At 32.4% G+C, this 144,179-nt stretch overlaps 1 protein-coding gene and 1 pseudogene across 2 annotated transcripts; both read left to right on the top strand.

Moving 5' to 3' along the window:
• Window positions 1–62,011: 62,011 nt before the first annotated feature.
• Tmem43 (Transmembrane protein 43) lies at window positions 62,012–119,163 on the top strand. 2 transcript variants are annotated; one of them, XM_075362627.1, is made up of 8 exons: window positions 62,012–62,152; window positions 79,927–80,047; window positions 86,099–86,211; window positions 92,755–92,984; window positions 103,693–103,815; window positions 106,379–106,619; window positions 109,216–109,396; window positions 118,068–119,163. In XM_075362627.1, exons 3-8 carry the CDS (start codon window positions 86,131–86,133, stop codon window positions 118,238–118,240), a joined length of 1,029 nt encoding a protein of 342 aa, XP_075218742.1. In that variant the 5' UTR covers window positions 62,012–62,152; window positions 79,927–80,047; window positions 86,099–86,130; the 3' UTR covers window positions 118,241–119,163. The 2 variants fall into 2 exon arrangements, with proteins under 2 accessions (XP_075218742.1, XP_075218743.1); XM_075362628.1 differs by lacking the exon at window positions 103,693–103,815.
• An 11,402-nt stretch (window positions 119,164–130,565) lies between these two features.
• Window positions 130,566–131,312, top strand: LOC142322592 (transcription initiation factor IIB pseudogene; annotated as a pseudogene).
• Window positions 131,313–144,179: the final 12,867 nt, after the last annotated feature.

The following is a 144,179-nucleotide window of genomic DNA, read 5'->3' as shown; positions in this document are numbered from 1 at the left end:
CCGACAAAACGCGTTTGATTACAGAGGACGGAAAATATTCGATTTACGGACGCTGATGGTTGAAACAGCACTGAAAGTAGTTGCAAGTACATGAGTAGAGCAGATAGCTGCCAATAAACATGTTACATCTAGTTAAGTCTTGTCACAACCTGTCGGCCAAGCTGTCACTCCGTGCATTCATTGAGCAATGGAGACCCAACTCTCCCATCGTCACATCATCTTCAAACCCCTCCCCTCCCAATTCTCTTCAGACCACTCAACTGATTAGCTATAAGAATGCACAGTATAAGTCAAAAAAGTGAATGTATTATATTAATTTATTATTAAAAAAACGTTTTATGTCTATTTTATAGTATCACATTTTCGCAATTTTTCAAATGTTTACAAATTTTGAAATTTGAGATTTACGAAAACTCCTGACGTGAGGGGGAAAAATGAAGGTTATTTTCGGACTCAGCGATAAAAAATACATATTAATCAATCATCAAAAGTTAAAAAAACATTCAACAACCCAAATTTTACTGGCCTGTGTTACCGCTTTTGCGGAAGTTAAAATGGAATTATAGAAATAAAAAGGATCATCAGGAATGTAGAATTTAAGAGATAACCGATATAGAAAATATTTTCGGCGGTAATTTAATAAATATAATTAAAGCGCCAAATTATAAACAATATTCCTATAAAAACAAAAGTGATTTTACGTTTTTAAATAAGCAAAGTCGACTTGATATAGAAGTTCAAGTCATTTTATTTTGCATTTGAGTTGTTTTTTTGTTACTAATTTTCATTATCGATTCTATTATCGCTATTTCTAATTATCATAATTGTTATTTCACTTTGCGAGTGTAATTACCTTTACTAATTACTGATACTACGGCGGTTCTGAAAAGCTGTTATCGCTATTAAGAGGTCTTGTTTTTAGTTTTCCTTCTACGTTATTACTAATTTTTTTTTGTTTATATTAATTTTCATTTATTGTTTTTTGTTTTTGTACTTGCTGTAAACTCCTCCGACGGATCAAAAATCATGAGGTAAGGCTGTCGCTAAACGTTAACTTTTTATTTTTGTAAAATACTTTGTCGAATAAAGGACAATATAATATACGTAATGTATATTCACACATTACGTAATTATTCTCATCGTCATGTAAAAAGACGTCTTAAATATACGGTGCTAATTTAATACAAACGGTAGGCTATCGTAGCAGGAAAACGCGAATATTGAAACGGTAATAAGTTAAATGCGTAAGCGCGTTCGATCTTAAGAAAAAGATAGGTTATAAACAAAATATATAGTCAATTACTACCGTTATTTACATTATCCGCCATCATCGTACATTATCTGAGTAATACGCTAAAGAAAGAAGCGTTAATACATTTTAATTTTCACGATTTTAAGAAAATGGCACCGAGCCGAACTACAACGTAAATAATTTATCTGCAGTCGGTCTATTCAAGGTTTAATATTTCTCAACGTCAATTTAATGTCGGTTTAATTGAGTGTAATACCGAGAAAACTGGAAAAATCTTAAATCTCGCATAATGATACTATTTTTAAGTGAAAGTCCCAAATACTGTTCTCAATACTTTGCATTAAAAGCTTCTTTAAGTTAATCGCGAGGTCTTTACAAAAACAATTTTTAAATTTTCCTTAGCTATAAAAAACTCCAAAAAAACCGTGAGAGGTCGGATAGGTTAGTACTAATAAAAAAACGTTGTTAATTGAAAACAATCTTTCTTTTTAAAAAAAAAAAAAATGTTTTATAAAAACAATTAATTTGAAACTTAAATTTGTTAGAAACGTCGGCGTCGTTTGAATTCGTTAAAATTTTTATTTTTCCATTACACCGCAAAGTATTAAATTTCTTCTCAAATTCTGAACACACCTATCAGCAATTGTAAGAAATGTATTTCAAGATCAATAAACGTATGAAGTCTCATATTCCTTTTTTATCCTTTATTTGGTAATCACATCTAAATATACTTAAACTTAAACAACTTAAAAAATTAATTAACTAAAAAAAAAAATCAATATCATAGACTGATTTTTTATACGACTGAATTAAGGTAATTTAACTCTGTAAATATTTATTTCCTAAAGATAATGAATTAAAAAAAGGATTTTCCCAAATATTTCGAAATAATTTCTTGTTTCCTTTCACGTACGGAAAACTAAATTTTCCGTACATTTTTAAGAGACTTAAAGAAATTTTCAAAATTCTATAAAAAAAATAACTATTTCGGTGTAAAGAGGCGATAGTCTGTCATTTTAAAAATGTTTAACGGGAAGTAGGGGCGACAGAGAAAATGATTCTATTATACGATATTTTATGTTTTTATTTCTATTGACTTATAAAAGAATATAATTTATTTTAAAATTTGGATAATTAAAAGAAACATTTATTACCCTAAAAAATATTACTTGTACGCAGTTTTATCCTCAGAAAAAAAACAAGGAAAGGTCACGCTATGGAGAAGTAAAAAATTACTGATTATATATATTCATTTCCGTATTCAAAAAATCGTCTACATAATATCAATATAAACGAACACTTAAAAAATAAATGTTTTTGCACGACAAATATTTTTACCTAACGTTAAAAATCTTGTCTAAAGGCATAAATGTTGATTCAGAATCTTCTAAAACAGCTTTTAGATTAATAAGAAAGCATAAAAACATGACTAAAAAGAGTGGAAATATTAAATTTCCACTGTTTTTAGGGGAAGGGAAAGTTAAAATACTTCTCGTAAAGAGAAACTATCCGTATAAATTCCAGACGACTGCTGGTTCCTTCCCGTCAATAATTCAATTTTTTTACTCGCATTAATGACAAATTTTAAACGCCTATTTAAATAATTTTAAACTTCAGTCTTCCCAAAACATTAAAATACGCTATACACAATAACGTCTATAAATAAATTTAAAAAGATTTAATATTTAAAAGGGTCTTTAAGCGACCCTCAAAATCTCTGTAGTCCTATTTAAGTCAATTCATGCAAAAGGAACTCAATTTTATTTCAGTCCAGAATATATGAATGCGATTAACATGTACTCGTATGTTATATTAATATGACTACAAAATATGAATACTTCAGTAAAAGTACTGTTTACTGTTTTTACTTTGTGTATGTCATTATACAAAAAGAGGGTTTAATTTTAAAGAAATTTCAGCAATTTTCTTGTACAGGCTCTATATATATGTCTCCCTCTCTCTCTGCGTGTATGTATGTGTGTGTGTGTGTGTGTGTGTGTGTGTGTGTGCACGACAACTCAAGTTTTCATTATAATATGCAAAAAATTTATTTTATCAAGGAATTCTTGAATTTTATTAAAAAAAAGACAAAAGATTATCTACAATTGTACTGCTATGTCCAAGTCATCATGAAGAACAGTGAAAGCAACTTAAAGAAAAGGCACAGGATGTACTTAATTCTGATCACTGCACTGCACTTACACGAACTTTTTGTTCTTAACTTAAAGATTCTAACCATGTCGTATTCAGAAATATTCGCAGTAGCCATCCGGATTTAGTAGATAAAATAGTTTTTTCACTGTGTACTTGCTCAGGGTACACTTATCAGAATATTTATAGAAGAAAAACTAAAGCATACGAATCTTTCAACAATTTTTTTTTTTAGGAAACAAGTTTTAGTATTTTTAACAGCGGCTGTATTCCTCTTTCTTCGAAAAATAGTTATTATAATTCACTTGCTCAAGATACATTTTAGGAAAAGATTTTGACAGAAACTAAATAAAATTTGAAACAGATTTAGAAAAAAAGAATTTCCTTTTACATTTTAAGCTGGAGTTTGTTCATAGTTTGGAAAAACTTTGTCTTATGATCTACCCGCTGAGAATGAATTTTTGCAAAATCGTTCAAGGATTAAAAGAAAAGGAAATGGAATTTGAAACGACTTCCACGCGGATATTTTTAAAAAAATCAAAAACGGTTGCACCTCATTTTAAAGGAAACATTTTTTCTACTGCCAATTCTAATTCATATATGAAAATAATGAGGAGTCCCGAATAATTTTGTGTATGCGTGCGTGCTTGCTAGCGCGATCGCTATATCCGTGTGTGGTTTTATTCTCGTTTTAACTCTTATATTAACATTATTATTAACAAAATAATTGTAAATACTTAAAGCATATTAAAACCGAAAGAACTTGTTAGCAGCAAGCCGATCACGTATGAAAGTGTCTCACGAAAGAAATCAGAATATTATTTTTAACTAACAAATTCATTTTTTTATTTTCTTCAACTCACCCTTTTAGAATAGTTTTTTTAACTATAGAGTCGATTAAAAACCGGTTGAAAAATAAGTTGAACACATTTTTGCTTGAAATTTTCCAAACACGAACCAAAACTATCTTTATTGACCTATTGAAGTTTATCTCTCATGTTACAGAGTTTCCGGTATCTTAACCATGCACGATGGCTTTTAGCCGAAAGCCGACTTTAATTTGCAGCTTATATATCGTATAAATTACAGTTCCACTTACCAACAATTTCCAAAATATATTTCCAAGTACTTTCGGAGCTGTTACTCCATGATCAGGGATTTCTTATAAGATGTTAATTCCAAATTCAAGAGTATAATTATATTTAAATTAAAAATTGTTACGTCCCTAATAGTCGGTCGTCAAGAAATAAAAATAATTTGTAAGTCAATAAGACTGTAACGTCTTGTCCGTAAGATGTTTACGGCTATAATTATAAAAAATTAAATTATTTTGAATTTTGAATTAACATTTTATAAGAAATCCCTGATCGTGGAGTAACAGCTCCGAAAGTACTTGGAAATATATTTAGAAAATTGTTGGTAAGTGGAACTTTAATTTATAAAATTGTATTAATAACAACGGTGCCAAACGCTTAGTAAATTAAAGCTTACATATTACCCTCATTATACCGATATACAACCTCTGATACAGCTGTTCAACCGCTGTTCACCCGAATAGATAATGCTGTAACCTGTAACGTATATAGATACATTTCATTACTTATTCACCCGAATAAGTAATTCTTTGCATTTATTATTTACTTACGGATAAGGGCTCATCATTATGTCATTATCAGAAAAATAATATTGGTAGTGATAAATTTTTAGCCGATGGAGTCGAGTGGTATTTGTAAATCTATAACGGTTTTACAAACTTGTATCCGGTAGTCCAGTGCTACGTATATCTTGACCTGAGGATGTCATTACAGAAAGCGCACCGATCGATAAAATAATTTTAATTTGGCAGATTTTTGTATCGATTATTAATTTATGAATCCGCGATATAGAAATATCGAATAAAATAATTTAATGCTGCCGATATTCATTTAAAGTAAATTTATCTGAGATTATTATTACATTTAGACCTACCTCTCCACAGATCGATGTACGCGAACTTCACTTCATTAGATGCTATAATAGACGTACGTTGTACTACAACTCTAGTTTTTACTGCGATACATAACAGCGAGTAACGATGATTATTATTTTATACGAAGTAGATGTGTATGTGTGCGCGTACGCGCGCGTATTTGTATATTGTTTCTGCTACGCTAGTAGTTTTTCTGTTGCCTACTAACTCCAGGCTGACTCTGACATTATAAATGACCTTTAGCGGGTAACTCCTGCATCTACCGCGTTGTTTCCAGTGTTGTTACTTTATCGATTTTTAATTCTATCTATAGAACTTCTGAATAGAATCGACAAACCTTTTTGTTATTACAGCTTATTTCCCATCATTTTATCATAAAATAATCAAATCTGTGAATTTTACATCATTTCATAAATAAAATGTAGTTTCCTCATTAACGATAATTTTTTTTGAACAGTTTCTTCCATCTTACTGACAAATAACGATACGAAAAACAAGGAGAGATCTATTATGTAACCCGTAATATTTTATAGAGTTTATAAACATCCCGTTGTAATTATTGTGATAAAATTTCGTAATAAATACGGCATCACGGTGTTAAGTGCAACAGAATCTGTACAATTATTTTTTGCATTTAAAACGTAGCGTAAAAAAGGACGAGTCCCCCTTTCAAAGGTAAACTGAATTCTTGAGTTCTCAGTAATAAATGAATTTTTTTTTTGTCAAGAATGAAATCTATTACAAATTTGAAAAATGTATGACGCCTGTGTCAAATGATTTTACCACTAGAAAATAAGAATTTATCTAACCTAAATTAAGTAACGTAACTCAAGGACCGGGGCTCTCTAATCCCGTATCCGCATCCGTAGTATTGTATCCGATAATACGATAATAATTTGGTTTAAATATAATGTTTAGTTATTAAACTAAACAGTTAGTTATGCGCAGTTATTAAACTGCGCATAAAACTCAATTTTAGAAACAGACAGTGAGAAATATAAAAGATACTTCATGAATTTTCATGAGATAGAGCGTGTTAATTTATTCACTTATTTTGTTTTAATAATTTAACAGAGTTAGGTGAAAAGAGCTATACTTCTCTCGCACGGACCAATATTTTACATAATTTGAAAGTGAATTCAAAGAACGATTCATATGAATTTGAAAGAACTGCAATATTGTTTTTTATCGTGTAAGCGCAATATTTTTTTAATACTTTAGTACCTGCGTGCTATTTAAAAAAAAAATGATTGATAATAATTCTTTTAAAATGTTATTTAAAATAATTATATTATTTCTGAAAATCCACTCGTACATGTTCTTTGATAATAAAATTTATTGTATTATTTAGGTACACGTAGATAGAATTTATTCTACGATTAAAAACATAAGAGATGTTTTGAACAAGAAAATAACAAAAAACTTTTGGAAAATGAAGCCAGAATATTTCAAAGATGTGAATGAAAAATCACTGTTAAGGAGAGAATAAAGAACTAATCGGCAGGATTACATAAATGAGAAAAGAAATCAGCGGTGATTTCAAACGAGACGCTGTACTTAAATCTAAATTTTATTGAACTCTGAAAGCCTTAAACAAACATAAGACAGTAGGAATCGAAGATACACCGTTTGAATTATAAAACTAGGACTAAATAAACCTGATACATCGTTATGAAAACTTTATAGACGGAAGAAATAGTTTCAAATTTTTCAAAAAGTGTAATCATTACCGCAAAAAAAGGGGCTGATCAATTTTACGACCATTTCACCGTCTGTTTAACGGTACACACCTCAAAATTACTTGCTAGGATAAGAATCTAATTAGTCGGCAGCTATAAGAGTAAAAATGAAGAATGGAAAGCTCCGATTCAAACGGAGTGAAACTTTGGTTAATAAAATGTGTTCTCTTTTTTTTTCAAATCGCACTTGAAAAATTATAACAGGAATTGAAAGAAAAATGTTTAGAGTAGAGTAATCACCCAAGGAGAGAAAAATAAGATGTTAAGATTCACCGATGACGTATTCTTTTAGTTGAAACCAAATAAAACCAAATAAATTTAAGAAAACCTGAGCGGCATATATTTAGCTTATCGTTAGGAAAGAAATTCAATATAAATATAAATAAAAATAAAGTAAAAAAGTGTAATAAATTGGAAGAAGAAAAAGAAGAAGGAAGAAATTAAGGCTTGAGTATTAAGAAAAGGAACACGATATACCAGAAGTATAAATATTCAGAATTTTGATAATCAGGTAGTAAAAGAAAGAAGGATCGGGATAATAAAAAAATTGTCACCAGCAAAGAGAGCGTTGACTAAAGAAAGAAATCTGCCGGTATTGAATATAGATCTAAAAAAATTTGAAAGAAATTCTTGAAACTATTCCTGTCCAGTGTGTAACGTTTTACGGTAGGGAGTGAAACATGGACAGCAAAGAGTAGAAAAAAAAGAATTTAGGCCGATGAAGTGCGGTTTTGAAAACTAGGTAGGCCTATTATAACTGAAAGAATATAATAAAGTATTTATTATGTTTATTTATCTCGATGTCTCGTTTTACTGCACTTCATTTCAAATATCTAGTATGAATTGTTGGTTGCAATATGCGAGTCACAATAAGTAACAAAGCTGCATAAAAATTTAAAAACTGAATGCAATTTTGTAGAATTTCTTTCCTAATTTTTGTGTCGAATATCATTCTGTATGTACAGAATGATATTCGTACTAAGAGTGCTAAGTACTAAGAGTGAATATTGTTAAAAAAATTATTTCATATTATAGATGGAATCTATTTTAGGAATAACAGTTTATAAGTGATGATAGAATGAGATACAGGACTAAGAGCAGAATAACAATAATAATACGTAATTTGGCTATCCCGAGCTGGTTGTGCGTATTGGTTTCACCATGTACAGTGGGGACAGATGGCATGATCGTGAACTGTTTATGCCGACACTGAGCGGAGTGCGAACGAGGAGTGCTTATCCTTCTCTTTTGTTATGGAGCCGTGTTGAAGGTGAGCTGCTGTGAGCTTGCTCTGCCAAACTTTTTTGCCGCCCAATGTGAGTCACTTCGGCTCTTGGCAGGGATCGTCTCATGGGTGAGGGTATTGAATGCTTACTGCTATGTGCGAGCCCTAGGATGTCGGTATCGTGGGTCAGACAGTACCTGACTCCCCGGCCCGGGTTAAATCTTTAGTAGGTGGCTGACTGGGGGAGCCCAGGCAGGAACAATAATCCGGGGGACGCCCAACTGTCTCTCCACCCGCACCTTGTTACATATTGACCGGCGAATCTAAACGGTATGGAACATTTACTACCACAACTTCCGTGGCAGAGGATGCACGTAAAAACTCTCCTCTTGGAGAGCCTCTGACTTTGCAGGCGGAGAGGAGAAAGAGTGAAACGTTTTTGAATATAAAAAAGCCGGATCGAACCAAGTTTTGACCGACAGGTAATGCTGGGAACCAAAATATTTAGTCATAGAAAGGACAGAAGGAGATTTTAGCAGTGTGCAGGGACTTGCTGAACTGCACAGAGTAGGAAGTCGTCTAGGAACTGAGTGAACAAGGAGTTATAGCGTGTCAACGCGACGATTGAACATCCGACCCAACGGAGAAGTTGTACCCTCCGCGTCGCATGTTTTGACATCCAAAAAGCTGAATAATCGGGAAAATGTAAAGGCCGCCTTTCACAGACTAGACATTCGTTTGTTCAACCCGACTCCGTTGCGATGCTTTGGATATCAGAGGTTTGGGCACACAAAGGCACGTTGCACAAAGAAGCAGATCTGTTTTTGTGGTGAAACATTGCACTCTGATGACCTATGCAGGGATGCAGAGTTGACGCATCTGTCTGAGTCAACTGTCATAGTAATCACACTGCAAGATCGAGAAATTTCCACCATATATAGAGCAGGTAGCAATCCAAGAAGTTAAGACAATTCAAAACGTGAGCTACTTTGAAGCGAAGAAAATTGTCAAAAATAGATCGCCGAAGGTAACGTCGTATGCACAGGCTGCGTCGGCTCCTGCAACATCTTTCAAATCGAAGGAATTATTTGCGGAACTAGTACAGGTGTTAGCGAGTATTGTTGAATGCATTGTTAATAAGAAACTTGAAATCATTCAACCAGGAAAGGCAGCCCAAAACAGGCTAAGAAAACTGCAGCTATTAAGCAAAAGAGTTCTCCTTTAATGAATGAGCCTTGGACCGGTTCCAAGGCGAAGGATATGAAAGCTAGTTAGACAAGAAGCCTGAAGCCAAAGAAGCAATAAAAAAAAAATCCCGTGCAGGGAAAACAGAAGATAGAAATTAAAATATTAGAAAAAGAGTGTAAAGGAACAACAAAAATGGAGCCCCCCAAAACACGGAGGCCTTTAAGTGAAAGGGCGAGGACTTCAGCCGCCCACAAAGTTTAGCATGGAGACATCGAGTCTCGACTCTGATGCACTACTGACCACAACATAGGAGCCGGTATCATCTGATGCCGGTAGCAGAGCATCCTTCGTGGTTTACCGGGGAGGATTGGATGATTACATCTCTGAGGCCTCAGATACCTTGGAATTTGACATTGAGGCCTTCAGGAAAATGGAAAAAATGAGTAAGGAAGGATGGCCTAAGGGTAAACCTAAGCTATTGATTACAAGAAGGTAGTATTTTTTTGTGTTTTTTTATGTGACTAATTTTAATGAGGATGTGCCTTTTAATTTTTGTGTGAGATTCAAGTTGTTTTTGACATTTTTCATTAGAAGTGGTTTGCGTGTTTTTTAAGTGACAAGGGTTCTTTTTATTCTTGTCATCTTGTGTTCAAGAATTTTTAAAAACAGTGAAATTTTGAGATTTTTGACTACATTTCGTTAGAAATGGTTTGAGTGTTTTTAAGCGAGAAGGACCCTTTAAACCCTTGTCATCTTATATTTCCTTGGGGTTTCAATATCCTTTGACAAGTCTATTTCTAGATATTTGTTTTGACAAGACTAGTCTTCTGAATACGTCGTTAGTGTTTTTCTGGTGGGGAAGATAAATTTTTTTGACCTGGAAAGGGGCTAATGACCGCAGAAGTCGATGCCCCTAAAATCTCAACAAAAAAAATAACATTAATAATAATACAATAAGAAATAAATGTCTTATTTTGTAGAACTACACATCTACTATCAGAACAGAAGAATCAGTTCGTTAAAAAAAATAATAACAAACTACAAAACAATTCACTTTTATTATGAATTACATCAAAAAATAAAAATCTCCAAAGTTTTCATGAAACTTTATTTCCAATTATTAGATGTAAAATAAGTCCATATAATTTTCGCCCCATTTCGAAAATACTCCTGAAAACATTTTAAAAATGTATATCTAAGAGTATAAATAAACCCAGGTAATAGTTTTATGCTCGCTAAACGTGAGATTTTTAAGTATTAAAAAACCAATCATTATTACGGTTTTTCTTTTCGATATAAACTTTTTGAAAGTCGAAAAATCGGTAAAATCAAAAGATGTCCTATTTTAATGTAATATCAACTCAGAAAGTATTTTTTAAACTTATTTTTAGTGAAATAGCAGGCTATTTTAAACGGTACTAATAAAAAGCGAAAAATACTGAGTTTTTTCTTGTGTAGTGGGCTGTAGTTTTCCGTGTAATTCATTTAAAGATTAGAAAATTCGTGTACATATAAAATATTAATTCTGCTAATACATTTCATTTGGAATGATTGTATATTTTTTGCGGAATTTATTAATTTTGTAAGCGAGTAGATCGTACTTTATTTTTGAACTGACAGTACTGTGCCGCTTCGGTTCTGAAATAAAACTAATTTATAATAAAATTATATCGCATTCTATATAACTATTAAAGATAAATAAATAACGATAATAAATATCGGTTGAAAAGTAATATGTATCGCTATTATGTAGGGAGAGTAAAAAAGTTTTATTATTGCTGAAATAAATGTTTAAATATCTGGTAGTACTAAACTCAAATGTAAAATACGAAAGAATAGAGGCTTCACTCGTAAAGAGAACGTCGTTATTATTTTGACCCTCGGAGTCTTGTTCGTTTGTTCGTTTCTGTTAGACGTTAAGCTTTATCCGAGAGTAAGACAAGAAAATTGGTTTTGAGCCTAATAACGAAACCGTATGATCTTTTCTCATTGTCCGTGCTTCACGGAACTTTCACAAACAAAGCTAATTTAAATATCTTTAACGTAATCGATAGTTTACAAAGAAAATAAAAAAACTGTGAGTTATTAACGTTGTATAAACATTCGACAAACGTATTGTCGAATGTTTATAAAAAATATATTCCGGTAAAAATTAATAAGTTAATAAATTCCTAAACGTATATCTATAATTTATATTTCAGAATGGGAAAAATTTAACGTACAAATAATTATTAAGGAATAAAAAAGTATCAGAGAAACCTGGACGTAAATTGTTGATTATTTTATCAAATTATGATTTATATACATTTATTTACTGTAGAATAGGATAAATGCCAAAACGCGTTAGCGAGCACTTCCACAACGCCGTGTCTTTGAATATTGAACGTTTATGTCAGTTCGACGTATAAACGATAAGGGAAAATAATGAATATATTATTATCGGAAAAGCCGGATACGAATGTTAAGATACAAGAAAAACATTTTTCAGAAACGTGGATTAAACAAAAAACTCTTCAAATAATCAAATGCAATACTAAAAAAAAAAACGTAAAAATTATTCACGTCTAAAAAACTGTCGAGGGATACGACATGAAACCTTATCGATAGGTCTGTTGTGTTTGTTTTCACGTTTCAAATATCCTCCACGAATTAATTTAATAAAATCAAAAATTCATTACATTTTCCTGCAACCTTTTTGAAAGACAACATCTTCCCGTTCTTATATTCCGTCTCAATATTTAGCAAAATCTCTTCCTTCATCGTGTGTGCGATTCTTCACGCGTATGTTTCTGGTTTTCAGTACGGTTAAAAGGATGCGCTGAGATTTCTTCTACGTCAAAGCCACAAAATATATCACCTTCAGCAATTCATTATATTCTAAAATACCTAGAATTCCTTCGGATATCACGGAAGGCCTGGGTCAAAATTCTAAAAAAAAAAAAATATATATATTTATGAAAGTAATACACTTATCATGCGTAATTTAATTTTTTTTTTATTCAATTTTTATTTGCTTTAATTCTCTCTCCATGAAATCTTTAATAAATGCATCCCTAATTAATGAACAGATACAATAAAGTGTATATATATGTATATATACACGCGCGCACACAAACACGGAAAACCCCTTATTGAAATTATTAAAAAACGTTTAATAGGTTATTCTAGATTATTCCTTTTTTGTCACTTTTATTTGTTTAATATATTTTGTCAAAACGCATCCTGATAGTGTAAATCACAAAAAACGAGTTTTCCGACCAGGGTTGGAGCGCTTTTTAAAAATTAATGAAAAATATATCCTGCAAATGTTGTTTCGAAGTTCATTTCTTTTAATTTTTGTTAACATTTTAAACTTAAATTCGAAATTCCTTTCAAATTTTGCATTTTACCAGAACGTATCGTCAACGAGTAAATAAAACGTGTTTCTGTGAGGAAACGATTGGAGTCTCGATTCGAAAACTATTTCTTTTCTTCAGTGGATTATCGGTGTTCTAAAACGCAAAATACCGAAATAATGAAATCCTAATGTGTAAGTGAAATAAATATCAAAACTACAAGCAAATTTACATCCATCATCCGTCCGTGCTCATGTGTATGAATGTGGCTTTTTTACGTATATAAATGTGTTCCGTGTGCGACGCACGGATGGCAGTAATAAGCAATCGTATCGGATATTACACCTTTATATAGATTTAACGTATTTTCCTTATTCTATAATTCAGTCGTCAGAGTTGACAGAGTAACTGAATTTCTATCCCATGTAGAAATCGCTATTACTCTCCTGCACCTCTGTATATCTTAGGAAAATCGTCTTTTTTGTTTAAATTAAAAATATTCAAATTATTTTTTTAATAAAATAATTAATAATATGGATTATTTATTTTATTACTATATTCTATTATTTACTACAATGTTTTTAATAATGATGGCGATCTTACATTTTCTTCCTACAATTAGTTAATCAAAGAAGCTTTTAAAATAATATACATTCATAACAAAAATGTATAGATAAGTATATGTATACACATAAAAAGAATAAACAAAAAAATGTTCATAAAGAGACAAAAAACAGAATAAAAAATACCAATGAATAATAGAAATAAAGAAACAAACGTTTTTCAGTTATACCGATTTAACTTACTGTTTTAATTTATATACAGCTCCCATTTAAATATTTTTCATACAGCCAAAAGAAACAGAAATATATTAAAACAATCAAAATGAAAAATAAAAATAAAATTAATATTAATAATAATATCAGTCGAAATGGGAGCCGAGAAAAATTACTTCGTTTTTTTTGTTTTTTACTTTTTTTTATTATACCTCGTTTTAAATTGATGTCTATAGTATCAACATTTCTTCAAGGGTTTTGTGTATAGAAGCAGGGTACAGGGCAGGTGTTGTCGTGCACCTGGTGGGTTAGTAATGGTGGTCGTAGTAGCGGGTATGGTGGTGGCCGAGAAGGAAGAACGATGTTAGCAGTCGGTAACGTCTAATTACCACCTGGTTGACGGCTGCCGGTAGGTCTAAAAGTCAGACCGGGCACAATGGATTGTTTTGTAAGCGATTCACGCATAACCCTTACTTTATGTTTATTATCAACATTATCGGTTTTATAACTGCGGATTAATACCGTATGTACATATGCGTATAAATTAAGCCTACTTTTTTTATTTGATTTTTTTATATGTAAAAAATAAATTGTCGTCTACTTAAGTAACTATGTGTACCCGCTTCATTTATTCAAAAAATCAAATCGATCCAAGTTTTATAAGAACGGGCGATTCTGAAGAGACTGGTTTTAACCGAGCGGCATTTAGTCGAGCGGTAAAAATCCCGAGCAGTGTTTAATAGAGTCGAGCGGAAAAATTTGGGAGGCTGGTAAACGGAAGGAGGAAGAGGCTAGAAGAAGCACAAAAATGAAATAAAGTAAATTCAAACTGTTACGAAGCAATTAACACAAAAGCTGTTAACGAGTAGCAGCCAAGGTCGACTGTAACGTACGGGCGAGATCCGTCGTCAACTAGGCCGGCCGAAACTTAAATTTCCGGGGCGGGGAAACCATTAACAGAAACACGCAAAGCGATAAACTAAAATAAACATGTTAAAATAGTTTATGTACGTTAGTTATGTATGTTGTATATACATTTGTATTTCACGAGTTTGAGAGATCGAGATCGACGCTGAAAGCGGAATAGTATTGCCGGCTTTTACGTTACGTATTCATCCGAAAGTATAACGGGTTAAACGGCCGGTCAGAGAGTCACTACATTTTTCTATATCCTTTCATTAACTACTAGACCTAGCGAACTCTGTCAACAAAAAATAATTTTTCATAGAAAGCTATACTACGTTATTGCCATGGCTATTATAATGTAAATTTGTGAGAGTAGAAAAAAAATGTTATTTTTGTATACGATAAATTATATATATAATTTTTCTGAATCTGTTAACAATAAGTTATTACACTCATAAACATCTCTGTACTGTAAGAAGTGTTTATGAGAACCAAACAATGCAACAAGACTGCAAATTTCAGTAGTCTACAGAGACAGGGGGGAATTTAAATACAGATTGGAGACAGGACAAACATGTGTAGCTTTTCATAACCACAAAATGAGGTATACAGCTCAAGTCTAACGCTTCTAATATGGCTAACTACATTTTATTCACTGGGTAACCAGCTTTCCATTCGTATACACGTTTGTACGTGTACGTGAGTGTGAGTATGAGTGCGCGGCGCACTCATACTCACACTCACGTGCGCGCGCGCGCACGCGTGTGTGTCTATACCTACATAAAGATAAGACTAGGAAAGGTTATCATATTTTATGATGTATAGCTGATCGATTAAGAAAATGAATTTATCAGGATTTGATGGGGGTACTTTAAACAATTATTAAGAAGTAACGTCGGTAGTTTGAAAGAAGTAGACTATTTATTTAGAAGTAAAAAACTTTTTACGTGTTTTCAAAAATACATTATCAGATATTATCTTTCTAAAACCGCATTTATTTTAAGTTTGTTTTATACCGTACGCATTGGTTTTCCTAATCTAAAAAAAATGTAAAAAAAGTATAAAATACGGCTAGGGTTACCGATCCCCGAGGGGAATTTTCTTCCGCTTAACATCTGTGTATTTACGGTTCCATGAGTTTATTAGTACTGAGATCAAAGAGTAGGATTTGGACATTTCGTATAATATGGTTCATTTTACAGGGCTCGAGTTTATCGAACGGAGAAAACTATGAATTTCAGTCATTAATCTCATAAAGTCATTACGTTACGGGTGCAATGTTACCTTAAAGCCTGAATCCTGCTTCACCGAGTTTCAGCCTAATCAAATCCTAATTCTTCATTTTTCAACCGCTATTTTCAAAATCAGACCGCTGTATCTTTTCTTCTTGGATCCTATAACTATGTTCCACGGGTTCACATTGTCTCTTTCCATTTTCTAACATTTAAAAAAATTCTATAGCACGAGGTAGTTTTTAGCAATAAGATATCTCGTTCTTAACGATTGTCTCGTGATACGGTAAATTCTTTTTTCCATCTTAACAGAATGTTATTGACATCGAGGTCGCATCTACGATTATTTTCTTATCTTTCCCTCTAAATGAAAATAAGTTATATAAGATTAAAGGATACAAATCGCTGTACAGTAAATTTTTTTTTTTTGCTTTTTTTTTATGAGCTAAAACATAAAATAAATCTGAAAAACATATGTATCAGAAATTTTTCAAAAATGGCATTAAAACTATTTTAATGTGTAATACGCTTACTAGAACAGGATTTCTAAAATATTTAATTTTACGTTTGGAAATTTACCCGAAACGTTCGTTTTATTGAACTCCCTTCTTAGACCTTACTCAGAACTTATATCGCGACAAACCAGCAGTTAGATATATTACATTACCGACAGTTAAAACGGTTCGAAAAACGGAAAACAAACTGTATTTGAAATAATTAATCGTTTGTTCTTATATTTCATTATAAGGAATAAAACTAAAAAACTGAAATAAAGCTACCTAAATTTGTCTTGTTTTACTGTAAATTTATACAAATATTAACAACGGTAAATTTGCGACCAAATTTTTAAATTAAAAAAATTGACGTTACTAACAAAAAAAAAATTATTTAATCTAATTTCACGATTAAAGATAGTTTAATATATCCAGGTGCTTCCATCAAGACTGGCTGCGATAGGGTCCTAAGGCGGCCTCGGCCAATGGACGAACAGTTAGGCACTGGACAGTCCGCTGATCGGAAAGTGCTTGGAGGCGTCATGACTGATGCTTCCGGAGAGCCGTCTGTTAAACGCAGGCGGAAACCCTGGAAAAAGTGGTGGTCCTCTGACCTTAGCGGGCTGCGCGCAAGAGTTAGGTCCGCTAGGAGAAGAAACCAGCGTCACCCCCTAACGGGAATTATCGTTGATGACGTGCTCGCTGAGCGTCTGCGGATCTACCGGCACGACCGTAATGAGTATGTTCATGCCATCAAGGAAGCCAGACTCAAGTTATGGCGAGATTCCATGTGCGAGTTGCACCGCAACCCCTGGCAGCTCGCAAAATCATGTTACCGGCCAAAGCCACTGTACGTGCTGTCCAGTGTTCGATGCGGGTTAGGTGATCGTGACCACACTTTAGCATCCGTAGTGATTTACCAGGCGTTCCTGGATACTCTGTTTCCAGATGCTCCAGACGGTGAAGGTCGGCGTTAGGGGTGAGGCTAAGTCCTTCCTTGGCGTACGGGCTGTGGATTCCGTAGATATAGACCGAGTGGTTTCTCGAATGGCACTGAAAAAGGCACCGGGGGTTGACCAAATTGACCCGGACATATTCTACCATCTGCTGCCTGTCATAAGAGAGCCGCTTGGCAGGCTGTTCACGGGTGCCTTAGCTGGGACTGCTTCCCGATTTGTTGGAAAGTGGCTTTGGTGAGGATGCTCTTAAAACCAGGAAAGGATTCTAGTGAGGTCGGCAGTCATCGACCCATCAGCCTCTTGCCGGTAATCGGCAAGTTGCTTGAAAGACTGGTTATGGAACGACTCTGGGAAAGCATTGAGGTGAACGTTTTTTTAAAATGTGGGCCAGCATGACTTCACGAAAGGGATTGGCACCTAGGATTGTATCTTAAATGCTCTTGCCGAGGTGAAAAGCGCTGACTGTAAATACGTTTTGACAATTTTTATAGATATAGAGGCAGCATTTCCTTCCTTGTACTGGAGTTCTGTCCTCTATGAGTTGGAACGCCGCAATGTTCCCGTAGTAAGTGATTATTTGTCTAATCGTACGGCTCTGTTTAAAGATGTGTACCTGTCTGTGAAAAAATCCGTCACCAGGGGAAGCCTGCAGGGTTCCTTTCTCGGTCCCCTGTTGTGGAACCTGGTATTCGACGGATTTTCCTGATATTCCTAGTAGGGCCAGGCTTTTGCCGATGACTGTCTCCTGTTAGTTCGTGGTAATTCACGACCGCAGCTAGAAGACCGGGAGCCGGCGGCTTTGTCAACCGTGTACGGCTGGATGAACGTGCAAAATTGAAATATTTCTGTGCTCAAGACGAAGTATATGCTTCTCAAGGTTGCAGACAAATTACCGTACAGTCGTAACCCCCGCATTAAGTATAAAGGCTGTATAATCAGCCGAGCTAAAGATCATAAGTACTTACGTGTTTTGTTTGATGAGAGGTTGCTGTTTACCAACCACATTAGACAAATAGCGGCGTACGCCGTCTCTGTGATGCACAAGCTTAGGAGGATTGCCGGAAGGATTACGAGCTTTCGGGCCGTCATTTGTACATGGTGCACCGAGGTGTCTTCGAAAGTACGGCCTCTTATGATACGTCCATTTGGGCGCATAGGTTGGACAGATATAGAGCACTTATTCAGAATTTAAGGAGTGTCCAGCGCAGAGCCTTAATTGTATGCAATGTTGTTTTTAAAACAACCTCCTATGAGGCTACCACCGTATTGGGAAAGGCTCTCCCAATCGATTTAGTGGTTAAAATGTAGGCGGCTATGTGGAAGTTGCGAAGAGGGAGGGAGGCCGAGGTATTTGGGATGCGGTTTCGAGCCGGGCCTGTACCGGAGCGGAACGGTGATCACAATGCACCGGTTCTAAATTTCGAATAGTTGCCCATCTCCCGTCTGCGGAGGAGGCTTTCTAGCCTCGCGACGGATGCATGGCAGCAAGAATGGCACGCCATGACTAACGGTTCTGTCCTTGTATAGATTTATACAGGACTTGGGGGATGGTATTTTTCTCCTTCGTTTTTAAGGACAACGGGTGCCCAGGTGCTCTCCAACCACGTGAACTTGAACCAATAATTGTTTCGGTTCTGCCTGGCAGCTGATGAGCTGTGCGTCTGCGAGGAGGTCCAGTCGAACGAACATATGATTTTCGACTGCCCAGACCTTGGGGGGCCAGAACTCAGGCCACCCTGGAACTTAGAGGTCAAGGGGAAAATTGGCTACTCAAAAATGACGAGTCAATGTGGCGAGAGCCGCATTGTCAGACCGTGTGGGTGTTCCCTGAAGCCATTACTTTGTTCAACCGCCATCAGTAATTTATTTAAGGGAAAGACACCTACCTCGTTGCTGTAAGAAGCTACCCAAGAGTTATGGCTGGCCATCAGGCAGTTAAGTCTTCAAGCGCCTTAATATTGGTGGACAGGTACTTGCTGGCATTTAGCGACCTAGGCGTGGCAGCGATTGCTGTTTTGTTTGATGTAAATTAAATTTATTGAGTGTCATATATGTTTTAGTAGTTGTTGGAGTGCGCCTACCCAGTTTAGCAATATATGACAAGTGATCAAAAAAGCAAGGACAAAAAAGCAATTGGTGTGTAGCACCATGCTTAGTTCGCTCATTAGGTTAGCTCTAGGAGCTAGTTAGGACACTGGTCGTTAAACTGTTAGAGGCTCAGTAGCCGTTTGTGGCACAGACATTTGGTCTTATGCTTTAGGACGATCGAATGGGGAGGTGGCGGGAGAAATGCTATGCAAACCAAATATCCATATGTTCTTATAAACGATGAATAAACATTACTTTACGTAAGCGAGATTATTTAACATTTAATCCATGTATAACGATTCGATCGTAAATTTTAATTCTTATACACATGGATGCATGTATGCATGCGATATTAAAAAGTTAAAACAAGCTACGCGATCGTACATATTACAGAACCGTGATTTTTCATCTACTTAAATTTTTTTATTTTTTATTTAACATCGGCTACACAAGACAGCGCGTGATGTATTCATGCGCTTATAAATCATATGTAAGATGTATATAACTATGCGTAATTATATTACATAACAGTAATAATAACGTTTTCGCTATATTACCTTTACATTATCGTGTGATAACAGGAAAGTGCAAGGATAGTCCTAAAACAGATGCAATACGAACTGCTAAAGTACAGACTGATATTTTTATTACGATTTTTTATTAAAAAATTATACGTTTTTGTGTAATTCGTCGTTAAAAATAGAAAAATAACTTAGAATATGTTGGCAGAAACTATCGCATGCTTTCACCTTAAAAATTTATTTACATCAAATAATGGTGTAAGATGTGAAATTTTAAGGAAATAATAAATCACATAGGTCTCATGAATTCATCAATAGTTTTACAGAATTTTTTTAAATATGTAGTTGTGATTTTACAATTATAGTACCGTTCGAGGAAAAAGGTTCAATATATGTATTAATTAACTGTAAAAGCTTTAATATCTTTTTTCTGAGTCGCGTCGATAATAAGTATATCGATCGGCCGATTTCGATTATAACTTTCGGTTACACAACAACCGAAGTTGTAGCTGGGACTACTGTCGTTTGAATTTACCGGAAGCGGTTTATCGAGAGTATTTCTGGCCGTTTTTGTTCTCACCGTTGATCCTTTTACGTTTAAAGATGTTACTAAGGCGCTGCAGGAGTTGCCGATCGTCGGGTCGTTAGTAAACACAGTTTATCATCTCGCCTAGGATACGAATGATGATTTAATCAAAGTCTTGTATGTATATTAATGCTTCTATTGCGTTCACCGGTGGCGGCGAGTTAATAAAAGTAATTATAAATTTAACCTAAGACGTTCTCTGATCAGGAAGACAAAGATACATACGACTCTGACGTTTCGTCGCGGCTAGTTTCTACCGAGACGAATTTAGAGGAGCTTTGTAGACATTTGAATGCTTATTAAAGAAATTTTTAGTTTTATTGTACCATTTCACCAAAGATTTACAGAATGTTTCGTTTTATATCACTTTACGATCTGAATAATTTCAGTACCAGGTAACTGAATCCTCATCGAATCTAGAGGTGTACAAAAAAAATTAACGGGTCTTAAAGTTATTTAATATCTCTTAATTTTAACTTACAGTAACGAATCGCAAATAAAATGAAAACATAACTCTTACAGTTTTCACTAAAATTGTTTAATGGAAGCACTTTTTGTCACGTGGCACACATCCGACCAACAGGAGCTTTTATCCCGTACTTTAACCGGCATGTGAATAGCGACAGCCGCTTCGATCCTGTACCTCAAAGGGAGTAGTTTAGTAGGTAGCGGAGGTAGGATACTTTATAAAACCCCGAAGAAAAAATCACACGGGATCAGATCGGGTAACCTTGGAGGCCTGTGAACAAGCTCAAACATCGTGTCCGTGCCGACCGATCCGACGATCGTGGAAAACGTCGTAAGACCGATCTCGTATAGAATTTTTTCGGTAATGAAGCGCACCGCTTTTAAGCGAATAAGGTACCTCGGTCCGATTTGCAGTCGAGGAAAAACCTATGTACGCAGGAATATCCAAATAACCGGCTCCTGTTATGTTCGCTTCAGCGAAAAAGAACGGCCTGTAAACTCGCCGTAGGGATGTTGTAGAATCCCTTTCGCATCGTAAGAGTTCATCTGGATTTTCTGACCCCAGATACGGATATTATGTGCGTCAAGATGAAATCTTGACTCATCACTAAACACAATACGATAAAAAGTTGTTATCTTCATGCTGCTGCATTTCTATCGTGAAATCGGCAGATTTCAAAACCTGTAACAGTTATAAACAGTACAAATGAATACATAAGCGTTTCCTTCAAAAATTCCGCGCCGTCGTCACCGGCATCGCTGGTTCACAACCAGCCTTCCTAACAAATTTTTTCAGACTAGGCCAGATTTTTGGTACTTCGTCTTAATTCAGTATGTTTAAATATTACCGCCTCGGCACAGATCGATTTAAAGATTTTAAATCGACCGGTTACGTGGACTATTCCCGCCTCATTTTAAGTATTGATAGTTGTATTATCATCAGTAGTAAGAACAATAATTTGGAACACGAATCGCTTTAAAGTTCACAAGTTTCACCCGTACGTTTACGGATCGTTTTTTTATGACGGGTTTAAATAGTTTTAATTTTGCACGTAAAATATTTTGGGTAAAATAACGAAATGAGAATATATTTTATTAAAAAAAAAAAAGAATCATTAAGTTGGGAATATCAGAAAAAATCTTTCCGATAAATAAAAAATTAAAACAAATAATGCAAAATCAAGAATTTATCCGTATTTTATCCTTTTAATAAATCTTTATTTCCTTAAACACAACTGCTATTGGACAAGAGAGAAAGTAGCGTGAATATTTTGGTATTTAATGGCTAACGATTTGAGAACAACATTTTTTAAATGTATTTAAACTTTAGCAGTCAAATTTAAAATATATATATTACATATTAATATTCGGTCTTAAAAAATTATACTTCTTTTTCAAAAGCGATATATTAACTTGATTTTTAAAATTGGAAAACTACGATAAGCTACTATTTTAAAAATATACCTGGAAACTATAATTTCATGCCGAATCTCAAATCCGGTATTAAGTAAAGTAATTTTACTACGAATTCTGTTCGACGGATAGAAAGGTAGGAAGTCGTCACAAGAGTTTTAATAAAATGTAAAAATAAATTCGGTAAATGTAAAATATAAAAAAGGACATCAGAACGATAGACTTTAATATATGGAAAAACTGTGAACAAAATTCTCAAGCCGTTTATGTTCCTATTTCGTACAAGTAATAACTTTCCAAAAAGTTTGTTGAAATCAGTTCAACCGCCCGAAAGTTATCTCAAATAAGCGATATAACGAATCGGTGTAACCGAGATGTCTTAGATAGGCGATCTACGATTTTTTTCCACGTCAAAGTAGTTTAATTCGGTACCGAAATTCTCAGTTTTATCTGTTCGTACTTTGAAGTACCTGGTAAAGGGGAACGCGCCGTTACTGCAGTACTCGATTTATTAACGCTTTCTCAGATGTTTTTTGTCATACTTACCACAAAATGTTTCTGTTATCGCATTTAAAAAGTTTTTTGTTTTTTGTTTGATTCTATTTTTAAACCTTTGGAAACTAAATTTTTTCACTAGACGTGAAGTAAATACTGTAATATCGTTAATTTTATTACTTGCTTCTAAATTATAGTTTCTGAATTCCGTAAAGCTTAATTTACTTTTCAGAAGTGTTGATTTTTCGGCTTTGTAAAATTAACATCTTTTATACATTTTTTTGTACGTAACTGAACAAAAGTTTTAGCGTTTAAAATAGAAAAATAGATTTATAGGAATCGTTAAAAATTAGTAGAAACCGAATGACCTTTAAACTGTTACTTTTTTGTAAAGAACGAAAGTATTATTCGACATAAAATCTGCATCGTTGAGAAAGAAATTTCCTTCAAATTTCACCTACAGTTATGTTCTTAGAATATCGACTTTTGTTGTTATGGAGTCCGCAACAGTATAAAAAACCTTGTTTAGTATTGGTAAAAATCAGGCGATTACCGTGTTACAATTTCATGCACGAGCATAACATGCTAATTTATAAGAAGAATGGGATATATTATACAGTATGCGATTTCCGTTCACACATGAACGGAAGTAACATGTGTGAACGGAAGTTACGATAACATAACGGAGAACTGTTACGTTATCATTTCTACGGTATAAATTTTATAATACCGATAAGGGAATATTTTGTTTTCCTTTCTTTTTTCTTTTAAACTTTTTTTAAGCCGCTTAACGAGCTAAAAGTTATTATAGTTAATTCTGATAACATTTAGAAAACAGAACTTACGCGTGAAAAATTTAAACAAAAAAAAATGGTTGTATGGATTTCTAATTTCCTGCGATTCACCATTATGAAGCGTAACGAATGGAACTAACAGTATAATTTTGGAAACGAAATCGAAAACAGTTTACACTCCAATTTTATAAATAACATTTTTTATGAATCGTATAATACTTACGAACGAAACATGTTCTAAGTAACCCGATATAAAACGCTTTGTTTGAAAAGAACTCAGTATATTTATTTATGTAAATATATTTAATTACGGTAACGAGAAGCTAGTCGTATATACTTCTTAAACCGAAAGCGATGTCAGAGAAAAGAATGTACGCACACACCCCAAGCACAACCACCGCCGTAAAGGAACGGTGATTATCTGAAAAGTGACTCTTAGTCAGTCAAAATTCAAAATATATTTCAGTATTTTAATAAAAAATAATAAAATTTCCGATAGAAAACGGCTTTTTATGTTATTTACTTTGATTCTTGCCTCCCTGAAATCTTACCCTAAAGTATATTCCGAGTGTGCAAATCACAAACGTGCAAGAGGGTTTTTGCCAAAGTCAAATTTTTTTACCTTTAATCTCATCATCTGAAGTTTTTTTTGTTAAAACGCATCCTCGATTAATAAACCGTAAAAAAGAACTTTCCTCAAGAGGAACGTGAAGTATTCGTTACTTGCTCGGGATGAAAATAAAATTCCTCAGAAAATTGTTCCAATTTTAGTTTCAATAAGGTAACACCGGTTATTTTCACCGGTGGATGAAAACTTTTAAAATAAAATATATTTTAGCGTATTCTAGCGATCTCTTTTTACTTTATCAAGTCCATATAGAACAAGAAAATGCCAAAACTTTGTTTTTTCGTCAAGAGGTAGAGGTCTACTGTAAATATTCCTAGAGAAGACGTAATAAACGATTAAAATTTAAACCGTGTAAATCGCTATGTCTGGTTAAAATTAAACGATCCGGAAAATTAAGTAAAACCTAGTTTTCCTTCCCTCGCGTAATCTCATGGAAACAGAACAAACAGACACGAGTCGAGATAACGGACCGATATGATAACAGGCGTAATTGATAATACGCTTTCGTTTTGTATGAAATATAGATAACGTGAGAATAAAACCCAGCGAACCGATTAACAGACATCACTTTAATTATTTACGATATACCGAGAGCACTCGTTACGAAAAATTACCCTTCTCGCTTATGAAAGTTGTAATGTGATGAAAAAAAATCACACTATTATTACCATGCTATAAATCAGATACATCGCTCACCTAATAACAGTGTTTCCTAGAAAAAAATCTGTTAAAACCATCCTCAAAGTTCACCAAATGCGATGGTAAAATGTAATTTAAATCGCCTCAGTGTTGCCTAAGTTTGAAGCAAACATCGGTTCGAATATACTTAAATACAAACACACAGAGGTATAATATAAAGATATCCATATAATCTTTCAAGGACACACAGTTTGATAATTTTGGATTAAAACAGGCGTCAACTCTATCTGTAATAAAGAAAATTAGACTGAAAAATTCGGTTACTCTGTTCTGAAAAAAAATCAGTCGATTGTTCCAGAATATTTCTTTCAAATACAAATAATACAAAAAGTAATACGTACAAAAGCAGGGAATAATGTCTTATTATCTGTCTTTCTCACTCTCTCTACATATATTGGATATCGTACTGGAAAATGTAGGCGGACATCCTCGACAGCCACTCCCTGCTCGGTATTACAAGTAATAAAAACAAATTTGCAAAAATCACCGTGCACTCAGTCTATCGATGAGGTAGGTAATATGCTATTTCTTTCCTGTTCTGAATTTCTTCATCTTACTCGCTCGGTAGGTACGTATTTTAATTCACTCTTTCCATTAATTTTAACCGTTCCTTAAGTACTGTTCACTAGATTAGAAATAGGTAGCGATCGCCATTCGGCGAAAACGCATCATATTATCTTCAGCGGAGGAAACCGTAGAGGTAATGTAATAACTTCTGCGATATCGTTTAAACATCTGTCTATTTCTAGTACAAAATAAATAAAACACACCCCTCTAAATTACTTAAAAAAAGGAAATTATGACAAACGAATCACTTAAATCTTTTCTGAACCGAATCTTTCAAGATCAGACTAATTTACATCGTAGGAAGCGCGCAAAAAAAGAAGCACTCACGCTTTAGAACATAAAACAAAATACCGGTAGAGAAATTACAGCGGGCGACCGCTATAAAAAAATATATATGTAATTCGGTCAGCCGGTTCTCTAAAAAAAAAAGAAAGCTACACGTTCTTTTGTAATTAAAAGAGAACTATAAAATTATACGTTCAGAATTTAAAATAAAGCGACCAGTAAATTTAAAACCATTTAATGTAATACGGTCTCTTTTTATTTTAACGGAACAATACTACGCGCATGTATCGAATCACGTTTCATAGCAGAAAAGCTAACCGACTGGAACATATCGTGAAAGAAAAGGATCGATTTAAACCTACATATAAGGATAAAGATCGGTTTTGTAGGGATCGGCAGAAGGTGAAAAAAGTTATAGACGATCTAAAAGAAACGGGAGATATTAAGATCTTAAAATTTTACTGGGAACAAAGAAACATGGAGTCAGACGGTGCAAGGGTCCAAGGGTCCTTCCTTTTTTTCTCCTGTTTAGCCTCCGGGAATCACCGATAGGTATAACTTCAAAGGATGTAAGTGTAAGTAAAGTGTAGTCTTGTACAGTCTCAGGTCGACCATTTCTGAGTTGTGTGGTTAATTGAAACCCAACCACCGAAGAACACCGGTATCCACGATCTATTATTCAAATTCGTATAAAAGTAAATGCCTTTACTTGGATTTGAACGTTGGAACTACTACTTGCGTGCCGGAGGACACATTGCATGCTGAGTTTTGAGTTAACTCCTGAGAGCGTAGAGAGATGCTCGGCAACGTGAGACGTGAGCACATGTTCTGCCCTGAAGATACCCTACGAATCCTATTACAAGGTGAGTCACAGCGGAAGACTCTGGAAAGCATCGTCAGGACGGAAGCTGCAATTATATGAAGAGTCCCGTAGAGGAGAATGGCGCCGGAGGGCGCGGGGGCGGACAGGTTCTCGGCTGAGTGCCTAGGGGTGTACTCCCCCGTACATGTGGGGGTCGCCTGGGTGCGATGAGGCAGGGGACACTATACTCGTGCGTCTGACGGTGGCCACTGGTAAGCGGTGTGACTATTTGAGATTTCTGTCTAGACTGCTGTGCGGGTGTGTAACGCGTGGATGTTAGAAGCTTTGTCCTGTTTTCTGCAGGGTTCTTGTGTGATGTCGGTATTTGTATTTGACGTGCTGTATGTGTCTTCCAGCGGTGTTATTCGTGTGGTGTGTGACATTTGTCGGCTTGTTATGACTGTGTGTGTGGGCGATTCCCCCTTCTTCTGATGAAATATTTTTATAAGCAGTCCCAGGAAGGAGGAAGCCAGGGGTGGAGGTTTAGTCAGTAGTGCGCAGGAATACATACGCCCTTTGTTGTAATTGGCGGAACCTGTTAGCGAGCCCGACACTGCTTAGGCACCCGTAAACGGGGTTCCTCCACCTCTTTAAAAAATAAAAAAAAGACTTCAAAATCAGTTGATTTGCGAAGACGCGTTCACCACTAGAGCAACCCGGTGGATCGCAAGGGTCCTTCCTAAGGGCGGTTAACCGTACGACGGCGATGAATATATTTTGGCTCTAATATACTTAAATTCGATAATCAAAAATTATTAACTTACATTAACTAACTCGTCTTATTTTAAAAAAATTTAATTAAATTTACGTAAAGTAACGAAACCTTTTTTTATATTTATTAAACATCCCCAAGGCAACCGGTCCTCGCCGTTAAGCAAAACACCTCGGAGTGTCACGACAATAGTCTCTGCCCGCCCTAGCTAGCCCCCTTCTAGGGCTAAAGTAACGAAACCTAAACAACGGCTACAGCAACGTCGTAATAAACCGTCAGATAACCTAAAATTCTGTTTCGAACCTAGAAGTTAAACGTACGTAATGGCGCTGTGAAACACTATGAAATAAAAATCCTGTTTATTTATTTTTTGTAAACGAATCCTTCGCTACAGAAATACAGTAACAGACAAATATAAATTAAGTTTAAATAACGTTAATAAGGCGATAAACCGAGAATATCGAACATACATTTTTATCTTGGGAACGGCAAGTTATATGATGTCACCATTCCCGGCATTGCTCGCTATGTGTGCCAGAATAATCCATTCCGAAACACACTATAATGTAAAGAGAAATTTAGCAGTAAAAAGAAGCGGAAAGAAAGAGAGCGAGGAAGGTATAACGGTTGAATATACGAGCTTAGCGTCACTTGTACATATATTCTCTTAACAGGTCGGAGGCATCCGAAACAGAAGAAAAGAGTACATTAATCTGCCGCCCCGATCTTTGTTGCGCCTCATCTTTGTTACGGCATGAGGCGCATTTAAAGTACCCCAGTAATCGGAGGCGTCAGTGAGGGTCCCTTTCTTTCAGAGTATCTGTGTTCAGAGTACAACAGGTCCTGCGGTAAACAGATCAAATGTGTATCGCTGGTAGGGATGAATATCATCGACTTCATTTTAGGAGGGGGGCTGTTGACATTCAAATTTACACCCGTATGTGTATTAGTCTCGATTGATTAAAGCACCGCTGCTCGCATTCTCTAATAAGCCTGGTGCAGGATGATGACGGATTTTCGTAAGCGACTTCTGCCCTGTGTCAGGCCGCCTACAACCTTTAAGTACTCTACAAACCCTCGTAAAAAAAGAGAAAAGTTAAAAAAATCATTGTTTTTCTGTAAGAAGAGTAGAAATCGATTGTCGATTTGGGATACGGTTTAAGATAATCCACCGAAAAAAATCGGCTTTTAAATGATTCATCGTACCGTACCGATCGTGATTAGTAAGACTGCATTATTAAATAACACTATTAGAAGTAATTTTATTATAATTTTGGCTAATAATTGATACGTTTTAAAAGGTATCTGAAGAGTACGGTCCGAGCCGGCGTCTCTTTATCAGAATTCCTTATTTTATGAATATAATTCATAAGTCTACGTTACAATAAATATAATTTAACATTATAATTCCGTTAAATACGATACAAAAGAGATACGTAAAAACCTCGCTTATGCCATTTTATTTTATGAGATTATCCTTCCTTTGAAACGGAACAATTTTATAATGCATTATAGAAATTAATATGCTAAAAATATAACCGCACGCAGAAGTAAAAACAAGGATCGAAGGGTAACCGATAAAAGAATCGCTATTACGGCATCGAACCTTAGTTAATATAGAAATAGAAGGAAGCAGAGGGTCAAAAATGTGCCTGAAAAAATACAAAGACCGTTGACGATTGAATTTATATATGTATGTCGATAGATATCTATATAATATGATTTGTGCAGTCGAAACAAACTTCCACAAGTAAATTAAATTTACTCGAGCGTTTTGTAAGGAACCGTTCATTTTTACAAAACCGGATTCGCTAACGACTAAACGAAGGAGAAAGTACCGGATAAAGGGATATCCATAACAGGGTCGAACAAATATTTTTCATCACAGCTGCTGACGAAATGTCAAATAAACGTGTAACTATTACCTATTTACTTCCCGAGTTTTACAAGTAGATAAGATTAAGCTGTTTAAGAATTTGCACAGAAATCATCGAGTATCAAACAACCGAATACGATCAGGAACTTGTTTCAGCAAGTAAAATATTTGTTTTTATTAATCTGTATTGAAGTAGAATCATTTTAGACTAGCGTTATCGAAAATTATATATATTTTAGTCTATTATTTTTATCAATTATGTAATTATTTATCGATCCTACAGATATCAATAATTATAATAACTTATTGTTTTATTAATAATAAATAATAAATTTATTTCGTTGAAATGTTTTTTATAGTATCCCTTTTATTCATTTTTTTAATTCCAGACGAATCTATTTTTATTTCACAGAAAAATAGACGGATAGGTTTCATTACTCCGAGTAAAAAGTTGAATAATTAAAATCGTGTGATAATTATCTTTCGTTTTCTTTTATTCCCTAAAACAGGATTAAAATTTATCTGAATAAATTTGTGGCGATTATACAAAATTAAGTTTATTATTTCATTAACAAATGAACAACACTATTTGAAATTTCCTGTTTCCATATTCATAATTGGTTTTAGAACGGTTAATTATTTGATGAACATTTGAAAAAAAATTAGTATTTTTTATTTAAAATCTTAATGTTTTAGTACAGAAAGTACTTTTTATGTGTGGAATAAAAGCTAAATCCTGCCCGCTTCTAGCATTTTCATACACATTTTTATAATTTATACCTGCAAATTTTCACATAGTAACTATTAAAAAACCAAAGCAAGAATTCTAGAAAATTACACTGCTGTGTAGTAAAACAAATTGAAATAACCGTGCAAAAGTAAAAATATGCTGAATATAGATCCAGTTTGTATAGTTTTACGTATGCGAGTAGATGGTAGTTTTAGAAGACCAAACCGGCCGGGGTCGATTATATTTAGTTTTAGCTCATACTACGCGAGCGTGATAGAAAAAATTACTAAATGGAAATGTTGTTTGCTGCGATTTTTTATTATTATGACTATTTATTTCGGTAAGAAAATGCAAACTCTTCATTGACGATTTTGAATATTCGTAATGACAGGAAATTTTTTAATTTTAGGAAAATTAATTCGCAAAAATTTCATCAGGATGAAATTTTTGGAAAAAATGGGACGTAAGTTTTAATGTAAATCAAGATCTTTTTTTTTGGTTTCAAATTTTAATAATTGTGTTCTAACTTAACGGAGATGCATCATTGTATCTTAAAATGGCTATATAAAAACACTGTACAGAGAGAAAAAATAACAAAAGATTGACGATCGTTTTAAATATTGTTGTAGCTAAAAAGACTACTCTTGAACGTTTTTTCTAAGCCAGTTTCTTCTTCCTACGCGGACTCTCCGTTCGTCCGCCGCACTACCATTTAGCCGTTTCTGGTGATAATGTAGATCTTATTTTTTTTCATAAAGAAAATCTACTATTACGCGCGTTGAACCGCTTGAAAACCGACTACATAAACTGAAAAACGTAAAACTTTTATACTACCTAAGTCTGTTCGATGCTGTTTTTTGTAACGTTTTTTTCAGTGACGTTTGACGTCTACAGATTTATGGACTTAGAATGTGGAAAGCAGTATCATAAGACGTACCGATTAATCAGGGTCATCGGTGAGCCGATTAAGAACTAATTCTTCAGCCAGCAAGGTTTATTGCAGTAGTAACAAGGTAAATTTAGCTAGTTCCAGTTTTGAAACGATAAACAACTAAAAGATTATTTTTTATCTAATTATGAAGAGGAAGTCACATGTTGGCAGCAATTAAATGTTTTTCAACATTTTTGTCGATGCTAAAACCTTACCCCTATGCGGTACGGTTATGTTTTACTCTCGTTCTCCTGCCACCGCCTCGCTGGGTTTGGACCGCCATAACCGCCGCTGGGTTTCATAACTTAAACTAAACTAAATGTAACAATTACATTTGCGAATCGGGCATTGTCGAAACCACTTTAAAAACCAACTTTTGATAAAGCTTTTGCCGCGTTACAATATTGGATTCTTGTAACCTCCGATTTATGTCATTTCCGATACCGTAACACGGTAACAAGGCATTTTTAATGTAAAACTGCTCATTTTAATAACAAAGCGAACCGATTTAACTTTAAAATAACGATTTTGACAATTTAGTCATAAAGCTTTTCATTTATGCAACCGTCTTCAGTGACCGGTGGTGCTGTTTTTTCGTGGCGTCTGATTATGTTATTCCTGGCATTTTTATTGTTTATTAGGCAAACACACTTATTTAAAATGCGGTCAAAAAATGTATGGATTTCAGTTGTGTCTGTTCATTTAGTGTATTGTTTTGTACTTCCACTAGTGGTACAATCATAACGACCAAATTTACTTTGGTTAACGACCAAATGCGGTGTCCTTTTTTGTATATGCGTCCAATATCAAGATTGCTATCGATGAACTGGATTTTTGTCGACGAGGTAGTTTGTCCCACCACCCAATGTCCAAAATAGATCATTCAATCATAGTAGCCAAACGGTTCAGTTCATTATACTTGAGAGATATTGTATTCGTTTAGTCACTGCGTTCCGTGTGTAATGGTTTCTAATGAAGGCTACATTATGTTTATCTTTTTAAATTTGTGAGATTCTTTTACTTAATCTTTATTAATATATTTAAGTTATCTTTGATTTTTACAAATGTATGTTGAAAATGGACAGATTAAGAAGTCTGTAAATCATGTTTCTAAATTTTGAAAATAATTTTATTTTTTCCAAAAAATAAATTTTTATTTATTATTAGATATATTTTGTATTACGATGTTCGGGAACTCATTACATTATCAGAATGCTCGGTGACACAATGTGTCTGTTGTAGTCCGATATCTTTTCCTTTTGCTGTCTTTGAATAATAAATGAATTTTCTGTACGGTCATTAAAAGAATGTTTTCGATCGATCTGTTCTTTCTTAAATGTAAAAAAAACTGAACTAAAAGTTGAGGGTTTACGCAAAGTGGGATGGTTTAAGGTGTAATGAAAATATATAACTGCCGTTGCCGGTTTTGTGAGAAATTGTTTTCGGTTACGTTTTGTGATAGTGAAGTCAATAAAACTTATTATTTTATCGCGTTTTAAGATTTAAAGTTTAGTTTACCCAAGCGTTTTATACAAGCAAGTTGTAATTTTTCATTCTCATCGTCCTTAGTAAACGATGAGCGTTTAACAATCTATAACCTTTGATAAAATTTCTTGAAAAAGATTTTTGACGGTAATCTTACTTAGCGACCTTTCTATCGTTTTTTCTCGGTATTTAATTTACGGCGCATTATGTTTCTGTACGTTAAGACTTGTCGGTTATGTTCACGCCGTCTCGGGTCTCCTAAGTTCAAATAACCGATCTCCGCGACGGAGCGGTAGCGTCTCGGCCTTTCAACAGGAGGTCCCTGTTAGGCATGGCATTTTCATATGCTACAAAATTTAATTTCCATATTCTCACGTATAGTTTCTCTGTAAGTTTCTACGGTAAACTAATCCATCGAGCAAAAAAAAAAAAAATATAAGAAAGTATAATCAACATATTTATGCCGATATACGAGTATAACTGCGCGAGGGTGTGCTAATCGTTTGCGAGTATTTTTGTACGCTGAATGTTTCGTAAAGCATTTCTGCAAGGACGCTTGAACTACATCGTGCCTACCGTATGATGTTCTACGTTAGAAAAATGGGACGCTGCTGTTAACAATGAATCGATGAACCCGTAAAAAAGCACGCTATAACAACATAGTTGACATTTGCTAATTGATTCGTACAAAAATACCCAAAATATTTCTACACTAAATTCTACTCACGTATTCTATAAATAGTCCAAACCGGAACCACACATTTAAACTTTATACGAACACACAAAAACGGTATTTTAAATGAACAGATTCGATTAAAATCTAATAAAACTTTCGACCGCAACATATAGAATCTGGTCTGTCTTCCAAACCTTAAAAATAGTTCTAGCGAAATAACACGGTGAAAACAGAGAACATCTTTGTCGCTTAAGATGTCTGCAAAATTGACTGAAGTGTTATTGCATAAGTGCAAAGAAAAGTTATTTAAAGGCAAGGCGGTCTGTCATAAAAGTTAATGTTTTTTTATAATTTTTACTGCCGACCCGTTACGACCAAATCTCAAATATTTTTGCTTTGATGTGTATCACCTTATCGTTCATTATCGAGAGATTACATAGACAAAGAAAGTCGCGAACTAGTTACACTTGAGCTAGGATCATCGGGGGATTGGAGAACGATTAACGGAAAACACAAGCATGTTTTTATAAGCTTGCGTAATTTTTTCAGATCGGTCTAAATATTTTAAGTCTTCACATATTCAAATGGGCTAACTTCATTTATACCTTTATCGTATAATAAATAATTAGGCACGATTACGAAAATCACAAAAAAAGAAACATCTTAAAAATGGTTTCATTATGAAAAAAATACGTTTCAAGTTTTCCAAAGTATATCTAAGGACCATGCGCTACAGTATATTTACGCATTCACTGAAGACCGATTTCGATATGATTTATATATATATTTTTTGCTTTTTTTTTAACATCAGAAAAACTTTATTATTATTAAATCGATTTAATGTCACTTTGACCAATAATTCTAAAGTGAAAGACAATGCTGTAATATCAATTTAAACGGAAAAAAATGGTTTTTATATCGGTTACCATGCGAACAGTCACTAAAAATATAGTACTATACATATCTAAAAATTAGTATTCCTCACAATAAATGTAACCTAATTATAGGTACCGTTATTGACAAATTCATTTTACAAATTTACCCTTTTTTATCTATGTTCCTAATAATTTTGTAAAAATTGCTTGCGAAAAAATTATAGCATTTTATGTAACAATAAACGTGTTTAAATTTTACAAAACTCGTGTAACCGTTTTTGAGTAATTCAGTTTTGAAATTTTTGAAAATAATGATCTTACCTATAATTTAAAATAACCTTTATATTTGTTTTGATAATTATGACAAAATCGTATTGTATTCTGTAATATGTTGTTATACTATTCATTATATTTTATATCTTAAAAACCAATTTTTCTTTGTTTTTTTTAGTAATTTATTAATTTTTTAATCGAGGATCTGCAACCGCACAGGAAATGCTGAGGAAATCGGATTACGATCGTCACTTCGAAAAACAGTGGTATTGCGTTTTTTTCAAAATCTTAAAGCTAATTCATATTTTTGATCTCTCTATACCGTACGACTCCGTAGACGATGTTACACGTATGTAAACATCGTTATCATGTTTGTTTTTCGGAAACTATCTTCAGCGAAGATGAATTTATTTTTCGCATTCGTTAATTTAGAACGATGAATATATAGTTTTACATTCATCACAAATCTGCTTTTAAATGAAAACCGATATTGTAAATGTAAATATACCGACGTTCTGATAATTACATCTGAACAAACAAGCTCTAATGTTGTTTTTATAATAAAAATAACGATTCCATTTTACAGCTATTGTATATATACTATTAAAGATGTAATAATTTATCTGTTTGTTAATAATTATCTGCTGTATTATCTTTAGACGTAATTTATTTGTTTCTTTACTTATTCGATAAAGATGCGTACATTTTTCTATTATAACCTGGCCGTTCGCGTTAATATTGTACAGGCATTATCATCGTCTTTATTTTTTTTTTTGCAAAAACGAGGTAATATCCGACCGATTTTTTTTCTCAGAAAGTAGCTGAAATCAGGAGATGAGGATTACCGCGCAAATTTTTGTCTAGGCTTGCCGGCAAAGTCGGTCACCGATCGCAATCTTTTTTTATATTCTTGTTAAACGTTTTGGTAGAAAATCTTCAACGACCCTGCCGATCAGGTTTTACCGGTACCCTGGTATTCTCAAAAGGAAACTATCTGTAAGTTTCAACAAGCAATAAAAAATGACAATATGCGAGTTATACAAAAAAATAACAGTATAATCGTTTCAAAAATAGGTTAACATTTTTTCTACGCTGAAAATACCGTTTGAAGGGATACAATCTGAAAACCGAAAAGATTTGTAAAAACGCTTCGCCTTAGTTAAACACGCTATTTCAACAAAAAAAAATTAATAAATGTTCAGAACAACCGCAAAAGCAACGGGCAAATTACGTCGACTAATTAGGATCAGATTTCAATGTTTGTTTCCGTTGCGTGAACCGAAAATATCGGATATGTTCGATAATTTTTGAACCGCCTTGCAGGCTCAAAATCCTCGTACTAATCAGACTTTTATAAATTTTTTTGAAATCGTTAAATTTAGTGTCTTTCGGGAGGTCACTACCACTAAATTGTCGCTAGACTTCCCCACTCTAGTCAAACTAAAAACTGTTATCATTTTACACTTCCTCGTTCAAGATGAGTTTAAAAAATAAAACCTATAATTTAAAAAAAACGTTTGATTTAAAACTTCTTTTTTATCGTTCGTATCGTATTACTTAATAACAGTCTGTGTTAGCCCGATTACAGTTTCGCTGTTGATTTTCATACTCGTGCTGGAACTCGAGCTAATCCCTAACGAACCTACGCTACCGAATAAACATAACTGCGATATTATATGTAGTCGAACCTCACTCCTGAAGCGTCACACTAAGCTGATCAGTGATGGCGCTGTCTAAATACCTAACAGGATGGCTTGTGATTTTTTGTCGGTTTTTTGGTACGTTCCACCACTTTATTAATCATTTTTTTTTTTTTTTTACATTTTCTCGCTCAAAATTTAGATGCCTTTAATAACAACGAAAAAACAACCGTTCCAGGGATTTTGTTTATTATTTCAACCGCAAAAAACATGTACATTAATATGTGTATATATATAAATGTATATAATTTTAATATTTATCACTACTACCTAAGAAAGGTCCCTCGGCATCTCGATCAAAATATATTAGATAAAACCCAAAATATTAGCCACGATTTACTTCTGGAATATATTTTGTTAAAGGTAGTCTAAAATTCTCCCGTTTTGTTAGAGCGAGAAGCGTTTTGAATACCTTTTTTTAAATTTTTAATGTTAGAAATTTCTTAAACGTAATAACTATTGTTGAAAGTTAACTAGAACTGATTTGGTACTAAACATGTTTTTGTAAGAATAAACGGTACTTACGTATTAACGCCACCGCAGCTACAGCTTTATTTAAAACAAAGTAGTCAATCGAATTTCGGTGGAAAATGGGCCGATATAGAATTTAACATAGATTCAAAACAGTCTCTTTATTAATTTTAATAAATGGTTATTTATATTTATTTATTTTATAAATATAATTTAACCAAACTTAACCTACGCTCGCTAACCTTGAGTAATTAACAGGAGTGTTTTGATTATTTAAATAATAAATAATTGCAATAATTACTGAATTTATTAAATAAATACTCAAAAAATTACGGTATTAATTAGTCAAGGTTAGCGAGCGAAGCGAGCGTAGGTTAAGTTTGGTTAAATTATATTTATAAAATAAATAAATATAAATAACCATTTATTAAAATTAATAAAGAGACTGTTCATTTTCCACCGAAACTTTGTTTTAAATAAAGCTGTAGCTGCGGTGGCGTTAATACGTAAGTACCGAATAAACTTTATTTAAGCATCGGTAATAAAAACAATGGTAAATAATTCAGTAAATATTCCCGTAAATAATATCAAGTGGATACTGATGATCGGTCTTTTTGTATTAATTTTCTTTTTAAATTTTAACAGTAACTTGGCCAATATCTTAGCAGAGAGATTTTAGGAAGTTCTCTGTTTACTACGAGTAGTAACGGCAGTAAAAGCGGTAGAAAATTATCAATTTTGTTTTACGAAATTGTTATTTAGAATTATAACTGTGTAGTTACGGCCGGTCGATTCATCTAGTTAATCAGCAGAATAGAATGTAACACGTAAAACTACGAATAACGAGTCTTATTTATGCTAAATGCAGGCCTGGCTAGTTACCCTGTGCAGGTGTTTTATGGTTATGTACTTGTATTCATGCGAGCCTCTATTGGTCTCTGTGTACGTGCCATGCCATGCCCGCGTATATATATAAATGAAGCGATAGACTATTCCTTTACTTTATTAATTGAATTCTTATGCAGCGGGAATATCGGGTACAATGAAAATTACAATAAAAAAAAATTGAATAAAAAAAAAGAATGTGTATTCTTTTATATAATGAAAGATATTTTCCATTTCATTTGACGATGCTTGATTTGTATTCCCAAATAATATTTAGCAGCAGTATTTTATATATATATCTTAATCGATATATTTTTTCTTAATTGTTTACATTGATCACCACACTATTAAACTTTTTTTTTTTTACAAATAGAAGAAATAATTAATTTAGCAGGTGTTTAATTTAGGCGATAATTAATTATTTAATTCATAAACTAAACGTAATCTAAACGTACATAATTCTCGCAAAGTACTTGGATATTAACTATTTATTGCTTGGAACAGACAAAATAATTTCCTGTTTTCGCGCGCCATTTTTTAAAACAGCTTACATTTAATTGTGTACTGTCAAATATGTTTCAAACTGTTATATAGAAAAGTAAGTTAATGTTCTTATCGGTGCTCGCCCCATAATAAATATCGAGTCACCGGTAATAATGTGGAGCAATTACGATTACGTCATAAATGTATTAAAGTGTTTAAATAACTGGAACGTGTACTTTTATCACGAAAGAAGTAAATATAACATATTTATATATAAATATACATTTATCGGAGATTATAAGACGTGAATTACAATAATTCTTCAGATCGTCGGGTTTACCTTCAGTAAGAAAGCATAATAAAGAATGCCACACTTACAAGCGAGAACAGTAATCAATTATTCGCTTATTTACTTAGTTTCACAGGTGTTCGCGAACGCATTTACGAATAAAAAGTGTAGGTACGGTTATATAGACGCGTAAACATTATATATATTATAATAATAAACGAAGAGCTCACCTCGGTCGTCTCCAAACGATATAAAAACCGGTCTCATCGTGTCATATGCTGGAACAAAACAACGTTAAGTCTTACTGAACGTAGAGTGTAGCGAGCATACCTGTCTCTTCCCACCTGTCCACGTAACAGTATGGAGGGGGTTATCCGATCCCTCCTCACTACCCCACACTACTTCCACATTAATTATCTCCCCTCGATGACGTGATATCGTCACGTGGTTTAGCGGTACCCACGAGAACTCCTTTTGATAACATTCGTGTTTTTTTTATTGTTTTTTTTTTTTTTTAACAAATAAATGTAATTTTAAACTGTATTCGTGAAATGTTTTCACGAAATAAATTATTCTATTAATTTAGATCGAATTATTGAATATTTGGGAAGCGGAATGAAGTAATAATAAATTTATTATTATTATTATTATTATTATTATTATTATTATTATTGTTATTATTATTATCATTATAGTGAATTTCCGACAAACAAGAAGATAAAAGTTGCAGATCAATTTGATATTTTATAAGTTTACTATCGAACACCATTAATTGTACTTATCAAACTCAATCATAAGCAAGAATTATTATTATTTATATTTCCCTCCCTTCTGAAGAGCTGGTCACGCTCGTCCAGGACTCGAGAATTCTCCAGGATTACACCGCTAGCGACCACCATTACATCTCGTTTAGGGTTCTAGATGGTGCGCTCCCGCGCACCATCTAGAACTCTAAGCCCCTACGGCTGGTGAAAAGATACAACGTCAATGAAATCGACGAGAAGAAATTCAAAGGAAAGATCTCCTCAAGGGTGGTAGCCTCTGAAAACATCACCAACGGAGGAGACGCTGGCGCTGAAGCCGTAGTTGCTTCGACCATGCGGCTGATCGCTTCTGTACGCGACGCCTCCATGCCCCACGGAGGGCCGAGTTACCGGAAGCAACCAGTGTACTAGTGAACACCAAAGATTGCGGGGTTGCGCCGACAGGGTCTTCGACTAAGAAGAGTGGCGCAACGTCCAAGGAATCGCACAGATGCGAACGCCAGGTCAGCTGAGCACAAGACAGCAAAGAAGCGGCTCCGTCGAGCTATCAACGTGAGCAAGGCACGCTGGTGGCGAGAACTGACGGAGACCGTAGATGCAGGCCCTTGGTGGCTGGGTTACAAGATAGTAACTCGGCGATTGGGGGTCTCGCGGTCATCAGCTTCACTAGACGAGGCTAAAGCGGAGCACTTCGTTAAGATGTTCCCTCCCCACTCGGTTCTTGCCGAGCGGCACTTCGGCGACGTTGGTGTCTTCCCGCTCTTCTCGATGGAGGAACTAGAGGGTATTCTACGGTCGCTGAAGGCCAGAAAAACCCCTGGTCCTAACGGCATACTGGGCGAGGTGCTCAAGCTGGTGTGGTGCTGTAGGCCCCGTCTGCTTCTAGACATGTATAATGCATGTCTGAAGGCTGGGGCTTTCAGCACCAGATGGAAGACAGCGTGTCTTACGCTGATTCCTAAGGGCAAAGGAAACCCAGAGTCGCCCATTGTCGTCCTACCACCCATTCCGTATGCCTGTCACAGTTGGGAAGGTATTGGAAAAGCTGTTAAAGAAAAGACTGGTTTCGGCGATGAATCAGGCAGGTGGCTTGTCACCCAACCAGTACGGTTTCCGGCGGGGTCGGTCGATCCTAGATGCAGTCCAAGAGGTTATTGAGGAAGTGCGGTGAGCAGAGGATCACAATCACTTCTCGTGCCGTGTGATCCTTCTCGTTACTTGGACGTGAAAAATGTTTTCAACTCTGCACGGTGAAGCGATATGATTCTGAACCTAGAGCATTCCTTTCATGTGCCTCGATACCTCCTCAGGATGGTGGACGCATACCTGAGGAACCGCGGTCTCATCTACGTGACCGCGGCAGGCTGGCGTAGTACTGCAATCATATCAGTGGCGGCGCAGGAGTCAATTTTCCGCCCCGACCTTTGGAACACTGTCTATGACGGCTTGCTGAGGCTGGAGATGCCTGAAAAATCGTTCTTGTTTGGGGACACTGACGACGTTGCGCTACATTTTGCAGACCGCGACGTTGAGCGCGCCCAACTGAGGCTCAGCAGAGCCATGCACAGAATCAGTTCTTGGAAGAACTACCATGGGTTGTCTCTAGTCCTCAGAAAAACGGATATTGTGGTTCTATCAAAGAACCGTATCGACACCTTCGTCTCCCTGCGGGTCGGGGTCGAGGTTATCGAAACCAAGCCGGCCGCAAAGTACATCGGTTTGATGATTGACCGGAAACTCAGCTTTGCTTAGCAGCTTCGGAGAGCCGCTGACAAAGCTGCGAGAGAAATAACTGCTCTCAGCCGGCTCATGGTGAATGTCGGCGAACCGAAGGCCAGCAGACGGCGATTGCTAATGTCCACGACGCATTCCGTCCTTTTATACGGGGGAGAAGAGTGAGCTCAGGCATTAGAGTCGAAAGAAACCGGAAGCGGCTCGCGCAGATGCAACGCAACGCGGCCTTGCTAGTCGCTTCCGCGTACCGGACGGTTTTCGAACCTGCAGTACTGGTGGTCGCCGGCATCATACTCATTGCTCTTTAGGCAAGGAAGCACCAGGCCACCTACTGGAAGCGACGGGCAGGAGAATACCGGGAGACCATCGCCAACGAGGGACGGACTCGCAAGTTTCTCGCATGGCAAGGGACCTGGAACCACGAGACCAGAGGATGATGGACCGCAAGGCTTATCCGTCTCTGGTCAGACCGTGGACGGAGCGGTGGCATGGATAGGTGGAGTACTACATGACCCAGTTTTTAACGGGTCACGGGTATTTCCCCGCTTACCGCCATGTCATAGGGAAAGCACCGTCTCTCGACTGCCACTATTGCCCCGTTGTACGGGACGACACCGAGCACACTTTTTTCAAATGTGCTCGGTGGGCGGCAGATCGAGGGACAGTAGAGGCGGATCTCAGAGCACTGAGCGTCCAAAACGTGGTTGCGATGTTGCTTCGTAATCTGAGCAGCTGCAGAGTGTGGCCCGTTTCTTCGGCAACATTCTCAGGATCAAGAAGGGTGACCTGGATAGTCCTGAAAATTAGGTAGTGGCCTTCTCAGGTTGGTACTTCCGGCCGAGTCCTCTTAATGTGTTAAACAAACGGTTCCGGGTCGGGTACTAGTAGAAAAGGGGTGGTTTTAGTTGATAGTCTGCTGATGGTGACTGGATAATACTACATGGGATGTAGTGACTGGATGTATAAGTGGGAGCCCGACACTCCGTGCGTGAATGCATTTCCACTTCCCGCCACAAAAAATAAATAATAAATAAAAAATGAATATTATTATTATGTTTATACATTGTTCATATCAGTCAATAAAACAAGAAACTTTTATATTTACTAGCTTTTATTTATATTAATTTTAAACGACATCATTTTTCGCTATCTTCTTCCGTCAGTATTTATTTAAAAAGGATGCTAAAATAAAACTTCTATAATCCATCGTAAAAAAATTATACTTTCATTTTATAATATAATATTTTACATATATTAATCGTGATAATAGTGTTAATGATATAATTTTAATAATTACGTCCAGCTTTTTGACATTGATCAAAATATCTAGCGACTTATTGCAATCTTAGTCACAAACGACCTTAATACTGAGTCGTTACAAAAATTGAGAGGAACGAATTCAAAAAAAAATTGGGAACTCTCCCTAACATATTTCTACTTCAAAAAATTACAATAGCCGTGCTATGATTTAAATTATCTTTTATTTTATGTTTGTATATATATACACCTCATCATCATCCGGTTATGCACACTGAGGCAAGGCCTTACTCTATGTCTAACTCCATATTCTCCTTCATTTCCAGGTTGATGTTTGAGTCCCTGACAGCGATCATTTTCTTTTAGAACTTCTATAATTTTTGCTCTTTTACGGTCTCTTTTTTGCACCCTCTATGAACCTTTGAAAGGTTCATAGGAACGATTAAAACAGGATTGAACCCTGTTTTAATCGTTCCTTTTTTTCTTATGATACCCGGTCGGCTTTCCTGTTCTGAATTGTTCTATTTAAAGTACTATTATTATTATCTTTCCTATATCTTTATTTTTCACTCTCTGTCCGTTTAATCTTTTTCATTCTTGCATTTCAAATGCCTTCAAGCTGTCTCTTTCTTAGCGTCCATATTTTATATCCGTACCGAAGTAATTCCAAACATAAAACTTCACAAAGTGCATCTTCAAATTTAACTCCATATTATTTATATAATAACTATTTCTTTCTATTAAATGTTTTCTTAGCCTCTGCTATTCTTGTTTGTATAATTTTTCGCTTTTCACATTATTACGAGTAAGGGCCCAAAAGCCCTCACTCGTTCATCACTTATCACTGATTCTTAACTTCGTGAATAAACAAACAAAACTGAAATATTCTACATATTCATTTAAGACGACCTTAATAGGAAAAATTGATCGTAAATTATTCTGATTATTAAATTTTATGGAGTTGGGAAGAAGTGAAACCCCGAACAAAATTATTTATTTTATTATTTTTCTGGACATTTGGGCGTTTAAAATTTGTACCTATTATTCCAGAATAGGTAATAAATTGTAACTATTAAATTATTTTGATTAACGAATTCAAAGAAGCTGAAAACAAGTATACCTATATTTAGACATCGTGGTTGTGAGTAAAATTGGCGCCGTTATTTACAAGAAGGATAGGGATCTCTCTCTCTTTCTCATCGATAGACATTTAACTAAAGTCTGAACAACATACCGTATAAGGACCTAAGAAATTTAAATCCCAAATTAAAAATATATATCTAAATTTTTATTTTCAAAAAGAAAAAAAAACCGGTGCCGGCTTGCAGAATTTCTGGGCAGACATCTCTAAATCGTATCAGCTTACAACTCCTTAGAGGTAAATATGAGATCAATTCGCAAATCGTCCAAATATTCTCTCCGCATTAAACCATTGTCTAATCGTATAGAATCGGGTGCCGTTAATATTTTATATTTTTACCTCCTAGAACGGCTGATGTACAAAAATTATGTTATTATTAAACCGTAATTTAATATGTGCGTTTTGTTGAGTACGATAATAAAATACATCGAAATTTCGATGACTTCGATATTCTTATGCGCAACGGTACGTTCGGTTCCCTAAAGACAGTGATGGAAAAGTGATGGGAATTTCACTTTTCACTTCCCGTAAACGTTGGGAAGAGTCACTTCGCTCGTTACTTTTAAGCGAAGGTACGCTTCATTCAGGAGCGACTTGTGTCTCATCTCAGGGCGCCTGCAGTCGTTAGGGTTAGAGTTTCTAATGGATGAACGATGGATAACAGTCTTTGATTAAATGAAATTACTATTAAAAATTGATAAGACGGTTTATATTCTATTCGACAGTTCAGGTTAAGATAATTTTATTCGCAATAAAAAAGCAAAAGAAAGCAAACATTTCATAGTCCACAGAGCGTATTCGTCTAAAAACACAATTCTATAGGGGCAAACGAACTCAGCTACTTTCAGTACGAAGTTCTATATCTGGTGGACAGGCAGCAGCTTCGACCGAAGATAGAATAATCGAATAAATACGCTCGGTAACATTGAATCGGCGTTCACGAACCGCGCTTAAATGTTTATTAAAATGCAATAAAATTAACAGGAACATAGACGGCCACAAATACATGAAAAAACTACTTCTCGATACACTCGAATAGTGTAAAACACGTAAAGTTACAAATTCCGAAATAGGACTTCTCGATCCAGAACGGTTTAGAACTGTTGAATTTTAGTTTTTGATTGCATCCTATATTAGTCTCTTTCTGAAAAAAATTCCTGCGAGCGGTAACCTCAACTGGAAACACAATACACCGATCGCAGCAGGACTAACCGCAATAAACACTATTACATGTAACTTTCTGCTGTTACTTAAAAAAAATTTCCATTTTTTCCTCAAGATACTCGTTTTATGTAATTCTGAACTCGTTAAAAACCATTTTATCGTATTTTTTTAACGGTTTACATTCACTTAAAACACCCTTTCTGGAAAAAAGATAAAATTAAGTAAAAAAATTTACTTTTAACTTTCAAAAATTAAGCGAGAAAAATAAATTCATTTAATCTAAATTATTAGAAATTCGCAATTTACATTTAATAATATTTTATTTATATTTAATATTACGTAAATATTTACATTTGTATATTTAATAATAGACGGTAGAAAAAAAATAGCTTCATTATTTATCGGTAGATTATATATGCAGCGAAATAATTCATTCTATTTTAACGACTCCGATAGTAAACATCTATCTCTATTATAGAAAAATTTAATTACTTTTTTGTTGATTTGTTATATTAAAAAAAAATTGTTTTGAAGAAGAAGAAGTCTCTGCAAAAGTACTAGATGGAGACACAAAAAAAAGTAGTGAAAAGAATTTTTAATTTGTAATTTTTTATCAAAATATTTTTTTTTAATTTTTCTTAAAAATCTGCAACATTAATGGATCTTTCTTGAATCTTAAACGAAATCCTTGAACGATATTTTACGGCTCGTTCAAGGACAAATTACGCGGAAAAATCGTCAAAATACCATAAGTATCTTATATAAGTAAATAAATAAATAATTATAACAACAACGATTGCGGTATGTGCGACAGGCGTCATATCAGAATAAAATGAAAACAATACCTAACGCCTAAATCCAGCTTCATAAATCGATTACTACTTTCAGCACACGTTCGGTAATAATTTTAGCGGTGTATACTAATCCTTTTAATACCGGAAGTAGAATTTAAGAACCCGTAACAGGCTGAAAATAAAATATATAATTAACTGTATGTTTAGAAATTACACCGTACAAATGGAATTCATTTAACGACAATATCGATCGAGAAGACATCGGTCTAATCGAATAAATTAGAAAAAGCAACAGTTATCACCCGTATAACGAGTTCATTAAACGTAAAATTAAACAGCTTAATAAATCTATTTCGATAATAGCGTTTATTAAATAACAATGCTAAGTTAACTGAAAAACGTTTAAATTTAATAAAACAGCACCCGTTACGCCCGACTGACATAAAGATGCGCAGCTGGCTCTTACATGACATTCCGCTCGTTACTATTACCGGTTCATGCGTCTAGTCCGTAACGCAACTACAAAGCGATGTACGACTGTAATTACTGCCGGTTAAAAAATTCGGTCGTAGAAGAGAACAAACAAAAAATAGCAAACATTTATATTTCCAATAGCAATATTTTCTATATCTATACCGCTAATAAAGTGATTATCTTACAATAAAATTTTAGATTTGCAACTAATTTTTACCTATTAAAAATAATAATAATGCATATTAAGGACAATAATAATTAAGTGAATTATTAAATACAGTTTCATTAAAATATACGACTGAACAAATTAATTTATTTTTTCGATCGATCTGAATAACCGGCTTCATAAAATGTATTTTTTAAACGAACGGGGGTTCATAAACATCCTTTCAAGGCGAATATTTATCGGTCTTTGTTATAAATTAAAACACCTAGCCCCAAACCTTCAACGCTTATATTTTTATATTACCTCTTTTTTTCTAACTTAATAGTCATTAGGAAGTAAAAGAAAAAAAATCATTTAATGTTTTCATTTTAAACAAACTAAAATAAATAACTTATTTCAAATGAACTATTCTTTAAATAATTAATATATCGTTAAACGGTTAAACGGCAGATGATATTTCCATCTGGTTTATTTAGTACGCTTTTTTATTAAAAATATTAATTTAATGTATTCGAGTAATACAGAATCAGGGCTCAAGGTATTCCATAGGCTAGCGCTGTCCTAGAAGCTCAGAACTATAGGACCTTAGGGACGGTGGCCTACATGGGGACAACGATTGCATTTACAGTAGAGCTACTAGGAACCCAAATATGATTAACTTTAAATATGTAAATAACTTTTAAAAAAATAAAGCTTCAAACAGTTCTGCGATTAAAAAAACCATGCTTTCTGAAAAAAGACTTTTTGCACTTTACGAATGCTTATCGTTAAAAAAAATAAACAAAGAGGAAAAGTTACAAACACTAACACATTAGTAGGCTAGATATTGACTGAAACTAGAAGACTTGAGCTAGAAAGGGCAGAGAACTCTCGTAGTCTGGACATCGAGCGACATAAGAGGACACGACTTGTAGCTAAGGGAAACTTATGATAGCAAGGAAAATAATGATATGGAAATGAAATTTTTAATACTAGAACTCTCAGAATTCTATTACTTAGGTAATTATGTTACAAAGAATAACCGAAGTTAACGTATTTTTACTACATACTACATAATTTTATTTTAAATAACAAGAAACAATCATGTGAATATTTTTATGAAAAAGTGTCCTTTTTATACACAATTTTTGAGCCGCCTAAATTCAATAAGACGATTCCAAAAAATACGCGGTCAACTATTTAAAGATATAAGCTTTTACCATAAGTTCTAGGTAGGAAAATCGGGAAGAATATTTTCCACAACGATAAAAAAGAACACAAAGCCGTCGACTGCTATCGTGTACTTATTTTCGTGCCGTCGGCACGAAAATAATACACGATAAGGCGCAAAATTTAAGGGTATAAAGACAAAAGCCTATATTTTAATTACATTTATTGTATACGACTGTGTTATCAAAATTATGGCTCATAGAAAATCGCATAAACCAACCAAAAAGGTGGAAAAATATTATTTCCTGCGTTTATAAATATATAAAAGTTTAAAAAGAAACTATTTTTAGTTACTTCAAAAAATTACTCTGGGTCTCGTAGTTAGGTAGCGATTTATCATAAAAAACAGTTAATAACTTAAGACGTTCTGGATACCTTATGGACACTTTTTGTTAACAACTGCACGAATTAAAAGGCCAATTTACAAGGAAACTCCAGGTAATATAATGAAATCGGTATTTTCAAAGCAGAAAGACATAAAATCATTAGATTCGAATCATATGGTCTAGCTAGACTATATTTATTAAAATCTAGAAGAGTAAATCGCGTAGACCTTCGTAGACTAAGACGTACCCTTTTAGATGTAATTTTATTCCACGTCCTCTGACGAAATTTTGTATGCAAGATGTAATTATGAAAGCAACATTAACCCGACGACATAATCCGGTGTGTAAAAGCGACATTTCAACAGCGGCTTAACAAACATTCTGATTAAAATTTGTTAAATGACAACGGGTTTTGCATCATTAATCATTAACAACCTGTTAATGTACCATTTACTATCTAGTCGTACTGCATTCCGAACATAGTTCCAGAATTAGACTGATAAGACGTAGCAAACCGTTTTGAAACCTAGATTAAAAAACTTTATGTAGTAAAAAGAAGAAAAACCCAACTCAATTGAGTAGAGATCAATGTATATTATATATATATATATATATATAGATCGATTGACTTATAATCGACTGCTTATAAATACACACACACACACACATATATATATATATATATATATATATATATATATAAAACAATTGAGTAGAGATCAAGAGATCAATGTATGTTATATATATATATATATATATATATACGTAGTTTAATTTTTTATAATATTTTTAATTTATTTAAAAAGCTGATGATGTCTCGCTAGTGTCGAAACTAGTTGTATTTAACTTATGTTTTAAATTTAAAAATGTGTTTCTGCTGAAGATATCGTAAAAAAAGTAAAACGTTGAATTTTATTGCACATTTGTTAACTTATTTTAATACAACTATTTTAAAGAGTTATGATTGAACAATATATATTTCTATTTTACACAGACCTTGGTATATTACTTTTAATGATGAAACAAAATAAAAAATATATCACAAATATGAACAAAAATTTTATGAGTAGCATACATTTGCAAAACTAAAAAGCATACAGACCAAGAACGAAACGAAATAATCTATCGCACACAAAAGATAATGTTCTAGAGGTATACAAAATAAATTAATTGATCTAACCAATAAATTTCTTAATTGACAGACAGAACGCAGCTTTAAAAAAAGATTTAACTATTATAGAAAATAATATTCTACAGCAGCGTTTCTCAACCTGGAGATCGCGGTGGTATGAAAGGGGTAGGTTGCGAAATTAGCCTACAACTTTACACGTAAACAATAATGGAATCACTTTACGAGAGAAAAGAATAATTTGTTACAAAAACATTTTACGTACATTTATAAGTACCTATGTAAAGAAAATAAATTAATGAGATGGTTGCGCTTTTTTTTCATTTAAAAATTTCTTCATGCGTGGATCAGTGTTAGAATCAAACAAAAGCAAATCATTTTCAAGCGATAAAACACGATTCCTATATTTCGCTTTTAGCGCAACCACAAAAGAAAACCCCTTTTCATAGAAGCAAGACGTGGCGAAAGGGATTAATATTTTCATTGCTTTTGTGACTAAATTTCCACATTCACTTCGACGAGCAAGCCAAAACGTATCTAAATTTTCAGATGTGAATTGTAGTTGTAACGTTTTATCGGCAGACATTTCGAAGTAGTCGTGAATCTCAACCGTTAACTTAGTAGCTGCAACAACGTATTCTCTAAATATATTCAGTACCCACCTCTTCAAGAAATCATTTTTATCTTTCGAGAAATACTCTACCAACTGATTTTTTACCTCACGGAAATGCATCTTCGTGCTTTCCAAATTGTGGTGAATAATAGCATCTTCCTCATTTAAATTTTTCTCAATGTAATCAGAAGTGAGTGGAAACATTTGAACATTTTTGCTTTGAAGACGAATAATCCAGATATCAAGCTTCTTAGTGAAAGCATGAACTTTGTCATTAATAAAATATTTTTACACATGCTTGTAAAGTCACATCCAAGTCTGTAAATGCGAAAATGCATCAGTTATTCTATGTTGTCTGTTGATTTAGTTTTAGAAAAGAAAATTGATTTTACCCGAAGCATAAAATTTACATGTAAAATATGAAAAAATTCGGATAAAAATTCATTAAATATAACGATGGTAGGCAGTTCTAAATGGAACATGCAGATATTGCATTATACATATTAAAATTCTACGGAAAATGCATTCCCTGAGAAAAGGACGCGTCTTACGATCGATTATTTACCTCGACGAGGCATGGGCGAACTAAAACCATGCCAAAAAATTCATTTGGCAAGATTTTGAATGTAAAAATGGTTTCAGGGTGCCGACGGGTAAAGGGTCGAAGCTAATAATTTGCAACGCCGACAGTGGTAGCCATGAATTTATTGAGGGAGCGAAATTAATATTCCGAGCTAGAAATTTCAGAAATTATCGTAGTCAAATGAATGGCATTATTTTCAAGGAATTTTTTATCGATCTGTTAAGGAGTTTAGAAGAAGTTTGTGTGCTAGTGATGGACAATACAAGCTACCATTCGAATCTTAAAGAACAATTTCCGACAAATAAATAAAAGAAGCCGATATTTTAGCTTGGTTGGCAAAGAAAAAAATTAATCATGATCCAACACAGACTGTTACAGAACTTTGCGCGTTAGTCAAAGATCAGAAAAATAAGTATAAATAATATGAGATCGATGAATTGCTGAGTAAGTAGGCCATGAATTAATGTGGTTACCGCCATATCATTGTAATTATAACCTATAGAGCTCGTTTAGGCTCACGAAAAAGATGAGGTAGCATCAAACAACAAAACGTTTACAATTACAGACATAAAGGACTTGGTAGAAAATGCTTTGAAAAATATTACCGTTGAGACTGAAAAAAGTGTTAATCATGTCGAAAAATTCCAGGAACAGGACTTTGAAAAATATGACAAAGTAACGTACTAAGCCTTATCTCACGAAACTGTTCAGCAAATCAAAAAATACCAGCATGATGATTCTAATTTAATTTAATTTGGCGTAATCCATCCGAGAAAAAACACTTCTCTTTACTTGTAACATAAAAATGAAGAAAAAATAACTTTTAATAGAGAAATTAGAAAATTTGATAAAATGATATATTTACCTTAAAAATAAAAATTGTAAGAAAGTACCTTACCTTTATAGTGAAATTTCATCAAGTAAAACAGTAAAAATATTAGTAATCACAATGGATTTCTTCAATACACTAAAAGCTATTATCTGTTGAACTATTGTCAACATTTCCCAAATTTATCACAGTATATTCAATAATATTTTCATACAAATTTTTTACATCACTTAACTTGAATGTTGTGCTATTACTCCCAATGTAGCCTTTTACTTGTCCCCATGTCAATTCTATCGCGTTAAAATTGAAATGGTAAAAAGGAAGAGCAACACGACACAATTTTTTGATTTTGTGATTACATCTACTTCATAATGAATATATTTTGTTTAACTGACTTTACTATTTTTAAAAGTTGTACTTTTAACTCGTATTCGGTGTACGCAATTTAACCATTCAGCAATTTCCAATTTTCAGGTCGAAGCGTTTAGAACTTTTTAAGTTTTCAGGCAATAGTCTCGGCTCATTATCCATTACTATGACGGATCCTTCAGCTAAAATTTCGACAATTTTTTTAAACCACTTTATAAAATTGTAACCATTTATTTCATCATGATATTCTTGGGAATATCTGAATTTTTAAGCCAAAATAAATATATAAAAATATAAATAATACTAGAATAAATATCCATAAATCACCGTTCAAAACCCCATTTTCCCTTCGTAAGTGCATTAATATTAATCGTTTCCATTTCCAGCCGGAGTTTTCACCCTAGTTGACAAACCTTTCATAAAAGCGTGTTTTATGTTCTTTCTTTCTTTATCCACCCATACCTTTTCCTGAACATGTCCCGTATTAACCCAAGTTTCATCTAGATAATAAATTGTCTAACTATCTTCACAAAGTCGCTTAATTTCTCTTAAATATTCCTTACACCATGAAATAACATCTTTGCGTTCAATCAATACAGGATTGTTTTTTCTGGACATAAAACGAAAATTCATTGATCTTAGAATACGATTTAATGTACTTCTATAAAAATTTGGAAGTTCAGAATAGGTATTCACGGAATTCAATACTTTGTTAATATTAGAAAGCTCGTTGTTGAAATAAAACGATTGAACTTTTTTCAGGTAGCGGTTTTAGTAAAATCGTCCAGTTTTTCAATCGTTTTCCCACGCTTTTGAGGTTTTTTAGGGCTAACATGTTTACCACCAATTTTGTATTTCTTTATTATATTTTGATTGTTATTTTGTTACGCTCGTTATTGTATATCTGACTGCAGTTTCAGGGTTACCTTGTTTTAAGGTTATATATACGCTGCTGATTTTTTGGAGCTACTTAAAGGTTTTCCCGGTTTATGTTACATGACAGAATCGCTCACTGTTAAAACTCGATTGGCATAAAAACACAGGGTAAATTAAAATTAATGGAAATAACACTGAATAAATCTGTTATAAAAGTGAACTATAAAACTGTATCGTACCGTACAGAGTAACACGATAACATAGACTAAAATACTTTCTTTCATTGAAGTGAATAATGGTCTGAAGAATTACAAATGATATTTTCGTTATCAAATATCAATAACAAAGATTCAACATTTTTAATTACTTATCATCGACATGCAATGGCGCCAGACAAGTGATAACTTACTTCAGTTAAATAAGCTATCAAATAAGCTTTCAATTATCTGCGTAACCTTTTCGAGAGGGTGCTGGTTAATAGGTTCAACCAAGAGCTGGAGGCAACTAGCAGTCATAGTGATCTCCAGTTTGTCTTCCGTAAAGGGATGTCAACTGTAGATGCTCTATCTAGAGTCATGACCAACGTCCCGGAGACCAAGTTGGGCTCACAGCAAACGCGTTTGATTCCGGAGGGATTCTGTTTGAAGTGAAAAATACATTCAACAGTGTACATATATATTCCGGACACTGAAGAGTTGTGGCGTCATTCCATGCCTGAGGACGATAATCCAGTGTTACCTCTAAAAGAGTAGTACCGTTGAGGGAGAGATACGGAGCAGAATGCGTTGCAATGTTCTACAGGGTTCAGTGTTGGGGCCAACACTATGGAATATCGCGTGAATTCCTATCAGCGCGAATAATGACGGTCCTGTCCTTCGTCCTACTGTTGGGACAGTACTGACCGACCGGATTTGCCGACGACTTGGCACTCGTGATGACGGCTAAGTTGGAACAAGCAGTAACAGTCACTAGGAACGAGGCGATAAATATTATTATGATTCGCGCCTGTAGGAGATCGGACTTCAGATTTCGCCGGAGAAGACCCGAATGGTTGTAGTGTTGGGTAGGAGTAAGCTGACGCCGATTTTTTTAGGATCGGTACCATGGTAGTCCACCCTACTCCATATACATCTCGGGGTGTAGATAAACAAGAACGTCATGAAGTAGAAGTGTCGGTCAAAACAGAGAAAGCGGTTGCCACCGTTCGGATGAAGACCAACATCGGGGGTCCCTGCTCATCGAAGCGAAGGGTCTTGTCTCAGGTGGTGCTCTCGAGAGTATTTCACGAACACAATATATCGGCTTAGAGAAAGGGCCTTAATATGCTTCCATTGTCGTTTTTTTAAACTGACGATCCGTTTGAAAAATCTTTCGATTTATTTAAAACACAACTAAAAGTTTCTCTTGTACGAGGTAATATTATCCAGCAGCAGTACTTATTTCTCAATTATATACGTATACGTATATACTTATAGTAGTATATACTTATTCCGCGAGTATATACGTATACTCACGGAAGAAATTAATTTTGAATGCTGTGGAATTTAGTGTCTTAGTCTAAAGTTAATATTGCTGGTAATTTATAGAATTCCTCCTGGTTCTTTTCAAACCTTTCTACGTAAAGGTCTAAATATTTCGATTTCCCAATCGACCAGAATTACAAGGACTTCGGTCACCTGAATAAGCAATATTTTTACAATTTACAAAAACATAATTTTCGATACTTTTGTGCAGATTACGGTAGTTCAGATCACAGTTGTCGATTTGCAATAGTATCATTTATTAATGGAAACGTGCCACGAAAAAATGATTACTTTTATTCTTTCAAGAGAGCCATCGACAAGGATTCAGTCAGAAACTTGGGAACCTTGTTGTCAGAAACAAACTGGGAAAGTAATAATAAAATTAGCTATGATGAAAGATTTAACAATTGTCCTAATAAGTTTCAGAAGGCTTTATTTCTACATGTTTGAACAGGAAAATCTCCCACCCAAATGTGGTTTATTGTTAAAAGCCTTGACGTCACCCCGACCAATATAAACGTAGTATTAATGGCAGTTTTCATTTATTTGTGCGCGCGAGCGCACGCAAATTACCACACACAAGCCCTTAAGGAATATGCTTGGTAGCAGCGTCTTTGTGCATCCGGTCACGTACACAACAACAGATGACTAACTGTCCATATCTTATGTTATATCCTCCCCCAGCAGCCCCTTTAAATTCATTTGTGATAGAAACAATTTGATTCTTCAGTTAATAATTAATATTAATTATATCATTGTTTTTCAATAAAGATGTATTTTTTCATCAATTAAAATGGAGATAACATTATTACTTTAATCCTTTCTTTTTAAAATATTTTATTTCTTATGGCTGAATTTTCACACGACTCTAGAGGTAGCAACCACAGTGCGTTTAGATTAAAAACACTTTTCTCACCATTTGCAATATAATATGATAATTGACAGATCCAATATCAGATTATACTACAGGCCTTGGAATCGTTTCATACAGCGATGGTAATAACTATTATTTTAAATAAAACAATAATCGTACGTTACTGCATGGGGGTTCGAGTGTTTTTTGTTTTGTCTGTGTATGTTTGTGTTGTAGTCCTGAAAAGGACTGTCTGTTATAGATTATTAATGAAATATCCGTTTCGATGAAATTGAGCATACTTCACGTCGTAAATATTTCGTTAACATTATGAAATAAATTTATGCTAACAGACGTCCCCATTCATATTGATCACTTTTACCATAATTTATTTTAGAATTTTCTTCCGTATAATATGCAACAAGCAGTGATTCTTTTTTTGTTGTTTATTATTGGAAAAGTAATCTTTTTCATCACAAGCTTTCCATCTATCGGTTGCAATACGAGAGGTGGTGGTGGTGGTGAATATTCTTTCCTTTGTGGTATAAACGTTAACAGCGAGAACATTACTTTTTAAACGAGACGTAGTTAGTCTGTTAACGTAATCGTATCCAACACCATATTCAATGAATCGTTTAACTTAAAGGCCTTTACACGTTTATCGTTCACGCATTGAAAACCAAAAAATAGTATTTATTTATTGCCGATAAGACCAATCGAATTATTCCCACATTCAAAGTCACAATAAAATTTGTCATTATTCATTGGATCGAAGATCATCTTTATAATTATATTATCACCGTCTTTATCAAATATATGACCACTAAGATTAACAATGTATACATAACTACACTTTAATTTGGAACACATTGGAGTCAAATGTTGTTTACCAACCTCTACTCTCTTAATTAGCTCCATAACAAACACATGACGACGATGTTAACACTTCAAAGTACACACTAGTAATGAGATAATTTACAACTTCTTTAGGGCCCTTAACCAACTATTACCCGTTATGAACACAACCTTGAACATGTTCGAACAGATTTATCAAGTAATTCTAAGAAACGCTCGCACACAGCCTGTCATCAGTTATGGACAACCTTGAACACGTCCGAATAAGTCCATCAAGTAATTCCAAGAAACGCCCGCACATATCTTTTACAAACAATTTTAAATCTTTAGTGATATTGTCGTCTTTCATACCGTAATAAGTTAGCTTCATTGGATGATGTCTTACAACTTTCTTTTCGTCTTCGGTAAATCTGTTTTTATATCATCTAAATAGCTGATAGCTGGTAAATATAGCTGAAAGCAATATTCGTTGTACGAAGAATAAGAGTTGTATAAGATGACACATTTGCGAACCTCATCTATTGTGCAAATACCTTTCTCATATCCACCAATATGTAGCCTATTACGATACAAAGATCGTCCAATGTCTTACACGGCAGTTTATTGAGAAAAAATCTTCACCGTTGAAAACGTTAACAAATGATATGGCGTCCATCATTACACTCATAGAGCTCACACTCGAATGATTGACCAAAGGTTTGGTGTAGATATTTATTTCATCTTCTACTTTTTCCTCAATCCTCTCAGCAATTTTACAAAATAACCATTAGTTCGTTGTAATCGATAACTCTACAAGCGAACAAAGGACTATCCCACAGTAATTCGAATTTGTTTGCGCGCAACAACGCTTTAAGTCTCTTCACGTTTCCAATAATCAATTCGCACGGGCACTAGTATTCGGGTAGCCCACGACCGCAAAGGTTGAATTTCTTACAGTCAATTGCATGACTTTCGTCACAATCATCACAGTGCTTGACAAGCATCATAAAACAACGTTTACATATGTACGGTGCAACCAATCTCAATTCGTTAATCAAATCGGTGAAAGTATTCTTTTTGATAACCATTACTGTAAATCTGATAACTGATTGCACAAAAACAATACCGCTTTGTAAACGTTCAACGTACGTTTCATCTTTATGATTCTATCGTTTAATCTTTTTAATTTTTTCTCTAAAAATATACGGATGTTACACTCGCTCACCACAATTCAATCAATGATACCTGGTAACTAATTTTCGATATCTTCTATATTCTTCTTATACGATACACCAATCAGTAGCGTATTCGGTAGTGACGGTTTCTTTGATTATTGAATTCGGGAACAATACGGTTAGAATATCTTTATATGGCTTAAGTTTATCGGTCGCCCGGTAAGAAAGCCACTAGCCATGTGGACACCTCCATCGTCTCACCTTGAATGATGGTCTGCTGCATAACCGATTGTTATACCTTATCACCACCACCATCAATACAATGTCTACAAATTCCGTCAACGGTATTGATCATCAAACTATCAAGATATTCTTGCAACCCGCTGTGAATTTCATCGTAGGTGGCGTTATAATTGAAATTTATTCTAACCGTATGGAAACGATCTACATCAATATTTGTACTTAAAGCGTGCGGAAATTTTGCGTTCAGAATTTTCATCAGATGTCGCAATGTTCTTACACGACGATGCGGGAAAATCTAACTAACCACACCGATGCGGCTATACCAACCTCCATCGTTAAACTGTGACTACATTTAATCATCAGAAATGTGGTAAATTATCACAATGTGGTAAACTGTGCGAGTTAATCGGTTCCTTTCACCAACAAAAACTTATGCATAACTCGTTGAAAGAATAGTAATAATCGTTCTTGACCAATTCTTCTTTGTTTTCTGCGTTTGTGTTTTTAAACGATCCGCTTCTCTGACCAAATCCTACAGCTTTTTAAATAACCATTCCGTGTAGAAACATCCAGTTTGTAACGCACATTTTCCACTTGTGTAGAGGTTTAGATATGGACAGTTTAAGATTCGGCGCGTCTTCTGGTATCATCCGAACATCGTTATGAAATCGAAGAAGGAATTCAACTTTTCCCAGCCCCTTGGTGTATATTGTAGCGAATTTTGAACGCAACCTTTTTATAACACTTTCACTGAGCACAGCCTCGCCGTAGTCCCAATCGATTTTATGAAAATTTCTCTCCATCCAAGCAGCTATCCATCGGTATTTTGATTTCAACTCGGACCTCGGATACTGTGAACGAAAATGAAGAATCATATAGAATCCTTCATAGACGACAGCGAGTTCTTTAACTATAAACTCATTGCGATTACCGAAGAAGCCATGATACTCGATTACTCCTAACATGACGGACGCTCAGCTGCGAATGAGATCTGACGCATCTTTCCCTTTATTATTCCACATAAGTAGTCGTATGATGAGAGTTATCCCTACCCACCCCACTACTATTATGTTGGTGGTGGTATTCGTGAAAACATTTCCCAAATTACCTAACCTTTATCACTATTCCCGTCAGCGGAGTATACGTTTCAATAGTATCATGTATAATGAGAGAGTACAACCGTACTGGCCGGTATATTGTTTTTAGTTTCAAGATCGATAGGTACGTCGACGGTTCCATTTTAAGTGATTCGTTCTGCTTGGAACAATCGATATCTATCAACAGTATACTATTTTGGAATTCTGTTAAACTGTAAGCAGAACATTCACCTTCTCACTTGTTGTAATATCCCGAGCGAAAGCTGGCAAATATTTCATACATCATATTTATATCACTCTGCAGATTATCGTACGGATACTATTGTGAATTCAAATACAGTCGTACGTTTACGAACTCACACATATTGAAAATGGTCAAAGTCTTTGTAGTTTAATTTTTTCTATCGGCCTGTAAACTGAATATCACATATCTTGGTTTCTCCGTTTGCGAACACGTCTTTACCGTCCAAGAATGTATGTTTGTTTGCGGAAGAGCCGGGTACTCATGGATCTGCCATGTACGAAAATCAATCGCCAACGGTTTATCTCGTTCTACTACTTTCAACAATTGCAATCGCCTTGTATGGGTGATAGAATTTTCCATGACACCTTCGTCACCTTCAGCTTGGAATCAGGTGCCTCTTTCGAAGATACAAGTGCGTTTACGACGCTGAAAGATCTAAGCAAAACCAATTCTTGTTTCACATTCAATATTATGTGTTTGCAGTCTTCGGCGAATCCCATCAGCATACGCAGAGGCGCATAGAAGCAAAATCGTCGGTTTTTCATCAGAATTAAATTTATCCAACACGTTAAACTTCCAACCGAAGTTATCCAAAATATTTTCCTCACTTTTACGCAACGACAAAATATTTTTTATTTTCGTTGTAATTCCCACCTTTTGAACGCGACACAATTCCGTTCCATTTATTTCATATCGTATCTCCTCAAATAGAAATGGAACCGCGTTGTTGGTCAATGTCGATTCCATCGCCTTTTTATCACCAATCTTGGTAGTCGATGTACATTTGAATATTAAAAAACTTTTATGCGGTAACGTTACACGTCTTGCTGGTAAATCGGTATCCGGATTTCATCGTTGTAGTTATAAGTCGACGATGCGAACGGTAAATGGATATGATATTCAAACTGAGTGATTGTGTTATCAAATGAAACACTTTCACCAACGTCAAACAATTCCACTGTTGCTGCTGCCATTACGATTCGCTGTAAAAACCAGTTTGCGAAGGAACAACACGTTCTGCAATGTTAACGATTTGGTGTTCAAACGACGACTGATCGGGTTGCGTACCGCACCGCTACTACTATTATGTATTAACCCCATCGTTGTTCGACGTCGGTCTACGTCTTAAATGTAATCTCACGTTTATGGTCTCTTGGAGGAAATTTTTTAGTTTTCCACTCTTTTCAGTAAACTTTAAAGTTTCGATAACATACCTAATGTGCTCCACATCCAGTACTGCGATCAAGATTAATTATCGACGACTCGTTAGTCATTAGCTTTTCAGCTAATGCATCCAACATGAAGACTTTTCGAAAATCTGCTATTGTTTTTATTTTTTTCGCGTACCACATCAATTCGATATGCGATAGCGGTCGCACTGGTATGCCCTTTATCGAAGACGACTTGTTTTTTTATTGTTGCCGCTTATTCCCGACCCTGTCAGAGGATAAGGTTTAAGGTATAATCCCTTTCCGCTAGTCCTTGCTTTTCGTTTCATCATCTTTACAAGCTTCTTTATATTATTCCTTTTTGTACGTCTTCTCCTTGTTCTTATTCTTCCACCACCGAACTTCGCTTTGAGTTTCATCGCGTTTGTAACGGCCAATGCAGTAGCCTTTTCTGCGATACTTGAGTCTTTGTTTTTTAGCCATTCTCAAGCGTGATCAGCTGCTGCTCTGTTTTCTTTATCGCTGTACGTATCGTATGCGATGTCGTGTTCTTTACAAGCGACATCCAATTTGTTTATATCCGCATCGCCTCTCCTTAAGCGTTTTCTTAAATTCGTTCCCGGTTCACAGTACTGATACCCTGGAATATGTAATTCTACCGGCAGTCGATCGATGCCTTTGTTTATCACTTTACCGACCACCTTTTTGGTGCCTTTTAATGCTTTCTCTCCAATATAAGATCCTAACGCTTCTGCAGCTCCTTCAGTTAGACTTGTTAACAGCCCACCGCCTCGTTTAAGACTGGCAATTCGTTTAGACTTTCTCACCTTACCCTTACGGATCCGGTTGCTGACAATACGTTTTGACCTCCTCACTCTTCCTATGTTGGAGAGAGATTGAACTTTTTATGATCGTCCACCAACGTACCTCGGATCCGTATTTGGATGAGGAATGTGAAGAACGACTCTGTTTGGATCCGTAGTCAGTGGGGGTATTGTATTTTTAGTTGGATCTATTATTGATAGACGTACCTCATTATTGGTCAGATCCTCCCCGTTATCTTTATTGTTTATAGCAAATTTCTTCATTTTTAAAAAAATATTTGTGACTATTACACATATTTAACATGTTTTTTAAACAATTTCTAAATTAATAACAAATTTTGATAATAGAAATGTAGCGTCTCACTTTTTTTAATATCAGTATCATTTTCTTAAAAACATCTTTATTTATATTACAGAAATTTTTGTTTTTTGAGCGAAAGAAATGATATCTGCGAGACTTACCGTACGGTTTACAATTTCATTGTAATTTTTTTTTTATATCACTGCGTTGTTAGATTATTCTTTTACTTTTTTCATGAATTCCTGATTCTTATCTTACGCATTTTTATTCAAATTTTTGCCTTTATAGAACAAACAGATATAGATTTTTTGAATTTCTTGGCCAATTTTTTTTGTTGATAATCATAACATTCACTTCATATCATATTTTTCCGTTTTTAATAAAACTAGTATAATAACCTTCACGAATCGAAAATTCGTGATGTAATATTGCACTTATTACTTTGTAAGTGAACCTTCGATTTTTATCTTATACATGGACACACTTTTTATATTATTATTGAATGAACTTTTTTTTTTATTTCTCCATCAATTAGTTCTAGCCGTAGAATAAAAGTTTACCAATCGAATTTATTCCTGTTTTATGTAACAAATCTTTGTTGCCACATTTGCAACACTTTCCTACTGTTAGTGTTTTTTTGTGTTTTATTAGCAGCTATAATCTTTTGTATACTAATACTTTTATTTTTTTTAATGAGGTGACGGGAATTAAAAAAATTGTTTCATCTTCAATACTTTCATTTACATAAGAGCATTCACTATTAAAACAAGCTGTAGTATATTTTCTTGTAAATTTTATTATTTCAAGTACATTATCAATTTTTTGTTCGAGATCATTCGCAAATTCATAAGCGCCATTAAGTACTACCACCTAGAGACGCGATTCTTAAACCCACCTTTTTGAGGAAAAAGTGACTTATTTGAGTACCGCGGTTCATCAGATGGAAGAAAAAACTGTTGTCTAACAAAATTCGAGGTATTTTATGAAAGTATTCTTTATTAAGAATCTAATTGAACTGAAATATAATGTTTTCAGTAATGTGTGCGCCCCGTTCCGACTTGTACATAAGTAGTGCTCAAAATAATTTTTAACGGGGGCATCTATTTGTGAATTATTAAGTAGTAATTTTTTATATTTAACGTATTTATCTTAAAATTATTTTGTATGTTGATATTTAAATAATTCATATGGACCTACGTCTATCTTTTTAACTTATAATGTGTTTTTATATTTATTGTTTTTATGTTTATCTTATATTCACGTGATGTATCTATATAACGTATTTTAACGTACCGATCAGAATAAAGTTTATCTATTTACTTGAAGCTAAAAGGAGAAAGATTTTGACTGGCTAGTTTCTAGCCAGTTAAAAGTTTCTAGTCATTAAGGAGCAACAAATTCCCGTTTTTGTTGATTTTTTTAATATTTACTTGCCCCAGATGAATGTTAGAAAAAACTTCAACAGGCAAAACAAATATGATACAACCGTTTTGAAAGTTTTCTGTCTTATTTCGATTGGGGAAAAAAGATGGAAAGAATTTCTCCGAAATCTTTCTTGTAAGAATTTGAATTGTATATTTTTTATTCACTGCTTTTAGAAAAAAAAATACTAACAAATAAATTTCTATTTAGTAGAATAATTCAAATGATTAAAATTCAAGCAAATAAAATTAATTTTAAACGACTTTAAATTTTTTTGAAACTTCAAACGAAGTACTTATTCTCATCTTGCGTGAAATTTTTTTTGTGATTTACTCGTTGGGAATATGATTTAGGAAAAATTTCAGAGGGAAAGAATCAACATAAATAAAATTTGAAACAATTTTCCCATACATATTTAAAAAAATTTTTTGAATGAGAGCTCCCTTTCAGGTAATAGATAAGGTCTGTCATCCAGAACACCGGGTAATTCATTTTGGATATATATATATATATCCACAAATTCTTTCTAAGCAAAATATAAAACGGGACTTTTTTGAGTTAGAAAATTAGGTTTGTAAATCTATTTCTTCAAAAGAAGAAATCAAATTCATTGCATTTAATTAAAACGTCACGGTAAAAATTTTGTTTTCGTAAACCACAAATAATATTTTTGTTAAAAGAAAAATACACAATTTTTTTAATTAGAAAAAACACAACAATAAACAAAAGAAAAGAAACTAGATTGACAGTAATAGTGGAACATGTATACCACGTGTAGGTGTTATGAATATCAGATTAATAATATAATTTTTTTTATTTGAATTCATATTTCTGTTTTTAGTTTGACGCTATCTGTTTGCTGCTCCATGTCACAAGATTGCGCGCATCTGAAGCGCATAACAGCTGGATGTCGTCTCCGGGCAGGAGAGGTCAAGTAACTAGCTTTAATCTTGTAACAGCTGTATTATTGTTATCAGAATGAAATTTCGAAATATACAAGAAGTTGAATTTAGCTATTGATGTAAGAATTATGTTTATATATACATTTTTTTTCTTTACGTATTTATTCATTTGTAATCATTTTCATTCCTTTAATATTTGATCAATAGAAAGTTGATTTAAGTAATAACCTTAAAAATCAATATAGAACCCTTCACTGGCTTATAGAAAATAAATGTTTTATACGTTAGAAATGTGTGAATATATAGTTAAATCGAAAAGAGCTACTTTCTATGAACCACATACTTTCTTACGAGGGTTAGAAAGAACAGAACACAGGTATTGATTTTGTAGTTCGTTCTCCTCAGTCTATTTCACGAGGGGTAGAAGCCTCTAATTTGAATGTCGAAATCGTGATTATTTACCTATGACGGTGTATAATTCTAATTTTTTTGTTATATTTGTTCCATGAGTTTAATTAAATAAAATTTTATCTTAATTAATTATGAATGCCTTAATAATTTTATTATTTTGTAAGCTAAGTGATAACGTTTATTATATATAAGAACGTTTATTTAATGGTTTGAAAAAAAAATGTAACTTGAATTGCATGTAATCAGACCCTAACAAGTAAAAATTCACTGAGAGGTAGGTAATAGTAGAACACATTAAAACTTCGTTCATAATAGAGTATTTATAAATTCAATGAATTTTATTTAGGAATGTAATAAATTAGTTGTCATAAATGCAGAGAAATGATCAGATTTCTGTTTTACGTGACTGTTTTAAACACCTTTTCTAATTTATACTAATTTTTAGTGTTTGTTGTTTGTTGTAATCATATGTGCTTACATATATATATATATATATACACACACACACACACACACACACACACACACACACACACACACACACACACACACACACACACAGTTCAACCATGAAGAGGTATACGCTTTTGAGCTTTTGACTTAGTATCACTTCCCCATTCCTCCACCGATTCATTGAAACTTTACAGGTCTTTTAACAAAGATTTTAAAAATGTTCTGTGAAAATTTCAACCTTCTTGTATGTATAAAAACAAAATGTCGCGGCACTGAAATAAAAACATCAATTTCAGATTTTTTATTCATTACAAAATAGCTGGTAAAAATCATTAAAAACATACAGCTGTTCAAATTGAATAAAACAAGTTAATAGTTAGTCATAACCATGACTAATTATCTAATTGTTTTTAATTTTTCTATTTCTAATTATCATCTGTTTTTAATCATTTTTACCAGCTATTTTGTAATGAATAAAAAATGTGGAAATTTATGTTTTTAGTTGATAGCCGCCATTTTGTGTGTATGAATCCTAGAAGGTTGAAATTTTCACAGAATATTTTTAGAACCTTCGTTAAAAGGTCTGGAAAGTTTCAACAGAATCGGTGGTGGAATGGGCTTGTAATACTAAATCAAAAGCATATATCTCTTCGTAGGACACACGGTATATATATGTATATATCATCATGATGTAGTATTCTGTCAATGGCAGGTCCCTGGCACCCTTGTTGTCTCCATCTGTTTCTGTCTCGGCATAATATTCACTACCTTTTATGTCATTTAATAACTTCAGCCTCTTCCTTCCTCTTCTTTTTTCACCTTCAAGAATTGTATTTATTACTACTTTTTCCCTAATTATATGTCCGATCCAGTTTCCTTTCCTCCTTATGATAGTCGCCAATATTTTTCTAACTTTATTTATTCTTCTTAATACTTCTACATCTCTTATTCTGTCCACCCATTTTATCTTCTTCAAACCCAAATCTCAGAAGCCTCGATCCTATCTTTTTCCTTTTTCCCCAGTGTCCATGTTTCACCGTATAAACAACATAGTAAGTTCCAAATAGTACAGAGTACTTCTACCTCTTTTACTGGATGGATAGAAGACCATATTTAACTAGAATTTAAAGTCAGCATGATTCATTGGATCATCACAAAACTGTTATATCTATGTTTTTGACCTTCTGTCACAGTCAGTCTTCTGTGAAAACTATTTTAATATGCAGAGGCAGGTCATTTAATATTGAACAAAACTAGTACAAAATAAAGATAATTTAAAATTAACAGTGCTATGTAGCAAATGCTTTTTGTAATTTGACAGTTATCTTTTTTACCGATAAATCAATCGAATTAAAGAGGTTACCATCAGTCATTTAGTGGCATAGAAGATTCTTTGTTTATATTTTCTGGTTGTTTCTGATCAATTTGATATGACCATAACACTCTTCTTTTTTTCTTTTATTTTATAGGAAAAAATTTATGGAAAAATGACATTATTCTTAAAAAAAAATCTATGTATATATGGTGTGTAAATTTACAATGTTATGTTTAATCTTACATGTTATTTATTGTCTGAATAACAATCCTCAGAACCAGGCCATAAATAAATTTTCATCTGCTATATGAAACTAGCAAACACAGCTTTCATAAAATTCTTCCCTGAAATTGAAATTCCTTCAGAGATCTTTACTTTTTCACTGTTCATCTCTATTTGCAGAAGATTATTAACCATAATATCTTACTTCCAAAGCTTGAACTTCCAAAATTTTACTAACTTGTGATGTTTAATTTGAGTTTTCTATTTCTTCTCTGGATTATCAAATCCAACACATCATTAACTTCTAAAATTCGTGCGAAGATAGTTTACAATATTCCATTGACTTTGAGTATATAAGAAGACCAGTATGAGAGAAGTAAGTGAAACCAGTAGAATCCTTTCATCAGTGATGCACAAAAAATAAAAGGTTTTAAAAGACTGAAAGAAGAAGAAAATATTGATAAAGAAATAATAAATTGTAAAAATTTCAATTAAACTGGAAAGATTTAAGAGTAAAAAAGGAAAACATGAGATAAATAAAGAGAAGGAAAAAATTGAACAAAAAGAAAATTCATGAGATGCTAATTAAGATAATTGCTTCTGAGAAGGGTAATAATAATAATGTGTCCTGATTAATAAATGTATCCGTATTTAATGAGTAAAATATTTGAAAATATAAGTAAGCATTTCAGGTACTCTCAGACCAATTTTATCATGAAAAATATGTAAACAGCTCCCATATTCTTATAAAAACACCTAATTTCACAGTAAATGTTTATAAGTCATTTAGTTATAATTTTTCTGAAATTGTTTTTTACATATATACTTTTATTTTTAGCAACATTCAAAAAAAAATGTTCAGTGCTGAAATACTTACATATTTCTCTGTAATTGGTTTAGTTAACTCCATGAGTTAATAACAGAACACATATGTGTCAGGAACTTATTTTAATAAGTTATTTATTTTTTGTAACAGTTTTTTGTAATTATTATTGAATGGATTAAAGGTAGGGTTGTATTCTGATCTTTCTAGACCATAAATGTTTTTAAATGCAAGGAGGGGGTGTCCACTGAAAATGTTGCTTGTTTGTAACATTCTCCCATGGAATTCCCTTTCAGTCTGCTCTCTGAAAGGCATTCCAGTGCTAGGACCAAGGGAGATCTAGCAGGATTATGCCTGATGGTGGTCCTGTGTTCTTGATGTGTGTTGGATCAGCCAATTGCAGATAACTGCCTTTCAATTGGGTGGGTGAGTTCAATTTTAGTAAATTGACATTCTTAAACTGTTTGAAGAATTACTGATACTGAGGTTGTACATTGACTGTATAAATATTTTACTAGGAAATTCTGAACATTAATTAATTATCAGATGCAATGAACACATCATAAGACTAAGCAAACATTCAGCCATTGTTAAGGAACTTTTATCTAACAAACTGACATAGATGAAACTAATCCTCTTACACTGCAAATCCTGTCTAGAAATTAAAAGAACTATTAGCAGTGTGATGTATAGAAACGTGACTGAAAAACATATTTAATTTACTGACTCATCTCTCACAGAGATGACTATACTTCCTTCATGTTTTGTTGTACAGTAGCATATAAATTAATTCGAACACAGGGAGTTTTTTATTTATTTCTATGTCATGGTTACACTGCTTGACCATACCTATTCTTTATGTTGTCTGTGTAATGTGATATTATTGTTCTTTGGTTATTTGGCAATGTACATGCTATAAAGAGTATTTTGTGAAAGTTTGTCATTTTTTTTATTACAAAATCATATTTTTGTATTTTATTCCATGTGTCCTTAATATACAATAATGGACATAACTCCAAGAAAGGGTTTGGAAATTGTTTCTCCTTCTGAGCATACCACAATGACACAACAAATAGCTTCTGACTGTAGTGTTGCACTAGGAACATTAAATGCAGTTTTAAAACAATTTAAAGAAACTGACTCCTTTTCACCTCAAAAAAAGGCAAATGTGGCTGTAAAAGAAAAACTTCTCCAGTGCAGGATTAGTTATTAGTGAGACAAAGTAAACTTGATTTAAAATTATTTCCTGTGGACTTAAATCAAGAATTAGCAGCGAGTGGAACAGATTTATTGTGGAACAGACGTCAACTTCTTGCAGCTGGATAGAAAGTTCATTGGCCAGCTAAAAAGCAGCTTTTAACACTAGCAATGTGAACTGGACCAAAGAAAAGTGGAAAAATGTTATGTTTTCTAACAAGTTACATTTTTATGTTCAGAGGCAAAGGGTTCCTTACATTAGAAAAGCATCAGATGAAAATATATAGCAGCTTATATCCGACAATCAAACATCCCAGAAATAAATGTTTTGAGGTTGTTTCACATTTGAAGGCCATTGTTCATTACTTCCAGTAGATGGTATGCTAAAAAGTGTTGGATATGTCAAGATTCTGAAGGAAAGGGTTGTGGCACAATTTGAAAACAAATTCCCACCAGGGAACAGAGTGTTTTATCAAGATTTGGTGCTATGCCGTACTGCAAAAATGGAAATTTTTTTGAAGAACAAAACATTAAAATGCTGCCGTGCCCAGGTACTTCCCAAACTCAGTTGAAAATGATTGGGAAATAGTCGAAAAACGATTCTCAAAAATGAATTGGACCACAAAAATTGACCTCATTAAAGCAATAATATCAATATGGTTTCATGATGAGAAAAAAATGTATAGTACACTTATTAAATCGATGCCAAATCCTGCATGTGAAGTGTTTAAGAATAAAGGAAGGCATATTAATACTAAATATTCACAAACTGTACAGGTATGATTATTTTTTCTAAAAAAAGTTACTTTTTATTAAATAAAATCTGTGTTTGAATTAATTTTCATGCTACATTATGTATTTCTTTAGTAATTGTGTACCATTTTCACAGTTATTCTATCCTATATACAATGAACCAACAGGAATAAAGTACAACTAAAGGATACTGTATTATATTTTTTCTTCTGCTGGTGTCTACTATCTAAGGTCTATTCCTATTGTTCTTTAACTTCATTTGATTCTTAGGCGCCATCATTATATACAATATGACATAATTTATAACAAATATTGCTGTCAAGAGTTCTCAATGTGACAATTTGTTTATTATATTTTCTCTGATTGAATAATTCTCCTCCTCTATGAATCATGAGACCTTGCCGTTGGTGAGGGGGCGTGAGTGCTCAGGGATACAGAGTAGCTGGACCAAAGGTGCAACCATATCGGAGAGGTATCTGTTGAGAGCCAGACTGAGGAATGATTCCTGAAAGAGAGCAGCAGCTCTTTCAGTAGTTGTTAGGGGCGTGAGTCAGAATGACTTAAACGGCCATATCAACATCACTCAGTCCTCTGAGTACTGCGCAGCTGAAAGCAATGGAAAATTACAGCTGCTTTTTTTCCAAGAAAATGTGGCTCTCTGCATTTTCATATAGCAATGATGGAGGCGCCTTCCTTGGTAAAATATTCCGGAGGTAAACTAGACCCCCGTTCGGATCTCCGGGTGGGGACTACTAAGGAAGGGGTCACCAGAAAATTTAAAAATAACATTCTACGAGTCGGAGCGTGGAATGTTAGAAGTTTAAAAAAGGTTGGTAGGCAGGAAAATTTAAAAAGGAAAATGGATAGGATAAATGTGGATGTAGTAGGAATTAGTGAGGTTCGGTGGGAAGAGGAAGGTGATTTTAAAATAATTAACTCAGCTTCAAATAATGGGCAGGCAGGAGTAGGTTTCATAATGAACAAGAAGATAGGGAAGAGAGTAGAGTATTTCAAAACGCATAGCGATTGTCCTTATTACTATGCGTTGCATTGTAATAAGGATAAAATCAAAACCTAAACCGACAATGATTGTTAACGTCTATATGCTTACAAGTGTCCATGATGATGATGAGGTAGAGTGTGTATACGAAGAGATTGATGAAGCAATTAAACACGTAAAAGGAGATGAAAATTTAATAATAGTTGGAGATTGGAATGCAAGCATTGGAAAAGGCAAGGAAGGAAATATAGTAGGTGAATACGGGCTGGGAAAAAGGAACTTATAGAGTTTTACACGAAGTATAATTTAGTAATTGCCAACACCCAATTTAAAAATCATAATAGAAGAATATACACTTGGAAAAAGCTAGGTGATACTGCAAGGTATCAGATAGATTATATCATGGTTAAGCATAGATTTAGAAATCAACTTGTTGACTGCAAAACTTACCCTGGAGCAGACATTGATAGCAACCATAATTTGGTGATAATGAAATGTAGATTGGGGTTTAAAAACCTGAAGTAAAGGTGTCAGATGAATCGGTGGAATTTAGAGAAGCTTGAGGAAGAGGAGGTAAAGAAGATTTTTGAGGAGGACATTGCAAGAGGTCTGAGTAAAAAAGATAAGGTAGAAAATGTAGAAGAAGAATGGGAGAATGTTAAGAAGGAAATTCTTAAATCAGCAGAAGCAAACTTAGGTGGAATAAAGAGAACTGGGAGAAAACCTTGGGTTTCAGACGATATATTGCAGCTGATGGATGAACGTAGAAAATATAAGAATGCTTGTGATGAAGAAAGTAAAAGGAACTATCGGCAATTAAGAAATGCTATAAACAGGAAGTGCAAACTGGCGAAAGAAGAGTGGATTAAAGAAAAGTGTTCAGAAGTGGAAAGCGAAATGAACATTGGTAAAATAGACTGAGCCTACAGGAAAGTTAAGGAAACTTTTGGGGTACATAAATTAAAATCTAATAATGTGTTAAACAAAGATGGTACACCAATATATAATATGAAAGGTAAAGTCGATAGATGGGTGGAATATATTGAAGAGTTATACGGAGGAAATGAATTAGAAAATGGTGTTATAGAGGAAGAAGAGGAAGTTGAGAATTAGAAAAACAGTTGCTAACATTTACAGGAACCAAACTGCAACAGTAATAATTGAAGAACATAAGAAAGAAGCCGTAATAAGAAAGGGAGTCCGACAAGGATGTTTCCTATCTCCGTAACTTTTTAATCTTTACATACAACTAGCACTTAATGATGTTAAAGAACAATTTAGATTCGGAGTAACAGTACAAGGTGAAAAGATAAAGATGCTACGATTTGCTGATGATATAGTAATTCTAGCCGACAGTAAAAAGGATTTAGAAGAAACAATGAACGGCATAGATGAAGTCCTATGCAAGAACTATCTCATGAAAATAAACAAGATCAAAACAAAAGTAATGAAATGTAGTAGAAATAACAAAGATGGACCACTGAATGTGAAAATAGGAGGAGAACAGATTATGGAGGTAGAAGAATTTTGTTATTTGGGAAGTAGAATTACTAAAGATGGACGAAGCAGGAGCGATATAAAATGCCGAATAGCACAAGCGAAACGAGCCTTCAGTAAGAAATATAATTTGTTTATATCAAAAATTAATTTAAATGTCAGGAAAAGATTTTTGAAAGTTTATGTTTGGAGTGTTGCTTTATATGGAAGTGAAACTTGGACAATCGGAGTATCTGAGAAGAAAAGATTAGAAGCTTTCCAAATGCGGTGCTATAGGAGAATGTTAAAAATCAGATGGGTGGATAAAGTGACAAATGAAGAGGTATTGCGACAAGTAGATGAAGAAAGAAGCATTTGGAAAAATATAGTTAAAAGAAGAGACAGACTTATAGGCCACATACTAAGGCATCCTGGAATAGTCGCTTTAATATTGGAAGGACAGGTAGAAGGAAAAACTTGTGTAGGCAGGCCACGTTTGGAATATGTAAAACAAATTGTTAGGGATGTAGGATGTAGAGCGTATACTGAAATGAAACGACTAGCACTAGATAGGGAATCTTGGAGAGCTGCATCAAACCAGTCAAATGACTGAAGACAAAAAAAAAACAGAATAATTCTCTCTTTTTTTTATATATATTCTTTATTACCCAAAACCCATTATCCCCCCTCTCTTGCTCTCTCTGTATGTGTGTGTGTGTGTGTGTGTGCGTGTGTGTGTGTGTGTGTGTGTGTGTGTGTGTGTGGGTGTACAAATTTTTTTATCATCTTGTTGATTCAGTGCTCTGCACATTCTTACACATTCTTAAACTAGTAAAAATGAACTGACCTGATTACTGAACTGGAAGTAAGACATCAGTGTTTTACAGGCAACACTGAAAAAACCATTCTGTACAAATTAAACAGTTCAGATAGTTAAAAATATTTAATATTATTATTTTTTGTTACTTATGAATGTATTCATTAAAAATCAAATTTGTTATTAAAAAAATGTAATTTTAAGTTTTTAAAAAAATCTGGTAACTTTTTTTTACTAATAATGCATTTTTCCTAGCAGTTAAATTTGTTGTTTGTTAATCTACGTGTATATTTTATGAAAATATAATGAAGTCCTTTAAAAGAGGTATAAACTAATATTAAAATTTTCCTTGGGGTTTTTGAAGTAAATAAATTAAATTTCTGACAGTCAGTGAATTGCAGGTTTAACAGAAAATTCATATAACATTTAAAATTTTAATGCTTCATATGGCATCTCCATGCAGCTGGTGAAGTTATTTTATCTTGATGTCATGTTTTTCATAATTTTGTCTTTTTAACTGTCTTCCCACCCATTCATCCATCTATCCATCTTCCAATGGATCAATATATATTTCATATTTCAATATACATTATTTTTATATAATAATAGATTATTATATAGTAATTTTAATGAAACCCATTGATACTTAATAGATGTCCTGAAACTAAACATAATAATTTTTATGTCTTTGGTATTATAGCTTTCAAATCAATTTTCAATTTTGCATTCGTTCTTTTATTTTGTAAGCGCTAGTACTTTTAAAAAAATATAATTTGTCTTAAATATTATTTAAAACTATCAACTTTTAAACACACTGAACCAAACGTACTAAATAAAATACACATAGATTTTTTAAATTCATGTCGTAATGCTTTCATTTTCTTATGACAACCTTCAGACATTGGTGCTGCAGTCTCACCCTTTTTTTTCTTTTTTTTGAGTTAAGTAGCAAATAATCTGAGTGTAGTCGATTAGCGTATTAGATTTTAATTGAGTCTCATCATTTAGTATATTGTTATGTATCTATAATTTCATATCTTTTAGTTGTGTTCATAATGTCTTTATTGTGTATATGTAGAGCATCAAGTTGTTAATGTTGGTAGATTTTCGATTTGCATTTATGAGATGGTTAGCTATGTTGTTATGAAAGTTTTTTATGTGTTATAAGCATTTTAAAAACGTTGATAACAATATATTTGTATTTGAAGCTGTAATCATATGTCCAGCGTTCAATCACATGACTTCACTTTATGTATTCCATATAAAGTGTTCTGTTTGCAGCAGTTTGTTTTTTTCTGAATTAGGATTTTATAAATTTGTGAGATATTTTCTCTGTGTGTTAGTTTATTTATATTAATGTGATTTTTTTTTTATGTCGTTTACTTTAAGTAGAAGAGAAATCGAGTGTGTTGTATCTGTTTGCTGTTATGGTGTCTTATCTAAATATGCTAAATGAACAGATATACTTCAAATTAAATACACTTTTTTAAACCGGATTCTAAATATATGTCTGTCTGATTCAAATTAAAAATCACCATCCGCTAATGCTAGGGTGAGAACAGCAGTACCGATTACTGAGAGGGCCATAAGGTAAACTGAAAAATTCATGATAAAGTTTGATTTAGTTTTTTATTTAAATATTTAATAGTATTAAACGGATTTCATCACTGATCATCACGGCTTAAAATTAAAAAAATTATATAATATATATATATTTAATTTCATCAGACACTATATACAAACTTTTGTCTCTTTATCTGCATTACCAAATATAAACTGTAATTATAGAGCTTTATTTGCAGTAATATGCTAAACTAGCCTGATCTGAGGTTAAAAATGATTTGCTTACATAATAACCTTAACTAAAATTTATATCAAGTAATAGTAACGATAAACTGAGAGTTCACTTAAAAGAAAACTAAATGTATTTGTAGTTCTTTACTTCACTTTTCAGCATTAACTCTTTCAAAATCTCTCTTTCCAAACCTCACAGAAAACAGACATAATTTTTTTCCACTCGATTCTAATCCGAGTCACCCGTACTTCTTTTCCATTTTTGAAATCTCCATAGGATAATCCTTCTCGGCCGGCGATCGCTTCCACTCACAGTACGCCGTGCCCGTTTCCATATCTTTTTATCTATCCTTGTAATTATACATTGAAGCCCTGTGTGCTGCTGTCCCTTAATTTCTCTTTTTATTTCTTCTAATTACGCCCATCATATATCTTCCCGCTATTCTCATTGTCATTCTCGGCTTATTCCGTGTCTTTTGATTCAGAATCAAAGTTTTACTAGCGTACTTTCAGGCAAGGAGGATAAGTTTGTCCCGTAACTTCGGTTTGATGTTTTTTTTATATCTGCTTTTAATTTGGTGAATTCTTTACATCTCAACGGGCTCTTCCGATCTAGAGCGCATCTCCGAACAATTTCAGAAAGCTAACCGCCCGTATCTGTGCTGTGCTCGAGATAAATTACATTCTTCGCCCTTTTTATATAAATATCCCGTTAATAAATTTCTGGTTCGCAATTAATAGAGATAAGTCAACATTTATTTAGATTCACATTTAAACCGACTATCTCTCGTACTTCTCAATTAAGTCAGAAGTTTTTTTATAAGCCGTTCCCATTCTTAGCGATAGGATTACATCATCAGCAAAATCTAAATGATTTAAACACACCTCATCTATCTTGATTCTTAACCCTATCCGATTCATTTCATTAAAAATGTCTTGCAATACTAAAGTAAAAATCTTCGGTGAACTGATGGATCCTTCCCACTCTCTTATTTATTTTAATTGCTGAAAAACTTGGCACAGTTTTCACAAGTTTCTTTGATAATATTAACAACTCTGCTATAATAATCGCATCGGTTTTGATTAAATCCGAAATAGTGAAATAGCTTCACGAAAACGAGTATCGGTCTTTGAAATAAAAGACCTTGTGGAAGTATGTGAGCAAAACGTTCAGAGGAAATTTATAGATTCTAGATTTCAGAATCGGTTCTTTGACCGATATGATCTGCCATACCATGCTATACTTAAGTCTGAATCCTAATTTGGTGAAAGAAAGAAATTCAGTTTGTTTTTAAGTCTACCGAATAATATTTTCTCGGATTTATTTACCAGAAAACGGCGTCCAATTTTTCAAAAGAACTCGGTATTGTAGCTCTTCGTTTTGACGAAAGTGACAAAAACTTAAAACAACAAGAAGAGTACGGATGCATCCGACCTTATTAACTAGAAAAATGGAAGGCGTTTATCGACATTTAATAGACGAGGAAGAAAAATTTCTACGATACTGTCGCGCAGAATCAGGAACGTTCGAAATGATTGATTCGAAATGACAAACAAAATCTGACAAAAATTCAAAGATCAACATCTGTTTTCTTAAAATAGTCCGTTTTCTCGAGAAATGACTATTAATTATGAGTGAAATGTAAGTAAATATTTATATTTATCGTATCGGTGACGATGTTTAATGTAAAAAAAATCAGTTTTTTGCACTCGTTTCATAATTTGATGAAGTCGTTTGATATTGTTCAACACTTTATACGTGATATTGTTGTGATAATGGCATGAACGAGATGGAGCGTACTGTGCTTGAGAATGGATATTTTTAGTAAAATTTGATATCGATGCAGAAGACAATAGTAATATTGATATTTCGTTGTGATAGAGGGAACGTGGCATCGACGAACGCAGATATACATTGTAATTTAACGCTTTTAAAGAATTTTCCTCATGTTCCAAATACGGGCGATTTCGTGGAGGACAAAATTAGTTAAATTAAATAAAATTAGATGACGATAAATATGGAGCAGATGATATTTGGCGATGATGAATATGTGCCTGTGGTAAAAAGGCTAAGACGCTGTCAAAATGTTTTTTTCAGTTTGATTGGCAAGAGTAAATACCTTGGGTTTTACTGAATATCGGTCGACAGTGGAAAATATTTTAACTGTAGTAGCCTTAGATGCGAAGAAATTATCGCACTGCACGTTCTTACTTTTTTTTTCTAAAGTATGTTTCATCGATGTCAATGATGGATTTTCCTGTACGTTGCTCTGTTTACGAGTATTCTGTTTTGTATGAATCATCGGTACATCGTTACCGGCATCGTTAATCGGTTCTACTTTATTTTCATTACTTTGTCGTGACAAAGTTGTACACACATCTATCTTTGCGACATCCGTATCGCGAATGTTTTAATTGTCTTCTTCCTCGTTAACGACAAAAGATATTCGTTATATATAACATTAACGAAGACATTGATAAATCGCATCTGCTCGTAATATCGTCATTTAAACTTTTGCAAGGTATTTTCTATATCGAGCTACTAGTTATGCCCAACGATTCTCCCCTTCTGTAATTAAAGAAATAAATAAAATAACAAATGAAACGAATTATAGTGTAGGATGAATAACGTAAAATTTCTTTATTTTCGGATTTTTGGCTACTGGGGATTCTTATTTCAGTTATCGCCTTGGACATTCAACAGTACAAAAGATTGTTTTTGAGGTTTGCGCAGCGATCAACGTAACTTTATTAGCAGAATGCATTGCGACTCCATCCCGAGCAAAATGTTAGCAAATAGCGCATGAAGTGGACTATGTGAATTTCCCAAACCGTTTATGAGCCTTGGATGACAAGCGTGTAATGATAGAAGCGCCAGCTAATAGTGGATTTTAATATTTTATTATAAAGAGATATTTTCAATTGTGCTTCTGGCGTTGGTGACGGCAACTATAAATCGATTGCTGTCGATATCGTTGGATTATACGAGAAAAATAGTGACGGAGGTATTTTTGCTATTTCTGCAGTGGCAAAAAAATTATAAAATGAAATTAGAATATTCCCTAAGACTCTCCGCTACTAGGGACAAACATGGCACCGTATGTGATATCGGCAGATGAAGCGTTCCCGTTCAAAAAACGCAAACACAAATTACTTACAAAATCTTGAAAAACAAAGCGGAAACGTTTCACAAGCAGAAATTTTTTTTTAAATTTCTTTAATTCCCTTGAAGGTTCAGTACCGTGGCAACAGGATCGTATAATGTAATGCGAGGAGTTCAAATTGTCGACATACTATGTTGCGCCTAGATATTTTCAGTAATTGTAATTTTAAATTTTCTTTACCAGGTAATCCTACTGCTTACTCGATTTCGTTCCATATTTTCTTTTTGTAATTATTATCATTGTAATGAGGTGATTATAAACCTATGTGATTTATAAATCAAAGTCAGGTTTATATAACCTGGCTTACTCTTCACCGATTCTATAAGCATTTCATCTGGAAATTAAAAATAAAATGTTTAATTTATATAACTGAATTTTATTCATAAATATGAAGAGTGGAATAATAAACATTTTTGTCCATGATAATATTTAAAAAAATATAAAAATATTTATTTATAATACACACACACACATGTATATAATTATTTTTATATTTTCTTAAATCAGAATATTTTTCATAATTTCTTCAACATTTTATGTAATCTTTCAATTCTTTTTTCAATACATTCTATTCTCAAGAAATTTATGGTTCATGTAGAATCACCGTCATTTTTATATATTTTTAAAGTTGGTGAAATTAAAAATTTATTTGTCTCAAGTTAAAGTTAGATGGACATAAATAATTTTTCTCTCGGGTCTTCATATATAATTAATTATTAATACATAATTATCTTTCTCAAAAGTCCACGATTTTTCGTTTGCCATAATGTATAGAAAATTAATTTCACGCTCTTTTTCACCGAAAGATTATTACACTGGTCAACATAAAATTTAGAAATGAAAAGGGAGTAGGTCTTCTATATAGTATTTTATTTGCTGAATCTGAATGTGTGTTCCGAAACAACCCATCCATAATGTTAAGTTACAACCCCTTAAATTTATTTGTTCCATCATTCGTGAAACAAACAATACAAATAAATTAGTTAGTACGTCTGTGTGTTTGCTTATTCACATCTGATTTATATTGTGATGCGTGCAGAAGACCTATATTTGATACGTAACAGTTGAATGATGTCATTTCATGTCAAGCCAGACATATATAGACATCTTAGTGAGTCAAGTAATGAGTAATTCAACGGGATGAAATTTTCTTCAGTAAGAATTCAGCGCTTGGTGTAGCTTGCTGTGTACGTTAGTTGTGGTAGTGGTTTTACCATACAACCCACCGGTTTGGTCTAGTGGTGAACGCGTCTTCCCAAATAAGCTGATTTGGAAGTCAAGAGTCCTAGTAAAGGCAGTTACTTTTATACGGATTTGAATACTAGATCGTGGATACCGGTGTTCTTTGGTGGTTGGATTTGAATTAACCACACATCTCAGGAATGGTCGAACTGAGACTGTTCAAGACTACATACACTTCATTCATACTTATACATACAATCCTCATTCATCCTCTGAAGTAATACCTGAACGGTAATTCCCGGAGTCTAAACAGAAAAAAACGAAAGAAAAGTGGTTTTACCATACACATATTATAAAGATTGTTTCGTAAGTGATGCAATAAATTTAGTGAACGATTTTTCGCCTAGTTTTATCTAGTTCCAATTTTTCTTTTTGACCTGTGTTATTATTGAATTGTGAGGAAATTGTCCATAAGGAGACAAGATTCAACATCAAATGACTCGAGATGGAACGACTGAAATCTATTCGTACTAGGAGTACAAATCGCGACAGGTTCGCGTCGAAGTGTGATCGGTTCGGAACCTGAACAGAATGGATAGGGAGAATAAGGTCAAGGCTTTAAATTGTTTCTTGTTTACAGATATTTTATCGGACCGAGAGTAAACCGTGATGGTCACTGGTAGTGTGTGGGTCGGGCTTTATTCTTATTTTTTTTAAGCATTCTTTTAATTTTATCAGGCCATCTCCTACATCCCAACGCCCCTACGGGAAGAAACCCACTTTGTGACGATTCTGGTCGTCACATCACCCCCGTTCCTAGCCCTGATTGGCTTTAATGGGAGTCGTCTTCAGACCCTCTAACTGATTACATCTCACAGTTATAAGCCAGGCCTCGGTTGGGATGCCTCTGATGTAAATGCCTCGCTAGGCATTTACATCAGTGATTTTTAACTCAGCTTTTGCCTTCGCTGCAGGCCTCATCCGTACATCTTGAGTGTCTTACATCGTTGCCCTCTGAACTAGCTGACTGAGTTTGCGGAAGTACGAACCCAACGCCTAGTTCTACATTTAGATAAGCTACTTGTGATTGTAAATGTCTCATATCTGTTTGGTAAATATAATGCATACCACCAACAGTGTTGATCACAACAACGGAATTTATTCCTATTTCCCTTAATGTTCTCATCTCTTTCTGATCTAAGCCTTCAATTAGATTACAACTACGGACTCCGGTCTGGTCTACCAGGGAGAGGTGGACAGACCGCCGACTCCCACTAAGCTCCAACGCAGAGTCCCGCATGACATTTAGTTCATCACCTAAAACAACCATCGTCGAGATGGCGCTACACTCCACGGCTGCATGGATACCCAAGCCCTAGGCAGTGTAGTCACCATCCCGCCGACAGTTATATTGTTACTCATTTATTAACCGCCCTCCTCAAGACGGCGCTAAACCTCACGGCTGCATGGCTAACCATGCCCTCGACAGTGCAGTCGCCGTCCCGCCGACAGCTTATTCTTTACATAATTTCTAATATACTTATAACTTATGGAGGCGCGATGCCAATGCGCCTACCTCCGGCCAATCTAACTGCCCAGGCGGTACCCTAGCCACCCGGAGTAATACTCTACTCATACCCCCTCGACTGATCTGCTCAGTGCGAGATACTTCAGGAAGCCAGCCACTATTGTCCATTCTCTACGGGTCTTCCAATTGACCTGCAGATCCAAAAAGGAATTTACTCTGTCGAGTTCCCTAGCGATTCTGGTACATTCAGCCTCATACCGGGAACAAACATAAAAGACATGGTCCGCAGTGTAATCAACTCCACAATCTGGGCAAAGTCCCTGGCCATCTCCTACAGTTTCTTTCTTCCTGACACTCACTTCCTGTCCTCCTCCTTTGACCCCTCCCACTTCATTTAGCAACACCAATATTTCTTCATTATTACCAATACAATAAAATAAATTAATTATATAAAAATTAAGAAGAAATAAATAGTTTTACTACTGTAAAGTGGACAGCTTTAAAATTAAAATTGAAATAAATACAGTAACACAGTAGTTAAAATTACAAACCTGATCAGGCACTCGGTTGAATTTAATACTCCTTAAATATAATTACATGTATCATTCTTTCCTTAAAATTTCAAATATATGAATTTCATAGACATATTTTATTATCAGTCAGCCCTCAAGAATAGAATAAAAGGTAATATGACTTAGTGTAGGTTTTTCGGTCCACTGATTAGTATTCTCCAACCGATATCCTACATATAGACAAAAATAGATCACATTTTATCATACCTGAAGATTGTGAAACATAACGCAAGAGTGGTATACTAAGTGAACAGACACAATTCAAATATGATAAATTTTCAAACACATCCTCAGTTTTCATAACTTGATGAAACCATCAGCACTGATTACTGAAAATGGCAACAAGAGCAACTGAAAGCATTTATGGTCAAAATTTTATTAATGTTATCTAAATTTATTAAGTTTGGTCTTTAAAAATAGTAGTCTATACAATAGTAGTCACTCATAATCATGTGATTATGCATGAGTTTGCGAGCTTGTGAATAATGTGATATATCACTTTTAATTATATGTAAAATCAGGATTATTCTTAAGAAAGTATTGCTCTGAGAATTCTGAACTTAATGAAATTTATTCTTTATCATGTAGAATTCACAAGAATGTGGATAAGTAAAAATTGATCGTATGACACTTAAATTGTTATTAAAATACAAAATCAAAGAACAAATGTTATTTAGGACCATTAAATATGAAAATATGTAGTTACTACAATGATGAATTAATTATAGTAATATGTTTTTCATCATTATGTATATATCATATTACATATTATTTGCATATCTTTATATTTTTATTTCCATTGTTCTCATATTAACCCACCGGGTTGGTCTAGTGGTGAAATCATCGTTGCAAAACAGCTGATTTCAAAGTCAGAAGTTCTAAAGTTCAAGTCCTAGTAAAAGCAGTTACTTTTATGTAGATTTGAATACTACATTGTGGATGCCAATGTTCTTTGGTGATTGATTTTCAGTTAACCACACATCTCAGGAATGGTCAACCTGAGACTGTACAAGACTACACTTCATTTACAATTCATACATATCATCCTCATTTATCCTCCGAAGTAATACCTAACAGTGGTTTCGGAGGTTAAACAGAAAAAGAAAAGAAAGATTGTTCATATATTTGTAATTGAACTTAAATTAACAAATTTATCATATATTGATTATGTTTTTTTTCTTTACAGACTTAAGAAAACTGAAAAAGTCATTTGACCTCTAGAAGACACATTTTAAATATGCCTTTAGAAAATTTTTTCATTATAACACAAGTCATGAAAACAAAACCTTATTAAAGTAAATCTCCAGGTAAAGTTTAATTTCTTAATTAATTTGTTTTATAAATGTAACTCAGCTGTTAGCTTACTGTGTAGTCACCAGACAGAAAATAGAGACTGAATTAGTTCTAAGGCGATGCTTCTATCAGATAACAATGAGTGTATACCAGCTCTATCATCAAGGCAGCGCATTCTCAGTATGGCAGATATAGAGGTATCAGATTTATACTGAGAACTGATAATAGGAAAAAGGGATCAAGGATAAGGATAAGGGTTAAGTGGTGAGAAATGACAATCTACCCATTATGTTAAATACCCTGATCTGATTTAGATCAAGGGATACTTTTTTACTATCTTGCCCAAAATGCGAAAGCACTTTTAATTATATATGTTGATATAGAAAAAGCCTTTATATACTTAGAAAAGGCATTTGATAACATTGACTGGAATAAAATGTTCAGCATTTTAAAAATTTAGGGTTCAATATAGAGATAGAAAAACAGTTGCTAACATTTACAGGAACCAAACTGCAACAGTAATAATTGAAGAACTTAAGAAAGAAACCGTAATAAAAAAGGGAGTCTGACAAGGATGTTCCCTGTCCTGGCTACTTTTTAGTCCTTACATAAAAATAGCAATTAATGATGTTAAAGAACAATTTAGATCCAAAGTAACAGTGCAAGGTGTAAAGATAAAGATGCTGCGATTTGCTGATGATATAATAATTCTGGCCGAGAATAAAAAAGATTTTAGAAGAAAAATTGAATGACATGGATGAAGTCCTACGCAAGAACTACCGCATGAAAATAAACAAGAACAAAATGAAAGTAATGAAATGTAGTATAAATAATGTAGATGGACCACTGCATATAAAAATAAAGAAGAAAAGATTATGGAGGTAGAAGAATTTTGTTATTTGGGAAGGAGAATTACTAAAGATGGATGAAGCAGGAGTGATATAAAATGCCGAATAGCACTGGCGAAATGAGCTTTCAGTAATATAATTTGCTTACATCAAAAATTAATTTAAACATCACAAAAAAATTTTTGAATATATGTGTTTGGAGCATAGCTTTATATGGAAGTGAAACTTGGATGATCAGAGTACCTGGGAAGAAAAGATTAGAAGCTTTTGAAATGTGCTGTAAGAGAATGTTAAAAATCAGATGGATGGATAAAGTAACAAATGAACAGGAGTTGTGGCAAATTGATGAAGAAAGAAGCATTTGGAAAAGTATAGTTAAAAGAAGAGATAGACTTATAAGTCACATATTAAGGCATCCTGGAATAATTGCTTTGTTATTGGAGGGACAGATAGATGGGAAAAATTGTGCAGGCAGGCAACGTTTGGAATATGTAAAACAAATTGTTAGGAATGTAGGATGTAGGGGATATAGCAAAATGAAACGAATGCCACTAGATAGGGAATCTTGAAGAGCTGCATCAAACCAGTCAAATGATTGAAGACAAAAAAAAATAGAAAAAGCAAAATAGTAGTTGAGCAGCCATTAAACAAACTGTTCACCCACACTACTTAATGTATGTTTAACAAATTTAAAACCAGAATTTGGCACTAAGAAAATAGTTATAGAAAATATATATTTTTTTATGTATCCCAAAATGTAAGGTTAGTTTTACTTATAAAGTGATTAGATTGTTCCATGACTGATCAAAATTTCATTTTCATTAAGGGGTTTTAATCTAATTGTTTTTTTTTTCTTAACCAAGTAAGTTGTTTGATATTACATTGTTTATAATTCATCTCTCTTGATTTGGATTATCTTTTAGTTATAAATTGTTATCTTTTGTATTATTATTTGATCTAAGGTATGTATTAATTATACTCAGTTTATTCGTATAAAACTCATGATTTCCATTATTTGTTTGTTTTAACAATAATGGTGCTACAAATGTTCAATTGGTTTTGAAATGTTCAGTATTTTTGGGAGATTACCTTTTTTACATCAAGTGCTGAAAACGTCCTCCATTCACTTCAAGACACAGCTGAACTCATCATTCCACGTTCTAGGTTATTTAATAAGAGTAATACTTTGTTATTACTGTTGATTTCAAGCATAATATTTTGTTTGAAATCATCTAATACCTGAGGACATATAACTTATATTTTTGCTTTCATATAACCCTGAAGGAAAAAAATTTGTAGGGTTAATTTAGGTGATCTAGGTGTCCTCAAGTTCCTGGAAATGATGCAGTCATCAAAGAAACTTTCAATCAAAACCACAAATCCTGTTATTTACAGCATATTGCTTTCTATTGGAAGTCCCCTTGATGTAGTTTAATTTCATCCAGTCGTGTGTCAAATTTCATGAAAACAATGTGGTACTCTGTAGTGTTTATAGTCCCTTAAAAAAAAATTGGACCCACTATTCTCTCTGCCAATACTGCACACTGAACTCTTGACTTCCAGTGAGTGCATAGGTTTTTCATCAATGGTATGCAGTTTTGACACAGCCAGACAAATAGAATCAGACTTCATCTGTGAACTGGTTAACAGACAGTATACCAGGATTTCCAACCTGGCTGCCTGGAATCGACAATAATATTCCATCCTTTTAGTCATATCAGGTTCCAACAATTAATGAAGAGCCATTATCCTACACAGTCTTAGCTCAGCTTTCTTTGCAGTTTTTTGACACATCAAGTAACAGCCACAGTAACCTCTTTCAGTTCAGATGAACAATTCTTTCCAGATCCTTTTACAAGATTATCAGTTGTTTCCAGCTGGCAAACCAATGCCAGTATTGTTCCTATCTGACCTAACACCAATTTCCATCAGGTATGAACATTGTATTGCTATGACTAAATTTTTTATTCATTAACATATTACAATGAACAGATGCCAGTGTAGTGTGTCACATCTTTAATCACTGTGTCTCATAGCACATAAATTAAACAAGTACGATTAAACACTTATTCCAATGAATAAAGAATAATAAAGAAACTCATAAGTTTTATGTGAATTACTTGATGCAGTACTGTATGTAAGATGTGGTGAAAGAAGCCTCCTGACGAGTTTCTCATACCTCTTCCAAAATATTTGCTCTATTTAGATTGATCTCACATGCCAATGAAACAAGAAGGTAAAATATATATATTTTGTTATGGTATGTTTTTTTTTTATATATATATATATATATATATAGTACATGCACAGATAATTTAAAGACACAAAATAGTTATGAATGACTGGCACAAGCAGATAATGCCACCTTACACAGAATATGCAGAAATTTAAATAATTTATCTGAATATCTCCATTGAACTGTTTGGAGTAGTCAGTAAAGTTTGGACACAGTATCTGTGATGGTTATAAAGGTCAGGAGATGCCTCTGAGTAGGAACGATTTATTCATTTAATATTGTATTATTTTGTGATTTATTTATTATTAGTCATATTAATAATCGATAATATACAGTAACATTACATATTTTATTTAACATAACATAACATGTAACGTTAGTTTAGCTGCAACATTACCTGTTTCATCCAAACTCAAGTGGCTAATAACTATTCTTTTTGAACTGGTGACCATCACTGATGTATTTCCAACTCATCTCTTATAGTAACTGATTTTTCATGTACTGAAGACAAGTGAAAAAAGTACCAAATTGAATCATACAATTGACATTGAGTTTGTCTGAAGGCAATTTTTCAAATTATTCTTGTACATTAGTACTTAAGAACTTATACTATTATCAAATCACAGTTTGTCATACCGAAAGAATTTCATTGTAACAAAGAGGCGTATTACTGATGCATTACTCTTTTTAAAAAAGTAAAAGATCAGTTACACTATACAATAGTCTGTAAATGTTCTTCAGTAATCTATAATCATTCTTAAAAAACAATCTGTAAGTTTACCTGGACAGCAGTTTTCATTTCTAAATCATGATTTTCCTTGGTGTTTCTTCTTTAACATTGCCTCAGATTCTGCTACTGTGAATCAGCCATAAGTAAGATATCTCTAAAATATCATTAAGATTCTTCCTTTCTTAGATTTTATAAAATACAAAATTTCCGTATTTTGAAACCATACCTTTATTAATGTCATTTACTATAAATCACAATCAATGTAATAATTATTTATACATTACATGTAATGGGCTGAAATCTCTTTAATCTTCTGAACCGCTGAGATCATCAAATTCCCGAAATGTATAAAGAGAAACTAACCTAATAAAGAAAAACTTGCACGATAAGTACTCTTGATGTCGGTCTTAAAATTCTAAGGTTGATTCTTTCCTCAGCCGGGTTTCCATCATAGAATATATTGTCAAAAATGTCAGCAAAAATTTTAATATAGTGAACTTTTGTGGCTCTGTAATTTTTTGAAAACCAGATAAAATCAGTCGTGTTTACATTATCTTTTTGAGTGTTATCTCAGGGTCTTCTCACACTAAGCTCGTATTTAAACCTTAGAGTAAGACCGTTAAGGGTTCATTGTGATAAAAATTTGATAGAGTTGTTACAGTAAATTTATTGACAAATCTGGTATTTTGACTCTTCCATGCATTTATGTTTGCATAGTATGTTTTTATACAAAAAACAGTCTTTTTATTAATAAATAAGAAAATATACCCACACTGGTTTGGAAATAATAATTTGAAATATATTAGTCTGAACATACAACATAAAAAATTAAATTACTATAAAGTTTTATAACAATATTGATAGCGCAAACGCAGCATTAACTATGCAAACATTTTGGTCTAAATTGAACATATTTATTTAAAAAATGGTTTTTATTTACTCAAAAAGTTTTGTTTATCAGATCCATAAAATGTAGTAAACCTAGTTATTTGCTGTGAATCATTTGTCTGAGTGTCGGTAAAAATTATATTGTTAAATAAAAATTCTTATATGAATAATTTATTCTTGCTGTAGGAACTTTTTTTTGTAATTTATGTATAATTTATTTTCTGTTTTATGACTATTGTGATAATTGTATTTGATTATCCTGCAAGTAAATAAATGAAAAAAATGATAATAAATAATATTCATTTAATCATCCTTAAATAACGGTGATACAATAAAATTAGATTATTTAATAACTAGATTTTTAATTTAATAGAAATCTTCGTGGATTTTTAATAACTTGTAGTAGTTCATCCTTATTATATATACATACATGAAGTTGCCACATGCTGCGCTTCATATCGACGAGCCGGACGCCAGTCGTTCAGATGTTAGCGGGAGTTACAGTACACCTACACGTCTGCACAAGCGCCTTTCCCGCCAAATCAGCTGACCGTCAAATTCCACCACGCTCTGGCGTCTTTATAAGCAAGATATCGGTACTGTGAGATTCGCTTTCTCGCGGACCACCGCTAAGAGAAACCAAGAAGTATAAGGAAGAAGTTTCCTAGCCGGTCCGCCGATGGTCGCGGACGCCACCTTCCCGCTCCAGCTTGCCGGACTGCAAACGCTCTGGCCGGTGGACCTACTAGCAGGAGCCCGCCCAACGTGAAATCGCTCGAAGAGAAACCACCTCGGCTACGCCAGCGGAAGACGACCGAACTGCGGGGTTCGAGTGGCCATCCCACGCTGTAGTGGGGGACCCAACTGCCGCTGAGCGGAGATCGGACTGATTCCAATCGACGAGCCGCAACTCCCCGACTGCAGGTGACCCGACATCGCTACCAGCTTTTGGACCCGACAGCCATTCTCGGCGCTAACAAGCCAAACATACAAACGACCCTTTTCAGGGCTACCACAAGGTTCTAAGGTGACACGTGCCGTCGAAGCCATTCGGTGACAAAACGTATATATTAATCTCCATCATATTAAAGTTATTATCGTATTCTTTTGATATTTTATAATGGAATATTATTTTGAAAGTAACGGAGTATTTATAAAATCAGAATGGATGATTAGTTACTAACAGTGATTAATTATGAATTATATTTGACATATTTTTTATTTAGCTGATAATATTTATACGACAAATAATCATGCAGATTCTTTCATTAAGATTAATCTATTAATCCCGAATAAAGATATTAATTTTAAGTTTTATTATGTTAGGTTATCAGAAAATTATATAGTAGTCTAATTTATGCAGGGGGTTGGCTGTCAAGACAAAAATACTCAGACATGAAGAAAAAAAATGGAGCAAATGTACTTGTCGGTTTGGTTCTACTGAGTGCAGGGATATGGTTGCTGTATTGGAATGAAGTAAGTTAGAATTTCTCCTACTGTGATTGTAAGTACTTACCTAAATTAGTGATTTTTTTTTCTTCATAAACTGCCATGATCCGATTAGTTACAGAGTGTTACAAGGTGACCTTGACTTAACACGTTCGCGACGGCTGCCAAAACACATCGTTTTTTAATTGTCGTAGTTATTTACACCTATACCTACAAAAATCCGAAATTTTCTTTTTAATTTTATAGTTTATATTTGATGATATATACATGAAACAAGCATAATTTTAAAGAAATAAAACTCTAATCATATGTTGTTTTTTTTACTTTTTTTTGCGCGTACCCTGTCGGGTTCACGACGCGCCTTTGTTATGATATATGTATAACTCCTGACCGTCATGCGCCCGCACGGGTACACGAGCTTTCTTATTCCTCTATGCCTGCCGCTAGGAACGCCACTAATTGCGCAGACACCTGTATTTAATATCACCTGAATAATAATATTTATTTAACTGAATAAAATAGTTATTTGTAAACTTGTATTATATAGTTCTCTTGATGACACTTCTAATATGACATATGATTTTATACAGCTACAATATAGCCAGACTAAAAATAAATGCTATAAGAAACCTGTGAAAACGTGTACCCCGTTGGGCGCACGACGCACTTTATTAATGGGCAGAGTGCGCCCCTACGGATACGCGACGTCATTTAGAAAAGAACTCGTGTACCCGTACTGGCACACGACGTTGTGTGTGTGTGTTAAAAGACCCTTGTCTTCCTTTTTGTTTCCAAAGCTGCAGGGTTAGGCTACTTGTATTTTAAACATCTCACAAATTAATGAACAAAAAAGTAGATGGAGAGAGTATCTGTGTACTTTTAAAATTCATTTATGAGGACTTATCTTGAAGATTTGCTGTTCGTTCAGTAAAGTCCAATTATGAAAACATTCAAAGAACTTAACGATTTATCTTCTACTTGCCGATGTAGAAGATTTAACAAAAATATAAATACTCACTTTCTACGTTTGTTTTCATGTTTCTCAAGGAAGGAGCTCGCAATAGATTCAAAAAAAGTCTGCTGAAAACTCACAAACCATACCTCATGGTTTGTCAGTTTTAATCTAGTAATATGTAACTGGATAGAATTTTTATTTAGCAGTAAATAGATCTATGTATTTAAAAATTAAGTTGTTTTTTAAATTTGTTTTTAAAAATATTTAACTGTATTTTGTCATGCCAGTAGATCAATTATTAGAAACTACATTGAAATTCAAATTAAGACTACAGTTAAACTTCATCGGTTTAGCTTATTTTAAGTTCAGCTCATTTTAATCTTAACTTTATTTACTTATTTTATCTCAATGTGAAGATAAATTCTGTCAGTTTAGTTTAATTTTTTTCTGAAGATTATTCTACTTTTACTAAAATTAAGATTATATTATTTTAAACTACAAAATTTTGGAACAACAGATTTCACCCAAGTTCTTCAAATAAAATGTTCTTAATAACAGTCATCCTTGTGACCAAGGTACTGTGACCAGTACTGCTGTTCTCACCATCATGTCAGCTGATGTTTTTTGAACGTGTCAGTGGCAGGTTTTTGAACTATGCCAAAATATATTTAGAATGTGATTAAAAAGCCTGTAGGATTTGAATTATCTCTATTCATTTAATTTGTCATTTCATGTTTCATTGTATTCATAGGTTGTAATTTTTCACTAGTATCTGTTTTAAGGTTGTCAGCATCAATCGATTTGTGATTTGTGACTATGAGAAATTAGCAGATGTTGATACTATATTGGTACAGAGTGGCTTTTAACTGTTCGTTGTATCTTTGTTTGAAACTATATTTCACTACATCATTGACACAGAACATTTTGCAGTTAAACAGTTCAGTTTTACGTATTCCAGGGAAATTATATTTGTTCAGCGGTTGTGTTCTGTTTGTAATATTTGTTATGTTTGTTTTTTGGAAAACTATACTATCCAAATTTGTTAATCTTTGCGTAATTTTCTCTAATTCTTTGTTTATGTATGTGTGATGTATTTTTTTGTTTCATCTATCATAATTTTTATTTATCTGTACAGGAGTGTGGTGTTATATCCATTCATGGTGTTATAGCCGTGCTTTGTAATTTGTATTTTGCATATTTTATGCGGTCTTCTGATGATGTGGGTTTGTTGGAACAGTTAGTGGACTTAAAAAAAAAGTAGCTATTTATCTAGTCTTGATCAGGTGGTTTTATGAATGGAAGAGCCTGCGATTGTCCCTTTTCTATATACTTTGAAATTAGGTTTTTGTCAGTTACTTTTTGTGATAGTACGATCAAGAAAAGTTATTTTTTTTTATTGTGATCATACAAAATCATAGTAATATTACATTACAGTATATAATTATATTATATTTTTAATGTCTGAATTTTTATGGTTATTTCAAGCTCTTTGTTCTCCAACTATATGTAAATATCAGCTTAAAGACAGTTTATTGTACAATCTGCCCAATCACTCTCTCTCTCTCTCTCTCTCAATCTGTGTGTGTGTGGGAGGGGCACGCGCGCGTGTGTGTAGTATAAATCAATTCTAATCTGTAAATTATTTTCATGTTTGTTATTATATATTGATTACATAATTTTCTTTTTTTATTACAACTGAAGTTATACAGGTTCCCTATTTAAAACGTAACACACCAATCATCCTTCTACAGAGTGATTCAAAGAAAAGGGAAATTTTGAAAGTTGTGTTGGTAGCCGTGGGCGATTGGTACCACTTGATAAGTGGCGCCAGCCTCTCTAACCTAACCTGCCATTTAGTTGTCATGGATCCTTGGAGTGGTGCGCAACGTGCATTTGCTATCAAAGCGTTTTACAAAAACAATGACAGTGTGGAAGGAGCGCGTAGAGAATTTCGCCGTCATTTTAATCTGGGACGGCACGACCGTGTTCCTTCAGCACATGCAATTAAAACATGGATATCTAATTTTGAGGAAACCATTTCGGTAATGAAGAAGAAACCTCCAGGCCGTGAACGAACCGTCCGTACACCACAGAATGTTCAAGCTTTACAAGATGCTGTCAGACGAAGTCCACATCGGACAATCCGTCGTCTCTCAGCATCTTTACAATTGCATAATTCAAGTGTTCGAAGAATGTTAGTGAAGGACTTGCAATACCATACATACAAGTTGCAGATCGTCCAGGAACTGAAACTGAACGATGCAGTTGTGCGAGCACAATTCTGTAATGTAATGCTTCAGAAGATAAATGATAACGAAGAGTTTGTTCACGAACTGTGGATGTCAGACGAAGCGCATTTCCACCTCAGTGGATTTGTTAACAAGCAAAATTTCAGTTACTGGGCACAAGAAAATCCTACGCAGCTACACTTGCGTCCGTTGCACAGCCAGAAAGTGACCGTGTGGTGTGCTATGTAATCTTACGGTGTTACAGGCCCTTATTTTTTTGAGGATGACAACGGTCTTGCGATTACAGTGACGTCGGTTCGTTACGTAGCCGTGCTTGAAACCTTTGTTGTGGAACAACAAAAGAGATTTCCACCGATTCTTAACACAGCTTGGTTTCAACAAGACGGAGCAACGTCACATACTGCACGAATATCGATGGCGGCTGTACGCCGATTGTTTGGACAACGTGTCATTTCACGAAATGGTGACATTAGATGGCCTCCCAGGTCGCCTGATCTCTCAGCTTGCGATTACATTTTGTGGGGTCACCTTAAAAGCAAAGTGTTCCACAGTAGACCTGCTATAATTGAAGATCTGAAGGCAAAGATCCGAGAAGCAATTGCGGAAATTCCAGTTGAGATGTTACGTCAAACCATGAACAATTTAACAAAGAGACTTCGTGAGTGTTTACGTAGAAAAGGTGGTCACCTGCAAGATGTCATCTTTACAAAATAAACTAAAATGTATGTATCCTAAAATGGTTACATTTGTACAATTACATGAAATAAAATTCATTTTCTAAAAAATATTTTTCATTAACGTTATTTAATTTTTAAAATTTCCCGTTTATTTGAATCACTCTGTATAATACTTGAATTGACTGCTCCACTCCCCTAAGTTTTACTGGAATGGACTCGTCCAACACGTTAACAGCGTCCCGACGCAGTACACTGCTACTGATAGCCATATCAAAGCGATCATAACGCTTAGTGTATCGATAAAGAGAAGGTGTTTTCACAAGACGAACGTGTTTTTATACTTGAGTCGTACTTTATCGTGTCATCAGTGGTTGCAGTACAAGAATTTTTTTTGCCGTAAATACCGTGATAAACCAGCACCTAACAAGACATCAGTTTTGATGTTAATGGCTAAATTTAGAGAGACAGGTTCTGTTAATAACAAGGAACACCAAAGATCGATAACAGTTTTGAATGCGCAGTCACTGAAATTAAAGACCGATTAACTGCCTCGCCAAAAAAATCAATTAGACACTTGTCAGCTGAAATTAATTTACCAAAATCAACCATTCATCGGGCGACAAAAAAATTAAACTTACGACTACAACGAATTCAATCAGTTCATCAAGTTCTTCTTCCAAACAAAGAAAAACGGCTAGAATATTGTCATCGGTTTCGTAGATTTGTGCGTGAGGGTATTCATGTTATGGACTAAAATTTTTCACAGGCAAGGCGTGGTTTTATCTGGATGGCTAAATAAACATCCATAACAGTTGCGATTTGGAGTGCTGAAAATCCCTACGCGTATCATGAAAAACAATTGTACCCGCAGAAGATGGGCGTATGGTGTGCGATATCATGAAAAATAATTATCAGTCCTCTTTCCTCTGCATTACTGCAGAATGATATCGGAATATTTTATTGCAATTCATTGCACTCTTGAAAGAGAAAGATCAGTGCTGCCGGTTCCAACATGACTGTGCATGCAACTCACACTACGCACATTCAACTTCTTTGGTTATCGCGTTATCGGTCGTGGTTTACGGCCACCAAGATCTCCAGATTTGACTGGGCCAGATTTATTTCTTGGGAATTACCTCAAAGAAGAAGCCTACAACAACAAACCACGAACGCTTGAAGAACTGAATGTTAATATTGAACAAGCTGTTTTAAATACCGACCCGCAAACTCTAAAAACAGTTGAAGAAACATAGTGAAAAGGATGGAAGCGTGTAATTTGGAGTGTAAAAAATACGGCCACTTCCAGCATTCACTCTAAAATTTAAGGTTTTGGAAAGTTTGGAAATAAAATATTTAATTTAATAACTTACAAATGCCTTTTTTATTTAAGATACCTACTGACATTGACGGGTTGTGTTTTGTATGGGACACTGTAGTACACAGTGTGTAGCCTATAATATTTAGTTGTTAAACTACAGGTTTTTTCTCCTGTTTTCCAGTGGTTTTAATCCGGGTATTGTTTTTTTGTTATTTTATTAAATGTTTACTACAGTATATAATATTATATTAAATCCGTGGCGCGAGTGGTAGCGTCAACGCCTTTCACCCTGAGATCCTGTGTTCGAATCCCGTTCAGGCATAGCATTTTTCATATGCTACAAAAATTTCCATTCGTGCTAAATAATCATAACAGTCGATGCCTGTACATCTCATTAAAAAAAAAATTATATTTAAAAAATAATAATTAATAAATATGTAATATTTTGATGGATATTTTTCACTTTACAATTCAACGGTCTCCTTTTTGAGCATTGTTCTTAAATGTTTAATAATTCTCTTAGCCCATCGATCTGACTTTCATATCACAGTTATTACTATAAGTAAGAAAATTCCGTTTTAGGTGTTTGAGATTTGAGAATTCATAAGTTTAAATTTACTTAGTTTGCTGGAAGAAATGTATTCGTGACATAAGTACCAGAGAAAATCACTACACGTTATAAAAAATTTCTGTTTGCTCTGGGTGGATCCATTTATGCCTTTATAAAAACCAAATTTATTAAAAATGAAGTCATTGTTGGGTATCAGTATAACTAGATTTACAAAATAAATAAAACTATTTACTGTTTCCACGATACATAGTCGCACTCTATCATTTCTTTGACTAATAAATATTTAATAATCATTCGATGTATGTTTTTAAAAAATTACTAAAGGAAGGCAAAATAGCCTTTGCACTATTCAATAGCTAATGTGGCTCTCAAGATACAGGACGATCACCTCTGGTTGATACTGTCATGTAGGAAATCTGTTTATTATCATAAAATTACTGAGTGCAAGTTATAGTCAGTTTAACAATTAAATAAAATATTTCTGTTATTAAATGAAGGATTATGAAGTATTCTGGTAGATAATTGTTTACTATGTTATATATAGTACATATGTCATAGATTACTGCCCGTGTTAATAATATCCAACTTAAAACTAGTATCCCTGAAGCGTGAACTTTTACAAATGAATTTATTTTTTGTCATTGCTTGCATTAAATAAATTTCACTGATCTGCAGAGAAATTAAAATGTTATCGCATAAATTTTTTTAATCCATTAAATCTTTTAAGATCTTTAATAACTTTATACTGGTTGCATAAATTTGTATTTTTTATTTAATTCATTCGTTTCTGATTATTGCAGAGAAGAGCAGTTAATATCACACACAGCCTTAATGAAGCGCTTAACAGTGTTATTCACGTATCTTTGATAGAAGTAGCTTCAGAGATGAATGAAGGTATGCTAGTATATATCTGTGGACCGTTGCGAATAGATGAACCTCTTACAGAACCAGAGTATGGTATTTCTGTACCTGCTGTGAAACTTAAACAAAGAGTTCAAATGTACCAGTGGACTGAAGAAGAAAACATTAAGTATGTATAACATTACCTTTTATTAATTACATTTTCAGAATTAAAAATTGATATAACAATACAAATTAAAAAATTAAATTCAGAAATATGTAAATAAGATTAACTTTATAATTAATTATGTCCCTACTCCTCATAATTATTGTATAAAATTTCAGCTGCATATAATTATAAAAATTAATTGAAAATTGAATTTGTAAGAAATTTTTCTCAAAAATCATGAATTGTTTCTTAAACAAAAGGATACAAGTATTTACAAATATCTACTTTCAGTTAGCAGGGGGTTTGAGTTCTTTATAACATTAAATTATTATCAGGAATGCCAGACATAAGTAGATGATATCTGTGTGCAGAAGAGATCATTGTGCAGCTCAGATGATGTTTTTTGTTGAAATCAGAAATGCTGGAAATCAAAAAGAAGAAATTCTGGTAATCCCAATATCTATTCTCAACATGTCTAAATATAATTTATGAGGAAACGTTTTCTCTACTATATTTGTTTATAAGTGAAAGGTGGAAATATTATGATGCAGTGTAGGAGCAGATTGTAAATAAAACATTGTGAACCTTTGTAGATTAGTTAGCTGAAGGTAGCAAAAGAACTTTTGTGCACTTCAGGTCAATAAAAAGGGAAGTCAGAAAATTAATGGAATGAAGAATTAACCTTTAATATAGAAAAACTGGTTTTTCTTTAAAAAAAAAAAAAAATAAAAAAAAAAAATAAAAAAAAAATAGTCGACTAAATTGTGGAAAGTATGCAAGGTAGTTAACAAATTACAATCTGAAACCATGATGTTTTCTGTAGTCAGTCTTTACTGAACAAAGGACTAACAGAATCCAACCATGTATTTATAAGCGATAAGAGGGATGAAAAAGATGCTGTGCCGGACACTACAATGGAAGAAGTAAACATCAACTCGTAAGAAAATGAGTATTTTATCGCAGACAGCCAGCCTGATGAGTCACTCAAATATGTACCAAACAAGGTTTGGAGTATTTTTTGAAGTTCAACAGTTGTCTTTTAAGCTGAGAGGTCACAAATGAATGGAAACAGTGTCGAGTATCGGTACACAAGAAAGGTACCGAGAATACCACAAATAGATTTGTGGTAAATTACAAAGGAATTAGTGTCTTGGCGTTACAGGGTGTCATGAATGGTTGTATTTTAGAGAAAGATTGAGAGAGAAGACTAGATCATAAAATTACAGAAGATTATGGCTCCTTTATAGCGGGTAGGTTGTTTATTGTTAATTTCTCTAAATTAAATTATTAACAGGAAAAAGATAAACAGGAAGTGTGTAATGTACTTCATAAATATGTTATGGATAGTATCTGAAAGACCAGAAATGAGTGGCTAATACATAATTACACTTAATGCACTCTGTGATAAATCAAAGATGGGGAATAAAATACCTGAAGCTTTTGTAAAGGGATTGGACAAGGATATTTCCTCCATTTTATTTTAAATAAAGTAAATAATATGTTGCAGAGGTATTAAAGCAATGTTCTAATGAGTGTTGTAGTATTGGTTTGCAAAACACATGTTATTATTTACAAACAATTGATTGTAATGTCTGAAGATTATGGTGATAAGGTTAGATGACCGATAAGTTGATAGATATGAACATAGAGTGGGGTAGGGATTTGCAAGAAAATTTCTCAGTATTTAAGATATTGTGGGGGGGGGGAGGATTTGTGTACGTAGAATCAAATTATTAATCTTAATAAGGTGATTGATTTCCTGTACTGAATAACCTCTGTTCTAGAAAGGCCATTTCTCAGTATTTAATAGTTATTGAGGTGGGGGGGGGAGATTTGTGTACATAGAATCAAAATATTAATCTTGACAAGGTGATTGATTTCCTGTACCGAATAACCTGTTCTAGAAAGACCTGTAATTTTTTTTTAATTATTAAAAGAATTTTTTCAAAACCATTAATTTTCTGGATCTTTTTAACAGGCAAATAAATACTTATATGTGCTCAAATAATTTTCAATAATGCTCTCTGAATTGTGAATTATTTTATAATTATTTTTTATCTTTAATACAGTGCGTTTGGAAAGTCGCTGTGCAGTATGCTTTAGAATTATGTGATGCATTCTGTTTGGTCGGTTGCCCTGTGGGTTTGTAGGGCTTTGTTCAGTAATAAATCAAGACATCAGTTGTTGAGTTGTGATTGAATGTGCTACTTTCCGTTTAACCGAATCAATAATTGCGGGAAACGTAATGGTTCTTTCAGTAGAGGAACACATTTTTCTCATTGAACACGTCTTTTGTGAATGTGACAAATATACAAATTTAGTGAAGCACAATTTTTCTAAAAATTTTCCAACTACTCCTCTTCCTCACCACAATGCGGTTCGAACTTTTATCTAAAAATTCCATGTAACAGGCTCTGTTGAAGACGCCGATTGAAATGGAAGACTACCTAAACTAAACGAAGCTGCTTGATATTTCGGTTGCTATGGCGGAAAGTCCATCAAAGTCGACGTGTAAGTTAGCATAGCAGAAACATATCAATATGCTACCGCACATAATGCTGTAAGAAGAGAACTGGAACTTTTCCCCTACAAAGTAATGCGTGTTCAAGACTGAAACCTACCAAACATTCCAAAAGGCTAAATTATTACAGCGAAAAGCAGCGTATCGCAACAGACAGTTGGAGGAGGTAGTTTTCAACACCATTTATAAACTGTTCCAGTTATTACAATATCTGTTTCTATAAAATAATGAAATAAAAATTTGAAGTCATAAATAATTAAGTTTTGTCATTACACTTTCTTAATTCCAGTGCACAGCAACTTTCCAAACTCACTGTATATTAATGAACTAGCATCCCCATAGCAGCTTCGCCCACGCTATATGGTTACTTGCCTTTCCCGTTTATCCAGGGGGCTCTGACCCCTGGATCTCTCCTGTGTTCATTAAACTCATGCTTGTGATAATAATAATGATAAATAAATTAAACCCTGTTCAATTTATAAAAACTCTCAATGTATTTTAATTTCTTCAGAAAAACAGTTTTGTCTGTACAATACTCACTAATTGGTTTTAAGATTTTCCGCCACGGCTTTGCTCACGAAACAATCAGAATTACAAACATAAATTACCATCACAGTGTTACCAAACCTCATAAAGATTGATTCAACAGCGAGCGGTAGCATAAAAAGGAAACAAATTAAAAACAATCTTATGTTTTTTTACCCCTTAAAACATTAAAATTCCAAAAACCTGAAAGTGATTTTTAGTTATTTATCTGAAGGGTAATTGTAAGCCCAAATCGAATATCTCATTTAGTGTAGTCAGAAGTGGGGAAAATTTGCAATCATTGTTTGACATTTTTTACCTTTCTTCATCCATTTCAAGGTCGAATTTCAAAAAATCTAGAAATTATTTTTTAGATATTTAAATGAAGATTACACACACCAAAAATCAAGTCAATATCTCTATTTGTTACAGAGAAATTAAAAAAAAAAAAAAATTGTAAATTTCATTGTTACTCCATTTCAACCCTTTAAACGGAATTTCAAAAAATCCTTTCTTATTATGCGCTTGGACCATAAGGAGAATGTGTGTACAAATCTTCAATTTATCTAAAGTAATTTTTGTTGGGTGTTGATTATGAATCAGTCATGACATATTCTTTTATAGACAGGTGTCCCACAGAAACAGAGAAAATTTCAGGGCATGTTCTACTGGTGAAAATAATTAAAAAATGTTCATATAATCATAGGTCTGGAAACGCTTTGTTTTTGAGTTATGGCTAGTACTTTAGCTTTGTTAAATGACTAATAAATGTGGAAGATTTAGTAAAAAAACTTGTAGAGAATATAATTCTGAGAAAATTAATGTAAATGTGGCCAATAAAATGTAAATAAAAACTTCTAAAAATGTTTTTTTTATTGAAGCAAAACAGACGAAAAATAGACAGAAATCATATTATTCTCTCTGTACCTAATAAACACTCTTTTTAAACATTCTTCGGTGTATCAGCATTTGCAAACGAAAGGGTTATTTCCAACCCTATATGAACATGTTCATATTCTGATGAACACCAAGTAAATCATTGTGTTAATGATGAACATCATGTGATTCAACATATAAAGCATAGCCCAGGCAATAGTACAAGGTGAATTTCATGTCGCACTTATTTGTCAAAAAACAAGTGTGGCCGCATCCTACAGAAAGAAAATCTTTAGCCTTTCCGCCTACAGAAAGTTCAAAATTTGCAACCAACAGATTACCCCATTAATTAAACTTTTGTCATTGGCTTCTGGACAACGCTGATAAGGTAAATTCAATTTTATCTACTGATGAAGCCACTTTTACGAGAAACTGAGTATTCAGCTCTAAAAACAGTAATTTAAGGAGTGAAGATAATGTACATGGTACTGTGGACACTAGTTTCCAACATAGATTTCACATTAATGTTTGGTGTGGCATTATTTATGACAAAATTCTGGGACCATTTGTTTTCTACGAAAACCTTATGGAAGATGAATACGTTCATTTCTTGAAAAATAATTTGCCGGCTCTTTTGGAGGATGTACCTTTACAAAATAGATCACAAATGATTTTCCAGCACAATGGTGCAACGCCGGATTTTTCTTTAGTATCTAGAAATCACTTGAATGCTAATTTCTTAAACTGGATTGATCGTGGTGGACCAATCAATTGGCCACCATAATCACCTAGACGCCATTAGATTGTTTCATTTGGGGCCATATGAAAACGATAGTATACAAACAAAAAATTAATACTAAAGAAGAACTACTCTTTAAAATACGAAATGCTATTTAATTTATGCGAAATGATTTTGAGATGAAATGGAAAGCCACCAGAAATATTTTACATCGGGCAGAGTGATGTTTACATTGCAAAGAAGGGAAGTTCAAAAAGTTACTATAACTGAGATTTGTTATTCTGTTACCATTTATCATTTCATGTATTTAATTTTTTTTTTGCTTTGCAATATTAAGAATAATGTTTATTAGGTACAGAAAGAATAAATACGATTTTTTGTTTTTATTTCATCTGTTTTGCTTCCATAAAAAACCGATTTTTAAAAGTTTTTATTTACTTTTTATTGACTGTATTTACATTCATTTTCTCAGAATTAAATTCTGTACAAGTTTTGTTACTAAATCTTTCGCATTTATTAGTCATTAAACAAAGCTATAGTAATAAAAACCTAAATAAAATCTTGTTTTTCGACACCAAATTTTTTTTATGTCGGATATCTTAAAAACTGTTGAAGTTACAGTTCTGGAACCTGTTTTATCCTACTGCCAGGTGAAATTACATAAGAAACCACCAACTTTACTCCTTAATTTGGGTCCCAAAAATTACAGTAGGGCATCTTTTTATTAGAAGAGCTGAAATCTGGGTGAAATCTTTCGCTAATCGTAACTTGAAAACAAAGCGTTTCCAGATCTATATTTATTTTTACTTTTTTGATTATTTTCACCATAGAATATGCCCTGAAAATTTCTCCATTGGATATTCTGTATATAGATTTACCTTCGTTATTTCATATGTTCATATTTTGAATAATTAGTATGGACTTTAATCACATCTATTTTTATCTTATAGTTAATCCTTGTTGTGATCTATATAATGTACTTACCAATCAGAATAAAAGATTATTTACTCTCTTGTACAGATGAGTTGGTTTTAGGGAGTTATCCTACTGTCTGATTGAAGGGTTTATGTGAAATTTCCACAATTGTTAACAAAGGAAGAATTTTGGCAAGGAAGTTACATTTCTTATTATGAAATAAAGGTATTTCTGATAGAGTGAAGAGACAAGTAAAAGCTCTGTAGCGGAAAGTTGGACAACATATTGAATGGAAGAGGGAATGATTAATATGAAACTCAATACAAAGCTGCACTCCATGGAAATGAATTATTGAAGTTATTGTTGGTAGTTAGGAATAAGATACAAACTAAGAAATAGGATGAGGGCTGAAAAGACAGAAGTAAAATAAATTTAAAAAAAGCAATTGCAATGATATGGGTATTTATATAGAATGAATTAAATTAAATTGAATGAGTAATCGCTTACCCCAGCATATTTACAAATGAGTTTTAGATGAGAGAAACAAGCTTTTCCTATGATATCTTGATACCAAGGTATTTTAGTGTGAAAAGGCATGGAGGAATTCCTGAAAATCTATTAAGCAATAGAGGAAGCTGGCATGTGGAGGGGAGGAATTCCTGAAAATCTATTAAGCAATAGAGGAAGCTGGCATGTGGAGAGTGTGGGTGTCAATGCTTTAAACTACTTATAGGGTATGAAGTAATATAAACTTATTTATTAATGTTATCGAGCAAAAAGTGTGAAGTACAGAACTTCTAAACTGACCAATTCAGCACATTCTGAGCATTCCAGAAGTTTTTAATTAAACTATCTGTGTAACATAAAGAATGTCAGGTCAGAATTGACCTCCTGAACTCCGGTTACAGATGAGACAATAGAAAGAGTGCCACATAATTCAAATGTTTATTGTCATAGAATAAATTCGCAGTTTAAAGAAATCAAATAAATTTTCCAGCTTAAAATTAAAACCAGATACTCTCTAGGTGGGGAAGATTTTTAAGAAATGAAAAGTTATATGCAAGTTATATGGATTCAACTGATGCAGACTTTTAAGTAATAAGGACAAAGAAAAACATAAATTTTACACTGAAATGGTTGTCAGAATAAAGACTGATTTTCATTTTCATTTTAAAATTTTGTTTAGTGACAAAGCTACTTTCATCAGAGTGATAAAATCATATTATTAGGGTATGAGGTAGACAAATTCAAGGTGGTGAAATGTGTTTAGACTCATTAGAGACAAAAGTATTTTGCCCTTTTAAGTTTTTTTAAATGTTTGGTCCTTACATTTTTCAGAGTCGATTATAACTGGCAGTAGTACATGCATGATTATTATAACTGCATTTGAACAAGCATGACCACTGTCTAATACCACAATTATACTAAGACATAATTAGAGAATTTATTTTTCAGCATGAGAGTGTTCCATTCACATTTTCGTCATTAGATTACTTTGTATCTCTATTACATCATCTGCTAGGCTGGGCACAGCAGAACAGCATCTTAGTCGAACCAATGATCCAATGTAATACCTACACTCTTCTGCATCTATGACTACACCACCCTCGACAAAATTTTTGTTTTATTTCTTCCTGCAAGATTAAATGAGCTTTGAGTTAGACAATAGATGCAGTCGCAAACATTAATACATACATGTTTCTTAAGTTTTGAAAAATAATTTTTACAAATGAGACATCTGCTGTATTACTAAGGATCCCACACTGAACATTTGTACACACCTGTGCATTACATCTGAAATTATACTACATTCAGTGTTATATTACAAAATGAAGTAAGTTCTTTATTTTCCTAATTAAATGTTACCTTTTTACATCTTCTTTTCCAGCATCTTATAAAAATGAATTTTAAAAAATTGCGCTCATCTCCACCATATTGCTTTTGTTTTTGCTGTTCCAGGATAAAAATGTCAGGAGAAGGGTAGTCTATGAATACTAACTAGCTTTATAGGTCGGAATTTTTTATTTTAATTTACTTTTTAATTGTGTTTTATTATTTTAATTTGCTTTCTAATTGTGTGTTGTTATTTTAATTTACTTTCTAATTGTGTTTTATGCTATTTTTCTTAATTTATTTCTATTATATAACTATAATGTACGGAATAAGTTGTAACTTATAAATTACATCTGAAATTTGTTTAATCAATTTTATTCGATTAACATTTTTATTGAACAGGTAATTTAAAATGACATAATGACATTAGAGTGAAATCCAGATTGTACAACATAGGCTTCAGGCTTCATATTTTCTAATTCAATACTTTGGTGTCCTACCTAGAGAAGAGGTAGTGTAACATAAGTTGTGTTAATCATAAAAAATATTTGTGGTAGGGGTTAAATAACCATCTGCTTATTTGTTTTCTACAAACAGAAAAAATTATATCTGTCTTAACTAGTTAAAAAAATGATGAATGAAACTTATTTTAATTTTAAATAAACTTAATTTAAATTTTAAATAAAATTTGGTGTGTGGATCGCTCCCATAAATAATTTCTTTTAAGTAACCTCACAGAAAGAAATCTGGACAAGTCATATCAGTGGATCTTGATGGTCACAGTCCTTTAGAAATGATTATTCCTCTAGAAAAAATCCTGTAGCGTGGCATCTCTGTAGTAGAGCGAGTTGTATTCCGAGTGGCACTATCCTGTTGCAACCAGCAGTCACACTCATCCTCTTGCAGTAAAGCTATGAACTGTTGAATAATTTTCTTGGTAGATGGCAGCTCCACAGTTTTTTCAAAAAAGAAGGATTCTATTATTTGTCTCCTTGAAATCGCACACCATATGCCTATTTTTTGTGGGTATTGGGGAGATTCAAAGAGTTTGTGTACCCCAGGTTTGATAGTTCTGACTATTAACATAACCACCAAGGTGAAATCATGTTTCATCTGGAAAAACACTAAAATGCCAACGTTGCCTTTAATGAAGTTCTTGAACGGTTGACAATAGTGAACCCTTTTAGCATAATCAGTATTAGTGAGCTCAAGGCAAACCTGCATTTGATTTCAGCATTCTCTCCTCTCTGCAGTGTGGACTGAACCTTGTGAAATGTTATTTTCCTGGCGTAGTCTCCACATAGATTTATGAGGAGATCTTGTAACTGCCGCTTTAATATCCTGTACAACCTGCATCATTAAAATTAACCTGTATCAGGCGTGTTTCTGGTCTAACACCAAACTTTCACCAACACACAACATGAGATTTCATCTCTAAATAAGTTTCAATCACGAAAACATGTTCTTCAACAGTTAACTGCACTTTAGCAAACAACAATACATGATTACACAACCTTGTTTAAAAGCCAATGCTCAACACAGACTGGCAATACTCATATGTGGAGGCAATGAGTAATTCCCCCCCTTTCCAACTTTGATTGTACCTACATCTTCCATTTTATTTTATCCATCTCACACCAATAGGTATGCATTTTAACAAAAATATGTATTTAGTATAAACTAATGAGTGATGGGGTCTCTTTTTAGTTGAATACTGTACTAATAATACAAGTTTGTAAATGTATCTGACTTAAACGTTGTCCTCTCAGGAAGTTACTTGGGTTAGGAGATATGATTTAGGTGATGTAGTTAACCTTGCTAAACATTCTTGACCTTTTCTTGCCTTGTTCATGAAGTTAGTTGCTGTCTCAGATCTTTGTGTATATCATGTTAAATGTTTTAATTGAATTATTGTTTTGAATGTAATTACAAACACCTTGATCGAGTCAACCATATCAAGATTTGCTAAAAACTTGAAATTATGTTAAGATGAGGTAAGCATTTGGTGACAGTATTGTGGGGCTTCACAAATAAAAAAATATTATACTATTTCAAAAATGCTAGAACATTGGCAGAAAGTGATTAATGCTCCAACAGACCACTGACAACCTGAAATGTCATGTTAGTGAAAAGGTTCAGAATTTTATCAATAAAGATCATCATATGACTGCAAAAAATTACTGATGTCAGTGTTAGTTCAATACATACAATTTTTATCAGATGGTTGAGCATGCACAGTTCAGTTATAAAATTTCTACTGAAGCTGCTTTTGACTGATTAAAAAGAGTTTTGTGTTGATGTTTTGCAGGATATCCTGGATTCTGCCAAACAAAAATTTTAAGAGAGTTATTTAGGTGTTAGTAAAGCTTATTACAGTCATTAGCGATGGTCTTAGGACGCTATAACTGATAATGAAATTTAAATATACATATACAATACAGAAACCAAGGCTCGATTGTTGCAGAGGAAGTCCTCAAAACTCTGTTAGGCCAAAGAAAGTGGTAAAGTTAATTTTGATAGTTTCTTATAATTTCTATAAAGTCGTTCAATGCATTAACCCCACAATATTAAAGAGTTAATAAATATTGTTAAGAATTTCTTTTATCATCTTCATGCAGTCTGCTGAAAAAGGACCAAACATGAAGAAATTATATGATTAGAAGAGCCTCATTCATTTATCTTGGTTCAGAAATTTTCAGATAAATTTCCAATCCCCAGGTTCATTGACCACCATACTTTTATGATGCGACTGCCTGAAAATGCAGCTTTCTGGGTTATAATTTAAATGCCAAGAAGAAATTTCAAACAACATATTGATATAGTCAAGTGTAATTCTGAAACAAAACTTCCAGAAATTTTTTCAAGTGTGGGAAAAATGTTGATATAATTGTGTTGAATCACAAGTATCAAACTTTGAACATTATAAGAGCTACACGACTGAATAAAAGAGATATTTTTATTGTAATCCTAAGGATGGATATTTGATACCTCATTTATGAAGGACATTTACATGCTTAATAACTGACTCCAGTAGTCAGTATTAAAAGAAGGATAGGATACTTGAACTGTTTTTACAATTAAGTGCATTCCTTTCACATATAAGGGTGTAAAAAAAATTTAATATCCTTCTTTTATTTTTCTCCTCTCTTTCATTAATAAATTATTTTTCATAATACCAACATACTTTATAGTAACATAGTGTCAGTGTGATGAAGACATGTAATAGTTGTTATTTACACATAATAATCAAGAATTCTACTATAGAAAATCATATTTTGTTAAATTTATATTTTAGATTATCATTTTTTTATTTTTAATAGTAACGATATCTATACAAAATCATGGGATAATAATGGCAAGAGTTATACATACACAACAGAATGGCGTGACAAACTGATAGACAGTAACAGATTTTATACCAGGGAAGGACATCACAACCCAAAGTAAGAACATAGTAAGTACAGATAGCAATATAGATAGTTACCAAAGTTTTATCCATTATAAATCCGTGATTTAATTCTCCACAGCTACAAACATTCCTTCGTATCATTATTCTATGGATGTTTTGATTCACTTATTGCACATTTAAAACTTTTGATGTCTGTGTGTTTTGTTTAAAACTTTTGTGACTGTGAATATTATTACTGTTAACTTGGTACTGTGCACAAGTATTCATTCTATTTAACTTTTTTAAATGAGTTGTGTAATAAAATTTTTTAAATGAGTTGTGTAATAAATTTTTTAAAAAGCTTTTCCTACTCAATTTATTTCCTTCTTGGCACTGACTAAAGTGAATATATTGATTTATTTCCAAATATACAGGAAAAATCCCATTGATAAAATTAAATTATATCAATAAAATAAATAATGTTAGCTAACAATAGAAAACAGACCAATCATATCGCAAAACCTTTTTGAAAGTAAATCAGTAGCCTGTAGATTAGAAATAAAAATATCAAACCGGTCACAATATTGATTATAAAAGTATGATAGACAAATAAAAATAGTTGAACACCAAATTACACCCCCAGACAAGTAAAAATAATAATTATTACCTCTGAATAAACGACCGGGTATGTAAACATCAAACAATTGTACCAGTTCAGAAAATTATAACGATTTATAGTAAATTGTATATGTAAAGAAGATCAACTCTTTCCATAACAGTTTCAATTCAAAGTATCTTTAATAAATTAGAGATGCTTGTAAAATTGAGCTCTGAATAATGCATTGGTAAACCGATTCTAAATGTAAAAAACAAGTATGAGTTGTTTTTGGACCACAGTGTGGACACCATATAACAGAACAATAAGTAAGAATGGGATAAACAAAAGAAAAATACAGTGTTCTAAATGTATTGATATTTTAAAACTTTTTAGAAAATCTTTTGAAAAAGATAATTTTTTTAGTAGCTTTTGATACAATAAACTCAATGGGGATTTGAAAAAATAATTTTCTATCAAAAATAACACCTAAATCCTTGATATTCGAAACACATGAAACAATATTATTATCTAAATTATAATTAAAATATGAACTATATCTAAATTAAAAATATGTGAAAACATTTGTTAAAGCTGAAAAACTTTAAATTTATCCATAAATTTTGGATTTTTTGGCTGTATTTTTTTTTTTAATAAATGTGGTTTAAATCAAAATAATTTTATTCAGCAATAGAATATAATTTTAAACTAACTATATTTTTTAAAGAGAAAAAATATCTTACTGGTTAGTTTAAAATGAATCTTATTGTATCACTTGCATATCAATTCCCTTATGTATGGTGCATTTAGTAGATCCTTGTAGTGGTAATAAGACAAAGACTCGCAAAGTAAAAATATATAGATCAGAAACTATTTTTTAAAGCATTTGTCATGAATATGAACCTCATTCATCATATAAAGGAAGAATATGAGATTCATATCGTCTCATTGTAACAGACTTGAAAAGTTTTTCCTGTCAGATTCTCTCTTGACTATAAGGAATAGTCATTTGGTATGAGTTTTGGTGTTGCAAATCTCAAATAAGCCAAAACTTCTGATTTGAAGGTCTGCAAAAAATTCTGCCTGCAAGCAGTATACATACAGGTATTATCAAGTGATAGGCAGACTCTTTACACTGACATCCCTTGATATGCATTTTATTTTACCTAATGAAATTTTTTCAAGATCCCACAGTATCAGTGTTTATAGTCCCTAGAGATGGATAGATTTCCATCCCTTTCATCATCATGAACATCACTTCTTCCTATTTTAAATTCTCTCAATCATTTTATCTCTTAATATCTTCATTAAAAAGGAAAAAGAACAGTTGACAAATTTCACAAAGTTTCTCATTTTTCACAAATAATGAAATAGCGTATTTTGCACTTGATGTTATTTGAAATTGACATAACCATTTTAAAACATGCTACAAACATAGTGTTGTTACAACCAAGTTCTATATGTCATGTGGACCTGCTAGGTATTGTGATGCTGCCAAATAAGGAAAAATTAATTTCCCTTACATTTTTATTACCCTTGTATCGTCATTTTCTTAATGTCCATCATAATTTACTGTACTAGGTCATTCTTATCTGTTGAACACTTTTTGTATTCTGAAATTGCTCTTTTTGTTTTAGTTAGCTCAGATTCTCTTCATTACACAGTGTTATTTAACTATGTACTTTTTTATTACACCTTCATTCGTTATTATATATTTTAAAACTTTACCCTTTTTTTCAAGAATGATATTTTTTCCCTGCTACTTATTTTGTGATGTTTTCTTACTATTTAGGAAATAATAGAAACAAAGAAATATTACAAATAAGAACAAAAAGAGATACTGTGACTACTTTACAGATAAATTAATTTACATTATTACCTATACTGATTATTATTTAAATTCTTTACATTAATACTTGTACCTGTTTACAAAGAGTAATGATAGTAGATGTTAAATGAAATGAATTTAGATGATTGATGATAAAAGATGTATTTTAATGTATTCACAAATACATTTTTACAGAGAATTTCCTATGAAGAGTGAAATATACATTAGTGAAGGAGTTCACATTGGAAAATATACACTTAGTTCTGAATTGAAAGAAAAACTGAATGATTTTATAGCAGTTACAAGTGATGAACGTCCAGAAAGACGGGACATAAAGTTACATGCTGGTCTTTACTACCATAGTATTGATGTCTGGAACCCAGAAGTGGGTGATATCAGAGTACAGTTTTCATATGCAGGTGCTGCTGGTGACATTGTAAGTTTAACTTCCATTCAACTTATATTCTTTATTAGGTAATCAGTAAGTATAATTATATAAGAGGAAAATGCAGTTATAGAATTTTCCTCTTCTTAGAAAAGGTAGTTAAGAAACTTTTATTTTCATGACAGACTTGACTTACATAGGCTCCTTCAATTGGGCTCTAAATTAACATTTAACACATTAATTTGACCAGCAATGTTTACTAACACTGGCAGTCCAAAGCCCAAATCTCATCTCACAAGTGATGAGGAAATGTAGAAAAGGAGAAGGATCAAACATATTAAAAAATATGAATCCATCTGGCTACAGGTCCACCCGATTGTAGGGCTTAGGGTCATTATTTAAAAGCCCCCAACATTCTTGATAGCAGAAGAGGAAGAAATTCGTAGAAGAATTTCTCTCTCCTGGATAGTGGAAGGGTCTAGGTGGTGGCTTTTTAAATGAAACTCAAGGCATGTCCAGGTGCTCTAAGGTGGTAGCCCCTTACCGCGCTCCAAGAGTTTTCTAATTACTGGTTTTACCTTGTGTTGGACTTGGAACTCAGTCAGGGAAGGTTTGTTCATATTAACTTTCAAGTCTAAGGTTAGTCTTGGAAATAGGACAGAATTTAATCATTTACTAAGTGTGGAGAAGTGTAAATGATGAAAGAGAGATGATTATGGATTATAAATTTTGCAAGTTAGAATGTGCAAGGAATAAAGACAAGAAAAAACATTTTTGCCAGACTAGGACTCACTGTGCACGTTTAATGTCAATTAGCTATAAAAATGTTTCCAGGAATGTTGTTCCTCATCTTCAATCAGTAGAAGAACTCACATATTTCATCAGAAATGTCACCCCTTTTCACATCGTGTATATGTACAAAAGTCATGAATACTAGTGATTCATAATTTAATATGTATTCATTGTGTAATGAATAATATAAGTGCAACCGTTGTTTAAGCTGCTTCTAGTTTAGTTTCTTTGGCTTTCATCTAGAAGGTTCTGGGTTCAAATCCCAGTCAGGTTTGGCATTTTTCATACGCTATAAATATTTTGTATCATATTGCATTCCACAAGCCTTGAGCGTTTCTGGTGAATTAGTCAGCTAACAACAAAAAAACTTTAACCTCAGTTATATTTGTGGATAATCCAGAACAAATTTATTTATAATGTTTTGTGTATTTCTACACAGTTTGTTTTTATTATAAAATGTAAACTTTTTTTTTTGTGAATTTGTATTATTTTTCATGTCCTTTGCGTTTTAAAAAATTAAACTGTATGAAATACATTATTTCTTTTGAAATTGTCCAAAATAAATGTATTGGAATTCATGATAAGTATTTTCATTATTAATTTCTATACTGTTCTATAATAATAATAAAATTCCTGTTTAAAAATATTTTTTCACTGAAATAAAAGTTAAAAATGAATATGAGAAAAGTGATATACATTTTTACCAAAATATCTTGCATAAAAAGACATTTTAAATGGTTTATATCACAGAAGTATTAAACAAAAGAGAACAGATGATAATAAAAAATCAAAAGCAAGTTGAATGAATCTTCTCTACTACAGTCCATAAGTTTTTCAGAAGGTATCATAGTAATATATTTAAGCATTTTCAATTTTTCTGTAGAAATATAAATTGGCATTAAGAATGGAGATATTTTGATTTTTTAAAACTATACTACTTCAATGCTAGAGATTATGAAAGAAAATTTCTAAAGATTACAACATATAACTACATTAATATTGATTACTAATGTTGACAATCAGATGTAGCAGCTGGGTTAGTCTAGTGATTAAACTTGTCATTGCATAATCAGCTGATTTTCAAAGTCTAAAAAAGTCCTTGTAAAGGAAAATTGCTTTTTTTGGATTTGAATGCTAGCTTGTGGATACTGGTGTTCTTTGGTAATTGAATTTCAATTAACTACAAATCTCATGAGTGGTGAACTTGAGTCTGTTCCAGACTATATGTTTATTGGTACATTTACACTTGCATTGCACTCCATCTGCAGCTACGTCAGGCCTGGCAAGCCAGTAGCAGTGATTGCATTTACTACACACACACACATACACACTCAATCACTCTCTCTCTCATACACACACACACACACACACTCTCTCTCTCTCTCTCTACACACACACACACACACACACACACACACACACACACACACACACGAGAGAGAGAGAGAGAGAGAGAGAGAGAGAGAGAGAGAGAGAGAGAGAGAGAGAGAGAGAGAGAGAGACACACACACACAAACACACAGACACAGACCCACCACTAGCTGGAAAACTGGTTGGAGAAAACAAAGCTAATTTTGAATGTAGTTGTTCATCCCAGTACAAGTTAAAAGCAAATTAATTGAAAAATAAGGCTGCAAATTAAAAAAGTACTTTTCTGCACATCACATTAATGGTTATTTAACTCCTTTACAACTGATTTGTTTTTAATGTAGAATATAGTCTTTTATTTTAAACAATAAAAATTTGTAACATTTAATATTATACAGGACGCACACATTTCAAATGTAGTTTAGACTTTCATATCACACTTATCAACTACATATCTATTTTTACACATTAATGTCATTTAATACAGGTGAGTATTGTAGGCAGACAGGTCGGTACTGAGTTACATGGTAATCTTCTTGCCCGAGGGCGAGTTCCAGTCGATGTGATGTTATCTCAGCAACATGCTCACAACACATGGTTGATAAGATTATTCCGTTTACTGGCTTGGTTACTTATATATCTTGCTGTTACTTTTCTTCATCATCTGAGTAAGTAGTGCATTTTATTATTTTATTTCAAGTGCTTCTAAACATTCATGTTAACTTCTGTAACATTTTATTTATAATAATATTCTATGTTGACTTGGTTTCTGAAGTAGCAAACATTTTCTTTTTTTTTCACTACTTGAGTAATTAATGTTTATAATCAAATGCTTCCTGAATAGTATTAGCATGCTACATCTTCGTTGACAAGCAGTATTTATAAATAAATATACTACTTTACTCAAAAAACAATGTATAAATTGATCCCCAACTTGTTTTCAATGGTGTTTATTAAATATAGTATTGTTATATTGCTTCCAGGTGTCGCATGACATAATTCATTCATAAAAAAATAATCATCTGAATCAAGTTAACTCTTAAAATTTGTATTTGTCATTTGTTAAGAGTAACAATTTTTTAATGCTTCTCTTAGTTTTATAAGATATATCATGTTAAATGTTACTTGCTTTTCACCATCTTCATTTTTTCTTTAGTCTTGAGTACTGTTATTCTGTCCAAGTACTCTATGTATGCAGTAAGATAAATACCATATTTACTTGCATAATTCATGCGAATTCATGTTGTTTAAAAATTCAGAGAAATTTTAAACAATATTTGTAAAAAATAAAATTTTAACCAAATTTATTTCCAAAACCAAGAGAACAAATTTTCAGTCTCACTGATATATTAATACAAGTCTATTTGAAGGATTCTTGGAAGTGGTGAAAGGAAGGATAAGAATGGGTTAATCTTAAAAATATTGTTACAAACACCCCCTCCCACATCCTTACTGTTTATGGAATTTTCATTGATGGACACTTTCTACCTGCTATATTAATAATTGACCTTTGTTATTGAGTGGACATGAATACCTACTGTTCACACAGTTATAATGTTGTTTTCTTGGTGTGTACTGGTAGTTATAGCAAAAAATTATTTTTGTTAAATGTCTAAGAGCAGTACTAAATATTGTAATTATAATACTGTGAGTTTCAAATTAAAAATGATTGAATATGCGAAGAAACAAGGAAACAGAGCTGCTGGACGTGAGTTCACCATTCCTGAATTTAATGTGTACTACTGGAGGAAACAAAAACAGGCTCTTGCCCAAACTAATGCTTCAAGGAAAGTATTCCAAGGTCTGAAGACTGGAAAATTTTCACAACTTAAAGAGTTATTGGATTGTGTTAAAGAATTGAGTAAAATGGTATGTGTGTTTCACATGAAATGGTACATTTCAAGGTGCAAGAGTTGGCAAGTGTGTAGGGCACCACAACTTCAAAGTGAGCAGGCTGGCTAGGCATGTCACTTTATAAAAAGGAAAGGCGTATCACTGAAAAGATGAACATCATTATGTCAACATATACCAAATGACTTTAATGACAGAATTATAAATTTTCATAAGCATGTCATTGATCTACGAAAAAACAAACAGTTTTTGTTTTCTTAAATAGACAATGTTGATCAGATGCCAATATTCTTTGAAATGCCAAGTAACACCACCATTTGTGAAAAAAGAGCTAAAAGTGTACCAGTACAAACAACCAGGTACAAAAAAAGTATGGTATACTGTCATGCTTTCAATGTGGCCAATGGAACAAAACTACCACCTTATATAATTTTGAAGAGGGAAACCATGCCAATGGAAAATTTACCCGAAGGAATTCATGTTTGTGTCCAGCAAAAAGGTTGGATGATGTAAATTTGGTTCTTGATTGGATGCATGCAGTTTGGAATGGGCAACATGGTGCATTGTTCCGGAAGCCTTATCTTCTTGTCTGGGACATAAACTGTCCCAAACAAGAAGACATCAGTTTACGTCATTTAGGGGATGATATAAAATGACTTCTTTCTGAAATGAAGACTGATCTGGTTATTATCCTCGAAGGTCTTACATCAGTGTTATATCCTTTTAGATGTTTCTCTCAACAAACCATTTAAAGACAACATGAGAATGATGCAAAATGGATGGTTGAAGGGGGATTCAGTTTGACACCAACTGGACAGATAAGATACCTGTCAATTGAACAGTTATACTCCTGAGTAGTGAAGGCATGAGACATGGTTGATTAAAGCGTAATTGTTACAAGTTTTTTGAAGATGGAATTTCCTATGCTGAATGGCATAGGAATTTTAAATCCTGGAAAACTGGATGGCAGTGAGGATAATTCTATGACAGACTGAGGAAAATGTGGGTGAAGAAAATGAATAAAAAGAGGACTATAGTTTTGATGAAGAGAGCAATGATACATAACAAACTACTGTAAGTTTCAGACAAATAAATATCATTTTCTCATTAAATCATGCACCTACTTTTAGATAAAAAATTTTGGTCAAAAAAGTATGTAAATTATGTGAGTAAATATTATCATATTTACTCACATAATTTACCATCATGTATTACTTTTAAACAAGAAAAACAATATTATCCTTCTAAAAGATATCAGGGTTTTAATTTTTTTATTCTACACTGAAGTTTTGTATTCTGTAATTGTCTTCCTGTACAGTATCCAATTTTTTTTATATTAGGGAGTTGTGTTAATATGCAATTTTTCAAAAGTAATTAAGAAACAGTAAAGCTGTTCTCCACAGTCGTAATAATCAAAACTCTTAAAATCAGGATTTAATTGTATTTTAAATGCAAATTCTATGGACTTTTATCTACAAGAGTATGGTCATAAAAATGTTGGTATTGAATTTACTTATGTCATCATCATTTAACCGTTTTTGTACTCTTCTGCAAATATTCTCTTTATCAGGCTGAGTTTCAAGATCTGCCAGACAATATTAGATTAATCTTGGACCAAAGAGAAATGAATAGAAGTCTTACTTATAGGAATTTATCTGACAGTTATTCACATCAGTTTTTATTTTCCCTCGCAAAAGGTTAGAAAAATTTCATACAGTTATTCTAGTTATCCTAGAATAGAGTAAAATTTTAATATCAGTGATCAAGAAAAACTGATTATTAAATACAGAATCAGTCGTTTACATTAATATTTATGTAAAACCCTTCAGTTTCTTAAATGCTACACTCCAAGACATTTCAAATTTTACAGAGCCATTACGTCATAAGATGGTGCGGTTTACCATCTTGCCCAGGAGCTGTAATGTATAAAACTATAATGAAATAATAGTTGTTGAATATATCTTAATACAAAGTTACTAAAGATTAAAACATTCATAAATTTGTAAGGAATTTATTTCCTTTGTTAAAAGAATGTAGTTTTTTAAGAATTAAAATGTAATCTAAGTTACTTTTAGTCATTTTTTTTTTTCTAATAATTGAATATCGTTCATTAGTTTTTTTTAAATTTATTTAATGAATTACATAGTTCTCCATTGATATATTTCAAAAAATTTGAATAATTGATAAACATGAAAATTATATTTAGTTATATGTTTATACATTTGGATTTTTTTTATTCATTTCTTCTCACTCTTTTATATCATATAAAGTGATAATTTTAAGCAATTTAAAAAAAAAATAAGGCTAGCTTCTATGTTTTATTTTATGGAATAAAAGAAGAGGAAGGATTTCAACTTTTTATTTGACAAAATATATTCTAATAAATTGATGCACATACATATATTGTCAATCGATTTGAGAAACTATTGTTACACAGTTTTTTAGTTAATTAAATAGAGTAAACTAAATTTTAATTAATGTATAAAATAATGAAAACTTTTAAAATAAAACCTAGTTAATATGTTTACAAAACAGATATGATCTTAACATGATAAGAATGTATGGTATATTTATTAGAATTTTGATAACACTTGAACTGGCTTTGCTGTTTTATTTATATCTTTAAAATCGTTTTCTTATTTTCTTTAATTAATCTCTAAAATGAACACTCCATATTGTGCACATTTGATATACCACAATTGAGGAGTTAACAAAGGAGTTAGAATCTGAATTAGGTACCTTTGTTCAGTTCACAGATGTCAAAATAAATTGTATTTTTTTAAAAATATAGATACACATATTTTGTTTTTGTTTTTTATTATACACAAGGGCTTTTCCAAAACTGAATTTCTGATTGGTCGTTGAAAATAAACCAATTGTCACAGCAATTTTGCAGTAGCTATCAGCATTCTATGATCTTGATACACACCAATCTGCCATCCATTTTTTTCAGGGCTAACAAAGCATCGCTCAGTGAGACATGGAGACTCCTGTCTCACAGATCATTGTCACTCCTACCTACTATGAGGTGTACAGCAGTATTCTTTCAAGCAGGAAAAGGTAGTTCCACTGATTTTTATGGGTGTGTGGTGTTTATGTTTTATGATTAAGAGCATTGCAGAAGGTCAATGTCAGCTATTTTTAGCTGAATCTTGAATCTTTTTAGATTAAAAAATGAACAAAAGCAAAAACAAAAAAATAGACTTTACAGTGTTTTGAGACTACCAGAGAATCTTTCTGGCAGATTTCATGAAACCTTGAGGCAAAAATAATATGTGAAATTTATTATGAAATGCTGAAGAAGCTTCAGAAATCAATGCAAAACAAACAATGCAGTAAGTTTATGAAAGGTTTCTTTCTTCATGACTGTACATTGCTTCATTTCACACACCATCGAAAGTTTTTACTTAACCAATTCAAGTAAGAGATTTTTACTATTTCTTAAGCCCTCATTTGATGCCGAGTGATTATCAAATTTTCAATGAGATGAAGATCAAGTTGACAAGCTACAGCTTTGAAAGTGATGAGAAATTTATAAGTGGGGATTAACAGCGGGCTTGGATCCAGGGTAAGTTGCTAACTGTGTCATTTACAGTGTGTTATCTTGACAGCATCCTAGAATATCTTAGGGAATAACTTCCTGGAAACTGAGAAGTTTGAAATAAGATAAAATGCCAAAGCTGCATTTAGTGAACCACTTGCCATAGATAATTGATGTTAAAAATGTATGGCTTAGTTCACTGCATGCTGCTGGCATTTTTAGCAGCTAATATTTGTAGCTGTGAATGCCACTTAACATTTAGAAAAAATACCTATCTAAGTGCTTTGGCAATAGAGGCCGGCCAGGGTCTCCATTGCTTACTTGCATGTTTTCAGACTAGTATTGTGGACCAGACTTATGTCTTTTACATAAGTGCCTGTCTGAGTGAAGGTGTCAGTTCTAGAAATCTGGGTAACTTATGTATAATAAAATAAATCTCTCAAATTTTTTAATCAGAAATTAATCTTGGAATAGCTCTCGTGTATTTAAATACTAAATAAAAAATAATGAATTACCATATATTTCTATAAAAAATAAAAATTTAAAACCTAACAATTTTTATTGTGTTTAGTTTTCAATACAAAGCTATTGCAAATGTTGATATAAATATGAAAAATTTAACAACAAATACTAATATTATTCATCAGTAATACAAATCTGTGTAATCTTATTCACATCCTTCATATTAGATTGGAATGAACCAAGGAGTATTACTGAGTAAATGAATAAATTGAGTATTATGAAGATTACTCAGTTTATTATATGACAAGAGTAATATGAATTAATGAATAACAATTGAAACAAGGAAATATGAAACTTTATCACAAGGTGTCAGTATATCTAGACATAATTCAAATTACAGCACTAAACAATTTTTTAAATGTTTGTTTTCTTAATTTAAAAGAAAAAAAAAGATAAAAGCCAATAGCAACTACCAGTAAAACTACGTTGCAATAAGGCTAGTTATTGATGAATACAAGTAATTGAAAGAGTTATTAAGACACAGGTAGTAGAATTTCAATTTAAGTGAAAATTCTGTTTTATCTAAAAGCTGATTAGGTAAGTCTTCAAGAGCAATTATTTTCCATAATTTTATTGCCGACTCTTATGGAAAAATATTTGAGATGACAGCCATTTGTATTTCTGCATAGAAGTTGCAGATATTTATTTTTATCTTAATTTATTTTTTTCCTTTTGAGTTCAGTGAAGTCTTCTCTTTTTAATATCCAGCAGTAGTCACTCATCATAGATTCATCCCATCTGCCTTGATAACATTGTTCCATCAGCAATATATCTTGGCGGAGCGTTTCTCCTTGTTCGTTGCTGATGTCACCCAAGTTTAAAGGGAAAAAGTTCAAATGAGAATGTCAATAAGAAATTGTTCAATGACATTCTGCAGCCTAAATTTTTGTAGTTCACTAAGAGTTCATTTATAAACTGATCATAGTTTTCAGCTTTTTATTTTCAAGAAAACCAGTAACAACATCTCTGAATGACTTCCATGCTACTAGTTCTTTAGAATTCAGTTTACTGTCAAAATATATTTTCAAATTAATTTTCTTATTGTGGCCAATGAATATTCCCTCTTTTAATCTGCCTTCACTTAACTGTGAAAAACCTTTACTAAATATTTAAAGCCATCTCCATTTTTATCTAATGCTTTTACAAAATTCTTCAACAGGCCTAGTTTTATATGTAGAGGTGGTAAAATAATACAATCAGCTTCAACAAGGGGAATATCTACAACATTTTCCTTTCCTGGGATAACTGATTTCTTTTTGGCCAGTCTTTAACTGTGTAGTGTTTATCTGTAGCCCAACTATCCCACAAACAGAAGAAACTCATATATTTTATAAGCCACTCTGGAGACCGAGAAGAAGCCCTATCTCTTTCAGGTCAGCGATGACTGGCCATGAGTGTTCATCATGCTTAATAGTTTTAAAATGCCTGACATACTTTCGTACGTTTCTGCCATTCCTACCACATGTGCTACCGATATAGAAGAAAACTTATTCGAGTTATGCAACAACACCGCCTTTAAGCTTCTTTTTGATGAGTCTGTAAATAACGCCAATCATGAATAACATATTCAATGTCCAGTTCAGACATTAGCCCCTTAACATCATGGCAGGAACAAATTAAACCATCTCTTCTAAAGGATTTCTGTAAATTTTTGTTTTGGTTTCTATATACTGAAATTTCAGTATCCTTGTTTAATAAATTCCATTCTTTAAGGCGTGAACGTAGGAGTTCTGCATGTTGTTTTGACAAGTACAAGTCACGAATCAGGTCGCTCAGTTCTGCTTATGTGATGAGGTGAGGTTCAGAATTTGATTCTTCTGGAATGTAATTAATATCTACTGAAGCTGAGGATTCATCAGATAAGCCTTCTGGGGAATCAGAAATTTGTTTCCAAGAAGTCAGAGCGATCGGAATCGGTAAATCAACACCATAAAGTACTTACTGGTCTCATACCTGAATGAACATTTGGGTGTGTGATACTGCTTTTATTGTTTGAATTGAAACCAGTAACATTTGTTAAGCAAAAATAGCAGTCATCATAATGGTTAGCAGGCTCTCACCAAATAATAGGTATGCCAAAAGGCAAATGCTCTTTTTTTCTTTTTAACCATCAGATTAGTTTAACATAGCACTTGATGCATGCTACATGTGGAGCCCAGGATTTATCTTGGTTTCCCAAGGGACAGTCAAAAGAATGTTTGTAAGCAGTTTTCAGCAGATTCGATACTGGTTTTCGTTGATTTTTCATAACAAAAAATATTTGGAGAATTTTTACGTGCCCGATTTTTATTCATTCTAAAATTCGGAATGTTTTAATGAATGAAAGTAAATTGAAATATTACAGAAATACTTACTTAATTATAAAAATAATTAAGTTTTAATTAGTAAATACTTAATTACTTAAAATACTTCATAAAATTGTTTCACAATGGAGTACAATAAAACACGTGCACACACACACACACATCACACATGTACAGCTTAACAAATCTTGATGTTCAGTAAAATATTACCAAAAGTTGTTTTGTCATAAAAATCTTTCATTAAATTTATGGCATCACTTATTGAACAATCTTTATAAGTGTATAATAAAACCACTTCTCATAACTAAAGAACACAGCAAGTCGTACCAAGAGCTGAACTCATACTGAAGAAAATTTCATCACATTGAATTACTCATTACTTGACTCACTAAGATTCATGTCTGGCTTGACAGGAAATGATCATGATTCAATGATCATCATTCAACTGTTATGTAACAAATATAGGTCTACAGCGTGCATCACAATAAAAATCAGGTATGAATAAGCAAACATACAGACATACTAACTTATTTGTATTGTTTGTTCCACGAATTATGGAACAAATAAACTTAAGGGGTTGTACTTAAGAACATGATTGTTTCGGAATACATATTCAGATTACAAAATACTGTATAGAACAGCTACTCCTTTTTTATTACCAAATTTTATGTTAACCGGTGTAGTTCATATTTTTATCTCTTGCAATATCTGGGGATGTCTTTGTCTACTGTTAACTTTATTACTTTTCCATCTATAATGTGTTCTATATTTTTATTTCCTTTATCAGTTATTAATTTTGATGCTCATTCTTTATTTGAAAATTTCAAACTGCTCTGCACATTAATATCCTAGTTTTATTTACAATATGTCTCAACATTTGCTGATTTGTGTAAATCATGTGTAAATTCATGTTAATGAATTTTTCGAATCTAGCTGGTGATTTTTCAATTTTACAGATACTTGAAGAACTCATTTCTATAGCTAGATCCCATGTTGTTTTGTTAAAAAAAATCTCTCTTGAGTGCTTCACTAATGTTTAGCATATTTTTTATTTATAATAATTATTATAAAATTTGTATCCTTGTAATTGTGAATTTAATTTTTGTGTTTACTGTGTTTTAGTCATTCTAGATGATACATGGCTCAGTGTTACTCTTGTGTTTGCTGTCACTGCCATTGCTTGGTTTGCTTATCAACCGTGGCTCGGGTGTCTTTTTTTTGGAGGTTCCCTGATCTCATTTACATGGCCGTTTTTTAAGACATTGCATCACGATCGTCATTATCATTCTTTATAAAGCTTTTTCTATTGATTAAATTTACACAATTTAAATTTAAATCTTAAGTATAAAATTTTAATTAAGTTTTTCAATACTTGTTTCATTTTTTTTTTTTTTTGTTTAAATGTATATATATATATATAATTAATTTACTCATATTAAACATACCTTATATTTATTAACATGTGACAACTTACATTCCTTTTAACTCTATAGCAAAATAAAATTCAGATTATGATTTCCACTTATTCTAAGCCTGTGTACTATTTTGCTGCTCTATCTGAAATTATATGTTAGGGTAATGTAAAAAGTTCCCATCTGTTACTATTACAACATGTTATACAACATTACAATTTCACTTCTCCCTATATAATTTTACTCCAATGCTTATTTTTTCCATTAGAAATTTATGGTTTCTATTGGATACCTAAAGCAACAGTTGTTTGTAATTTTTATGTTTATTCTTATTTTAAAAACCCTAAAAATGGATTACTGTGTATGTTAGTAATTTTTTCTTGTATTTCTTCTTTTATCATTTATTTATTTACTTATTATATGTGTACCTCATAATGTCTACTAGTGGTTGTTTGACAGTTGAAATGGCAATCTAGATTTAAATTTAAAGTAAAAATTTTGTGAACAGTTTTTGACTGTAATCTCTTTTTCTAATCTAAAAAAAAACTAAATAATTGAAGGTCTTTTTGTAACACCTACAGATTTTCTGTTCAACAGTGAAGTAAATGTAAACTTGCAAGAATATAATTATTTATGAGAAAAAGAATGACTTGTGAGTTCATTTAGAGTTTTTACTTATTTCTTCTAATACCTTTATTGGTTTCAATTTTTAAGGTAGATCATCTTTAGTTTATGTTTAAAAATACTATGAGTCTTTTTTAAAAATGTATGTGGAAGTATAATCAAAATAAAAATAATTAAAAGGATTACTGTATTTCAATTCATTGCAGGTACCATAAAATAGTATTAGGAAATATTTTTGTTATTTATTTATATTCTTTTATCTAAAGTCGCAGTAATAAATTTGATAAAATTAACCATCACTTAAATATCAGAATGCCATTTTTTTAAATTTAGATCATTTTTGGGTCCAAACATTAAAATTATAAAATTCAAGGAATTATAATCTGTTAGTAATTAATCGGAATTAGTTTCAGTAGTGTTAATCCTGGATTAATAAACATTTGCAAATATACATATATAAAAATATATATATTTTTATATATATAAATATATCAAAATAATATAATATATATATAAAATATATATATTTTGATTACAATTGTTAATTCCATCTACTGGTCTAAAAGAAATTATCTGTCCAGTCCCCTCACCCTTAATAAGTAATGTACTTATTTTTGCTACAACTGGCTGTCCTTGAATATTTATTTAAAGACTTTGGATGTGTGCTTTTTATGAACATGTAATATTTTATCAGTTCATTGTAAAGTGTATTGTTTCTTTTTAAGTAATTAATTATTTTACCATAAACATAAAGAAAATCATTGGAGCATTTTATGCCTTTGGTTTGCAAAGGGCTTGGTTTTTAATTAAAGGTATCAATATTTCGCGCATTTATCTACGTTGTAAAGAATAATTTCTACTTATGAATCTTGATAATGGTCAATACATGTTGTTTTTTTATAGAGAATTGAACATGACTCATCAGTGAATACAATTTCTTAAACTACCAGTATTAAAGAATTTTTTTTAAAAATAAATAATTATGAAGGATTAAATACACGAAACAAAAAACATATTGAGGTTAAAAGAATGTAAATAAAGATCTTTACTAGCATTACCCTTTGAAAATACCAAAAATTGAAGATGTTATAGATTTATGTGAAATCAAGATCACTTGATTTATGTACTCCTATAGAAAATATTTCTGCATGAATGGAAACAAGGGTTTTTGTAATATTTGATATTTTTTTTTTTTTTGTCTTCAGTCATTTGACTGGTTTGATGCAGCTCTCCAAGATTCCCTATCTAGTGCTAGTCGTTTCATTTCAGAATACCCTCTACATCCTACATCCCTAACAATTTGTTTTACATATACCAAACGTGGCCTGCCTACACAATTTTTCCCTTCTACCTGTCCTTCCAATATTAAAGCGACTATTCCAGGATGCCTTAGTATGTGGCCTATAAGTCTGTCTCTTCTTTTAACTATATTTTTCCAAATGCTTCTTTCTTCATCTATTTGCCGCAATACCTCTTCATTTGTCACTTTATCCACCCATCTGATTTGATATATTTTTTAATATTTAATATGCAATCAAATATTAAAAAAAATTTAAACTGATGACCACAAATTGCCACAAAATCATTTCACTTATCACTGTAAGATTGCATGTTGAAAGATAGATTTTCGTTATTGTATTAAAGAAAATTTATTATCTATTTTCAGTTTTTTTTTTTTTTTTTTTTATGTAACGAACTACATTTTCTTTTTTTATGGAGTGCTTTATTCTTTTATGCATTAAATAATAATTAATATTGTTTTACTTAAGTTGACATAATATGAAAGGAGAATTTCTATTTTTACAGTTTTCATTATGTATGAGTATACATAAAAACATTATTTTATCGGTCAACTTATTTATTTTATCTTTATTTTATACTTTTTTGTATGAATTTAGGTCTTCAAAGATTATGAATTCAATTTTTTAATATTTATTATTAAAAGTAAAAAGTAGATACAATAAAAACCTAATTATTACCATGAATTGACTTTGTCAAGATCCAGTTATTTCTTCTATTCCTATTTCTGTTAACCTTCCAAAGACTTTGACAAGAAAGACTTCAGCATGTGTGTACTACATTTTAGATTAAATATATGCTCAGAAATAACGTTTAAATCTCCAAGTAGAAGAATGCTTTCTGAGCCTAAATATTCAAGTTATACTCTTTCATAGAATTATTACTGTAAAGCACCATAAAATAAATTTTTATGAACTATTCTATAGTGTTATTATTAGATAAGTAAACTAAATAATTTTAGTTACTAAGGGGAAATAAATATCAATCATAAAGTTGTTTAAGTGAAATTAACTGCTATGATTATTAGACTAAAAAATGGCAACATCATGTAGTAAACTGCACTCAGAGTTCTTAATTTCAGTAATCTGTAAGAACCGGATGACTGAAATGGTATTTACTATTGACATTTTGTCTTATTTCAAACCTTATAATTTTTAGGATTGCTCCTTGAGGTATTATTAAAGGTTAAATGGAACTAACAGATCATAAGAGACGTAATATCATATCTTAACCAGGACTCATAAAATTAACAAAACAATACAGTAATGTGTGTATAGGTATGAAATGAATGAATCTTTCAATTCATCTGTTAATTTGTTTCCTGGTAAGGCCTCTGTGATGTGAGTATGTAACATCTTGTAAGGTGTAATTCTAACTGATATCAGTGCTATATATGATCATTCATTACCATAGAGAGTAAATTGTTTATTCTTTATTACTTTAAATTATGATATTAAAATTAATAAAGCGAGTTAATTTTTTTTTCTAATTCTTTTAAAACATGGAATTTATTCTGTACCTGTCACTGACGCTGTTACATGCATTTAAACAGTATACAGAATTAATTTCTTAGTTGCATATATAAATGCTATGTAGATAACTGAAAGACTGACAAAAAAATTGTATATATAACTTAAATAAATTAAAATTATTAAAAAATAATGGTTTAAAATACCCATAGTATTTTAGTGTTTCAAATTACAAGCAGTCACAATAGTACTTTACATTCATATAGCAACTATGAGTAAAAGAATAATGCCTCCACATATGAAAAATATTCAAGTATACTTACTTTTAAATTGAAATTCTTTGGTATTTCCTGTATATTTAAGATTTTACAAATTTCTGGCTTTTTGTAGTTTTCTTGGTCGAGTGGTCACAATGATTATTAATTTTTGCACCTTCATTCAATAAGCGCTTTTAAAAAATCAAATTGATCAGTATTAAAGGGTAATTCTAGATTAGTAGACTTTAGATTCATTTTTCATTAAAAAATTCAAAGATATTCAATTTTTGTAGTAATGTTTATTATTCTATATTCTTTAACATTTTATGGAAGCTGTTTTTAAACTTTTGTTTTTATTGATACTGACAGTTTTTGTAACCAAATACAATTTTTTAATTTATTGCTTTGAGAGTCCTTGTTATTACAAATGATTAAGATATATTGTAGTTTTAAAGAATATAAAATCATTAAATCTGTGAAAATTTCAAGCAAGTTTTGAAATAATACAACATTGATAATTAATATTTTAATTTATAAGTAACTGGAAACTACAGGTTAGGTTTTCAGAAGGGACCATTTGTTTTTTATTTATTGGTTTCAGTTTTTAGTTGGCCAGTTATTACAAATGTCTTTTTGGATCAGCTGTTATTGATAATTGAATTAATCAAATAACCAGGCATGTTTTCATTAATAAAATTGTGGTCGGTATCGTTCATTTATTCATCACTAATGAAATTAAAATATTGTTATAAAGATAATAAATTAAGTAACTTCATATTATAGATTGTCACTAGTTTCACTGTACGATGTGACAATTTCTATCCAGTGATCATGATGAGAGTAAACACACTATAACTCAGATTTTTTAAACACCTGAATCAGTGAATTATAATCACATATAATTTTTTTGTGTACAGACACATTAATTCCTTTTCAAAGCATACTTTTATTAATTATAAAAAAATATGGTTTTCTATGAAAAAGAAAAATAGACAGAACTGGGATAGAATCATATTTAGTCCAACACAAAATCAAAGCATGCAAGTTTAAAGATTAAATTTTTTAATTTATTAGTAAAAAAAAAGTGTAAAAGTTTTAGCTGAATGGTTTTTACTAAAACCATCGAATACATTTCAGATCACTATCGACAAATTTTTTTTCATACAGGAGCAGATAATGCCTTAAGTTGAGGTCTAAATAACTGTGCCTGCACAAGCATTATTCTCCTGTCCAGTTACAGATTGTCAATCCAGAGGACAAAACTCTAATACAGATCATTTTATCATCTATATTTGTTCTTTTTACTTCATTTAACAATGCAAGTCCACTAATCGGTCTGAGAATTCTTCAAACGCCACACTCATGTTTACTGCATGTGTAACCAAAAAATATATTGAAACAATTTTGCAAAGATTTGTGTTGCTGGCCATTTGATATCTTCTTTCTTTCTTTTTCCTGTTTAGCCTCCGGTAACTACCGTTTAGATAATTCTTCAGAGGATGATATATATGAGTGTAAATGAAGTGTAGTCTTGTACATTCTCAGTTCGACCATTCCTGAGATGTGTGGTTAATTGAACCCAACCACCAAAGAACACTGGTATCCACGATCTAGTATTCAAATCCGTGTAAAAATAACTGGCTTTACTAGGACTTGAACGCTGTAACTCTCGACTTCCAAATCAGCTGATTTGGGTGACGCGTTAACCACTAGATCAACCCAGTGGGTGGCCATTTGATATCTAGACGTGATAATGCTGCTTCCTCAGGCAGGTGGTGTTATCATTATGCCTGTGATAATCATGTTGTAATTGAAAAACTGAAATTGCATTTCATCCTCATTTCAAATGATGCGATACAATGAATTCTGATTTTTAATGATGGATATGGAATCTAATTAGAGCAGGAAAACTAAGCCTGCAGATTAAAAATAAAATAAATGATCCATGGTTAACAGTATTATAAGAAATTACTTCAGTTACCGATAACTTTCCAGTCTGGTCAGGAAAAGAAAATACCATCTTTTTTTCATTTTACTATTGTCACAGTTAATAAAAATGCAAATATTCATAGTTAATATCATTTTAAAACAAAGTTCTTTACCAGACAGTAAAATTTCAAAAAAAATCATTAATACTGAAAGTAAGGGAAAATATGTATAAAATCTGAAAAGTGAAAAAAATATCAATTAAACATGCATTTATAGCATAAAAATGTAACTTAAAACTGATAAAAACATTATCATCATAAATAGAAAAGCACAATGTTATTTCTAAATGCTCTTCCTTCTTGAAATCTAGCCAAATTTTGAACAGTAACATGAGTTCTTGGATGTACATTCAGACATGCGTTAAACCTTGTTACAGTTGTGTAGTAAGCACAGTAAGTCTTAAGTTTTGTAAGCATAGTTTTCGCCTAGGTCAGAAGGGTTTATTTTAGATGTGGGGGATGGAACATACTGTTGTACCACCAAATTGGGGTGAAACACACACACACACACACAGTGTTTGCTTGACTGCGTGCATGTGTCTTTCTGCAGTAGAAGCTGTCTCTGACATGCAGTTTCTTATCTTTCTGTAATAATTTTTAAAAATGTTGTTTAGAGTTATTAAAAATGACTGTTTTAGTATTGAAAAAAAATAATAAGTCCTATCAAAGTGCAATTGACATGACATCGTCAAACGATACAAAACAATTGAAGACTGAGCATTCTTATACCGCATAAAGATTCATTCTCCTGCTTCATCCTATGTACTCCCAGTACATCTGCTCACTAACACCAGCACATATTCAAAGGGAAGCAAAATAAACTATTTTTACATTGACAAACTACACTTGCAAGACTTAGAGACATATTGTACTTGTTTCTTATTCTTAAATCTCAATTGTAAGATTACTGTGAAATGTGTACTCTGCTTTTGGAATTGCTTTAACCCTCTCCAATATTAGAATTTTAAAAAGGAGTTTAAAATTATCATTGGAAACGTTACAAATACAATACAAAAAATCTAAATTCAGTTAGTTTATGCTGTAGGTAAAGAAGAAAACATAAAAACATAATATAGGAATTTTCAGAAGTTCATGCAAAAAATTCTCCAAATGAAATAAATTCTTAAAACCACCAAATCTTAAAAAAAACACATCATTAAAATTACAGGAACAAATTTTATTCTCCACTATTTTATATCTACTGTCGTTTCTTGAGTGAAAAAACGAAACTTCTACGAAAATATCAGTATTATAGTGACAAAACGGTCGTTATTAAAATTTTCTTAAATCAGACTAAAATAGAAGCAGAAAACAATGTAAACTTTGTTTATTATTACAACAAAATTGATGAGGAAAACTGCAACAGAAGCCTCACAGATTTATAAGAGGACTAGAGTTTTCTTTTATTTGAAGTGGTGGTTATATTTTCATATTTGTTATTGTACAGAGAAGGAACAAGCTTACTTGAAAAACAAGTCCTCCACAAAAATTTGTATTTTTGTTGAAATGTTACATTTCAAATTATGTAAGTGTTAAGTTGAGATGATGAATGATCTGATCATCATAAATGATGTTTCATAAATCATCATAGAAACATGTAGAATAATATGTAGATGACTTCCTTCTATAAATAACTAGTTAACTGTTAATGGTTTGCTTTAGATATTAGTAAGATAAATTTTTCATTGTAATGTACAGTTAATAATTTAATGAAAATATTTCCTAAGTTGTTTTGCAAACTCAGATTACTTTGCTTGACTTGGTGGTGTTTTAGTTGTAGTTCTACTTAATTCCTTGTTTAGTGGACAGTAAGTACCCAACAAGGCAATTACTAAATGGTATTAAAAAAAAAAAAAGTGGGAGCAGTATGTCATGTCTTTGAGATACTCTGAGACAACATTCTCAAATTTAAATTAAAAATATACAACCTCCCTGGCCTATGGAAGTTCTACTAATTCTTTTTATCTTATTTAACATAATTATTTTTGTTAAAACTAATTTAAATATTTTTCCACAATTGATAACAACCATAATTATAGAACTCAAGATAAAAACCAGCCACTTTTTGTAGCTTATATAACAGCTAGTTTTGGGTGACAGAATAACATAATAAAATTATGCATTTATATACTGTATATAAAATTTCCAAGATGTAGATAATATGTGTATTCTGTTTATATGAGGTAATTTGCAAAGGTTAATTCTGTTGTTGGGTGTAGTGTGTGTACGTCCTCCATGACGTGTTGGTGGCTGTTGTATCTTTGGATGAATGTACATTCAGGCTGTCTGGTAGTATTTAGGCACATTCACTGCAATCTAATTTGTTTACTGCTAAGTTGTTACATATTGAGTGTGTGTTTTATTTGTTTGCCATTTGATATTGTGTATTTTATTTGTGGTTTTGAAGGCAACACAGTAAACTTCTTTCCTGAAAATGTTGACATTTTTTATGATCGTTGGTTTATGTATCTAAATGTATATTCTCTTAATAAGTGTGCTTTTAGATTTGTTTTTATGTAATATATCTATCAGTGTGGATGGGCAGCTATTAACCTTTGCTAGATAAACATTGTGTTGAGAGTTCATCAGTGCAGTTGTCAGCCTATGGGTATGCATGTTTGGCAATATATCATCTATGAAAAATCTGTGTGGAATGGTTAGATGTGTTGTGAATAAAAGTATTACTAGTAGTGGGTTTTCTGCCAGCCTCCGTGGTGCAAGTGGTAGCGTCTCAGCCTTTCATCCAGAGGTCCCGGGTTCGAACCCCGGTCAGGCATGGCATTTTCACACACGCTACAAATCATTCATCTCATCCTCTGAAGCAATACCAAATGATAGAACCAGAGGTTAAAAAAAAAATAGTGAGTTTTCTATACATCTTAAGAATGTACTTTTCTATTTGGATATGATGATGTCAAGGAAGCTGTGTGATTTATCATTTGCTTATTCAATATCAAGGAAATGATTCTTAAATCTGACCAAGGATAATAAATCCTTGATTTCAGCGAAAAATTTTACAAATTATTTATTAAATTTAATATCTTTTGATTATAAAAAAAATTTTACAATATTTAAATTAAAAATTTCACAATGAAATGGTTTTCAAATATTTTAAAGTCTGAATTTTCAATATTACACTATTCCCTTCACCTACATTAATGATGTTAACTAAAAAAATTATAAATAAAAATTTTCAGTACCATAATTTATTTGCACCAACTGTTTCTCCGCATTTCCTACTTCTTTCTGAATATTTCCAAATATTCATGTTTTTGTTAAAACTGACAAAATTTTTTCAGTTTTATTAATAGAAGAATGTATTTAGAACAGCAGACATCAATAAAAAATAAAACTGACAAGTCATAGAATAAAATTGTGTTCTTCATTCACCTTTACCAAAAATGGACACTGCTGTTTTTGTTAGAACTTGCAATTCTGCTGATAATTCAACCAAAAGTATTAACATATGCGTAAAGCAGTTATGAAGGGGCTCTATGTACATACTTTTTTTGATATTTAATGTTTTAGTTTTTCTATTTAACAAATTTACTTTGTGTAGATGCTATTAAGTATATAAGTTATTAGTAATATTAAAACTTATTACATGAAAATATTTATGTAAAGAAAAGATTGTATATTTTATTTAATAATTTTTTTTTACATCAGTTATGTATAAAGTTTTGGATTATTTTTTATGTTACGAGACAATAAAATTCTGATGATAACTATATGTATCCTTCAGAAGCAGAATGCCTGAACAGTTTATAGTTCAGCTGGATACTTTCATTTGTCATATAATACTGACAATAAGTAAGGACATAACTTTATGAAGCCTGAACTTGTTCTTGGATCTTTTTAATGTCTGGAGGAAAAACAGACTTTGTTGCAGTGTACATTTAAGCTAACCAATACAAAATTATTGATCAATAATGTGCTGCTGTGATCCTAGGTAAAAATGTACTGATTTTCCAAGGAGTTTTGGTCAGGATAAGTGCCATTGACATAGAGCTATCCTCTGTGTTAGGTTATTATCTTATGTCACGATCACTCTTTTGGTCAGGTGGAGTCAGTAAGGGCCCAGGAGCTGTTTTCTGTTTGGAGACTGTTCAATATTTATGTGAAGCACTTATTAAATAAGGATACTTTCGTTAATCCATACTAAAACACACATATAGTAGCAACATTTTATCATTAAATAAAAAAAAAAACACTTCTTCTAAGATAAAAAATAATCAGCAACAAGCTTAACATAATTTCTTTAGAACATAGATTGTAAATTTAAAATAAGTATATGCTTATTTTAAATAAGCATATACTAAGTTTTATCAAAGTGTCAATTTGAGATCCCACTAGAAAGAAACGCTTGACGTACTCTTTAACCTCTTTTTTCTGTTTAGCCTCTGGAACCACCAGAGTACGAATGTAAATGAAGTGTAGTCTTCTACAGTCTCAGATCGACCATTCCTGAACCCACCGGGTTGGTCTAGTGATGAAAGCGTCTTCCCAAATCAGCTGATCTGGAAGTCAAGAGTTCCAGCGTTCATGTCCTAGTATAGACAGTTACATTTATTCGGATTTAAGTACTAGATCGTGGATACTGGTGTTCTTTGGTGGTTGGGTTTCAATTAACTACACATCTCAGGAATGGTCAAACTGAAATTGTACAAGACTACATTTCATTTACAGATACATACCATCCTCTGAACTAATATCTAAACCGTAATTCCCGGAAGCTAAACAAAAAAAAAAAGAACGGTCGACCATTCCTGAGATGTGTGGTTAATTGACCACCAAAGAACACTGGTATCCACGATCTAGTATTCAAATCCGTATAAAAGTAACCGCCTTTACTAGGATTTAAACCTTAGAACCACTGCTCTATATAACCGGATAGAGGATTCATGTATTGGAATTGGTAAAAACTAGCCACCAAATGAATGGCTAGAGCTAAATAAAATGAAACGGCGCATCCGCAGAGGTAAGTGTAAGAGTAGGGATAAAACCACGTTTTAAACCGATGCAGTAGAAGTGTTCTGATTTTTGTATTTTGAACACTGATCTCTATATAACTATATTTCTGATCTCTATATAAAGTTTCTACAATTTTCTATAATTCTCTACTTGTGTTGCGAAAATTACCGTTCTTTGGTTATCTGACTTGAATAAAATAAACATCCCTACCATCACGATTATAGTTTCCAGCCACTCATTTTGCGGTCCTGAAATATGCTAAAATACTGAACACTTAATTGTATTTTATGCCATAAGGTCCTCTATCCAGTTATATAGAGATCATTGCTTAAAACTTTCGACTTCGAAATCAGCCGATTCGCAATGACGAGCTCACCACTAGATTAGCCGGGTGGGTTATACTCTCTAACGTCTCTTTTTCTGTTTAGCCTCCGGAATCACCGTAAGGTATTACTTCAGAGGATGATATGTATAAATGAAAATGAAGTGTAGTCTTGTGCAGTCTCAGTTCGATCATTCCAGAGCTGGTCTGGTTAATTTAAACTCAACCACCAAAGAACACCGGTATCCACGATATAGTATTCAAATTTTTATAAAAGTAACTGACTTTACTAGGAATTTAATCTTCGAACTCGACTTCGAAATCAGCTGATTGCGATGACGGTTTAACCACTAGACCAACCGGGTGGCGTTGGTCTAACCTAGAACAAACTTTCTACGGCTCGCTACTGTTTCACAGTATAAAACGCTGTTGTCAAAGCAATTTTACTTTTCTTGTATAGGCAAAAGGTTTCATTGCAAGCAATTGAAAATCGTAACCGCCGATACTTTATAAATTTAAACAAAATCTTACAGTAAATAAAAATTAAATTAGAACATTCAATTTATTAAAATATTCTGTTACTGCTTATTAAGAATTTCAATGACGATCTAAATTGTATCTGTTACTCTTTTTACAATATTCATGCCTTTTAATTTGTTTTGAATCTAATAAAACAGATTCCTTTCAAACGATATTTTTTTTTTATAAATAAAAGAAAATTACAGAAGTTATATTGTATTATACTTACGCTTATTTTAAGAGTTTCTGATTGTAGCGAACCATGTAATAAATACAACAATTTCAGAGAATTGTAAATAACTGGTAAAAAATAATTATAAATGGTAGTTGTACCTAATTATAGCGTAATATATTATACATCGATTTATAGTGTTAGCTTTCGATTAAGAGTAGGGCGTCTTCGAAATCAAATATGCAGTTGCATAATTACTTCCTTCCGTATATCCTGTTCAACATGTGATCTACGATATCTCGTACTTCTGTGTCAGCATTAGGTTGCGAAATATCAAGCCAATGTGAAATTTTATTCAAGAAGAAAAGGAATATTCTCGAGTTTTACATCTGGTACAATTAGGTCTTTCATGTTAAAAGTGTAGTTCTTTTTTATTTTGCAGTTTGAAAATTAAAATTTGTAAATTTTAGATGCAATCGTTGAATATACATCATCTGTTTGCAGAGCAGCGCAGTATAATTATCATCATACAGTAACTAGTACTCAGATTGGGATTAGTGCTAATTGGAATTTTTTATCAGAGAATTATGAATACCAGTCATTCATCAAATGAATCCAACTCAAGTCATGATGGAAACGATGAAAATGCCTGCCCAAATAGAAGGCAATCTATTACAGCTACCAATCAAAAGGCTATGCGGACAGCGTTTGAGGAGATCGAAGAGATGGCTTCTCGTATTAATGCAGTTGACAGTATTGTTGAAACGGCGAAGCATTTATTCCAGAAAATATACTTGAGTAATACAATAGGAGCTAGGTCACTTGAAATAATTACAACAGCTTGTTTATATACAGCCTGTAGAATAGAAGGTGTACCCAGAACATTTAAAGAACTATGTGCTGTTAGCTGTATAAAGGTAAAACAAATTGGTCGTTGTTATAAATTCATTCAGAAGGTTTTGAAAATATATGTGGAAACAATAAAAACTGCAGATTTTATACCTCGGTTTTGTGCAAAGCTTGAGTTATCAATGCCAGCAGAAAGAGCAGCTGCTGTTATAGCAAGAAAAGCTTCAAAATTATCTTTCATCTATGGCAAATGCCCAGTTTCCCTCTCTGCTGTTGCTATCTACATGGCAGCTTTAGGTTCAAATGAGGAACTGGATCTATTGCAAATCAATGCTGTCACTGGGGTTTCACGAGAAACCATTAGGAAGATTTATAAAAAACTTCACCCTCATGCAGAAGAACTATTCCCTAGCAATTATAAGTTTAAATTACCTGACTTGAATGCTTCTAAGAGAAGGAAAAACAAGACTAATAAAAAAAGATAAACTAAATAGTATTTTATATATATATATCTGAATTATGTTTTGAATTGGAAATTATTTTTGGACAAAAATAACTAAATGTGTTCAGGAGAAAATATTATTTTACTACTAACATAAGTATATTCATTAAAAACATTTTTTTTGTTTATATGTATATGTAGGTACAAACACAACATTATTTAAAAACAACTGCTTAGGAAAGTATTGTTTCAAAATAATTTTTAGGGTTCATTTATTTATTTAATCCTTTAAAGAGCTTTTGTTTATTAAAACATTAATAAAATGGAGTGGTTTAAAAAGTAGATGAAAAAACTTTTATGTATTTTTTTATGGTTTTAAGTAACAAAACTTAATTATAATTTTATGAGAATGACTATTCAAATAGTAAATTAGATTTAATTTCTTGCTTTATTAAAATAAAATTAGTTAAATGAGCTGCAATGTAAAACAAAAATATGAGGTTTTGTTAAAGTATTACTTAAATTACTAAATAACATACAAAAAATTGTGAAACATGCAACAAAAAATTTTTAAAAAGTCAAAATTTTAAAGAATGATTATAATACTAAATGTAGGTTGTATGTAAACGAACTGAAATTTTTACACCACCTCAGTAAGTAAGTAATATTACTGAAAAATATTACACAAAACTTTTGTTTACTATAATTTTGTTTATAGGTAATTGTGGCAAAGTTTTTAATAGATCTGCAGTCAATAAGTTTTTAACTTTTTTTTAATAGTTATATCACAATTCTGCTTGAATGGTTTTGTGTGTGCGCGCGTGTGTGGGTTGATGTCTATTTTCCATAATATTAATGGAACAGGTGAACATATAAATAATTATCAAAATTGATATTGCAGCATCATACTTGTATATGAAGTACTGAGACCATTAAATTTTCATGAGTCATACTAGGGTTCAGGTTGTTTCTCTTTAACACATGATAGAGTTAGGTACAGCAAAGAAAGTTTCATAACCATAGTGCTAATTAAGCATCATATAGTTACTCATACTGTATAGATTATCTGCTGTTAAGTTGAAGCAGTGTATATAATGGATTGTTTTATAATGCAAATGAGTACATTAATTTGTTTCTTTACACTATCTGTCAGTGGAATTCTTGTGGCTGTGATGCATATAAAGCAATTGAGCTACAAGAAGCACTGGTCTCTGATGCAATTATATAATGATATTCATTTTATTACTAGTACCTTTGAAGAGAAGAGTGAGTGTCTCTTGTAGGGCTGAAAAACATCTATATTTTGGTGGATTAATTTGCAGCTAAATATTTGAATCTGTAAAGAAGCTGATGGCAACTGCTTCACTCTTGCTTTCTATTGTAATTCTGGCTAAAGATGCTCATTATTCTTGAAAATTGCATTTTCAGAAGCAGCTTATGATTCATATCAGGTTGCATGTATTAGGGTTATGGTATTAACATACATACTCATATACGTTATACACTGATCAAGGAAGAACAGAAAGAACCTTCCTACCTTCTCTCCTTCTTCTCCTACCTTCTCAATCTGTTTATTGCAGAGTTGAGATTTTGATGTTCTGAAAATATTAATTAGAATTAGGTTTCTAATTGTAGTACACCTATATATCTATCCTCATGCTAACATTGTGATATGTAAACAGCTTACCTAATGGCATAGTTTTGCGATGAAATTTTCTGCAAAGAACAAATGAATAAGTTTTTATTCTGATGTTCTTTACTTATAAGTATTATTTATGGTATATTTCTACCTATCAATTTTAATCAAGCTTTACTTTATATCAGAATTTCATGTCAATAGTGGGTGACTTATTGCTTAAAATGTGTCACCAGGAGTAAGAAAGTATGCAGTAAGTTTTATTTATAATTAAAGGATTTATTGAATTTATAAAGGCTTAAAATCTGTTATAGCCTATTGAACATTGTAGTCTAAAAGAAAAACAAGTTGGTTTTATAAATAACTGTTTCACATACACTCATAACCTATTTTATTATACTTATGTTTGTCATACGCAAATAACTAAACAACTGTATGAAATATGAGTCTTTCACAAATTATTTAAACATTCCTAAGAACAAGGGAAAGTGGGAAATAAAGTAGTTTCCTGTTAACTTCTTCACTTAACTGAATATACTGTTTCACATCAGTAAATTGATCTCACTAAATACAATAAAAATACTCAGCCCTAAAGGTGGCAACTAGGAATGTTTATTAAAATAAGTTAAGTAAAAATGTGACCTTATACCAAAGAAAAACAAAAGATTGAACCTTACTATTATCATATCCTGATGTCAATATAAAATTTTTGTGCTTTTTGTTATACTTCTGGTTTAATTTGTTACACTTAATATTGATTACCTTAGTAATCATTGTAAGCATATTCTTATCTAAAACATGTAACACGTTGATGCGATTTCTTTACCTTTTTATTCTGCTACACATTACTAAAAAGGCTTAATGCTGATGTCTTCTCATAAAAAAACAGTCTGATTTTTTGTTGAATTTATTTTATCAAATATGCATAAAAAGTTGTTAAAAAATCTATATTCTGTCTTCTTAAATGTAACATTTTATTTACTACTACATATGTAATTTTAAAAAAGGAAATTTGCCAGAAGCAGAACTTAGAATATTTTATTGTAATTTAAATACAGCCAATTGTATATGTTCATCACATTAGTTAATCAAAGGAATACACCTGTTTTCGCACTGGCTGGGTATTAAATAAACTTTGGAATTCAGATCGATCAATATTTTAAAAGTAATTTTTTTTGTTAAAACATTTATTTTCTCAGCTTTGTTGCATTTAATATAATAAACAAAAAAGTATACATTTTACAAATTACCGTAATTCTATTTATTCATTTTTTAATTATTAAAGATAAAATGACTTGCTTCAATGGACTGGAACATTTTCTTCCTAATTACTTTTCAGAGATGATTAAAAATACCTTCTTCAGAGGATATACCAGCAGCACTGTTGTTAGTAAGGCCTGATCTTAGAAATGTTTGGAGTTACCTTAAGTATGTAATCAAATAATAGAGAGAATTTATATTGTGTTTGTCAATTTAATTTGTTGTTTGTGTCAAATTTCATGTGTTTGTAAATTTCATATATTTCAAACCCATTGAGACATTGTAGTTATGGTCAAGTGTAAAATTTGGATAATGAAGTTATGTTGTATGCATGTCCTGTTATCATATGGTGATTTACCAATTTTTACTGTTATATGTAGTGCTTGTATATGTTCCTTGTATCTGTGGGTAAATCTGAGTGACAGAAAATACAAAAAACTTGCATATAATTACTAATTGTTATAAAACATTTACAGGAAAGAAGGTTATTGTATGACTTTCAAAACAACAAACAAAATATAAAATATCATACAGAATAGTGTGTAGTGCCTGTATGAGTTTTCTGAATCTATGAGTGAATGTGCATTCAGTCTGTCTGATACAATATTTGCTTTAATCAATGCAGTTTAATTTGTGCACTGTTGACTAGTTCAATGTGTGTTTTATTATTTTGTTGTTTGATTTGTAGTTTTGAAAATAACTCAATAAAATTCTTTCCTGAAAATGAAGATAGTTTTGTATGATTGTTGGTAGAGTACATTAGTGTTATTTATATTCTGTCATTCAAACCGGGAGATACAAGAAACCCATAACTCATTCCCAGCAGTTTGTATCAGGATGTAGTTATTATGAAGAGCATTTTACCATAACAACCTGTCAAATTTCCCTTGAAAAACTGAAGAAACTGAATGTATCCAAAAAATACAACAAAAAAATTTACTGCTTTGATTACATTCAAGATAACAATTTTTATACAGAAACAAAGTATTACAGATTTTTGAAAGAATTTGAGAACTTAACAGTTAGGAAATTAACTCTAAATAACTTTCATTAACCCACCGCTTTGGTCTAGTAGGGAATGCATCTTCCCAAATCAGCTGATTTGGAAGTCGAAAGTTCTAGCATTCAAGTCCTAGTAAAGGCATTTACTTTTATACGGATTTGAGTACTAGATCGTGGATACCAGTGTTCTTTGGTAGTAGGGTTCAATTAACCACACGTCTTAGGAATGGTCGAACTGAGACTGTACAAGACTACACTTCATTCACACTCATACATATCATCCTCATTTATCCTCTGAAGGTATGTCCAGAGACATGGTAATGGTAATTCCCGGAGACTAAATAGGAAAAAAAGAAGCTTACTTTCATTATTTTGTACATTAAAACTATCAAACTCAAAATTCCATAGAGATGCACTGAAAACAAAATGAAAAAATATTCATTTCCTAAAAATTAAATTTGCATTTTCAGAAAATGTTTTTAGAGCTTCTACAAGTATGCAGCTCCAACATTAGTGCTGTTACAGGTGGTTTGCATTAAATGTCATTACTTACTACAGTGATATGTTAATTATTAATTTAGCTAGGTTTATACTTACTAGCAGACTTAGATGATTGCCAGTAACGGTAGCCAATTGGTGGTAACACTAGCATGTTTTGTTTGTTCACAAATGCCAGATTGCTTGCTAAGCTTCTGGCATGCTTTTTAATTTCACTGAGATATATATAGCAAAATGTCAGAAGTAGATGTCTGAATACTGTGTGATTAAGTAATCAATATTTTAGAAGTGAATGAAGGAGGAAAGAAAAGGAAAATGTGTGTTAGGGATCAGATTGAAAATAGAGAATATATATAGACCATTAAATCAATTGTAAGAGAATTGAAATATGAAGGTCTATTCATCTGAAAGATTACTTTCATATCGAAAAAGTGCATTTGAGAAATTTTTTTAAAAATAAGTCACAGAATTCAACACAGTGGCATTCACAAAGACAAAACTAAAAGTTAGTATTTAGCACAGAATATTAGAAATATAACTGTCTTCAGTTCAGCACCAATCCTTTTTGATTTTTTCAAGTTTTTTGGTTATATTAGAGCTTTCTATTTTATTTTTAAAAACTTGTACACTAAAGTGTGGCAAGGAAAGTCCTTCCAATAACCTTTTAAACACACTTTTTTCCCTTAATGTACAATCAATAAAGTCCAGTTTCACACCATTTAGATTTGTTTAGAAGTATTATCGATAGCTGAAGATTTATTTATTATGTCATTAGTTAGTAAATAAAAGTACAAAGCTATTCTTTTCAAGACTTTTTTCTATCTTAACAGTAATACTAAGATGTGGGTACGTAACATTCTTTAAGCAATAATTGCAACTGTCTTAGCACAACCACTATCGTTTATTATTATTTGATATTTTTTTAGAAAGTTTTACCACTTCTTAATACCAATACATTTATATTGAAATCTAGCATGACATCTGAATACAAGAGTTATGAGCAACCTTGGATTTTTACACTTTGAAATCTGATGCTACATGAAAAATGTTTTGGCATTACCTGCTAAAACAAAAATTATCCTTTACAGAATATTGAAAGTTGCTCTATTGATTGATTCAGTTAAATTAATATTAAACTGAATTATGGTAATGTAATTTGAAATATGGAATAAGTAGAATTAGAGATGGCATTACCATTTTAAATAAGCATTTATTGTAGCAGATAGATTACGTATGTCCCTGAATTACAAGAACTTTAGAAATTATGTATGTCTCTGAATTACAAGAACTTTAAAAAAGATCTTGTTTCTTTTGTTCACGTGGAATTCAGCATAATTTATTATCTAAACTGATAACATCATGCATAATCATAAACAGTAAAATTAAACCATCATTATATCCTGTATTATACATATGTGTAATACTGCATTAATCTCATTATTCAAATACATAACCTGGTCAGTCATTATTATAGAAAGTAGGTATTGAAGTAGCTCAAAATCTGTCTAAGATTAAAAAAAAATTCACTAATTCCTCAGAAAATTCTTTAGAGGAATAGAAAGCTTTTCTACAATATTGAACTTAACCTACATAAATTATTTTGTTTTAGACCGCTCTCAAAGCAAGGTACTGTTTATCTGGCCCATAAGATTTTGTTTCAATCCACCATAACAGGTATCATAAAAATATACTCATAAATGATACATATTTTATTATTTTTTTAACAAAAATACTTCAATAAAAAATTAATGATAGTTTTATTAACAACTGTATAGTAATAAAAACCATAAATTGGTTTTTAAACATTTTATTGATACATATTAGTACATACTATTGATATATTTTTTAATTTTTAGGACAGATATCTATTGAAGAAGAATATGAATATATGTATACATATATGATAATTAATAACATACTAATTTTAATTATTTTAGTAAAAAAAATAAAATTATAAATAATAAATGTAAAAATGGCTGCATACATATTTAATGTAAATATAACATAATAATACATTAAAAATTATTTTTAAATAAATATATATATATATATATAAGTAGGAATAAACAAGCTTTAAGTACATAATAACTTTACAAACTGTTTTCATTTAATACTTCATAGTTACAAATTTATTTGTAAATTATGAGTAACATTTATTTCCGCCTATACATAATACATTCAATTATAGTTAGTAATGTCCTACTTTTGATTCTTATAGTGGTGTTTTACTATATCTTTGTTAATACCTAGTTAAATTTTCTAATTATTACTCTATACAGCTTTAAATAAAAAATCAAAATCACGCACACACAAATATATCTCTTACATTATTTTATCCTATTGCTCTATTATATTACTCTGTATATTTCCATAACTTCATAAAAAAATTATCCTAATAATTTTGAATTTCATAGAGACAAAGTACATTGAAACTTGCTCTGGCATTACTTTGTAGTAAAATTACCAATTCAGCTTTTAGTTGAGAGTTTAGGATACCAACATTAACTGGAATGAATTATTTATAATAACTTGACTGAACACACATACATATATGTACATATATATATATATATATATATATAATGTATTGTATTATTTGTAAGTATTAAAAGTATTGACTTCAAAAAAATCATGTATAAATAAATATATATAACGAACTTGACCTGCAGGATTTTTCATTCTGTTTATGCAACAGCAACATCAGGTAGTAGGTTATAGGTATAGGTTGTCTACTATTATTTTTTAGATTAATAACTATTCTTCAAAAATTGTGTTGATGTGTTTGAGATTTGCATAATTGTAATTATGTTGAAAAGATTTACTGTTCAATACTGCTAAACTAGGATGCATTAGGCCACATATTTAAAATATGAATAAATATTGTTATTTTATCTGTAATATTTAGGATTATTAACAGCTTTTTTGTTCAGAATTATTCTGTTTGTAATGCTGCTTGGAGATGAATTCAGAAGTTATGCAGTATAAATAATTCTACGTCTGCAATCCTTAATAGGACTGTTATATTAATTAGGACTACTAACCTAGAAAGCTAACATATAGTAAAACCTAATATCCAAGATCATCATATTTCACCTGACACCCTTAGCTGGTGGACAATAGACTAGTCTGTTTACCATTTGACCTTTTTCATCAGTTGGTGGTCTCAGTTGTCAATTGGCTGCCAGTATAGTTGATTTCTGAAATCAACATGCTCATATGTTTTATAACACCTTAGCTTCCCCGCCTGGTTTTTTGTTGCTAACTTTTCATTTTTTTCATTATTTTGTATAGTTTTAGAAGTTTTTAATGAGGGTTATGTTTTGATTAGTGAGTGTCTTAAAATTACTAATTATAGGCACAAAAAATGAATCAAGGGAAGATATAAAGTAATGAAATGCTTTTACAATATTTGAAGGAGTGTGAAGATGATATTTCAGAGCTAGAAATTGGACCCAATAATGTGTAGAACGTTACCTTGCGATAAATAGTGATGACTCTGAGGATGACCCACATTATACTCCAACAAAGAAGAAACTGGCATAAAGACTCAAGTTTGAAAGAAGACAACCCTACAAACTTTCAAGAAGGAGGAGTTCTGCATCCCAACCAGGCATCAGCACTGCTCTTTCATCTAGCCAGAATTCTATAAACAGTAGCGCTACACCTGATCCATTCATTGTAGTGAGTGATAAAGTAAGCCTTAGGGGGGAAAATGGAAACCGCTGGACAAATAAGCCCATGTAAACATTAAATACTTCCTTCACTGCAAGAAAGGTGATGTACATTATCCTTGGATTATTGGAATTGCTAAAGATAAACTGATCCCTAGAGAAACTTTGAAATTATTTTTTACCAAGGAAATTAAAAATAAATGTCTTGTTTATACGAACACCAAAATTAGAGAGAAAAGTGGTAACTATAGCAGAGAGACTGCCCCTGTAAGTCAGCTATCGTCTATGAAACCTGATACTTTGGTAAGTCTTCTAGTACTTTCAGCAGCCTAAAAGGATAGTCATCTACCTTCAGCAGAAATGTTCAACCCTGAAATCGGTGGTGAGAGATACCATGCCACTATAAGTTGTGACCAGTTTTACTTTTAATTAGAATGTTTGTGATTTGGTGATTGTGAAACCAGAGCCGAAAGAAAACAAAGAGATAATTTTGCCTCTATAAGGGAAATCTAGGTAAGTTTCATTACCTAGTATTGAACTTCATTCAAACCTGGTTCCTTCCTGACCATTAATGAATAGTTACTCACATTTAGAGGGTATTGCACAGTTAGGATGTATATTCCTAATAAGCTAGACACAATTATGGATTGAAATTTGTTATGGTGTGCAACAATGCAGTAGATTTTATGGTAGATGCAATACCTTACACAGGCAAAACATTAGACATGGAAGATTTGCCTCAAGTGGAGTTTTTTGTCAAGAAGTTGTTGTTAACTTCCACAGTCCTACCGAAATACAGCTATTGACAATTGGTTTACCTTAGTACTTCTGGCAACAACACTGTTGGAACCACCATACAAACTGACCATTGTTGGAACCCTTAGAAAGAACAAATGGGAATTTCCCCCAGAAACAAAGAATCCCAAAGGCAGGAACAATGGGACAAGTATGTTTTGTTTCAATGGAATGAAAACCATGATTTCTCACAAAGTTAAACATCCTAAAGTTGTTTTTGTTGTTATCAACTTGCCATTAAAAGCTTATGACTGATCAAGTCTTGAAGAAACTTCATATCATCAAAACTTACAATTTGACCAAAGGTGCAGTAGACATCTTGGATCAAATTTGTCATCAGATGACATGCAACTGAAAGATGAAACTATGGCCAACATAGTTTCTAACAAGTCATGTTCATTAAAATTCAATTTTTTCATAACTTATTGATTGTCTTAATTTTTTTAAACCCCTCATAAATTTTATAATATGTTAACTTTAATAAAACTCTTCAAACACATTAGCTTTCTAGAGTTAAATAGTTCTAATATACTAAAAGGACATTAATAATGGTTAATAATTTTAGCAACTTAAACTGTAATAATTTTTAATCAATTTTTCAAATATATAAAAATGTCTTATTCTTCCTTTTGCAATGAAGTGAATTTTTTACTCACTTTTGTCAGCCCCTAAAAATTAATAAAAAGAACTAGTGGCAAATATTCATTCATATGCTTGTCATGAAACTGCCCTTAAATTATGTAATTGTAGGATTAGATTGTATATTTTTCTTTTCTTTTTAGCATAGGCTATTCTTGCAGAAAGTACTATGTAATTTCTTTGAAGCCTGGTAGTTCCCAGAGCTTTGAAACAAAAATGTTTAACCTACATACAGTAACATCAGAAAAAGACAAGCTTAGACACATTTTTTTAAAGAATGACCAATTTCTCTTCTAATTTCTAAGGCTTAAAAAGATTTCCTTTAAGAAAACATAAAGATTACTTCCCAGGAGATACCAAAAGATAAAGAGTGTAAGAATGCTATCAAATTATATTTTATTTCTGAGACGTCCTGTGATCTAATTAATGGCTGATTAATTAATACAAACTAAACTTAAAATATAAAAATATAGTGCAAGATATAATATAATAATAAACATAGATTGTAATCTTTAATCAAACTACTGAAAACAGATGAAATGATGTTCTAATTTTGAATGAGCATATTAAATCCATAATGTGTCATAATAAAGTAATAGACTAAAATTAATTATGTGATGTGCAGTTATCATTATTAATAACCCAAATAAATAGAAATTGATTACATTATCTAATGTTAACAGATTATTACAATGTTTCTCAGATTGATATTTCTATGAAGATAAAAAAGGCTGCATTAAAACAGTTACAGCAAAATAATAAAAAATATTATGTAAGTTAAAGATATATTGACAGTAAGTTAGAAGAAACAGTAAAAGGTTAAATAGGTTTTCCTTGCTAAAAGAAAAAAAAAAATAAGAGTAAATACAGGTAACTGAATGTGAATAACGAAAGGAATGGTTAATTATGGAAATAAGGGAATGTAATAATTTAATAACGGTTAATTTTTTCATTGAAAGATTTCATGCAGATAAGATAGATAAGTTTTATATTCAGATTTAAAGAATAATAAGAAAATTTTAAAAGTATTTATTTAAAGCGTAAAACTTTTACATTAGTAACTTTTAACATAGGCAATACTAAAGTAGAAAACAAAACACAGGCCTTCAAATGAAGTGTTACAAAACAATGCTAAGATTACATAGGTTGATGAAGTTTATAATGAAGATATTGTAAGACAGAATGGAAAAAAAAGTCAGTCAAAATTTTCACCAGAACTAAGTCAGACACCGGGTAAGATGATAAACTGCATTCCTACAACCTAAAGGTTCTGCAACACTTAGAATGTCTGGAAAATGAGGGATGTGACCTAATTAAAATTGAATAGCAGAAATGCAGAAATATTATTTTTAGTAAATGGGTTTCCATACATCATTATGTTAACAATGTTAGATGTAGTTTTCCTGTATGATATTGACATTTATTGGCAGCTAATTACTGTAGTCAATGCTACAAAAAAAAGTAGAAAGCGGATTATATTTTAACGCACCTGGAGTGAATTAATTTAAATACAAAAAGTCAAGTGTAAATTAAAAATTGTGAGACAAGCAAAGATTAGGATACTAGTATATAAAACTTAAAGATTTACAATTTTCAAAATAGATGGATATTAAAACAGAATGTAGAGGACAATGAAGAGAATCAAACAAGTGCAGTATGCAGTATGCAATATGATCTTATTGGTATGTAACTACCATAATTACTGATCTTATTATATGATCTAAGATTTTGAAAATGTTTATATAGTAAAGAAAAAAAACATTAATTTCTCTTTTCAATATGAACCTATTCACCTATTATTTATGTAAGTATTCACTGACATAAAAAATTCTTTTCTCATTTAACTTATTGCAAATTATGCATTCATCAGTAGATGACACATCAGTTGTGTACATAAGTACTGAATTTCTTAATATTAACTGCAGTAGAGTATGTTACAGTGTTATTCAGGAAATACGATAAATTATATAATATACATTTAGTTTACTTTAATTGTATTATGCATATCTGCAAGTTTATCATTTTTCTTTGTGATTCATAATTTATTTACATCATTCACAGAAACATTTCCAAATGTATTGTGATTGCTGTATCATGTTACAATAACTGATTATAGATTTTGAAATCACTAGCAAGTTGAAATAATTAAGAAATTACAAATAAAATTGAACTCAAATTTATCAATGGCTATTAAAATAAAATAATATGAAAAATGCACTTTCCCATCTATTTATCTCTGGATCTTTCTTAGTTTTAGGCAAGGAATGTCAGATGTTTTAGCGTCATTTGTCCTTCCTGATACTAATTCTAATAAATTTTTTGTGATGCAGTTATGAAGATTAACCTTTACAATTACTCATTATATCCGCTATTAATACACAATTCACTGTGATTTAGAATTGTTATCGAAAATAAAGAAATTATAATTACAAAATATTTATTAAAAAAGATGAATTTTCAACTCAAGACATAAATAAGATCTGAAACTTAAGCTTTTATAAGATATTTATAACTTCTCTTAATCTGAATAAAAAAAGTGATAATAATAGTTGTAAAATTTATCTTAATTTGTATGAAATATTCTGATGCGGCATACTATTAACTATTATTTTTCTGAATAGGTGGGAATTTCTGACAATGTCTTCCAGTATGCTACTGGACATCAACCCTCAAACAACCCTTTCATGCTGAACTATCAGCTTAATTATACCAGTCTGATGAAAAAATAAACTGTTTGCTCATCTATACATAAATCGGTTTTCAATATGCTTCAATCAGCTTCAACCTGCCGATGAGACATGTCATCAGAAAAATTTGAAATCATATATGTTGTAAACATAAACTAAGAATTTCATGAGAAACTAATTAAATAAATAATAAGATAGCATCTATATTTTGTACCAAAACTTTAAATGGAGTAGATGCAGAAATGGTAGGTACAGGAGTAACCAAACGATAATTGTAGATCCAAATTTCTTTTAGGAATAATGCATTCAAATACAGGAACGATTACAAAAAATACTTGTGAGCTGTTATACAATATCTTTTTCTAAAGGAAGATAATCTTTATTTAATTAATATTATAAATTAAATGTAATATTCACAACAAAACATAACTGCTCTTGAAATGGGATTTTAGTATTTATAAAATTGTTTAACCTAATTTTAATGTTTTTTTAAATTTCCCTTTTTCTTGATCTTGTTTTAATACTGCCATTTACTCATAAATGCAAGAAATGACAGAAAAATTAAACTTTCTATGATATTTTAAGTAATGAACTACATGTACATGTACTCTTTTTGGTAGCTTGAACTATCAGTTGATTAAATAGTAGTGGATACCTCATGGATGTATTCACAATTTCTTTACAATACTATTTTTCTGTATTATTTTTTATATAATTACAAT

The sequence above is a fragment of the Lycorma delicatula genome, chromosome 4 (genome assembly GCF_047948215.1).
Source record: "Lycorma delicatula isolate Av1 chromosome 4, ASM4794821v1, whole genome shotgun sequence".
Classification (NCBI taxonomy): domain Eukaryota; kingdom Metazoa; phylum Arthropoda; class Insecta; order Hemiptera; family Fulgoridae; genus Lycorma; species Lycorma delicatula.
The sequence above is the reverse complement of the archived record's forward strand: the minus strand, read 5'-3'. Positions and strand labels throughout refer to the sequence as shown.

Bases quoted from the DNA above. Each gene is read 5' to 3' on its own strand.
- Tmem43 (XM_075362627.1), top strand. From the start codon at position 86,131: ATGAAGAAAAAAAATGGAGCAAATGTACTTGTCGGTTTGGTTCTACTG. The intron at 86,212-92,754 runs GTAAGTTAGAAT...TGATTATTGCAG, and splicing joins GGTTGCTGTATTGGAATGAA to AGAAGAGCAGTTAATATCAC. The intron at 103,816-106,378 runs GTAAGAACATAG...ACATTTTTACAG, and splicing joins GAAGGACATCACAACCCAAA to AGAATTTCCTATGAAGAGTG.